Source organism: Motacilla alba, chromosome 1A (genome assembly GCF_015832195.1).
Source record: "Motacilla alba alba isolate MOTALB_02 chromosome 1A, Motacilla_alba_V1.0_pri, whole genome shotgun sequence".
NCBI lineage: Eukaryota > Metazoa > Chordata > Aves > Passeriformes > Motacillidae > Motacilla > Motacilla alba.
In genome coordinates this window covers 52,795,256-52,923,481 of record NC_052031.1, presented here as the reverse complement: position 1 = coordinate 52,923,481, position 128,226 = coordinate 52,795,256, and the positions used below count along the sequence as shown (strand labels likewise).

General features: G+C 40.3%; 3 protein-coding genes across 22 annotated transcripts; 2 read left to right on the top strand and 1 right to left on the bottom strand.

Annotated features, from left to right (window-relative positions):
• Positions 1 to 25,001: 25,001 nt before the first annotated feature.
• Positions 25,002 to 33,419, bottom strand: CKAP4 (cytoskeleton associated protein 4). The gene is made up of 2 exons (XM_038155118.1): positions 32,942 to 33,419; positions 25,002 to 28,090 (listed from the first exon to the last, which is right to left on the bottom strand). The coding sequence occupies exons 1-2, from the start codon at positions 33,281 to 33,283 to the stop codon at positions 26,759 to 26,761; spliced, it is 1,674 nt and encodes a 557-aa protein (XP_038011046.1). The 5' UTR covers positions 33,284 to 33,419; the 3' UTR covers positions 25,002 to 26,758.
• A 5,071-nt stretch (positions 33,420 to 38,490) lies between these two features.
• On the top strand, positions 38,491 to 52,453 carry TCP11L2 (t-complex 11 like 2). 19 transcript variants are annotated; one of them, XM_038153312.1, is made up of 13 exons: positions 38,494 to 38,800; positions 39,800 to 40,067; positions 41,345 to 41,450; positions 41,535 to 41,680; positions 43,675 to 43,848; positions 45,116 to 45,251; positions 45,489 to 45,609; positions 46,337 to 46,557; positions 47,436 to 47,572; positions 48,595 to 48,782; positions 50,132 to 50,313; positions 51,095 to 51,267; positions 51,839 to 52,453. In XM_038153312.1, the coding sequence occupies exons 5-13, from the start codon at positions 43,713 to 43,715 to the stop codon at positions 52,081 to 52,083; spliced, it is 1,539 nt and encodes a 512-aa protein (XP_038009240.1). In that variant the 5' UTR covers positions 38,494 to 38,800; positions 39,800 to 40,067; positions 41,345 to 41,450; positions 41,535 to 41,680; positions 43,675 to 43,712; the 3' UTR covers positions 52,084 to 52,453. The 19 variants fall into 19 exon arrangements, with proteins under 19 accessions (XP_038009246.1, XP_038009251.1, XP_038009250.1 ...); XM_038153308.1 differs by having other exon boundaries at positions 38,494 to 38,881; positions 39,809 to 40,067; XM_038153307.1 differs by having other exon boundaries at positions 38,494 to 38,881.
• Positions 52,454 to 55,700: 3,247 nt separating this feature from the next.
• Positions 55,701 to 127,628, top strand: POLR3B (RNA polymerase III subunit B). 2 transcript variants are annotated; one of them, XR_005258892.1, is made up of 29 exons: positions 55,701 to 56,009; positions 57,561 to 57,593; positions 58,115 to 58,171; positions 58,255 to 58,319; positions 58,686 to 58,761; positions 61,857 to 61,957; positions 64,177 to 64,268; positions 64,883 to 65,000; positions 66,024 to 66,132; positions 73,026 to 73,148; positions 74,621 to 74,737; positions 75,229 to 75,363; positions 80,310 to 80,471; positions 83,708 to 83,908; positions 84,956 to 85,118; positions 87,090 to 87,243; positions 88,530 to 88,604; positions 89,359 to 89,457; positions 92,956 to 93,083; positions 99,921 to 100,130; positions 101,945 to 102,103; positions 103,556 to 103,673; positions 104,126 to 104,268; positions 114,020 to 114,123; positions 115,003 to 115,169; positions 117,466 to 117,579; positions 122,659 to 122,832; positions 124,308 to 124,413; positions 126,974 to 127,106. XR_005258892.1 is itself a non-coding variant. In XM_038153303.1 (28 exons), exons 1-28 carry the CDS (start codon positions 55,944 to 55,946, stop codon positions 127,101 to 127,103), a joined length of 3,393 nt encoding a protein of 1,130 aa, XP_038009231.1. In that variant the 5' UTR covers positions 55,702 to 55,943; the 3' UTR covers positions 127,104 to 127,628. The 2 variants fall into 2 exon arrangements, 1 of the variants encoding a protein (XP_038009231.1); XM_038153303.1 differs by lacking the exon at positions 124,308 to 124,413 and having other exon boundaries at positions 55,702 to 56,009; positions 126,974 to 127,628.
• The last annotated feature ends 598 nt before the right edge of the window (positions 127,629 to 128,226 follow it).

Here is a 128,226-nt window from a genome sequence, read left to right as displayed (position 1 = left end):
AAAAGAAGCCATCCCCAAGTGCATGGCCAGAGAAGGCAGATGGTCGCTTGTAGCAGAAGTGGGAAATTTAGATGGGGTGGAATCATTCTGGAATTCTGCACTATGGCCAGTTTTCTGGAACACAAAGGCTTTCAAGTGAGAGCCCTAGTTCAGTGTATCTTCCCCACTGGCTGTTCTTAAGGCGCAGATTACAGCTGTGGTTGTCTGCTCTGCAAAGATAACACACAGACCTTTTGAAATCTTGGCTTCCACTTTGTGGTCACAGCAATATCAAGGCACAGAATTTCAGGAGCCAATAGTCCCATCCCTCTGGTTTGCTGGGGGAGTGTTAGCACAGAAGCTGATTCATGTGCTCAGACAATTTTACTGGCTGGCTCCTGCAAAGGCTCAGGTCTGTCAAAGGCAACTAACTGGAGTGTCAAGGTGATGGGGTGATACCCAGGCACTGGCTTTGGTGAGGATGCTAGTTTGGTTTCTCTAACTCACTGGGCCTGTGTGTAAAGCTAGATTTCTGCAAGATTTCTTCCCAAGATTGTGACCACTCTGCCCTGAGGTTGCAGCCTTAGCTTCTCTGACTTGAATTTGAAAACAGAAGTTTCCCTGTAATTATATCACTACACCTTCATTTTAGGATCAGCAAAAGTGTCCAGCTGGCTCAAAGCAAGTCTGCCTAGTGCAGTACCCTGTTCCTGGCAGGAGCCAGCACCATACCACAGGGTTGAAAAAGACAGAAAGAATCCCGCAGCATTCAGAAGAAACATCTCCTATGCTGGCTTCTTGATCTTTGGAAGCCCAATATTGATCAAAGTCTGGGAGCATGGAATTTAACATCTCTTCCACAGAATGCACCAGAAAGTGGCTATTCCAAAGCAGGAAAGGTAAGGGAAGCTTCACTCTGTTACCATAAAAAAAAAAAAAAAAAAAAAAAAAAAAAAAAAAAAAAAAAAAAAAAAAAAAAAAAAAAACCAGACATTTTCTTCCCATAGCCCCTTCCTTTATCTTAAATGTGGAAAACACAAAAATTGTAGCTTGGAGGTTTTTGTTGTTTTTATGCTCTGAAGCGCTGTTGCGTTCCTCCCAGCTGGCACAGAATACATAATGCCTGGGCTACCTGAACATGCTGGAGAGGGACAGAGGGACATCTGCTACTGCCCTGGCTGACTTCCATGCTCCTAGTTTGAAACCCACTTACATAGCTCTTCTTACATTTGATATATTTGAGGGTATGTCTCAAGAGACATGCATGTGTAGGAATGCAGAACAGACCTGCTGCAAGTAAGGACTGGCACAGGCATGGGAATGCAGCAGCAGCAAGAGGCAGGAGGGACCTAGGAGAGGGGTTGACAGCCCAGGGAACATGAAGGGTGCCCTTGACTGCCAGGAGAAGTGAAAAATTGTCCTGGCATTTGTTCACCTCTGTGCAACTTCACCGGGACAAGAGTCCCGGTCTTGCTGGGTGCCAGGGGTGCAGCAGTCTGTCAAGATAAAAGTGACAACTGCCTGGTGGTTTTGCATGTCCAGTGCAAGCCCTAGTCCCACCAAAGAGGGGAGCAGCCCGGGTCCTGCTGTGACCTGTGCCAGCTGACAGTGCTGCAGGAGCAGCTCAGGAGTGGCTGGGGGCCCCCAGAGGCAGCAGGGAAGTGTCCAGCTATGGTTTTCACAGAGTCTGGAAGCTCCCTTCAGGCTGAAACTCAGTACAGCCTGTATTCAGGTCCTTTAAACCTCTTGAATAGCAGAAAAGCATGAATGCCCATGATGAAAAGAGGTTTATGTTGTACTCATGAGCATTGTTAATATCCCCAAGAGTGGTCCGTTCTAGCTGCTTGGAAGCATACTTAATAATTTTCATGGAAATCATCAGTTTCAAGGAAATATGTCATAAATCATTGCTATATATTGGATTGTGATTGGAGAGATAGCATAATAAATTACCAGAAACTCCAAAATTAAAATTGCTGATTTTGTAATGCAATAAGCACAAGTACTATGCAACATAAGAAATACCACTTTTCCTTTTAAATTTCCATGCTCTTAAATGTGAAGCCAGTGGACATTGAGCAAATTAGATATGAAAATTGAAACTGGACAAAATAAACTTTCTGTGCTCATGTGTAATAGCAATGATAACTGAAAAATAATGATAAATATAGAAGTATACATATGTTTGAATGTATCACCAACATACAGAGATGTTTCCTTTCAATTTTCAGCAAGTCTGTGTAAAACATGTAGTGTTTCATTGTTTCTGAGACAAAAATTTGGTAAGAATTTAAATTCTTTGAGTTTATAGACACCACTAGGGAATTCTTCATTTCTGACAGTATTATTTTACATAACTGCTTTTCCTTATTCACAAAAAGGAATTATCTTCCCATTGAAACCAGGCACTTCTGCTAGCCAGCTTCAAAGGAAATAGGACGAGGCTCTAATTTGCAAAACAATATTGGAGGATATGTTGTACCAAATCTAAACTATACAGATTATCACAATAACAACAAAAGGCATTGATTTCAGGAGGCTTACCTTCCTGAAATCAATGTGGGTTGGAAAATGATCTTAAAAGATTGCAACATGCGAGCACCAAAAAATTATTATAAAATTTGGTGCATTTTTTTAGGATTAATTTTACCATGAACTTTCAAAACAGCACAACTTATTTTCTATCTGGCATGGAGACACTCAGGATAAAAAACCCCACTGGCTTAATAGAATTCAGTCAAATATTTAGGACTCCTCAAAAAATTGACAGCTTCTATAATGAGACATGAGTTTCATAGAGCTGATGTTAATTTATTCCATATATTGAGCTAAATAAAAAACAAAACAAAAGAGGATTTCAAAGACACTTGCTAGGATACTTAATTTACCAACGGAGGCCAGGTATACTCTCTGTGCAAGTATTATGCATATGGCAACTTGGTGACATGATATCATCTGTACTCAGACCTTTTGCTCTTCAGCATTCCCCAGGGTTTATGAATTGTGTAACAGTGTTGTTACCACCCTTACATAGATTGGCTTCCAGGGGCTGTCAAAGAGCTGGAATATGTTCCTTGGCTGTTCTCTCCACTGTAAGATAGAGGAAAAAGGAGAAATGAGTTCTAAAGGGATTCTGGATGCAGTGGACATGTGTTCTTGGATACTAATATGCTCATCTCTTAGGTTTCAGTCCTCTCTGCTGAGCTCTGTAATGTGTACATGGAGAAAAACATAACCATAGTTAAGTCAATTGAGTTGCTTTGACTGCTCATGCTTGATGATCAAGCTCTGTGTGGCTGTATGCATTTGCTGGACCAAGCTTTAGTGTTCAGCACTGTCCAGATTGTCTGGATAGACATCCAGATTGCATGTCTAAAGGTGACATGACTTTCAAATCATTGGAAGATACTGGCAGGCAAAACTGGAGAGCATTCTCTCAATGGAACTGTGTCTTCTACGTTAAGTACCTCCTGAGAGACAGCTTTTTGAGCTGTTGAAGTGAAAGCATGTTAATGTGTTCCACTCAAGGATAGGGATTATCCTTTAGAAAGCAGTACTGGCAGAGGCAGCTGGCATCCATCTGGTTGCTGTGGCAAGTATCTGTATATTATCTACCCTGGCAGATCACATTCAATCCTTGTAATTGTATGCTTTACGAAAATTGCAGGAGTCAAAAAGTTCAGGATTAAGACTGTAATGCTGATTTTCTCTGTAGTGAGCCATATAAAAAAACTTTGCTGTGACAAGTAGTGGTCTTTTGAGATGTGTCTCGTTGTCATCTAGAAGTGTCAGTTCACTGTTAAGTAATAATCACTGACAGGGCCCACATTCAGAGGTTATAACATCCATCTAAATCCATGTGTCTCCTCTTGTTCTTTGATTGGTGCTAGGACTCTTGAGATGTCCATGCAGTAGGAAGAATAAAGACTTAAGTGAAATTAAGCCCTCTGAATCTGGATCCCGGACCCATTATAGAGCTATATGAGCAGTGAAGAAACTGAGGAATACTTGTAATGCCTTTTTGGAGAGGACTCTGGAATTGAGACTGGGGTTCTTCATAAGACTATAAGACTTTGAATAGGAGGGGAGCTGTACGTCCATAAAATACCTTTTAAAATTCCATTTCCAAGCCTCAAGTGTTTGCTTCTGTGGCTTTTCCTGAGAATTGAGACCAGTAATGTGTTATAATTTTTATCTGTAATACTGTTCCATTTCTTCTGCTGCTTGATATGTTTCATTGGGATATCCATAGCACAAAAGATAGCAGTCACCTGCTAATTCACATCTCCAGATCTGAAAATTTGTTCATATGTGCACGTGTGCCTGTATGCTTATGTCACATGATTTTATCCATTAAAAATATGCTTTTCTACAGTCAACATTTCCTCAAAACTCCCCACTGTTATTGATAAACTGGGACCCTCATAACCAGAGAAGTGAGAAGAAACAACCCGAACTGCACAGAAGACAAAACTGAAATGTAGTGGTTGAAGCTCAGTGTCTTTCTGTTGCACAGCTTTGAGAACTGAGCACACACAGTTCCTTCTCCTGTTGCTTTCCTATTCCTCATTCAGTTTAGATGTTCTTTCAGTAAAACTCTGTGGTGTTACTTTATATTAATTTTATTAAATATATTAGCAATACAATTCAAATTACCAGCTCCCTCCCTCTCCCTGCACATGAATCCTTTCAGGATTAAAATTTACATACAAGTTGCAACACTGTGAGCAGAGAATTGCATTAAGTAATGGTCAATGGATTGCGCACTCCAACAATGCAAACTGCAAGAAAAAGACATTTAAAACACAACTGAGTCGTTCAGCAGCATACTCCCCTCCTCTCATTACTTCCCTTTGTTGCCCTCAGTTCCGTCCTTTCTGCCGTTTCTGGTTTTTTGCCCTTATTTTGAGAGACTGACTGAGGGCATTGCTTTCCACCATCAGCCCGTTAGGCCATGTGCAGGCAGCCAGATCTGCACCCAGCCTGTTTCGCCCACTGTCAGCTAGGCAGTGTTCCCACACACCGGGAACAGCTGCTCTGGGCATAGCTCACACACACCAGCTCCTCCAAGGCATCACCAAGAGTGGCCATCCCCAGCCGCCATCATTCAATTCCTCCAGCCCCATCTTGCCCGGTGCAACAGTGCAGGAAAGCGAGGTGTCTTCCTGTTGGGTTTTGGTGGTAAAGCCACAGGCTCTTATCCTGTAAACATACATGGTGTTCGGTGGTGCTTGTGGGTTGTGGTGGAAAAGGGTGGTGCTGTGCAGTCCCAGGTTGGTTTGGGGTGGTTTGGGGCTGGGAGGCGGCCAGGGCAGAGAGAGGGGAGGGAAATGCAGCTGAGGTGGTGATGGAACAGGTGTCATCCTGCTGGGGGCTGTGCCAGGGAGCTGCGTGCCTCAGGGCCTTCGCTCAGAGATGTTCGTGTGGGAACATAATGGGGAAGTTTGAACTTTTGCCATTGTGACCCCCTCATCCTGGATGACTCATGGATGAGATGGGGCAGATACATCCCTCCAGGACTCTGGGACTTCCTGCCCAGTCCAATTGAATGGAGATATCACAGCCACTGGGTAGATCCTACAAAGAGAGAGGTATTAGCCAAAAGTTGTGGGTTTTTTGTAGAAAACCAAGAGTATGTTTTGCACATGACTTTTGTTTTGATGTTGAGGTCTGTGGATCCTGTCTAGATTGTATTGCTCTTTTCATGCTGTTGTTTGACACATAACCAGTTTTTCTTCTGAATATAAGATTAAAGCTGCTCTAATAGTATAGGAAATAAAAAAGACACAGGTGAAAGTATATATGTTTTTCTTAAATATACATAATTTTTAGAGCAAAAAAGATTAAGTGCAAGATGTTTTGCTAAAAGTCACATTGCATGTGACATCAGTGAGTTACCGGATGTTCATACCTTTGGATACACCTGAGCCAACTTTTCCACAAGACTGTCACTGACTGGCAGATATCAGGGATAATGACAGAAAATCTTGCCCAGTTACCAAAAATGGACCCCATGACATTACCATGTCATGACATACAATGTACCCCATCAGGCAGAACAGCACTTGTTATATTTGACTGATAACATGCATTACTTCCCTTGGCCGTGTGGGTATGCAGTTCGAATTGAGTGGGCAAATGGGCACTGTGTACCACCTGACTTTTGTTGTGAGACAGATCTGTAGGGAATAGATAACAGCATGGCTCTCTAGTCCCTCCTTGCCCACACATGCTGCAGACTGGCTAGTAACCTCCTTGCCCTCCAAAGGCAAAGGGGAGAAAGGACTGAATTATGCCTTCTCCAAAGGCAGTGCTTTCCCCTCCTAGAGGTATTCTAGGGGGCAGTGGGCAACTCCATGCCTTTGCCACAGTCTCCATGCTAGGGATACAATCTGACATGGAGAAATCATTTCATCCTCCTTGCTTCCCTTTAAATTCCCACTGAAATACTGGAATTCATAGCTGTAAGACTGGCCATATTTTTCCTTCACTGATCATTAATTTGTCAAAGTCAAAACAATACTAAATTAGAAAATAAATTCAGCACAGAGACTGCCAGCTTCCTTTAGCTTTATTTTGTTTACTTTTCATCTGTCTGCGGCCACTTCCTGGCTTTAGAAAATAGTGTTTTCTATGACTTGTAAAAAAATTAGGTCAAATAATAAAAAAATGTTAATGGCAACATAATAATTTTATGGCAAGGGATTAGAAACATATAAACAGAATATTATGGCTTTAGGATGTGTACCAACGATCCAGCATGACTTTCACAGGAAAAAGATACACCCAGAATTCTCAGACAGCAAACTACAAAGAACAGTTAAATGAAAAATGAATCTGTTTGTGTATGGATGCCCAAGAACCAAATATAATTTTCTATTAGATCTTTTAAAAATCACATTCTTTATGCCTGTTTGCTAGCAGAGTGGACTCTTTAAATCAATAGCAAATTGGCTAAGTGACAAACTTGATCAAAGACTCATTATGCATGAAAATTTCATTTTGCTGGCTAGGGAATCATGAGAGGAAAGGTTTTGTGACTCTCTGTATTTCCTTTGTGCTTCTCATGCAGCATAAGGGGAATTGCAAATTTCTAAAATCCCGTAGTGGGCGTAGGGGAGCAGAGAATGCCAGCCCCTTTTGCATTGTCATCCAAGAGTGACAGCCCCTCTGACTCCAGTACTGTCCTCATTGCTGGACCCACAGGGGGTGAGTGTCAGGCCTGGGATGGAGGGCTTTGAGGGTGGGAGAACATGTTTTTGCTATGCTGACAGGTCATTTTCTTTAGAGCTGATGCTAGCTGGTCTGCATGACAGCTATCCCCAGGCTTCTCCAGCCTGCATTGAAACCACAGTCAGTCACAGTTCAACACCCTAAGAAGACAACAAAGATCTTAAGATTCAGTCCCAACCCCCCAGGTAGAAGGAAGGCAACACATTGATGCCACCAGTTGGCCTGTGTCAATGCAATTTTGGGCAATATTCGCTGTAGGAAAGAGCCACCCTCCCCAGCAAGTCCCCAGAGGTTTGAGGAGATGCCTCCATCTCCCCTGTGATCTACAGCAAATCAGAAAATCTGGCCCAGGGCCTAAAAACACTTTTAAACTTGTGTCTCCTTATCCCTCCTAAAGAACTAGAATACTCTTTCCTGCCGCCCAAGAATTATGCAGAAATAAACGTTCTTGGATCTGCAGAATGTTTTGCGGACACTAATTGTATAATAAGAAAGAAACAGATTTATTTTTAATTGAACAGGACAGTTATTTTCAAAGAACATGTCTGAAGGTCTGTTACTAAGATAAAAAAAGTACTCAAATTTAATAAGAGGAGAAACATGACCTCTGCATACTTCCTATTGCTTGAGCAAGACCAAATCCTTCTCACTTTATCTCAGCTTGTGCTAGTCTCTGTGAGGGCTCCACACACAGGAGCCTTTGCCAGCACTGAAGTTTATGAAGATGAGACCAGTTATGCTGCCTAGAATAAACCAGATGCTGCTGTAAAACAGATGGAAATTACTTATCTTCTCCCTCAATATGCATCCCCCCACATCATGATACCATCTGAAGTCCTGTCTCTCATACTTCTGTTCCCTTCCCTCACTCCCCAGCCCATTCTCATTTGTTGGTGGAACAGATACAGCAGGCTTGTTGAGGATGTTTCCTCCCTTCGAACCGACATGAAGCTCAATACCTTTGTCTCATCAGGGTTTTCATCACCTTTCTGCCCTGGCTTGATATAACAGAAGGGTTTCACCTTTCATCCCTGTGTACCAGCTGGCACCTACAAGTATGTGTGGGGTATTCCAAGGAGATGAAGGGGAGTCATTGCCCAGCTCTCACTGGTTTTACACCAAGTAACACACATCCTCTGCTCCGTGTCACTGTGGCATGGGCTAGTGAATCTGCTTGATTCTTGCCAGTGGTAGTGACAGAGAAAAGAAAAATTAAGAGCTGGATCATCAGGAAAAGCAAGCATAGTGTGGGGCACATTCATTTTTAAATGGGGGAATTCTCCCAGGACACCATCTGTCCTCCAATTTTCAGCTCCATTGGAAATACGTAGATCAAATGTCCAACAGAGGGAAATGAATTGGCTGAGGTTGTAACGTTAGACACACTTTCTTTGGAGAAATACAATAGCTAAATTTCTAAGATTTCAACCTGATTTCTGCAATGATGATACTCAAATGAGAAAGGAAAAAAGGTGCTTCTTGCCACAGCTTTATCTCATGTGATCTCTGGTTACTGCTGATGAAAGAGAAGAAACCTGCTTTGCTTTAGAAAGCGAAGAAGACCCTTTCTGTAGCACCACCAAGTGGCTGAGTATCACTGGAAAAATCTGTTTGCAAAATAGTCAGTTTTCAGGCCAGCCTCAGCAGTGCCTCACAGCAACATTTTTCAACTACTTTGCAGTCATAAGTGGTAAATATGATTTTCTGTCAGTAAACCTAGATGTAAATTGGGATTGGCATCACTGAAGCTGGCCAGAGTGTGGGTGAAGACAGTATTAGGTGTGTTGCACTCAAAGTTGTCAGAAGACTGACAAAACCTTAATGCTTATCTGGTTTTTGTGTGGGTGAACAGATGTCTTGAGCTGTGAAAACCAGAGCTGGGATGTATTAGGACTGTTACAGGCACAGAGTGAGAGACAGGTCTTTCTTTGAGAGCTTTTTTCACTGGGAAATGGTATCAGGAATCAGTGGTACACAACATGCTGTAATGCCTTTTTTAGCAGAATTTACTTTTCTACTCCTGAAAAAAAATAAAATCTGTGTGACTTTATAAATCAGATTTGAATAACTATGAAGGGTGTATGATCACAAATAAATATGGGGGCTGATTCCTGGTGCCATGAAATACTCCTGGTGTAAAATTGCCCTTTGCCAGTGATAAGTGATCAGTGAAACTGTGTCATATATCATAAGTTATTGCTGCTCTACCTTCAGGGTTGCTACTCAAGAGGGTTCCTTTGCCTTTAGTTTTCTAATGATGGAGAGAGGCCTATAACAGCTTGGTTGCTCAGGCTCACCCCCACTACAAAGAGACTTCTAGGCAAAGGGATTGCCGGGATGTCCCTTGTAAAGCCTGGCTCTCAATACAGTCCTCAGGAGCAAAGAAGCATCTGCCTTAGGAGTCCAAGCAACTGGCATTGTCCTGGTCACAGGTTTTTTTTGAACCCACAAATCTGACTCAGGGAAAGACTAAAAGTACTGTTCCTGGGACTAGATCATCAGGCTGCATCTGTGTAAAATGGATTTCAGCAGGTTTGAATGCAGAAGCAAAACCTTTGTGTCTGTGGTGATTAGCCTTAGAAAGGCACGTGGTGTAATTCTCCTCTCAGCTATCATGTCCTCCTTTAATTGCTGCATTCATCAGTTGTAGGTATCATTAGGCCTCAGCCAACAATACCCACTCATTTTCTGGCCAAAACACAGGACACTGAGGCTTGTGTTCATCTCTGACCTTGTGCAGTGCCACAGCAGCATTAGCTCCTTTCTGCCTCCAGGAATGGCAGGGACCAGGGGTATCTCTGCCCTTCACAGGGGCTGCCCAAGTGAAAAGAGCCCTGGGAGGAATGAAAGGCCACCTTCTTCTGTACCAGCTAATGCTTCTGTAATTAAAAACGCAGGTGCTCGGTGGCCATTCTGTTTGCCTGCCTGCAAATTTGCAACGCAGCCAGAGATGCCTGAGGTGCCTCTGTTTGGAAAAGCAGCAGAAGGACTCAGCATTCCTAATGACAAAGATATGCTTTCAAAAATACATTTCTAAGCATGACAGGCAAAGATGAAAGGAACCTGAGGGGAAGCTTTGCACAGCCCCGTTTCAAAAACAGCAGCTGCCAGTGGTATGATTATTGGACTCATCCTCCAGTACAATACTGCAGACAAATAATACTGGGAATATGTTTATTTGAAGAGAAGCACCAACACACCAGGACCCATCATAGAGCTCAGTATGGTTTTCAGAGGAGGTGATTATGCATGGCTGCCAGTGTTCAGGAACAGTAGCTATTCAGCACTCCTGAAAAGAAGGGCAGATTGATCCTGAGGGAAGATAGATAAATTGAGGCAAAACACATGGCAGAGTCTAATTTACTGTGTATTATTATAATCATTAATAACTCGTATTTGTGCATGTGTGTCCATGATATAGCAAACAGCAGCATGCATATATGAATATATGAAAACAATAATATCTACGTACCCATCTATATGTACATATGCAAGCTCACATTGCTTTAACAGCTATAGTAGGGATCCTGTCAACACTATCAGTATTAAAAGCCTTTTTATGTTTATTTTGATGCTTGAGGATCTAAAAGTCTAACTGTTCCTGTATAACTTTAAAAATATAACCACAGCAGAGCATGGCACTACATTCAAGCTGAAGTCAAGTTGACAGTTTTGGTACAGAGCTGGACACCCCATTGTAGTTCTGGCCATCTGCATGCACACTACACTTAAAATGGAAAAAAGCCTCTGGGTAAAACAAACCAAATTCACCATGTGTACATGCAGGCATGATCCTTTGAGGTCCGTGGAATGCATTTGTTTACACCAGTAATGGATTTAATCCACAGACTGTTGTTCTTTATGAGACCTGAATTTTCTTTGTTTTTATGCCAGTGTAATTCCACTTTGTTGGGAATAATACTAATTTATATAAGTGGTGAAAATTTTTTTTTTTTGCTTTTCAGCACAGATGGTGGATGACAACTTTCATAGCCTGTTTCCTTTCCTAATGTACTGTAATTTTTCTGCAGGTGCTGTTCCCCTGATTTTTTACATATACTTCAGATTTGCATCATCTCAAACAGAAGGCAACCAGGTGTTCAGTGCCCACATCCAGTACCTCCTCCTTAGAGTGAGTGGTTTTCCCCAGTGCATATCGCATTCCTGATGCTAATGATTGCCACATTTCCTTCACCAGCATTTCCCTCCTGTCACTGTGAAAACTACCACCATTCCAGACAGGAAGGGCTGCCTCCCCCAGAAGTTAATTAATGTTGCTTGTTAATCGCCTGAAGACTGGAGACAGAGGGGTTTCACGTGCATGAGGCATCCCTTCTCTTCCTTGTGGGTTGGATGGATAACCTGATTTTCCCTGGAGAAACAGCTTGCAGTTAATAACATAGGCCGTGTCAATAAAACTAGGTACAAAATAATAGAGTGCAGGTAACAGGCAGCATTACAGAGCATCAGAGCCAAAGTAAAGGGCTTAATATTTAGCAGCCAGGAGTGTAGACCAGAATAAAGATAATCTGAACTCTCCCTTTGATGCATTTAGCAAAAGTATGCATCTATCCCTGCCTCTTTTACTGTCAGATTTTGTGTCTCTGGGCTTAACTTTGCTCTAAGTGCCACCAAATGCAATTCCCTTTTCTTAAGCTTTTTAGCTTTTGCATTCCTGAAGATCAGTGGCAGAATAGGTGAACAGATCTGCACTGTTGACTTTATACAGGGTATTTAAAAGAGTCCAGGGCAGAAAAGGCTACCTAAGCATCACATCAAGGGTGTGGTAGGAGAGGTTAAAGTACAAGCTGCCTTTCCTAAAAGCCTGTGCTCTCACCAACTGATGTAATTTCCCTTAACAGCTCGAGCATTAGCCCTCTCCTCAGTTTAAAAAATGAGTCCTGAGGAGGCTAAATTAAAGATGCCAGTACAAAAGTGCAGGGCCTGACCTCTTGCAGCTGCACCAGGGCTAATACTGATTCATTGTGCTGCTCCGTGTTACAGTCCAAGGACAGAACAAAGGGCAGGGGAGGGCTCCAGAGGCATTTCAGGCTCCTGGTTAGCTCATTCATAGACACCTGGTGTCTCACCTCCTCCTCATGCTTCGGTGCATCTCACCCCTATTGTATAGAAAATCCACTCCTTTCAGCTGCTTGGGCTGGACAAAGACCAAAATTAAATCCGCAGCTGCCCAGGAAGAGGCTTTCTCTGTCAGGGCTTATTATCGAGGCTATCTGATGAGAGAGTGGAGCAGGGAACTCCCTTCACCTCTGTCAATTCCAGTTACAGGTTTGCATGGATGCATTCACACTTCTTTTTCTTGCTTCACATAAACAACACAGCCCCTCTGTAGCTGGTGTGGACTGTCATGCCTCCACTGACCCAGTTTAGCTCCAGAGCTTTATGAGAGGTATGTGACCTGCTGCACTCACCACGTTTGGCTGGACAGCACTCCATTTGCCTCTTGCAGGAAAGACTCAGTGTCATGGAGCAGTGAGGCCAAAATACCACCATGGCAGCTCCTTCACCCTCAGTGAAGTTGCATCAAGGCTAAATTTGAATTGACAAAGGCCAGCTCCTATTCTCACCCTAGAGAGAACCTGGAATTGCACCATTAGTTCCCAGGGAGTTATTTTGGATCTACAAGGGCATAAACACGAGCAGGATCTGGCACTGAGTTAAAGGAGCAAAAAAAAAAGGTTTATGCCAAACAGGAACAGCAGCAGGTGGCACATATAGGCTATATAGTCCCACGTTCCGAAAGGAAAAGAAACATAATCGTAATAGAAAACCTTTGTGGTTACTAAATATGTTTTATTCTTGAATCTCCTGTAGAACTGATCAGTCCCACAGCTTATAAAAATAGATGCAACAGGTGTTAGTTTGAAGTTTTTGAAGTTTGAAGTTTTTCTGGGCTTCATGTTAAGGGCACTCATGAGAAGTTTATGTTCAGTGAAACATTCAGCGGGATTACTGTGGAAAATATTCTGTCCTGCTATACTAGAGAACTCTGGAGCCATTGACCAGGGGAATTTAAATCTACATTTCAAAAGCTTTGCATATCTGATCACCATTCCTGCTATCTCTGTCTAAATAGCCTCATGCTGGCGACTTGACCTATTTAGTTGGTGGCTGCTCCTTCTGTTCTCTATATCTCATTTCCTTCTGTTCTCTATGTCTCATTTCTTTCCGGGTAATGAGGATGAGTTTTGTTATCTGATTTTCTCTTTATTTCCTTCTTTACTCTGATATGTTTCCTGTGTTTCCTTTGGGCACATCAACCTAAATTTCAGCCCTTTAAGACAACCGAAGACAAGGTGCTGCCTTGGGACTAGCCAGGCTGCAGCATGGGAGTGTGAACATTATGCAAAGAACAAGATATGGAGCTGAGAGTGGGATTTCACAGCTGCTGTGAGGAATTGGGTGACTGAATCCCATTAAGGTTGCAGTGAGGTTTGGCAACCTTGCTCTTCCTGGCAGCCTTTGAAGAAGGCTCAGCAGAAAGCTGCAGCCTAAATCTTGCATGAAGCAAGAGGCAAGGTTATTCCCAAAGGAGTGAGTTCTACTCCTTGCTATTTGCAGTAGCTGAGCTGGATGATGTGGAAGGATCCCCTGGCACAACTCTCATTATCCTATATAAGGATATAAGGGGATAGAATGAAAAATTAGAAGAATTTCAGGCATTGTAAGAAGATGTTTTCAAAGTGTTGAAGATCTGTCCAAATCTGTATAGGCAAATCAGCTAGAAAGGTAACTGGACTTGGGAAGGCTTGTACATGTTTATACAGAAAGCTTGGTCAACAGAAGCTGGCTTCCCTATGTATTGCTAGGGCAGCAAACAGGAAATTCTGCCCCACTTTGAGAACACTATGGCATTTGACAAGCAAGAGGCAGTTAATCAACATGTCTAGCTCAAGGACAGGCACTGCCAGCTTCAGCAATAGTTGTTGACTTATTGTGGATTTTTTTTTTACCTTTAAAGTCCGTTTACACTGTCAAAGTGATGAGAGAGGGCTCTGATCTCAACAAAACAAGCTTCAGCAACACACCTTGTCCTAAGGGTGCCACAGCCTTCCTTTGCCATCTGCTGCGAAAGCAGTGCAGGTGGATGAGCAGGCAGTGGTGAAGCTCTGCACCCTGCTGTCCCCAAGTGCCCTGGGAAGGTGTCTCACACAGCTCACAGACATTTAACATCCTGACACAATAACAGCATTGTAACAATGTGCTGTTTTCTGCTTGTTTGTAAGTATGCAAGAGTTGCTTTGATAAGTAAACACCCTACTTTCAAACTGTTTCATTCCAACTTTGAAAAGAGTAAGTGGAGTTGAACTGCCTTGAAATACATATTTGTTTTTGCCAAATACAAAAAGGAGCAAGAGAAGGCTGGGCAAGAACAAAGAGACCCCACAGATCCCTACCGAGGGTTATTACAAGGCAGAGCAATATTAAGATTCTCCACAAGTGCAGGACTCATATTAAAAAAAAAAATAAAAATTAAATAAACTTAGTGATAGAACCTACATTAGAGATCTGCCAAAACACCCAACCTTTTCCTTGATAACTGCATGGAAGACTCAAAAATACAGCCAGACAGAGGTTTCATTGTCAGAAATGTGCAAATAAGATCAAAATGTACAAGAAGAATTAGCTACAATGTACAAGAAGAATTTAGCTATACCTAAAATGTTGCTGTTATTTTTTGAAAGCAGGTTAATTCGTGGTCTTGAGCCTTTCACTGCACTTAGGATCCTTCCCTGGAGAGAATTTTCTTTAACTGCAAGGACTCACTCTACCACATGTACTGGAAACAATGTGAGAAAAGGATTTCTTCCAGTGGTAAAAGCATTTCAGCAAGCACATTGATGAGGAATGTCTGGGATTTAAATACAGGCAAACCCATAGCTGACAGCCTGGAACAGAGGGAGATGTAACAAGGCAACTTAAAAAAAAAAAAAAAAAAAAAAAAAAAAGAAAAGAAAAGAAGTTAATTACAAACATGTGTAAAGCATAAGGCAAGAAAAAGAAAACAGAGAAAGAATGGCAAGGATCCCATGGCAAAGTGACCAGTGGTGAGCTGTCATGCCCGAAGCCACAGGATGAGGCCCACAGCATTTATTGCTCACTGGGAATAATTTTTCAAGTCAAGGAGCAATACTTCTCCAACATAAATGAAAAATTCCAGTCAGCAGAGGGTAACTGAAGCCCTCTTAAAAAAAATTTTAAAAAAAAGTATCATTGAAGAGAGACTAATTAATCACCCAGTGACTAGATTTTTTCATTTGTAGTGAAGAACTCCTCTCTCAGACCTGGTCCCTGTGTCAAGCCCGTCCCTGCGGTATTAGCAAAGCACTTAAGGATGTGTTTATCTTTACTCAGTACAAACTTCAGAGGGACCTAAGCACTTTGAATTAGGAGTCAGCACTTTGGCTAGGAGTTTTGACTTGCTGCTGGGAGATTTAGCTGCTAGCCTGAGTCCTCAAGCCTCTCTTTGCCTGTATAAACCCATAGTAATTCCCTTCATCTGCTTTCTGGAATGCAGGCTGAGGAGAGAGGAAAAGAAAGAAGTTCCTCTGGGTTCCTCTGCCCAAATCTGTAAATAATCCCATGCCCATAGCTTTTGGCCAAATGCTTTAGGTATAAAGGAAGTTTGGGCTCACACTCAGGGTACATTGTGGCTGCACCCTCCAAAACTCTCTTCCCTTTGGCAGGCAGGAGTATTGAGGTGAGCAGGATTCACCTGGCAATGGACATTTCCATGTTGTGCTCTTGGTTCCTTTTTGCAGAAATCAAGTGCTGATCTCTAGACTCAGCCATCATCCCAATACAAATTTATCTCCACATTCTGACCAAGAAATATTGAAATCAGGGCTGCCTCTAAATAGTTCAGGCAAAAATGCAAACACTGAACTTCACTCACTACAGTACATCTTTTCTCAATTCTCTTTTGCCAATGCAAGAAAGCATTGGCAAAAAAGCCCAGTCCTGAACGTGGGTCATGCTGTGAAGTCTGTAAGAACTTAGATTTATTTCATTGCTCTTCAGGAGGAGGAGAAGTTTTTGTTTAGGTGACATGAAAAAAAAAATTGAAAGGAACAATAAACAGCGCTCCAAAAACTCTTTTTAATAGATGTGCTTCTTTTTATAGTTCAAATACTTTCACAAACAGGGATTTAGCTCTGTGCAACCATTTGAAACAGAAGCTCTGTTACTGAATTAATTTTATTGGTAAAGTAGTAAATTATACCAGTTCTAATGAATGTGAAACATTAAACCTGAGAAAACTGAAGAGCTTTGTGAAGCCAAGTGAAAGCACATCAGGATCTGAACAAAGGACAAAGTAGTAGGGCTCTTGGATAGATTCAGCCTTTACTCCAACTGTTTGAGGTTTGGGGCAGACCTGGCTCACGAGCCATGATAAGCAAGAGAGTCAGCACGTGTGCTGCAAGGGGCAGGTCTCAAAGATGCCATATGAGACACACAATTCTCTGCTAAAAGTACTTGCAGATCATCCATGACAACAGCAAGATTACAGGACAGTAGTAATCCCCTGAACCACATGAGAATGCAACCCCTTACCCTACCCTTGGTGGCTCATATGGACTTTGGGGAAAACACACTAATTCTAGGCTGTTCAAACATGTGATTCCTGTCTTGCATTTAGGGAGCTACCAGCACTTCTGGAGCACTTAGTTGCAGTGCCTAAAGTCCTTGATCTTATTCTTTGACCTGAACCAAAAACTATTTTTAAAGGCTATATTTAACAAATAACACCACTATCTATTGCCAGCTTCATTATAAGTATTCCTTACCCATACTAAAAGAATCGAGATAAGAAATAGGAGATTCTTTGCCTTGGGAAGATTTATAAACTAATAAAGCTCCCCAAACACTGGAAAATGTATGATGGGGCTGGAGGCTGGAAAGCAGCAGGTATCTGTTCTATTTGGTATTTCTTCACCTTCCCCTCTCCTTGTGCCACACACACACTACTCCAATGAACATGGAAGTCAACAGAGAAGGATCGATCTATCTATCCATCTGTCTATCTATCTGTCTATCTATCTATCTATCTATCTATCTATCTATCTATCTATCTATCTAATTCCATAGGCCTTGGATCATGTCCCATGAAAGATGTGATTCTACAAGAGACAGGAGAGGATGCAGAAACACCTGAGAGTTTACAGTATAAAAATGTCACAGGTGCCGTGGTTGTCACCAGCCATGTGGACTGGTGGCTGTCTCTGCTGTGTGCCTCACTGCTTTAGCATGCCTCCTCTCTATCCCTCTCTGTCCCTCTCTGTTCTTTAGTTGCTCAGCTGCTTTGGGCCAGTGGTCTGTGGTCTGACTGCACAGTGGATGGAAGGAGCAGAGACACAAAGGATAACTATTGCCTGCACCCTCACTTCCTATAGCTCCACAGCTTAGTTTTACCCCATGTTGTTACTGGATAACCCAAATATGCTTGTGTGGTAATACACTCTGAAAGGTCTACAATGTCTCCCAGCCTGACTTAGTCAAAGAAGATTCTTCTGAACCCAAAGGAGGCCAGGAGGAGTCACCCTGCTATTTCTACAGCTGCTGTGGCTTTAAAACCACAGTGACTTAGGGAGTACAGGGCTTTTTCCAGTAGTGTCCCCAAACTGCAATCACTGAGAGGCCATGACATTCTTTTAGGATGCTGTAATGCACTTTGATCACTGAATGCATTCAACTACAGAGGTATTTTGCATGGCTCCAGGAGGTTATTATCACCTCAGTTAATTATATATAAGGATTCAGACTCTGGTAAACCTTAATTATCCTTCTATCAATCTCAAGATCACAAAAGCTTAGTAGGGCTATTATTAGCAATACAAATATCTCCTTTCTGAATAGAAAGCTGTTCTTTTTCTTGCATATCTTATTTTTAAATGCTAAACACATTAGAACCAAGAAACCACCTTGAGAATGTTGAATCCTCAATGGATGTGCTAAGACCAATACCATCTTCAGACATGAATGTGTGATGTTAGAAATCTAGTATGGCGATGAGGAAAAAATTATCAGAATGGGATGCTTGAAGCCCACATTTAATCCTAAGATATATGCCCTTGGAAGAGTGGTTTGGTGCCCAGAGCATTCCAGTGGACAGGTGCCTAAATAAATCTCCTCATCCAGCACCTGTTTTAACCTCTGGGTACTGGTGTTATATGCATGATGTAAGGCATATCATTCACTCACTCAGGGCACACATTCAGATCAATCAATGTCCCTTTTGTTTCTAGCTCTGAGGGCTATGATGCCATCTCTGAAGGCATCAGCTGAATATGTACCAGGTAGCTGCTCTGTCTTGAAATTCTAGGCAGCTGGAAACAACAGCATGGAGAAGGCTGTCCCTCACCGAAGAGCCTAATGGTGAGCTTTGGGCTATCTACATTGTTAATCTTTTAAACAGAAATAGATAATAAACATGCCCTGAGGCCCAGCATGCTTCCCCAACACCAAAGACCATATTTGTTTGATCCATAAACCATATAAGCCAGTACTACCTCCCCTGATAATGTTCTTGAGCTGCTGTGTCCAGAACCTTGAGAAGCAATCTTGAAAAATGAGAGCCTCGCTCAGGATGGGAAGATTTGTTAGCTATTAGGTATTCTGGTAATCAACTCGGATGCACTCATAGGAAAGGAGAGGATTATTTGAACTTGAGGTGTTGGAAACCATTGTTGGGTATATCACACATTTTCTATGTGGCTTTGGGGGAAATGCTTTGGCCTAAATTTTGTACCAGGAAAGAAAAGGGGAATGTAGCTATTGACTTGAGTGGGATCTGGATCAGTGTGGCTCTCCTGCAGTCATGGAGCGTTAGAATGCCAGCTAGCAAGCTCCTTGAGTGACCAGAGAGACACACAAGAGAGGCTGCCCCGGAGCTTCTGCCAAGGCTTTTCAGGTGACAGTGGGTGACGCTGCAGCACAACACCACTAGGATCCCAAGGTAAAGAGCCGAAGGAGAGGACACTCGTATGCAGTCTAATGAAACTCTATTCAGACAATGGGTCAGGAATGAGTGACAAGGGAACGGGGGGGGGGGGGGGGGGGGGGGGGGGGTCCAACTAGGGTTTTTAAAGGAGGCTACTTTAGGGGGTGGGAACATCACATAACCAATGGGAGAACACTTGGGGAGGAGTGTGGGATCTAACAAGGCCAATGGAGTTAACACAGGGGAGGGGAGAAGCCTCTGGGACAAATCATCTGTTAGAACCATGGTGATTGACATCAAACATTTGGGAACAAAAGGGGTGGATCTAGGTTGATGGACAAGGGAAGGGGACAGCACAACTTGGATTGACAGGTCCATACAAGGGAGGGAAGGGAGGAGCAGGGGGACGGGCATAGTGAGTGGAAGCTGAGGGGCGGGAAAACTTAGGGGTAAACAACTCGGGAGAAACCATCATGAGGGGACAAAACAGGGGTACACGGATCAAACCATTTTACTTAACTAACATTGAACCACTAACTGTTGCAATTGAAATAACTATGAAACTCATAAAAACACACTGCCACAGATCCGGACCCTTGTCACTCTGTATAAGTTTCCCATCTGGGTGGAAATTTTCTTTTGACCACACTGTTTCAATTTACAGACTCTACACACTCAGCAGAGGTTGTCCAAGAAAAGCTTCCCAAGCTGAGCAGACTAGAGTTAGTCTGCTGCCCTTCCCAGGTCTCTGGCTCACAGCAACACCACCTTGCAGGTTGAATCTCACTCCTTGCAAAAGCATTTTGAGTTCCCAGGGCAGGGAACTTCTTGTCAGTAAGGTTTTTTTGGCCTGAGTGACACCAAAGTGTGGACTATTCAAACACACTCTGGGAACTGCAAAGTTTTTGTTTTACCTGCCACTGACAAGGATATAAATTCCTATGTTGAGATCATGTCTCTTGCAGTGCTCTCTCTAAACAAGCAGCTCTTCAGTGGCTCTCATCGTAAGGCATGGTTTTACTTGTGACTTCAGATTTTTACTGTAAATGAATTAAAATCTAAGCATAATATTCTCTATCCCCCTATGTATATACAGTTGAGAAGTTTGGTGAAAAGGGAGAAACAAGAGAAAAAGAAAAAAAATGTCAGAACTTTGAAAGTCAGAGCAGTAAAAAAATTCAAAAGTTTCAAGGTAACCCTGATTCTTTCTCCACTTGTTATGTTTTCCATCCTTACTCATAACTCTAGGATTCCATCCCAACCCCAATCTAAGCAGTATTTACAGGAAAGGACTGTCCACTGGAATTTGACATATTTACATCTAGAGAGTGCCAAAGCAAAGTCTTTCTGAGTGGAACAAAGCCGCCCTTATTTGAACTAGCTTCTTCCTCTAGAATTGCAGATGAACACCAGAGTGAGGCATGGGAGTTAATTGTGTAATTAGTGTTTCCTCAAAACCATTTTTTTTTTCCAAACAGGATATGCAGTTGTCATGGTTTGGTGCTAGTGCCTCCCTGGTGTCTGCTGTGAGATGTGACCAGAAATAGAGCAAAGCAGGCTTCAACTTAGGAATAAAGGAAAAAAAAAAACAAACAAAACTTTATTAACTTGCAACTATAATGAAATGAACACACACAGAATTCAAAATTAAAACCTTCCAAACATTCTTCCTCCTCCCCCCCAATTTCCACCACAGCATAAAATAAAACCTTAGATTTTCATCCAGTCACCACTCCTCAGATATTCAATCCTCAGTCCATCCCCACTCTTCAGGTAATCAACTCTCAGTTCCTCAAGGAGAGAGGAGTCCCTCTTGTACCATATCATGACCTCTTCCTTCCATGTCCAGTGCTCTCACCACTGTGCATGGACCAGAACTGCCTTTAGGGTTCCTCTTTTAAGGATGCTTTGGTCAGTTCCAAAAAAGCGACAGTCTCTCCATTTCAGGACGCCAGTCCCCCACCCCCAGTTCACCTCTTGGTCTTGAGAACAGACATGTTTCTCTCCATCTCTGTTCACACCACTCCTTCACTGTTCTCTCTTGGCTCCAAGCCATTTCCTCCCCCTAAATGCAGTCTCTGTGTCACAGGAAGAAAATGGGTCTGTCCATGGCTATACAAGAAAAGAGTCCAGCCAAAGGCCCTCTCCATCATCTCCTTCCACCTAGGATTCTTCTCAAGGTCTTCTAACATCCTTCACTTGCACGAACTTTGGTCACACTTGCCCATTTCCCTCAATTTCATCTCTATCTCTCTTCTCCTTCAGATCCCGGAGGATCAGTATTTGTAAGGTTTCCATTATCTAAGAAAGGGGTTAAAAGCTTGGGCTTTCTCTGCCCAGAACTCCCATGGCTGCTGGCTGCTGGACATCTCGCCGAACCCCCTCTTCTTCGGCTGTGCTGCTGGCACAGGATATCAAATTTCAAGGTGGCAAAAGCACAGGCACAGTTTCTCTCTCTTTCCCGCGAGGGGGGGCTGGCCGATGCCTCTCATTGTTCGTCCACTCTTCCATCCTGCAGAGATCTTCACCCCCCCTTCTCTGTGCAAGAGAGCGGCTGGCCTACCTCTCTCCAGCCTACCTCACTCAGGCCACATGGCTTCCCCTCCCCCGCCCCGCCCGCAGCTGGGTGCAGAAGGTCTGACCTCTTCCACTAACCGGAACCCAGAGAGCTTTCCTCCAGGAGTCCTCTGGTTTTAACCTCTGTGTTCTCAGAGGCGTATCCATGTCCTCAGTGGTTACAACAGGTGCTAATATTCAAATGTGAGCACCCATTGGTTTGACCACAGCCTCCCAAAAAACTCACTTCCTTTTCAAACCACGACAGCAGTAAATTAAGAAATTGCTTCTTTGGCTTTTTTTCCTCTCACAGTGAAATAGGAATTAATTGAGAAAAGATTTGTCCCCATGATGCTAAGCACAGCCTCTAGTAGCATCATCTTGTAAAAGGTTTTGAGATGTACTATTTGCAAATCTGTGGCAGCCGAGGGAACACCTGCTCCATAAGCAAAAAAAAGCAGAGTTCAGGGATCTCTTTGTCTGAGGTCTAGCAAGCTACAACTGTGATGCTGTATTAACTCTGAATAGCTCTGGGGTTTAGTATTAGCATTATAAATGCAGGAATTGTCGAACTCTGCTCACATAAAGAGATTTCCAAGTTCTTTCACTTTCCGAGTGCATGAGTAAGCACAGACTATGGAGAAATTACATTATATTGGGAGCTTGCAATGGATTGTATACTAGAGACTCTGGAGAGGTTTTCCTATATGAGCAAGGACAAAATACACTTTTTGTTTTGGTGTCCAAGACAGAATTGCCCTTTGAGCATCCCTGGTCAGCTTCAGACTAAGTGGGTTCTTGGCAAAGGAATCTTTTTTTTTTTTTCTTTTTTTTTCCTGTTTGACCTCATGCCAAGATTTACAAATAGGTGTTCAAAAAGTCCTGAGTGTAAATATTCTGAACCAGCATGTCTGACATTGGTGAATATCTGCTCTTGGCTGGTGGAGGATGACAATGACTAAAATGCATGCAGGAAGGCCAGGGTAGCAGTAATGTACTCAGAGGACCAACAGTGTAGCATCACAGTGCTAAGCATCACAGAGAGCTGATATTAAACCCAAAAGAGCCTCAGCTTCCCCCTCGCTAAACATCTATAACCCAAGCAGGTGATGACATGACAAATGGGCCAGGGACCAGTTATTAGCAAAATGGCAAAACTGGACAGAGTAAGTGGCAGGTGCTTCTAGAATGAGCCCCGCACTGGATGAAGGATTTTTCAGGCTGGTGGTAGCGCAGGAGAGCATTTAACAGGGCACACGGGCCGGTGCCGCGGTGGGACGTGGGGAGAGGAGGTGGGGGGCACCTAGAGCCTGTCCTTTGCCGACTGGACGCGCCAGGCCAGACATGTTCCCGACTCCTGCCCTCGGAGGGAATTCCAGCAGCACGGACGGACGGCCTGGCGCAGAGCCCGGCCCGCGCCACTGCCGCGCCGCTGCCACCAGGGTGCGCCTGGCGCCACCGCCCAGCTCCGCGCCCTGAGCCTCGGGGAGCGGAGACGGCTCATTCTTCCCTTCGTTCTTCCTTCCCCTTCCATCCTTCCTTCCACTCCGCTTGTCGATGTCTAAACAGCCCCGTCTGTTCCAGTTCTTCTGCAACATCTCGCCTCCGATCATTGCCATTGTTCTCTTGGGGAGTCTCTCCAGCCCAGCCACTCCTGGTCCAGCAGTGCTAGTGGACAGAGAGCACCCTTGGCAGTGCCCAGCCAAGCAGAAGGTCCACACTGGATGCTTTTTGGCTGCTGGGGTGTTTGTACATCTCAGACAGACTTTTTCCCCGAAGTCATTTCACTTCTCTGCATCTTTGTTTACTGTACCAGCTGAGCTATGTCAAAAAAGGTAGTAAAACCACTAAATCACTAATCCATGCTTTAATGAAACTTCCAACATACTCATTTAGACCACCAGATGCCCTTCTCAGTAATTTAGTTCAAGGCAGTGGTTGAATTCCCACTGGAAGAAGTCCCTGCAGCAACCCAAGATTTATCTCCATCACATTTGCCAGCGTAGCTATTTGGGCAAGCCCTTTCAAGAGTGTTCAAGTCCACAGTACCTCAGTGTAATGGTTTCTCCATTTATGAGAGCCAAAAATGAAGGCAAGTGTAAATGAACAGGCCCGATCAATACCCCATCAATCAGGTAAGACAAATTATGTTGAAATTTGTTACTGTAACAGCATGTTACTGATGAACTCCCAGTAGCATAAGGAACACTGGCAACACAGTCTGTCTTGCTTAAGACCTTCTCTACTGCTTTATGACAAAGTTGAAGAATGACAGTAAAGAGCAGAACTAGGTCTGTATGTGGTCTATGAGCATTTATGAGGAAATTAGGAAATGTTTGTATTGGATGAAAATGTCAAACCAGACATAAAAGTTGAGCCACCAGTCTGCCAAGGGATCCTTGCCTCTCTGCCTGCCTTCATTTTATTATTTACAGAGAATAATTATTCTCATTTGGTGAGATAATAATTTCAATAGCTTGCCATAAAAATTCAGTACTAGAAGTGTAATCAGTAATTCTTTGTTTAATCTTTGAGATCAAATACAGCCCAGCTGCACTGCTGGCTTTAGCAGCCTGAGTTCCAACATCATGCAGCTACTATAAAGTCACTGCATGCTGTCAGCCAGCCTGCTGCCAACTTGGGGTTATCTCAAATATCTTTAGATAGAAGAGCTTGGGTGCTCACCTGCTTTGTCAAGCACATGTAGTTTAATTAAAGACTTAATACCTATTTCTGTGACTTCTTCTGTCCTCAAGAATTGCCGGGATATCATGATGGGATATCATAATTCCTGAAATCACCCTTTCCCAAACTTTTGAAAGGCAGATATCCATCATGAAAATGGTATCAGTTGATGGGCCTTACAATCCAGCAAAAAGGAGCAGCCACTGTGGAAATATCACCCAGGTTCTTTCTGTAGGACATTATTTCTGTCCTACAAGCTTTGGGCATTAAGGAAGTCTTAGAGAGGCCTTGCTGGCAGTGTCTGGCACAGAACTCATTCATGGCACAGATCAGGTATTTCACACTTTATGATCACCTTCTTGGGCTCCTGAGTCTGCTTGTCAGCAGCAACACCTTAATGTGACTCAAACCCTGCTTCCAAGAGCTGGCTTTTAACTACAGCAAGCAAAAGTGCCTCAACATTTCCCTGTGGAAGCTGAGAACAAGTACAGGGCTGCAGCACATCTGGTGCTTCCCCAAGCCCTTCCCTCTACCCCACTGGAAGCAGCCTGGGAAACACAACAATAAGCAAACAGCAATCAAAAAAAAAGGTGCAAAGAATATTCCAAATGTTTATTATGCATTAAAAATACTGCAAATAAGCTATACAGTTCATTTCACAGTAACCTAAACAACATTGTTCAAGAACTTGAGAAGTCAACAAAGAACAGTGCAGTTCCAACAGTGACAACAGTTACCTTAATGTCATGGCTCCCTCTTTCTCTGACAGCAGTTCTTTCCTGTTTACAGTGGGAACAACACCGGATATGGTTCAGTATCCTATTTACCTAGGAGAGCTCCTTTTCACCTGTGCTGTTCCCACTTCTGGGAGATGCTATTTCAAGGAATTTTTCATCTAACGCAGTTGAGGATCTGTCTGGTCCAAGCTGAGGTGGGCATGATGCCCACGGCCTATTTCCAAGGTAATCACAGGCAGACTTCTTTACCAATTATTTGGTTGAAGTTCAAAAGTAAACTTGAAAAGGAGGGATATTAGAAATCCTTTCCAAAAAGAGAGAAAACCAAAGAAGCTCCATGAGAAAGTTGTTTTTAAAAGATCATCTACAGAATTATGACACTTTTTCCTCACTCTCCTACACCAGGTCTCCTAGAAGGATCCTTTGCTACCAATGCCTCAGCCAGACACCTGGTGACAAAAATAGTGACAAGAATCAGGCACCAAGTCCTGAATAGTAACAAGAGTTCAGGTCACTGTCAGCTGTGTGAAAACCTGGAAATGTATATGCCATAGAAGGAATTCTGCTGATTTCATGGTGATTTTCCCTCTTGTGTGTTTTGGAGTGTATTATTGCTGTTGTTAGCATGCTTGTCATATATGGAACACAACAGGTGCAATTTTGGTTCTTCTCTTCCCTCAATTTTGTGACAATTTTTATTTAAAAAATCCCTTATCAAAGACCAAATTAGATCTTTCCATGGAAGACACAGCCTAATCATGTAAACAGTCTAAAAATATGACAAAAATATTACTGTACCTTCTTAAAATTAATCCCATCCTTCAGATGTCCCTTCTAAGCACTGATCTTCTGCACCAGCAGCTGAAGATGCTGGCAAAGAAGCCTGTGATCACAAAGAATGAATCTCCTAGGCCTTAGCCCCAGGCAGTGCCACTTACCTAAGACCTTGTTAGTTCCTTGGTACAGACCAAGGGCTCACAGAAATACACTACAGCTCAGCTGATCCTTGGTGAATTGACCATACATCTGAGTCCCAAACTGCAGAAACAGATGAGATGCTGCACACATGCTCCACTCCTAAGTCCACCATAGTGAACAGTTTAAGACAGCATTTATTTTTGTTTCTTGAACCAAAACATACCAGTAAAATCCTCTGCGAGTGCAGCAGTATGCTTTGGATACCAGAACAGCTGTAGCCCTTCTGTGTGGGATATCTAGTGTCAGTGTGAAACACCTTCATGCCATTAAATATGTGAGAGGCTGTAGTTACACCACGAGGTGTAACTACATGATAACGAGGCTGTAGTTACACCACAACACTTAAGAGTGGTACAACTTCATACAGAAGATGAGCCCTTAAGTAACTCAACCCCCAACTAAACTTGCATTTTCTTAAAACAAAATTTAGGGGAAAGAAAAAACCAAACAACAAAAACTCCAAAAATACTACACAGAAAAGAAATAAAGGAAATAAGCAGAACTGTCTCTATTATTAAAGTATTCTTATTCTCTTTGGAGGTATCAAATTGCTTTGTAAAAGAGTAAAAAACAGGGCATACAAAAGCTATTCTCCTTAACCCATTATTTGCCCAAGGAGCACCACTGCCTAAATGTTTTCATGTATTTTTTCTACTTTCACAAACAACCTTTCCAGATCATTCCTCAGGTCATCTACTGAGCTCTTCACAGACTCCAAACTGTTCTCATTATTTTCAATTTTCACTGAATAGGCGACTAAACTATCCACTGCAGTTCTTAGCATTTTCAAATCGGAATCAACCTGGCTAACAGAAGATCTCAGTTCATCTACAGAGCCTTCCATAGAAGAAAACTTTTCAAGGTAACCTTGAGAATGTGTTTGACCTGCCTGAAGATTTCCTTGATCCAACAAAGTACTAATTTGCTTCTGGACATCCTGGAGAGCACCAGAGGATGGCAAGTCACTGATGCTTCTCTTTAAGTTTTCCATGTCATTGTACAGTGAAGTCTGTGCCTCACCAAGATTTTTCAGAACATCTGTGACTGAAGTTACATCTGTATTTGAAAGTCCCTGAAGAGTGGTAATGCTTTGTTCTAGGGTATTGAGCTTATTCTCATACTCTGCCTCCTTAGAAAGAAAAGATTCCACCTTTTCACTGTTTTGAGCAGCAACAGATGCTAGAGACTCTAGGCTGTCTTCTATGTGCCTCAGTCGAGACTCCAGTCCTTCACTGTTCTTCCCAAAAGTTTCTAATGCTTTTCTGAAGAGTTCATTATCTTCCCATTTGTTGAGGTTGGCTTTAACTTGTAGTAAATCTTCATCAAGTCTTTTAATGTCACTAGGGAGCTGCATAATAGAATCCTCAGCTCTCAAAACTTTCTCTTGTAAAGCTTTTAATGAAAGGTGTTCAGTGTCCGCAGCCTCTTTGAACTTCTCATGTTGTTGTTTGAGGTTGACTAACTCTTTCACTTCAGTGTACACATCAGACTCCATGGAATCTATTGTACTCTTTAAGGTGTCTATGTCCTTTTCTTTCATTTTCATGGATGCTTGCATCTCATCAAAAGCATCTTTTAGCACCTTAATTTCATGTTTATACACATCCACCTGTTCTAGTGAACCAACCTTTGCTTTCATATTGTTGATTTCATCTTGGCTCCGTTGCTGGACTTCAGTGAATACAGCAATGTTATCATTTATAGACTTGGTCAGCTCTGTTAGTCTCTCTTCCACTGTGTTTTCCAGAGATGTGAAGTCTCGTTCCCTTGCATCCTTCACCATGTGAATGCCATCAGACAAGTCTTTCAAAATTTCATTCTGCAGCTTCTGAAGCACTTCACTGATCCGGTTTATTTCACTCTCCCCTTGTTTAACAGCTTTCTCGCTCACCTCCTGCTTCTGCTGAACAATTTTCATCATAGATTCAAATTCTCCGAATGTGGTTTGAAGAGAACGTACCTAGGCCAGAAAAACGTATGGTTAATACCAGTAATTTCACCCTTTTTGTCCAAAATCCTTATAGTCCTTGTTATTAGACAAAATGATTACATTACAATCCTTCATGCCCCATACCTCAAGTCACCCTGTGACATACAGATATGGGAGGCACAAACAAACCAGTATCTTGAGCCTTACAGCTCTATTGTACATACACCATCTGTTAAGGGTCCTTGGCCTCACTGACCCTCCACTCATGACCCAGGAAATCCGTGGCAGTGAAAAAGGAACCCAGGTCTCCAGAGTCTCCATGCAGACCCCTGAACCATCCCTCCCATATAGGATTTTGGATTCTAAAGACCCTAAGTCTTTAGAAGGTGGGGGGAGGGGGGGGTGGGGGGAAGGAACGAAATCAAAAGACTATCTGGCATCAGCTTCTGAATACAGAAAAGCTGGGATTATATTTTGTCAGGCATGAATACCAAAGAACAATTCCTGATCATGAAAAAGAAGTTTTGCGGTAGACAAGAAAAAATTAGAGGGAGAAGGGAGCTGGGATGGGTCAAGGAATGGAAGTAGTGATGACATTTTGCTGCTCCTAGACACCAACAGAAACACAAGAGGGTTTTTTTGTTAACTATTTTGTAAGATTAGAAAACAATTAGGAAGTCTTTAATGTTCTAAATAGTTAGCAGCTTGTTTTTCCCACTCCTGCATACACCTACACACTTGCAGTGAGCAGGGCTGATGTATGTACACACAAAGAACAAAAGCAGAGCAGCTGCCAAGAGCCTGCCTTGCATCTAGCTCTGGTTAACAGAAAGTTCCTACCACTACATAAGGTATGCTATTAAACTTCACAAATACAAAAACTGTCTTTACAGCTGGTTTTAGTAGCAGCCAGAGGGAAAAGGTCAAGGAGTGAGTGGCCGCCACATTTGTTTATTCTCACATTTAAAGGTAAGATCCAGGCCAGGGAAGCACACATTACTTAATTTTGAGGCCAAGCAGAGCATCAGTCTTTAGATTGTGGAGAAACCTTTTTGTGCATGTGTGGGTTGTACTTTCTTAAACTTAGTAAAGCAATGTAAGAACTCCCACTGGCTGCAAGAGGAATCCATCACACAGAAAACACCTCAAGGTTTTGGCAGGATGGCAAGTGCTGAGTAATGCACGTTGCCCTGCCTTACACTATTCCCTGTGTCTGAGGGGTATATTAATCAGCCATGCCACATGGGCTGCCATGTTTACTGATTAGATATACAGCTGGAGGGGTGGTTTTATTCTATAAATAAAAATAAGTATATTTTATTAGGTTTTAGAAATAAATACACAGAGCTGCCTTTTTTTTTTCCTCTTTTCAAGTGAAGCAGGCTCCAGCAGTTCGCTGACTCAGAACCTGGACATTATTTTCTAAAGACCTAACAGATATCCTAATTAGAAATTAAGTAATTTATATGTATTTTTGCAAATCCCTGGCTAAATCCTCCTTAGTTTTCATAGAAGTCCATACTGTGCAAGGATTGTAGAGTTTGGCCATGAGACTTGCCCTTGCTTTGACAGATCGCTGCCGTTTGAACAATACCCACTAAGATGACTTCTTTTCTCCCGTTTCAGTTAAAGGGTTTCTAATTCCCCTACATTCCCTACACTTGTATTCTCTAGTGCTCCCATAGGAAATTAGAACAGAGCTAAGGGAAAGGGGTGGAAAAGGTAATACTGCCATACACATTGCGGATGGGCACCAGTCATGTGACAGACTTACCAACCTCATTTTCGTTACATCTTAGCTGTCATTCATTCTGATTATTTCCACAGAGAGCAAACAGCTTTTTCTGTATCACTATTAATGGAGGTCAGAAATCTAATGGGATAACACAGGAAAGTTCTCCTCCCCCTCCTATTACAGTGACACATTTCAATCAAATCACCAAATTCATATTTGCAAGTAAATGTCTTTTTAGTCTAAGAAATCATAAATAGCTAGAACTCTCCAGAGGGCTGGGTCTCTGCAACTGTATGACTGACAGAGATGGATCCCACTTTACACAGTGGAAGTAGTTTATACCTGCTCCTCCACTGCATTCAGGTAATGTTCATGGTGTAAGCTGAAGCTATTCCCCATCTGGGCCAGCCACTTGAAGATCAGAGAGCTCTGATACAATAAAATGGACTGGGGTCTTCAAAATATACCAGCTTCTAATCGAATTTGTCCTAACCCCCACCAGGGCTCAAAGCAATACCCTTGCACAAGAGGGGTAAAAACTCACAGATTCAAAGCAGTTGGTCTGTGTGTGAACCTTCATGTGAGTTTGTTTTTTTGGCGTACGTGGCTGGTAAGGTTTGAAGCCACAGCCCTTGAAATATTTAACATCACAAATACTACATAAAAATGTATCTTCAGCCAATGACTACTGTGGTGTTACATTTTAGTGAAATGGTGTGCTCTGTCTCACCCCTCGAAAATGTACGGTTTATTCCAAGCTGTGATCCTCCCCTGCAGTATCGTGTATCTGTAATCCCATTGGCCCAAGTCTTATTCCGCGCCCACTTTGAATCTCCCTCTTAAGCCGTGCGGAGGAGACCAGACTCCCTCTTGGCCCCTTTTCTCCCTAGGCTCTCCCTCTCTCCCCCTTCCTCCCCCTTCCCCCCTTCTCCCTCAGAAACCATGCTGCTCCCGGGGGTGGGACCCCCAATAAACCCTCATCTAATCAGCACCCTCAGAAGCCGTGTGGAGTCTCCTTGCCTGCCTGCTGCTACCAGCGAACATACAGCTTAGGAGGCCCCCGGGGACTGCCCGGGGATCCCCCAAACGAACAGCAACAGACTACTGGTTTCTCTAACTGGTCATACTAGTTTGTGTTTAAACACCAAATGACCTTGGCCTCCCTGAGAATGGTGCTATGTTAAAGACTAAACTTCCACATCATTTACTTTCTCCTCGATGTGTAAAGCAGATGAGTTTATATAATGCTTACTCCTGACAGAAGCTGTCTGCAGTCAGATGAAGGGCAAAGCTACACAGCAGCCTGTGCTGATGGCACTCTGCAAGTACAATGCAGGATCCTAAACCTTTGTGAAGCAGTGAAATGCAGCAAAATTCCTGTGTCACCAAACCACAGCAACCAAAACTTCAATGGGTTACATTGAAACCCTGTGATCTCTTTCCCCCACCTTTAACAGACATCTGCTATACAAAAGCAAGTAAGTTTCAGCTGTCTTTGAAACCAGCTATTTATAAACTTCTGTTATATGCTCATCTCCTAGAATATGTAACACATACTTATGATTTTCTACAATGACATGGAGATGGGAGGCAGCAAATTGTCCACATTCCTTTGATTAGACGGGCTTATACATTGCATGTACATCTAAGTTCTACACTCATGTATTGTAGTTTTACATCTTGCCATTTCAATTTCTTCCTTCTCACAGTCTACAAAAATGGCTTAAAAACCAGTAAAAAGCAACAACCTTTGCTAGTTCAAATCATTGTCTTGTCATCAGTGAGTCAAGCCCCCCAGATTTAAAACTAGCTTCAGACACAGTCCTATAGCCCTGAAGTTTACAACTCTTCTCTCCTGCCAACATGAATTTTCCTTTTCCTTCTTGTTGTATGGGACAGGAAACTCCAAGACTGACGATATAATCTCCATGAGTGAAGGTTCTGTTCCAGAAACTGTTTCTGGAAGCACTGAACAGCCAGATCTCTGCCAGTACCTGTCCCCCCTTTGCCAGCCCAGGCCCAAGCTTGCAGGGAATATAGGGAATCTGAATGGTCTGCCATGCAGAAAGCAGTCAAGCTGAGACAAGAATTTCCTTTTCCTTGATCTGACTCAGTCATAACTTTACATACTGTCTTCCAACCAATTAACCTACTCCTGGGAAAAGAGTTTAATTGTATGCTGATGATATGCAATCACAGATGCCATTTTTAAAGGGTTTAGGTACCCTAGGATGTATCCAAGTGGACAGTGCTATTTGTGAAACTATAGCTGTGCGGCTAATAAGGGCCTGAGTGAAAAAATGAGGGCAATGAGCATTTATTTCACTTCACTTGAGCCACATCCTGTCCCAGCAACTTCACAGCTTTTCCATGGTCCTGGACTGCCTTGTACACTGCGAGTCTCACTCCTTTGGCCAGAGACTGCGGCAGGAACGTGGGAGGCAGGGTACTGTAGCAGTGTTTCTGGCACAGCCTCTGTTGTTCGGTGAAGCTCACTTGGGTTTTGTTTCCTAGAGTGTGGGGGCGCTGCCCCATTCTGACAGCGCTGCCACCCAGTGTCCCTCGGCGTGCACATCTGCCTACTCGACAGGCAGCGACGAGCAGCTCGTTCGCCCCGCTAGGGTTAAGTGATTTGCGGGCCTCGAAGATACAGAATTACGGGCAGCAGGCTCCTTCGGAACGGGGGGTCCGCACCGCAGTCAACACCTAATGCAGCGTGCGGGCTGCATTCCATAAAATGGCTTCAGGCACAGGCCCTGGAAAGGCGAGCTGGGGACTGCGGCCACCGCCGCGGGGTCCAGTCCCGCCCCGTCCCGCCCAGCTCTACGCTGCCTGGCAGGGATTTCTCGCTGCTCCGCGGCCACGTTTGCAGGCACGGGGAATACGGCGGCCCTGACTCCATCTGCCCCTCTAATGCCATGAAAGCATCTTTGAGGGAGCACGGAAGAGGAGGGAAAGGCAACGGGACACATTCGCTTTCCCGCAAGACAGGCCACCCAACAGCTGCCCAGCTCCTTATTTAAGGGACGAATCCCCGCGCCCGTCCCCCTGCACGGGCGGCTGCTGCCCCCCGCCCCGCCGAGCAGCACCGAGCGCCCGACGGTGCCCAGCCCGCCCGCCCCCGGCGGTGCCCGGCGCCGCGTTACCTTCTGCACCACGGAGTCCAGGGTGGCGGCCAGCTCCTGCCGTTGCCGGCCGGAGGCCTCTACCTCCCGGGCGCTCCGCCCGACCTCCTCCTGCAGTTGCAGCACGTACCAGCCGGCGGGCAGCGCAGTGCCTAGCACCACCGCGGCGCCCAGCAGCATCGCCCAGCCGCGGCGGGGGCCGGCCCCAGAGCGGCCGCCCCCGCCGGCCCTGCCGCCCCGGCCGTGCCCCGCCGCTGCCGGCTTCTTCGCTGGCAGCTCTTCGCCGCCGCCGGGCTGCGTGCTCCTCTCGTTGGCGGCGGGCGGGCTGCCCCCCTTAGAGCCCCGGTGCTTGGCGGCCGACATAGCGGGATGCCGCCGCCGTCGTACGCAGAGCGGGAGGAGCGGGAGTGGGCGAGGGAGAGAGGGAGGGAGGAAGGAGGGAAGGCGGAGGCGCCGGCCCGGGCCGCGCCACGCTCCCCGCCCCGCCCCGGGGAGCCGCCACGCACACGGGGATGGGCTCCGTCCCTGCAGGGAGGCAGACGTGGCGTACGGGGCCCAGCCCCATTCCCCGGGGAGCAATGGGACCGGGAAGCGACGAGCGGGGCGGGGAGAAAGCTCCGGCCCAGCCCCGCGATGAGAGACCCCCTCCCGACCCGCTGCGGAGTGGAGGGAGCGCTCGAAGCGAGGACCGCTCTCCACCCCTGCAGCCCCCGGCGCTGGGCGTCCCCCAACCCAGACCGGTCCTTCTTGCCAGTTTTTGGCCTCGCTCGTAGTTGTGGTGGTAGAACGCGGCGGAATCGTGCCTCACGCAACTTCTCTTTTGCTTGGTTGTGATTTTGGCTGGAATATCTGCAGCAAGCTCCGGAATGACTGAGAGAAAGACGTGGAGAGAAAGTTATTTTCTCCATCTGCAGCCCCTCTCCCCAACCCATTTCTAGTGCCTGTAGAGTTTAGACTTGGAATCGGGCTGGTCCCTGGGGACCCAACAGCTGCTGCCCTGGCTGGCAGGAGCGCTCCAGGCCCCAGGCAAGCTCCTCTCAGGTCACGGCTTTGTCCGAGATGGACAGACCGAGAGCTCAGCATCGAGTCTGCCCGCAGAGCTTTACCGCTCCGAGTATGCTTCTTTGCCTCCCCACGCCAACACGAGCCCGTTGCTTTCATCTTCCCCACAGAGCGACTCCTGGAACAGGACAGGAATGGAAACTCGGAGCAGGCCTTCCCCTGTGCCACAGGCTCCAGCTGGAGCTTGAGGTGCTGAATGTATCTGTTTCTCTATTTGATTACAGCAAGAAATTAAATCAAATTTTGCCTTGAAAGATGTTTTCTTTTTTTGGTCTTTGATTACAGTATATTCTTCCTTTACACATATATATACATAAAAATAAATTTTATGTTGAGTATTATGTAGAAACAATGAATCGTAAAGTCAGCTGGATCACAGCCCCTGATGTCAACCTGTCAAATACAGTTCCACCTCTGCCAAGGCTTAGGATGAACTGAACTGTTTAGTCTATAGATGATGTTCTAGTAACTACTAGAATGGGTGATAAGAGGAGAATTTATAGTGAATTGTCTCAGGCATTTTGTTATCACAATTGTGTCAAATGCACAGACCTGAGAGGATGTTGGTGTGACTGTAAGTTATGAGCACCACAACAGAAGTTACTGCCCTGACCCTAGCAAGTAACAGAGAGCTTGTACAGGGTCTGGAGATTGTTTTAAATATATACCAGAGGTGGCTGAAGCTGGTATGAGGAGGCTTGTAATAAAGCAGGTGAGGAGCCCTCTGAATAATCTATCTTCCTCAATACAAGGAAAGTAGAAATCTTCAGCAGCAAAAAAAGCACCCTGGGAAAGCTACAACAGCAGTTTCCACCGTAAACATCTAGCCACAGCCTTAGTTCTCTCACACTTTTTGAGAAGAGAATATCAGATTTCTATTTAGGAAAGGCCTAGAAAAGCTAGGATTTGTAGCAGTACCCTAAGACCCAGGATTTTAGCTCTGGAGCCATTTATTTCAGAGTTTACTATAAGAACTGAGCCATATGAACTTCACCAGAGAGAATAATCAAGAGGATCATCAATGTTAAGTATCAAGGGATGCAAATCTGTTTCAGGGAGTAAGGTAGCATAGGTAACTGTCACCATTTCTCCTTCTCTGGCTTGGTAGTGACAAGGAAAATGTTAGCAATGTACTACCTAAAAATTTTTCTCACCATGGAACCAATTCAAGCTATTTCTGACCAAGAGTACCATTCTACAAATAGCTTTTTGTTGTATTTGACACTGTGGGTCAAACTCTTATTTCCTTGGTACAGAAAGACCAATTACTAGTGCTGAGGGGAGTATGCATTAGGAATTTGCCTAGTTGGTAAAGTTGCCAGCCACTGCAGACTGGTGTGTTTGGGGAAGCTACTGACGTACCATTTTCTCTCAGAAGTGTCAATATTCTGCTTTGCCTTTGAATTTGAATGACAAATACTTCAGCAGGGAGAAGTAGCAACCCTATTTGCTTCTCACAAGTCTTATTTCTCCTTGGAATATAGGAAAACACCACAGAAGAACAAGCTGAGAAAGCATCCTTACACCTGCCTTGTATTCTTTCTGTATTGACATTGAGCCTATTATCAAATCTGGGCCTGATGATCTCAGTCAACCCAGAGTCTTAACATCCATCTGTTAGCACTAAAGCCAATCTGCCTGGCTCAGTTATTAGGATTAAGGAAAAATGTCTTGTGACTTTAAGTTATGTTTCAACTTAGTTTCATGGGCCCGGGCATAAACGATAGCATGCCTTGCCCTTTCCCTCTCCTCCCACACTAACCATGAGTTAACCACGTACTGGGGCATTTCTGACCCACGGGGCCAAATGCAGCTGCACATCTTATCCACTCAGTAGCTGCCTTGCTGTTTGCTGGATAAAGCAGAGCATTAATTATAGGCTTTACTGTCTTTGCCAGTTTTACTGATAACAGTAAGGAAGGTTATGAGCCAACTTGCTGCAAAGAGTGAGCACAAACTAGTCCTTAATTTCAATTAACAGTTTTTCTGTAGTGAAAGGCCAAGAGTTAAAGTCCACTTGAGACACTAGTCAAAATTCCAAATGTGTACCTTTGTGTGGTTTAACTCTATCCAGAAAAAAGCACCACAGTTACTCTCTCTCACCCCACATGTCCCCAGTGGGATGAGAGGGAGAAACAGAAGGGTAAAAGTGAGAAAACTTGTGGGTTGAGATAAAATAAGTTTAATAATTAAAAAAAATAATATTAAATTGTAATCAAAATGAAAATAACAAAGTGGTAAATAAAAGCCAAGAAAGGCAAGTGAAGCAAATGAAAACAATTTCTCACCAGCAACTGACTGGATGGCCAGCCAGTCCCCAAGCTGAGTCCCTGCACCAACCTTCCCACAGTTTTATTGCTGACCATGATGCCTTATGGTATGGAATATCCCTTGGGTCAGTGGGATCAGCTGTCCTGGCTGTGTCCTCTCTTAACTTCTTGTGCACCTTTCTCCTGTCTGCTGAGGTGGGGTGATAGGCAGAAAAGGCTTTGACTTAGTGTAAGCACTGCTCACCAGTAACTAAAGCATCCCTGTGTTATCAACACAGTTATCAAAACAAATCCAAAACACAGCCCCTTGCCAGCTACTAGGAAGAAAATTAACTCTATCCCAGCCAAATCCAGGATACACATGCCTGTGCTATATAAGATACAAGGACATTAATCTTGTTAATTGAGCAGAAGAAATTCAAAGGCTGTACAATTATTTTTCTGGCTGGCATTGGGGACACCAGAAAGTGAGAAAAGAGTATCATTTCTCTGTGGAGAAAATCTCTTCAGTAGGTAATCTACTTCAAGATCCATATAGTGGCCTATAGCTTCAGTGCCTCTGGATCAGGAAAGAATTGAAACCAAAAAGAAAGGGAAGTGCTGAGTACTGCAGTGTCTACCTTATTCTTGGCTTTTGTACCAGAATCTCAAAGCATGTCCTTGGTACCTCAGTTATATATGACACATGTACATCTCTGATATGGTAGCTAGACAGATAGGTAAGATAAGATAAGATAGAGCAAGCTATGCACTTGAGAATGGGCTCCAAAACAACTGGTGGGCTTGTGAGAGAATGACACTGCTATAGCTGAAAAAAAATTGTTTTAAAGCCATCCCTTTCTGGAATCCCATCTCTTACTCCATGATTTAGGTGGACATACTTTTAAGCTGAGATACTTTTCCCCCTGAAGTTATCTTTCATATCAGTATTTAGAAGCTACTTCACTTGGTGAGGTTGACCCCTTTCCTTCCCTGTGCAAGCTAGGCCAGTGAGCAGCACAGATTTCCACAAGTGCCAGTCCACAGAGACGCAAAATGGACCCTGAATCACTGGCCCTAGTGTTTTTGCAAGTACTCTTTGTGCAGTTTTAGCGGGTTAATTAATAAAAGGTGTCAGCAGCCATCACAGCAAAAACTCATGTTTTCTCCATATTTCAAATGGTGTCTAAGCAAAAATTGATGTAAAAAATAACATAAATTATGTCATTGGAAGTCATAATAGTTCTGTACAAAGTAGCCCATCTGTATATTATCACAGTCTTCTCCAAAGCCCTTTTGAACCTCTTTCAGACTGTCATTGCCATGTGACAGGCACAAAGTGGGGCAAAGTAGTGCAAATACAGTTATTTAAAACATCATCTTCTTTAGAGAAGCTACCTGATTAGGCTGTTGGACTTAATCCCATTTAATGTCTCTGAAGGCCGGGCTGACAGGTGCTCTGCATCACTGCAAGCAAGTGCTCCCTCTCCAGCTGGGCACTTGGCATTTGTGTAGCCAAACTCTGTTCCCTGCTTCGAGCCCTTGATTTTATAGCAGAGGTTAATGGGACCTACAGTGGGCTTTGGTCTACCCAAATACAACATCTGTTTGTTCTGTGTAGTTCACCGCATGTGCTGAAGGTTATCTGCAGGAAGGGCAGCTCTGTCTTCATGGTGGGCAAGGCTGGCGTGTTAGTGAGCTCTTGCCTCAGAGACGACTGCCGGTGTTTTGCCCTCCGTGCTTCCAGGTGAGTGAGTCAGTGGTGACACGTAGCTTCTGCGACAGGAAAAGGTGATGCCCTGACAGGTACTGCTCGCCCAGTGGGTGCGTGAAGCTGCCAGTGCATGAGGTCAATACAGCAATAAGCAAACCATTTATAATAATAGTGCTGCAATGTCCTGTGCTGCGTTCCTCAGCGGGCGCTCAGCAGGCCTCCGGACACCACAGCCGTGAGCGAGACTGGTGACTAAACTCAGCACGGGGCCGAGTGACTCCCCTGAAGCCGCGGCGGTGGAAGTTGCAAGTGGGGAGCCAAAATGGCGCGTGGAGGGGCGCCACACTACCCCCCCCAAAGATTGGGTAAGGAAACCAGGACAAGAACGTAGTTATAGCTCCCTTTGCAGCGCAGTGCACAAAGCCGGACACACACGGCCGGGAAGAGCCGACCTAGCCCCTGCCGAGCATAACCCCACTTCTCCCGCGCCCGAGCGCTGCAGGGTCGGTTTTCACGTCCCCGACGAGGCCCGGGGGCGGGGCCGGGGCGGCGCCGACCCGGACGGACGGGGCCCTTCCGTAAACACTATTCGGCCCATTCCCCCGGCCCACCCCCCGCACGCCGGCACGGCCCACTGCCTGCGCGGGGGAGTCCGCCAAAGCATCTTCTTGTGTCACCGCATATTTCCCCAAGCTTAGTGCCCGGTCGCAGGTAGAATGAGGAGATGCGGACAGTTTCTACTGGCATAAGCGGAAGGCGGCCCAAGCGCCTCGGATTACTCGCCGCTGGCAGGCAGGAAAACATGACGCACCTCCCCGCTTCCACCGTCAGAGATGGACGTGCCCGAGGAAGACAGTAATAGTCCGGGTTGGGTATTTAAATCTGGGGGCTGTGTGCAGCCTTGGGGAGCGGTGTGTGGGACTGCGAGGGGCAGCGGTGAGTGACCGGCCGGGGCAGGGCAGGGCACGGCACGGCAGGGCTGTTCCGTTCCGGCCGGCGGCGGGGTGTCCGGTCACGCTGGGCAATGACTCGCGGGGTGAGTCCGGGACAGTGTTGGCTTGGGGGCTGCCACCCTCCTGCGCGGTGTGGGTAGCAGGGAGGTGGTGGACTGGCCCGTCGCTCTGCTGCCCCGGTGGGGTACCCGCTGCAGCAGGTGGGTTTCGCAGTTCCTGCGCTGGGTCCGTAGTTCTCTCCTTGTCCCGTGTCTCCTGGACTTTCGCCATCCTTTAGTGTACGCCGGGACGATCCGCCCCGACGGGCGCGGCCGCAGAGGTCCCCCCTACAGCCCCGGCAAGCAGGGCAGGGGCACCCCGAGACCTCCCCGGGGCATGGGGACTGGGGCGCTTAGGGGCGGGTGCCCGGGCTCGACTTCTCTGGGGCTGACAGGGAGTTCCCACCTTGCTTCTCCCCCAGACTCCCTCCCCCGGACCTGTCCTTGGAAACGCTGTTTGTTTTGGTCGGAGGGTGCCAAACTCCTGCCTTTGCTAAGTGTTAAAAACATGGGGCCGGGGGAGGAGACAGGCAGCGAAACAGATGGAGGAAGAGGAGGAGCCGCCGGCTTCCCTCGGTGTTGCTCACCCCGCGGGGGAGGGCAGCGGGCAGGACGGCCCCTGGTCCCATTACCGACCTGCCTGGGCGGAGGTCACTCCCGCGGGCAGCGCTCGGGGCACTCGGCTGCAGCTCATTCTCTCCAATACAGTTTTTTAAGCCTTCACGAAGAGAAGTGTCTCTTCCAAGAGCTGTGGAACTAGAAAGCTAAAGGGGAGAAATGTCGGCTGTAAGCTGTGAAAAATGAGGCGGGAGGAAATGCAAGTAACTCCTAATAAAGGCTCTTTTCTGTTCTCGTGTCTTGAGTGCTGACAGAGGTGGAGACAGTGAAAGGGAAACTCGAGACTAAATGAGATTCAGTCGGTGCCAGCTTGAAGATAGTAAGAATGTGAACCCAGCAGAATAAACCAAGTTAAGACTTTCATAGTGGAGAAACTGGACAGAACACTCATAAGTCTCTGTGTCCATGCACACTTCCTTTGAACAAAGCAGGGCTGTGGAAAACCTTTGCTTGAAGATGGTATCTGAAAAAAATACCCAACTGTGAAACTGTCTTCCTCCCTCCTCCCCCCAGGTGCTTCATAAAATAACTTCTAAAGCAAACCTACAGAAATAAAAAGTGTGTTTGTGTCTTCTAAAACTAACCTGATCTTGCAGTCTTGATAAGTTCTAAATGAAGAATCTAGTTGGGTGATGCAGTAACCAATTAAGAACAAGATGCCTTTAAGCATCTACAGCTTTGTATTAATTTTGTTTTTACTAAGAAGAATAATCCTCACCTGTCTAAATAGCAGAAATGTGAGAATTTCTTAATTGTTAAATTAGCTGGAATTTTGGGGTTGGTACGTGTAGAAGATTTTAGCTTGGTCTTCCAAAGAGTTTATCCTTAAAATACCCTACAGTATGGTACTGATTGAAAGAAAGCAAATGATGTCATGAAGCGCACTGTGATGGTGTCCAGCCTAATATAAATGTAAATGTGGGTAGTCTTTAATGCAGCAGAGTAAAGCAGGTTGTAACCTCAGGCTGACCCTTAAATAGAACAGTTGGGATATTAATATGTGCATTAAAAAAACAGCCTAATATGTAATAATTAATAAGCATATTAAAAAAAAAAGATGGTATTATTTATCCAAGATGGTGAATTACTAAGAGATCTTGCAAGGCTGAAGGGCTTTTTGACATATTTTTATGTGACTGTTATACTAATTTAAAGTTCTAAATTACCTTGGCCATTAGTTATTAATGAGAACTTCTGTGCTATCTAGAAAAATGTAAGGAAAATCAGCTCTTCCAGTGTATGCTATAAAGCAAAGACTGAGTGACTCAGTTGTCTATTGTAACTAACTAGAAATGCCATTTTTGGTTTGTACTTGCCTTTCATATACTCAATGACTGTATTTTTGCCTAAGTGGTTTAGATGGCCCCTGCAGGTTCTGCTTGTATATTCATGTACATTTAGTTTGATGTGTTTATCTTTTAAATGTAGAATTTAGCAATAATGTTCTGAGTCTGCAGAGTACACCCATTCTTACTTCCTATTGTGCTTGAAGCATTCTACTGAGAAATGTATTTAGTGTGGCAAAAGATTGCAGTGGTTTTTTGTGTGTCACCTCCTGTTGCAGTGTTGAAACTTCTTACTTAAATTAAGCCTTCTGAAGCACCCTACTGACAGCTCTGCTGTCTGTATGTGTGCATATATTGTGGGAGCAGGTATGGTCTTGATACATCAAAATGCATGTGCATCTTTGAAATGCAGCTATTTGCATTTATCCTTTGATGGGATTTAAGGACTTAATGTATATAGACTTCCAATTCTACCTTAACCACTTGATCTTCTTGGAAATCAAGATGGGGTGGAAAATGGCAGCGCTGACTCGCCTTCATGGCTGGTTTAGTACTTCTCTCAGAAGGACCTTGCAAAGCTGAATGTTTATTAACATTGTCATACCTAGAGGTAAGAGGAAGTTCATGAAATGATGATGTGTAAATTGTGTGAGAGTATTTGGGGTTTTAATGGTCATTTACCTTCTTCCATCAGTTCTTAACACCTGAACTGAAGCTGTAGACACACTGTGAATTGCTCACACTCCGCAAGTGATTTGCAAGACTTTGGGCCACTACCCTGCGAACAACATTAATCAAATCTTTTGATGGACCACATCCTACAACATTAATCTTTTGGAGGTTAGTTATTTGTAGGGAAATAAACGGGCATTATACAAGATTAAAGCCTGGAAATACAGTGTTCCTATATTGATTTTAAAAATTAGTTGGAGGATAATAAAAACTTCGCGGGCTCTGTACAGTGTTACTGTATTTAAGTGAGCAGTTCAACATGAAGAACCTCAAGTATGTTCTATAACTAGTTTGTCACAACTAGTTTCTGATCATCACTAACTTTTAGATCTGTAACACAGATTTTAATTGAAACAGTTTGTTTCTTCTCTAGCATTAACTAGTGACCCATTTCTAATTGTAACTTAAATACAATTTCCAAGCCAAAATATCTGTGTGTAGTGTTTTTAGGTTCTCTTGCAACTCTGTCTTGTTTAGCCAATACTGTTTTAAATATTTCCTTGTTAGAAATTATAAATTTGCTGTTCTAATAAGAGTTATGATGCTTAGAATCACTGGTAATGTTGCAAGTTCTGAATGCATGACCTTTGTGTTCTAGTCAAGTGTCTCTCTCTGACTCCTCCAGTACAGTGATAAACTGTTAGCTGTGTTCTTGCCAATGTGACCAATTCTTTTCACAAAAGAACCCAATGTAAAGTATGACATAAATAAGGTGCTCAAGTGCATCCTCTTTCCTCTTGGGAGAGGAGAAAGAGTAAACACACACTTAAGAAATTTTAATAATCTCAATTGACAGGGGAGTGCTCGTTAGTATAGTAGCTCATCAAGTTATAAAGGCCTATTCAGGATGAGTTGGTACCCAAAAAGTCAAATGCTTTAAGCTGTAGCTAGGTGCAAGTATAAAGAAATGTTAATTTTCGCTATCTTTTGTCTATCCCAGAACCCCACAATATGTTGATTCACATAAGTACAGACAAAGATCATCCTTTTATTGCTAAAAGTGTCTTTTTTCCAAATTCAGCTGTTGCAAAGTGTGTTATTCCCTGCCCACTGAAGTTGATGTGGTTTAATAATAAATAAAGTTATATATTAGTTAAATTTGCTGATGGAAACCATTGTTGCCTGTGTTACTTCATGAAGTCCACTACAGAATGCTTCATGACCATTATCAAAGACAGACAGCTACTTTTGGTATCTGGGCCAAATTCCTTTGGTAGTAATTACAGCTGACTTTCAGGTTCTCATTTTAATATTATTATGAACATATTTTTCACTTCCTGTCATGCACTTGTTTATCATCTATATCACGCTGTCCAGCTGTCCACATTTTCTGCAATTGCAGATTATCTGCCTGGGAGGCAGTTTCTTTACATAGACAGAAACACTTTGAAGCCCAACACTTGTCAGTGGAGGTTGTTGTCTCTGCTAAATAGAATGTTAGAGGCTCAGAGTTGCCATTTGACTTAAACCAGAAAACCTATCCACTCACCTTTATGCCTAGGAGGACTGGTTTTTGTGTCTGTGCCATTGTTGATCTGATTCTGATTCTAAGCACAGACCCACTTAAAGGCCAGACTTTTAGCTACACCCTGTCAGAAATGTAATATTCTGAATTACTTGCCTGTTCTCCCCCTGCAACTTCTGTGTTTGCTTCACAGTTGTTACACTCGGTGCAGCCTGTTTGTGGAAGGAAACTCATTGCTAAACACCACTTTTTCGTGAGGTCAGGTGGGAGATGGTGACATCACAAAATGCCTTTATGGACATTGGAAACTACCAAAATTCTTGCAAAAAGTAGCCTCGGGGGTTCCTGTGGGTAGTCTTCCATTTCTTTAAATATAACCAGTTTTGGGACTGTCTCCCACAGAATCATTAAGGTATGAAACAGCTGAAGGTACAAAACTTTCTTACAGAACAGGTATAGTTTGTTGATAACTATATGATTCTGCCATTTTTGTCAAGCCAAATCCTTTTCTTTGCTTTTCCTGTTTAGGAAAGACAACTACTTGATCTTCATTCACAATATAATGATCAGTAGCTGACTTTTGAGAAACAAACAAAACTAAGTGCTGGTTTTATGGGAATTGTGTTTGTCTTTCCAGGTCTTGTTTACTGTGTAAACAAGGTAAAGGGAATCAGAATGCCTCTCAATGATGACCAGAACAGTGACTCAGATTCTTCACGGCTCTCAGAAAGCACAGCTTCTTCCAGTGACTCAGAATATTCCAGGCAGAGCTTTAACAGTGATTCTTCAAGCAAACCCAGCTCCCCAGCGTGTAAGCCTATTTCAGCCTTACCTGCATTGTGCATGGACCAATAAGGCTAACTTACCTTTTTTCTCTTTGCTGTCATGGGTAGAACCTGGGATTCTGAATCTGTTTAAGAGTATTAACAGAGGGGCATGGCTTTCTCTTTGCTGTGAAGCAGTGTGATCTACACCAGCAGCAGCTGTATGCATAGGGGTCTCCCTGTGCACTCCTTCCCTTCAGAAAGTGTAAGAAAACTGTGTCACCATGGTCTTCCTAACCTTGACATTGGTAGCAGCCTCCCACTCAACAAGATACGCTTTTGTGCAAAGGGTGGGTTTCTTCTGTTTGATCCCTGCACTTAAAAATTAATTCTATAACTTACAGATTTGTAATACCATACCAAGTTACATGTAATTAATCTTGAATTCACATTTTTCTTTCATAAATACTAGAATCAAACAGAAAACACACATTTGCACAAGGAGGATAATTTGAGTAATGGTAAATAAAACTTTGGTTATAATGTGGTTTCTTTGTGACTGAAAGCATTTGCAGACCATGCTTACTTCTTACATCTATGTAAATTAAGTCTTATATTAAAACAAGCTTGTTAGTGGAGCTGCAGTTGGCAGCTGGCTCTTTGTCATTCTTTGTTACCAGTCTTCCAAATACTAAATTAAATTATAGAATTTAAGGATTTAGAAACTTTGGGAATTTGCTCTTGTTTTCCAGTGTAGAGTTTATTTTGTCATTGCTGCTAACTCCTAAAAGAATGAGTATAACTTAATTCCACAGCAGACTGAAGATCTGCTGATTTTAAGTGGGGGGATTGGCAAGTCAGTGACTTCAGAACCTTTTCAGCAGGCAATATAGCCATCATGTGCTTGGAATTTTCAACAGGCAATATAGCCATCATGTGTTCTAGTGGACATCTGGTATCTCTTACTGCCCATGCTTTTTGTTGGGTGGCTTTGACAGAACAGTAGGAAATCTGTGGAATGCAAGATCCCGTTTTAAAGGAAAAAAAATATCTTAGTTCAGATGTGGAAATGTGAAAATGCTCCTCAAAATGTTTTGAGGTTTGTGTCGTTTTTCCCCACAAACACACACACCTGATAAGCTGGGAGTTTCCTGAGTTAGTGTTTTAGGAAGATAAAAAGACTTGGTAATCTTGTGTTACTTCTTCCAGAGTACTGGAGTCCAATTAACAAGCAGTAACATTTTAGGTTTTAGTATATTCAATTGCACTTATCAGCTCTAGATATTTGGCTTGAATTGATCTTGTTTGTTCCAGCAGCTAGCCCTCCCAAGGTTTTCACATTTGATGAACTGATGGCAGCTACAAGAAATCTTTCAAACTGGACTCTAGCTCATGAAATTGCTGTAAATGCAAATTTCTGCGTAAAACATGAAGACTACCCACAAAACAGGTAAGAGCTTGAATTCTGCGAAAAGCAGCACTGGTGTTGGAAAGAGAGGAAAAATGAATGGAGCAATCTACACTGTGTTTTGGTACCTGATGATCCACCATCCAAGAAAGCTGTGGTTGCAGGGCACAGTATCTGTGGAGGTGTGTTTCCCAACAAGTGATCAGTCTCATCTGAAACCATTACAAGGATGGGAGCTAGTTGGGAGTCTTCTCAGTATCTAATTGACTTACTCCACAGCTTTGCAGGCACAGTGAAGCAAATTGTACACAAGGCATTTTGGGATCATTTGGAATCAGAACTGAATGAAGATCCTCCAGAATACAAACATGCTATCAAGCTCTTTGAGGAAATTAGGGAGGTAATGTTCTTCCTTCTCTGTATTGATTTGTCAGCTTAGCTTTAAAGAGTCCCTTAGTTCACTGAAGAGTCTGCTTAACTTAGCTGAGCCAACACCTTCTGGTTTTCCTTTTATAATATAATATGATTATTCAGAACTAAAAATAGGTGTCTATTTGTAGTATATTTATATTAACCAGGAATATGGCCACAAACAGTTCACTCAGCTTTCACTTCACAGTGATCAGTTGAAAGTCATCTCTTTCCCAAAGCTTCACATCTGTACTAGCCTGTTTCCAGAACCATACTGTGAGCTTAGGGCATGAACAACAGTATAAACATGATTGCACCTGCCCACTTAAACTTCATTGTTTGATTATTGCATAGGTGAGCATACAAACCTTCAATCCTGGCACAATACTAAGTCTTTCAGAACTTTACGTTAGTAAATGTTTGTTTTACAGGGTAGCCTCCCAGCTTTTGAACGGGTCTAGTTGTTGACTTGCTTTTTGTTTTATTGGTTTGAGCATTTTTGCAGAAATGTACTGGGGTTTTTTTGTTTGTTTTTTTTTTTTCCAAACAGTCCTTCTTTCCCCACAACCTTTGATAATGTTCAGTCTTAAAATATCTGGTTATAATCTGTCAGCTATATACACCTGACATGAATATTAAAATTTCACTCAAGTGTGCTTACTAAGGGGTTTGGTCTTTATTGATAAGCTTTTTCTTTTTTCCTCCCTCTAATTTAGATTCTTCTCTCTTTCCTGACTCCTGGAGCAAGCAGGATTCACAATCAAATTTGTGAAGTTCTCGATATGGATCTTATAAGACAGCAGGCAGAACACAATGCTGTTGATATTCCTGGGCTAGCTAACTATGTCATCAACACTATGGGAAAGTTATGTGCTCCAATAAGAGACAATGACATAAAACAGTTAAAAGCAACTGACAATATTGTAGAGTTACTGAGGTTGGTATTTGAGTGTGGTTTTTGGAGAAAAGAACTCCTTCCTGATAGATAGTAGACAGTGGAAGGCGGGGGGCTGGGTAAAGGAAGTCTAAAGTTGTGTCAGTTTGCATAACACCTGTTCTCAAACTATAGGAGAACTTCCTGAAGCATTAAAGAGGAAGAGCTCTGACACACTGACCAGATTGTGTATCTCACTTTGTAATGAAATTAGTAGGATACCTTGATGAAACCAGGCAGCTCTGAATATCTAAGCCAACAACTCTTGCAATAATCTCTGTTTCAGAAACTCTTTTTTTCTGTCTCGTTCATTCTTACAAATGTAAACACCACATTTGTACTGTTTCTTGAGGTGTTAATTGCATGCTTCTTCTGGAAGGCCAAACTTTGGATTTAAAAGCTCTTTAGTTAAGGTCTTATTACTTGAACTTGAGTAAAACATTTGCATAACAGGGCAGAAAACAGTGCTCCTGAGGTACGCTGAAATACTAAGACTAAATGTTAGTTGTTCTACTGTGTATTTATTATGGGGATCAAAATAATTGGGTCCAAAAGATTGTTTCTCTTAACGCAGTCAGTGACCCAAGAAGTTAAAATCTGTTAATTTAGACTGAAATATACCAATTCATGTAGTTTTTGAAAAACTTACAGGGCTGTAGCGCTTAGTGATGCTACATCAGTCCTGTTCTTTTTAACTTAGGCCAAGCCTTATCTTCAAGAATTCCAGATGATAGGTAACATATCTGTTACTCTGAAATGCCAGTGAAGGCATTCACTTCTCCAAAATTGAAATTAAAGTGGTAATGTACATATGCTTCTCATGTGCTGGTGAAAATCAATAGACTGAATTAAACTGTGAAATTTTAAATGCCTCTTTTCAGACAAATATTCCATGTTTTGGACCTGATGAAAGTGGATATGGCAAATTACACAATTAAAAACCTTAGACCATACCTCTGGCATAACTTGGTGGACTATGAAAGAACAAAATTCCAGGAAATTCTTGAAGAAACACCAAGTATGTACCATGCTATATTAAATTTAAACTTTTATTTGAAAATAAGCCTATTTAAATACATGCTGTGAAAACTCTACAAGTTGCAAAACTCTACAAGTTAACTTAGAGGAAAACTTCAATTTCTTGTCTTTATGTAAGTAATGGGACATATTTTTTTGACAAGCAGGCTATCACTGGATGATTGCTTAACTTGCCTTCAAGTTTGTCTGTCTGTAATCTGGGGCACTTTCAGACAAACTTAAATTTGCCAAATTGGATGATGTCTGAAAAACAAACAAGTGGTGACTCTTGCTGTCTGGATGCAGAAGCCCTACATAAGATGAGCCTTTTCTCTTTTGTGTGCAACTTTTCTGTTGTTAGTAAACATGTGAATAAACACGTGAAACCAGTTAGTGTGACTGAAAGCTGGAAGGGCTAAGATCTGTTTTTTAGTAAACAAAAGGCAGTCTCTGAACAAAATTTTTTAGATGATGCAAAGTCAACTTGATCCACTATTACACGTTTTGTGTGATTTGGTTAAACAGTGTTCAGAAATACATCCTCCAAGAAGAATAAGTAAGCATGCTAACATCTGGAGCAGGGGCTTCTAAAATGGGAGCCCTGAGCCACTGATAGGGCCTGCAGTGTTCATTTATGCAGCCTGAGAAAAACTCTACCAGAACAAATCAAATGTTTTAATCTTCCTTCACCTCTACCTTTTAGTCTTACGCCCTATCTGATAAGTGGCCTCTCTGAAAAAGGGAAAACAATCCTTTGGGAACTCAAACTTTGAGACTTCTATTACCTAAAAATCTTGTCTGAAGTCTTAACAATTTGTGGCTGGTTTTATACAAACCAGGTAGAATTTAAAGGTGACCAGTGCAAGAAAGTGAGAGGATTACCATTTGTGAAGAGTCAGCTGTCCACTATGTTTAAGTCTTCTGAAGTTGAATTCTCTTCTGTCTACAAATCTTCTTTTCCCTCGAGGTAGTGCTTATTTTGATGAAGGCATGCAGTAAATCTGTGCTATTTGCAATGCTTAGGTGCCCTGAATCTCACAACAGAATGGATAAAGGAATCAATAGAAGATGAATTGTCATCTATTTCTGATGAGTCTTCATCATCCCCTGGTGCTGATAGTAGTTCAAAACCAATTATTAGTCCTACACTGGTGCTAAACAATGGCTACTTGAAACTGTTACAGTGGGATTATTGCAAAACAATTCCAGAGGTAAGAAATATATTTTGGTGTCTTCCAATTACCAGCTATATGAAATCATTGGTGTGATACAATAATCCTGCTATTGATGACAGTAACTGAATACTCTTTTGCACTCCTTACATTTCCGCAATCTGAAATTTGGAGATTATATTCTAGTCCAGATTCTGAAATTTGAGATGGACAAGTCAACAACCAGAAAAGGACAAGGTAAAGTTAGTTCTCCCTCTTTCCAATCATAGCTCACCAGCTCCACCCTAAGAGCAGTCTTGGCTGTGGTCAAAGGCTGGGCCTTGTATTGACAGTACTTGGCTTTCTCTGTCTTTAAAAGAACTGATTGTAGCACTCTGTTTTCCTAACAGCAGCAGGAATTGGTGGGTTTGCTCATCAGAACAGAATCAATACAAAACTTGAGTTTTCTAAAGTAGGTATTTTTCCTTTAAGTGTATACTATTGATTCAATACTCAGTATTCAATTTTTCCCTCCAATTCCTGATTACTGACCTCTGACCTTTCCATAAAGCCAGTGGGAAATTTGTCACCAGTAAGGGCTAAAATTTGCATTTTCAGAGAGTGCCTTAGCTACATGTAGGATGGCCTGGCAGAGAACTTGTTAAATACATGGGGATGCTCTTGGTGTTCTCAATCAGTGGACAGAAGGGAAACCACTTTCTTTCCTTTCTGTGAGCAGTTTTGAGTAAGATCTACATACAGATGTCCTCTGGTAGATCTAGCTTGCCATACTATGAATTTGCTACCAACTGCAGTTGGATGATAATACCCCTGTACTGCTCAGGATGAACTCTTTGTAACCTAAAATGAACTCCAGCTAACTCTTGCTGTGGGGATTACATGAGTTCTTGTTTTGATCAGCTGGCTTTTTGCCTGGAGCAGGTTATGTATCACTTGCAGAACCTGCTCTGGTGGTTGAATTGGTGGTTGTCAAGCACAGTTGTTCATTATTATCCATCAGTTACAAATCTTGGCATTTTTTCAAAAGACACCCAAATCCAGAAGGCTGTTCTGTCTGTAACTTGGTCATTACAATGTCCTCTGGATCCTCTGAGCACTCCATGTTGTGGGCTGAATTGTTGGTTACAGATTTGTCAGCAGTGATGAGGAATAAGGTGCAATGTCCTCAGTTTCCTCAATACTTTTCTTCCCACCACAGGTTTACTTCTGATACTTGTACATAATGCCACTTTATACTATACTACATGTTTAGGGTATTTCAGTTGCTGTCTCCTCTGGGTTTGCGTATTTGTGATTAAAAATAGTAGTGCTTCATGACTACATCCTAGATCTGTCCTTTCCTAGATCTTCTCCTTATTCCTAAATTAGTATTATTGTTTCAATTCTAGACTCTAATAACAGATGAAGTTCGTCTTCAGGAGTTGAGAGAAAAGCTCAATCAATTAAAAGTCATAGCTTGTGTTTCTCTCATAACAAACAATATGGTAGGCCCAGCAATTGTAGATGTGCCTGATTTCACTGACCAGCTGAAAAGGATCTCCCTTCCTCTTCTTGAAGGCATGAATAAGAAGTAAGGCCCTTTTTTTACTCCTTTTTTTTAACTCTTTTTTTTTTTACTCCTTTTTTTTAACTCCTTTTTTTACTCCTTTTTTTAACTCTTTTTTGACAGTAAATAATTAGAAACAATAACAGTGTCATAGGTGCTTGTTATTAATAGGAAGATACCAAATTTTAATCATTTATATATTGCCTTTATGATACAAGGCCACAATATGTTAAGACGCATGTTTTCAAAGGTAGATTTTAATGAAATTAGTCTTGATGTTAATGTACAAATTTTGGAACCTAGTAGTAAAGTTCATTCATACACTCCTAATACTGGAGAGACTGTGGTAGTGCATTCACTAAATCGTCTTGGGAGTTGCTTCAAACTTGTTGTAGGTAGTTCAAGTTACTTGGCTGCCTATTTCTTTGGCAGCTTGTACTACAGGCAAGTCTGATGTATGTGACTGTCTTTTTAAAGAGTTTTCCACTCTGTTTTGTATCGTGAAGTGCTATGCACATGGCCCAGAAAAACACCTAGGCACAAGGATAAAGTGAACTGATGTCACTGCTGCACACATAAAATTACTTTTCCCATTTGAATCAAAACTAGGTCCTTATTTTATCTTCCACATAGACATTTTCCTGTATATGTAGATTTACATAAATCTGCATCAAAAGATGTAAACTTTTCAAAATTCTCATTGCAGAGACCAGGTTGAAAATAAAAGAGAAAGGAGACAAGTGAGGGCATTTTACAACCAATGCTACAGAAACTGCAGAATTTAATGCTTTTCTCTTTCTTCCAGAAGTTTTGACTTGAAGGAGGCTCTGAATACTGTTGGCATCCATATTTGCAGCATAGTGAACAAGTCTTTAAGTGAAAGAGGTCTTCCCACTCTTAGTGAAGAAATGCAGAGTAATTTAATGGGTCAAATTGCTCATATTGTTGAGAAGAATAATCCTGTCTGTTCCTTGATTGGTTAGTAAGAGACTACCTAATTGTCGTACTGTATGTGTCTGTTTATAAACTTACTTCCAGCAAGTTTAATCAGCTGTCTCATTATCTTCTAAAAGTATTTTCTTACTGCAGTAAAATACTGGCTCAGCTGAGACTAAGGATATGGTGTTTACTTGGAAATGATATTCTGGGTATTCTGCAGAGCATGGTTAGTCACAGCTGGAAATAATTGTAAAAGTGCATGTAGAGACAAGCCTAGGCAGCCTAGTATTTTGGACAAGAATTTAGATAAAATGAGTGCTTAGTCTTCTTTCTGTCCATTCTGGGTTTAAACCTACTGTGTTTTTTCCTTCCTTTGAGTCTACTTCATATTAGTTAATGTAACTTGTTGCAGTAGGTTTATGCTGTGTCCACCTTGCAGTAGCCAAATTTAAGAAGCTTATAGTATTGTTTCCCACCCCAAAACAATCTTGGCAAAGAGTTGTTGCTTACATTGTTGGATTTTTTTGCTGTGCTGATGTGCAGGGTACTTACAAAGTGGCATCATCTTGGGTTTACATTTGTTCTGAGCATGCTTTATATTCCATTTCAGACAAACGAATCCAGCTCTTCATGAGAAGCTTGCTTGCTCTTCCGAGTTTTCAGAAGTGTATGCCTACTATGCCAGGAGGCCTTTCTGTGATTCAGACAGAGATAGAGTTTCTGGGATCTCAGTATGCAAGCATTGTAAACTTCAATAAAAAAGTGTATGGACCATTCTATGCAAACATACTTAGAAAACTGCTTTTTCCTGAGGCAGCAATGGAGAAAACAGAAGCGGAAACATCTAGCAATTAAAAAATGTACCCTTTTTTTAATCTTCCAAGACAGTGGGGAAGTCACATCTCTAAGAACAGCCTACTCCAGTGACTGTTGATGGGGAAAGGTCTTGTAAAAAAACCAGATAGTTTCTGAAATTCACTGTAAAGAAATTAATGTCAATGTCATATATATATTTTAATAGGAAAAATATTTGTTTAATGGATTGTCACTTGTAATAGCCAGTGAATTATTAATTTCCATAGCAAGCATTTATTATGACTTGCAGTGGGAAAGAGCTGGCAATGTACTTACTGTTTTGCCACCCTTAAAACAATGTTATTTTTCAACTAAAATATATTTACATATAGCAATGCACATTAGGAAATGACAAAACAACTGTAGATAAAATGTAGGAAATGACAAAACAACTGTAGATAAAATGTACTATGCTTACATTGTATTTTTGTAGAGTAACATCTCAGACAACAATTATGTTTCTGAGAATACTTTGAAGAAGAAAGTATAGCATAACTGCTTTAGTAACCAAACCCACGTTCATACCAGGCCAAGTTCAGGTACTCCTGCAATTACTGGACCCAGAACTTTGCCTCTGTTACATTAAGGAATGCCAGTGTTACAAGCTGTTTGCAGGATAGGAGTTACAGAAGCAGCATTCACGACTTCAAGTACGAATAATTCAGAACTTCTCAACTCTAATTGACATGAATGATAAAGACCTGAGAAACATGATGTGGGGGGTGAGGTAAATTTCTGTATATAATTAATGTGTTTTATAAGCATTTTGTTTATTCAGTGGAGGTCATACAGAACTTTAATATGTATATGTATTGATCTTTGATTGTAATGGATGGGTATTAAGTAGTTTTAAGTTAGGTCTTTCTAACCTTTATTCCCAAAAGCACTTAACACTGACCTCACAGTGTACCACAGAAGAAGTGCCCCTTTCAAGCCGTTATCCAACAGAATGTAAATTTTTCACAAGATATTCTTAAATCTGAAAGCAAGAACCTAAGTAATTAGTAATTTTTGAAAATATTATTATATTCACTTTTACATGGTGTGTATGAGAAATGCTCCCGTTTTCCTCAAATTTCTTTGGACTGGGCCCCAATACTTAGTTCCCATTTAAGGCGTTGGGAATCTTACAAACAGAAAATGAATAGGAGTAAAATAGAGAAATGTGGAAGTGAACTTGTAAGTTTACACAGGCTTTATCTTGCATATTTCAGATTACTGGGATTAGATAGTGCTGGAGTACATACTATAGACATGTTCTTGTCTATGAAATTGAGTAATTTACTTGAAAATGATATTTTAATATATTACCACATAATACTCCTTTTAAGATGTCATATATAGAAAACCTCAGTGTGGTACAAGTTAGAGCTTGTTTTTAATATTTTATATTACAGTCTATTTTTTATGAAGAGACAAAAAATAACCTGTAAAAGCATAATGTGTCACACAAATTGTTTGTGTATATTACTGTGTCTATCATAAAGGTCTAAAAAACCTGGGCATTATTAGCACCGTGGTTTTGTAGTCCATTTCAACAGGAATGTGTACCCTTTATAGCAAAGGAAATTACTTCTATTCAGTTGTTCTTCAGTGTCCAAGGACTTTGGTCACATGTAAATGTTAAGGAAAACTTTCTTCAAAATGCCTTTTTAGAGAAATTTTTCTAGTGCACATCTATCCCCTGTGAAAACATTGCACAAAATAAAGATGAATACATATTTTAAAGGGAACTGTTTCCTGAAAAACCTAGGAGAAAGGAGCTTTTAGACTATGATAACTGTGCCACTAGGTATGCCAGGCTTGCTCAGATGAATAGGAAATTTTGGTAGGCAATTCAAAATCATTAAGAGAAGAATGCATTTCAGAAACAGCTAGAGGGAATGAATCTTTGTGATTTGCTACAATTTTAGAAATACCAACATGATTTTGAGCTTCAGCCAAAAGAGGATTTTATGAACATTTGAAGGTGATTGCTAATATGATTATGAACTTTTAATTGTAATATTTTATATCCATTTTATTGTACAAATAAATATCAAACTTCAGCTCTTCAGTGAGCTGGGAAAATTATCATACTAGTTTTCACCAGTAAATACTCAAAGTATAGCATTTGGGGAGGGGGGTTGGTGATTAAAGTGACTTGCAAAGACTATTTTATAGCATGGGCTGTGTTTCAAGTGATTGTTTCATGTGTTTTAATTTAATGTTTCAAACAGGGACATTGCATCTGTTTAATGTCATGTGTTGCATGCTGTTTATGCTACTGTGCCTGAAATGCACTTGACTCTACTCAGAAGTTGTTCTTGTGAAACAAGATGCCATTCTGTAGCAGCTTTGTTAAAAAACAAGTATTTGAGGGTTTGTATGCATTAAATTTTGTTTGTGATACCAGCATTGGTGAAAAGTCATTTACACAAATGTTATTAAATGCAACAGCTTGTTAAATGCCAAAGATAAATTACTCCACTAATATTCTGTTGTGACTTTTTTTTCTGTTAATTCTCAGAAGCAGCTCCAGTGTAGTGACTTAAACCCAGCTGTACAAATAATATTCAAAACAGTTGCCTGCTCAAATCTGACTACTTGGATGAAGGATGTATTGGGTTTGCATGGCAGAGTTGGAGGGGAAGTGGACTGCAGGGCTGGCTTCTGTGAGAAGCTGCTCCAAGCTTCCCGACAGAGGCTTTGCATGGATTAAACATGGATTGCCACGTATTAATCACATTCTCCACTGGCTGGGCGCTTCAGGCGGGAAACCAAATGGAAAGAGTCTGAAAAGTACCTCTTTAGGGTAGGGGCCTTAGTGTCCAGGATGGGTGGAGCCCAGCCCCAGCCCCGTGAATGTTACTCATGTGGAACCTGTGCCAGAGCAGCCGTCTTCATGTGCTGTTTTCACACTCTTTTAGAACTTACTTACCAATTATTATATTTGCATATATATATCTCAAAGCCTTACTGCCTCACTGCAGAGATCACTAGTGCTTCTCGTTTAATCTTGAACCAGGGGAGATGAGTAGCTCCCCATCTGACTGCGATTTTGGTGTCTCTGTACCACTGACCCTTGTAAAGGAGAACAAATAAATTTGTAGGTGATTCAGCTTCAGCATTCAATAACAATAACAACAACTCTTGTAAAAATCACGGCAACCCCGGGCCCTGGACGAGGGGAGAGAAAATGATGAGACATCTGACTCCATCTTTGGAAGGCTGATGAAGTACTTTATTCTATAAATCTACAATTGAATCTGCCATGCACTCACAAGCTCAGAACTGCACAGACTGCACTCTCGCTGACTGTGTGCAGCCAGTCTGGACACAGACACACTCTTGGCCTCGATTGGCCTAGGGAAGAAAACATCCTCCCTTTGGGTAAACAATCTCCACATTCCATTCTACTTTGGCACAACACAGGCACAGCAAGTGATAAGAACTGTGTTTCTCTGTTTTTCAGAGAACGTGAGTCCCAGCTATATTCCTGGGGAAAGCTGTGCCTTATTTTTCTCCATGAGGAGAAATGTGGCAACAAATAAAAATAATAATAACGCTAAAAGCTGGTGCCCCGCGTTGCTTTACACGCTAAAAACTGCAGGAAAGCCGTTTAAAGCCCAACTGCTCCGTGTCCCTGCCGCCTCCCGGCCTCCCGGATGCGCCGGCGGGGTGGCGGTGACCGGCTTGGGGATTCAGCGGGAGCCCGCGGGCGCTGCCAGCTCCGCAGTGCCCCGGCGGGGTGAGCTGCCGGGGCCTGGCTGCGCTCAGCGCTCGGCGGCGGCCGGGCTGCGCGGGGCCGGAACCTTCGGGCGCCGGGCTGGAGCGCGGGGGGACGTGCTGTGCTGCAGCGCCGCAGCGCGCGGGTGGCGATGGAGGCGCTGGGCCTCGGCGCGCTCACCGCGGAGCAGGCGGCGGCTCCGGTCAACACGGTGGAGGTCAGCGGGGCAAGGGGCAAGCGGCCGGGCGCGTCTCCGGCTCTCCCGGAGCGTGGCCGGGCTGGGCTGGGCTGAGCTGAGCTGGGGTGGGGTGGAAGCAGTCTTCTGCTGGCGTACACGTGGAGTCCCCCCTGCCCGTGCTGCTCCGCTCGGTGTGTGTATGTGTGAGTGGGGAAGGGGGGTTGTCTGGTCCGAGCTGCCTCTGGGCAGCCCCTCATGAACCCGGGCTCGGCCTCTTGAGGTGCCGTCCCCTCCCCAGTCTCTGCCCCGCCTGTGTCCCTCACGCAGAGTCGCAGGGCGGTCTGGGGTGGAAGGGACCTCACAGCTCGTGTCCTTCCATCCCCCTGCCATGACACGGTCACTTCCCGCTGCACCGGGCTGCCCCGTGCCCCTTCCAGCCTGGCCTTTTAGTATTTACTTAAGATTAAAATCATTAGTCTCATCCTTAGATCATCAGTTTAATTGCATTACTATTTAACAGATCAACCCCCCTTTTTTAAACATAACATTTAAATCATAAAAACCTGATATCAACCACTTTTCAGCTTTGCAGACTGTAAACGCTACTGCACATAAACCACGAAGGACCAATATTAAAAGCCACACCATATTGCATGTGTTCCTTTTATTAGCTTTGCCATTATTAGGTGTTAAATTGAGATCTCCATCAAGATTAGTAGATTAACAAACAGCAGCAGTGGAGGCTGAAAGCCAAGAGCACAATCAACATTTCTGTGGATAGAAGAAGGCTAACAACTTTCTGCAGTTTTTTTGGTTATTAATTTTGTAGCATTTTTAAATGGTAGTAGAGGGAGAAGCATATGAGGGCTGGGAGCCCTACTCCTAAACAAAAGGATTTTGTCTCTAGCCAAAGCTATATGCAAGTTTTTGCATTGCCATGGTGGGAGAAAGTGGGGCTGACATAAAGAGATGTTCCCTGTGCTCATTGAAGATTAGAAATCAGGGAAAGTTTGTAGGAGCCTTGATATACTTGGCAATTCTCAGTACTTTTGCTAAATCTTTGTAGGATTTAGAGTCCTGATAAGTATTATAGAGAACAAGTGCTGCTCCCAGGTTCTTGCACGTATTTTGTAAAGTAACAGTTGTAGGAAATCTTCCCTTTATAGGAATGTAATTTACAGTGTTAACAGAACAAAGCCAAAAAATGTTAGTTGATCTTAAATGAGGACATAAGGAATTTTCTCAGAAAAATATATTTTAAGGAATATATTTTAAGGAATATATTTTAAGGAATTTTCTCAGGAAAAATATATTTTCACATAAGCTGCTCTTAGGAAAGGCAGTTTGCCATTGCATCCTGAGAAAATACTGCATGTATGGTTTACTGAGATGACCCAGGTAGTTTTTATCCATCTCTGTTGGCTTTAGACAGTTGGTTTTTGAGTTTTTTTCCTAAATGGATGTGATTTAAAATAATGCTACTGTTCAAAAAACAACAATAACAATAAAACATGCAGACAGAAAGGCTCAGACATGTTAGACATTTGGCTGCTCCTTGGAAAGATGTTTAAAACTGTTTTTTGTTTTCAGGAAAAATGGAGACTTCTTCCAGCATTTCTAAAGGTTAGTGCTACACACTCATTTCATGGTGTGAATATTTCATCTCCTTTCTAACTTTACATTACCTTCTTCTGGCATTTACTGTTTTCCAGAATACCTGTCCTCACTTTCCTGTGGATTTTGCCTTTTGTTTAAGTTCCTTGCAGTTACCAATAGACTTGTTCCATAGATTGTTTTCTTGATTAATTTACAGATTAATTTGTGGAGACATCCTCCTAGAAGTTTGCATTTTGGTGTGGTTATTCTCAATCCATACTGTATATATGTAATGTTTCCAGATTATTTTCCTGTTTTACTGGCTCTCGGAGACCCTGTCCATGCTCTTTATATGACAGCTCCAGTGTAAGCTTGGACATGTAGTGTAGAACCAGAGTGAGCAACCAGCCATTTCCCAGAAGTTTGTCAGCTGAAAGAATTTAACACAGTTATCCAAAATCAGTTATAAATGCTTATATCTTAATTTCTGGCTTGTGTGATTAACATTACTGAAGCTGATTTTATTTTCTATGTGCATTATTTTTCAGGTGAAAGGACTGGTGAAGCAGCATATAGACTCATTCAACTATTTCATCAATGTCGAGGTAGGCTTTCCTGGGGTGAGGGGAGAGTGGCTCCTCGTACTCAGAAAAGGCCATGGTTCCATTTTGTTATTTTTCTCTTCCAGATAAAGAAAATCATGAAGGCCAATGAAAAAGTGACAAGTGATGCTGACCCAATGTGGTATCTGAAGTAAGCATGAGATAATTTCCATATCAGTAGCAGCATGAGTACTGTCTCATGGGTTTGTTAGCAGCTATAAAGTGTTTATAAGCACTTGTGTAGGTATAAATCAAGAGGGTCTTTTCTGTGACTTATCTCTTAGTTTATGCAGTGAAAGATGGGAAGATTTAAAGGTTTATTGCATATTCAGGATAATTTTTTATTATTTGACCACAGCTCAAATACAATTAGTTACTTTGGGAAGAACCATTGCTCATTATTAATCAAGTTGTGTTCATCAAGTAATTTCATTTTTTCAGTGTATGTAAAATTTTGCTTCCTTTAGGTTGCCTGAAAAATATTTGCCTCATTGCCTATTTTGAAACTGTATTACAGATACCTCAATATCTATGTGGGTACTCCAGATGTGGAAGAAAGCTTCAATGTGACACGACCTGTATCACCTCATGAGGTATTAACGTTTGCATCTATCTTGTTGAGTTTTCTTATCTTGGGAATGTCTTGGATAATAGCTGCATGTAATTTTGAGTATGTGCGTGTTACATTAGGTAGTGCATTGCATTCCACCATCACTGTAAAAAGAAGCTTCCGAGACTTAAACATCATTGAATAAAGCTTTTAAATTTTAAATTTTTGAGGTTTTTTTTTTGCTGTATTCAGTGTTTTGTGTTAGCTGAATTTGAGTGGATTTTTGTGAAAGTAGTTGAAAAGTACTTCTCTTGCTTCATCTTGTGGCTCTCCTGATGACAGAGCTGAAGTCCTCATACCCTAATGTAGGGTTCTTTGATATTCTTATTTATGTCTTTTTAATATTAGCCTTGCTGCTGTCTGCACCATAGGTCACTTCAGTCTCTGTTTCCCTTTCAGTCTTTGAGAACTGATTTTTTGCTCATATTTTTAAAGTCTGATTCAGAAAGCAAATGTGGAACTTTTAAGCAGAAACAGATGGAAATTGTTAAAATTACAAGAAGCTGCAGAAGAACATTGTCCTTCTGGGGATTATATTTAATTTCATTGCAGTGCTGTAGGCACATAGGTTAACAAATGGTTTGTGTACTTCTGGAATAAAGATGTGTGTTGGAGGACATGCTGCTGTGACTGAAATCAGAAAGTCTCTTGGTTTTGACCAACAGGATATAAGATAGCTTATGGCTTTCTCATACATACAGAAGCTAACATAAGCTTTGAACTTTTTAGGATTGCTTTCATGTATTTAGAGCCACCCAGTTCTCTTCTAAGTGCTCAGGAACACACTATTTCTCTCCTGCTACTGTGCTTTGAGATTTATACCCCTGCAACAGAGGTAGTGACCAATTCTTTTTGGCCTCTGGAGGGGGAACTGAGCTTGGAACTTGCACTTATTTACCTGCATGCAGCCTGTTGTCAACTGCATAACTCAGTTCATGTATCAGATGCTTTTTTCCTTGCTGTATCCACTTAATACTTGAAATGTCTTTTTTGTCATCCAATCTAGACTGTAATGAAATGCATTCTGTGCTTTGGAGAAATTCTGTAAGAATCAGCTGTGCCAGTTGGGCATAGCCACTTTCTGTCTCCAATAACCTGACTCAAATCACATTTGGTTTGATGGAAAGCTTTGAAATAAAGCCAGTAACTCAGCCAGGTGTAATACATGATAGTTGCTGCATCTCACAAATGTGTAGCTAATGTTCAACCAGTAGATGTGAACATGTACAAAATGCAACATATTTTCATATGAATGAAATTGCATGCAAAAATTGTTTGTGGCAAACAACTCATTTTCAAGAATTTAGGTATTAATATGCCTGCTTACTGTATAGTAAAGTGACTGTACATACAGAAGAAGGCAAAATAAGTGCTTATAGAGCATATTGTCCTTGAGTTTAGAATGAGATACTCTTGTATCTCATATATTCTCATTGATGCTTAATGCTAGTGCATAATTTCTCTTTATTTTCAGTGTGCTGTACACAAACGGAGGCCCCAGTTGTTTTCCTAAATAGGATGGTGCTCAGGTCAAGCCTGGGTGCCTTAAAAAAAAAAGGATTAGATAGCTGTTGTATTTCTCTGTTGAAAGCTCATAAAACTCCTTCCACAAACCACCTAAAATCATTAGATTTTTATGAGGGTCTGAGTGTATATCAAGTCATGCTTGTCTTTTACTTTCAGGTGTCTATAATAAGAAGTTATCTCAAGGAAGGTGATACAAAAATACACGTGCTGGAATATTACATTGTAATTTGTATTTTATATCTGTGTCCTGTGTTAAAAAAGCACACACAGAGAATCCCAAGGCATTTTTCCCCCAAGTGGTACTAAAGAGGCTAAGTTTCTTTTTCCTCCAGTCCTTATGGGAGTTTCGTTAACTATTCATACAGATGAATTTTAAAATGATTAGAATATAGAGATGTTCTCAGTTACTTTTAAATTGGATGTAGTTGCTGAGAGCAGAATGGCACCTAGTTTCCTGCAAGGCATGGCTTGAAAGCTGCTGGTGTGTATCAGTATCTTATTACTGGAGAAGAGGTTTACTGTATAGTGTGGAGAGGAGAAGCATCCAGTTTGTGGTGATTCTTGAGGTGTATTTTTCCATAGAGCTGCATTTTCAATACACGTCATGATCTTAATTGCCTTTTATAAGTACATAATCAATACATAATCAATACACTGAAAGACTTCAGAGCTATAAATGTGCAAGTCTGATTACTGTTAAACTGTAATCCTGGAGCTGAAAGGTAAGGCGTGCTCAGTGAGGTCACGAATGACCTGCTGTGAGTTGCTCTGTTGTGTTCAGCAGATGGAGTAAGGCTGTCTTGCATGAAGAAACACAATACCTTAAGGGCTGGCAACATCTTAGAGTGAGGCTGGGGAGGTCAGACCAGAAAGATTGGATTAGAAATGATTGAGCCTTGAGGTATCTAATGCCCTAGATATGTTTATTCTGCATCTGTTAGTCTCCAAGGAATTTGCAGATTCCTGCAAATTCTGGGAATCTTTGCAGGAGGTGATTCCATAGTGAGCCTTCTGTAAATCATCATTAGAAATGTTACCATACGGTGAGGTTTGCTTATTCTGATAATAAGGTAATGGTGTCTCTCTCAGTCTTGTGCCTTTCCATTTTGTCAGACTTTATATGGCAGCACAAGTCTTTAGCTGTTGGAGTCCACATACAGAAATGTCCCTGAGCTGAGCATTGCTCAGACATACTGTGGTCTTTGTGCCCGCTCTGCTGATTAGACCTGTTTGTTTAATTAGACCTGTTGGTTTAATTAGAGAGTTTAGAAGTTAAGCTCTGCAGCGCTGTTTTCTGAAGGCACAGATCTGCTGGCTGCTTTTGAAAATCAGAGCAACCGTATTTAGATTTTCTTGGATTTTGTTTTAAACAAAAACAAAATGGAGAGTTTGTCAAACATTATTCATGTATTATGAAGATCTTGCTGAAGCTTTGTTTTGCTTGATTGCTTTGTGAGGATTTACAGGACAGGGCAAATACAGGCTGTTTTAAGAGAGATTCTTGAGCTTGGAGTCAGCCCTTGACATGTTGTGTGCCTTTTGTCCTTTCAGTGCCGCCTGAGGGACATGACCTATTCCGCACCCATCACCGTGGATATTGAATACACCCGAGGCAGCCAGAGGATCATCCGCAATGCGTTACCCATTGGCAGGTGAGACACCATGTGCTGAGCTGCTGCTATCAGTTTTCGTTTGGTGCCATGCTGGGTGCCATGCTGGTTTTTTTTACTGAAAAACAGATGTAGGCCAACCTTGCTTCCTTGTTAAAAGAAACAATGAGCAGGCAAATCTCCAGGCTGTACAGGATTTTTAGGGTCTAAGATCTTGTTTTGCAAAAGCTTCTGATAATGTCTCCTTCCAGAGAAGGATGGATATAAGGATGAGTGTTGTCTCTGATTCTGTTGATATAAAACCACAGAGGAAAATGCATGCCTGGAGCTGCAAACTGCATTATTGTAAAATGAAATCAGGCATGTTTGCTTTGTAGCCAAATTACTCAGTTTTTTGTACATAGTATGTAGAGTAGCATCTATGGAAGATGGATGATAAAACCAGTAAAGCAAGCATTAGTTCTGCTGCACAAGTTAAGCTTTCATTTAAAATTGGTTAAGTTAAGGTTACTAGACTGGCTTTAGGGGCATACATGCAAACAGTTTTTTGCTGTTAAAAACTGTTAATATCCAGTTATCATTTCCATGGGAAATAATTTTGCTCATCTGTCCCTAGGATTATACTTTATTCCTTTGGCCAATGCTCTTGTTTGACATGCAGTTTGGACTGGGACATATGTTTCACTGGAGTTTTCAGTAATGGCATTTGCGTATTCCATTTTATCTTATGCCAACTGCTTCCTGTTTCTGATATAAACAGCCAATGCATTAAGCTTATATTGTGGGTGATAGATTTTGCTTGTCATATGAAGCTTCTTATCTCTAGGAAGCCCTTTCTCAGTGAAATACAGTGACAAGATAGCTTTGTTGACTCTGCAGAAGTACAGAATTTGTGCTCATCAGTTTACCTTTAAGATATAGGAATATGAAAACAGCAAAGTTTTAAAATAATTTATGAGATTTGAATACAAGAAGTATAGCCTAATCTTGTTTTTATTGGAGTAAATTTGAATTAAAAGTCTCAGAGGTTGAAAATATTTGTGTAGTAGAACTCATGAATAATTTTTGTCAACGTTTGTTTTAGAAACCACTTGGAACACAGTTCTTACAAAGGCTGTCCACCAAGGAGTGAAATTCTGTAAGCTGGATCAAAAGCCAACTTTTTTGTAGAAGAGGCTAAAAGGCATGGAGGTCTTTTGGTAGATGTAGTGGTAAACAGTTTTTAGCTTTTGCAAAATACAGCTTTTTCTTTGGAACTAAACTGTGCTTTCTTTCCAAAGTTTTAATGAAAAATCTGAGAGTGAAAAGGTACATTATGAAGCTGACTATGAAAGTACACTTTTCAATAATAACTGCAAAATCATTGCTGGTTAGTTGTTGAATAAGCCAGATTGAAAGTGAGTATTCCATGATTTATCATGGGGTGATAGAGCCATTCAGGTTGAAAGAGTATGATCTCCTTCTCAGCCTCTAGTACAGCCACCTACTCAAAATGGGTCAGCTCTGTGATCAAATCAGGTTGCTCAGTGCTTCATCCTGTCAGGTCCTGAAGACCTCCATTAATGCAGACTGCCCAACTTCCCTGTGCAGCTTTTGCACTGTTTGACTGCCCTCATGGTGAAGAAGTTTTGCCTCATATGTAGTCTGTGAATCTTTAGTTTCTCTTTTATTTACTTCCCTAAGCAGTGAATTTCTTAAAATTTCTTGGAATACCTTTCTATCACATGTTGCTTCACAAAATGCTTGCTTGCAGGCTTCACTGCTAGGAAACCAGGGAAATCAGAGTTACTAGTGGGGAAACTTCATGCTTATGAATTACAGGCACTATCTCTCTGCAGCCAGAAGGTGTCATTCCTGTGTGGGAAATGAGATATGAACTAACTTTGTTATAAAAACTGGTAACAGTGGATCTGCAGTGGCACATTCTTCTCTGCAGGCTGTTTTGGGAACCAGGAGTCTTTGCACTAACTGCCATTGGCCTCGGTGACCCTGCTTGTCACAATGCCTGAGTGGCTGCATAACAATTAAATAGGAAATCTGTGGTTTCTGCTTGTAGGTGTCCAGTTTCAGGTCTCTTTTCAATTACCTGTTCAATGAAATAAGGTGGGCTAAAATGAAAACCTGTTGGTTATAGCATGCATGAGTTCTGATTACCTTAAATGTGTATCTCCAGTTTGTTCAGCCTGGTTTTTGTTCTGAATTTGACTATTCATATTTTTCTGTCTGAGTCTGAAGTAAAATTGTAACTGGTTTCCTTGCAGAATGCCTATAATGCTGCGTAGCTCCAATTGTGTACTTACTGGGAAAACTCCAGCAGAATTTGCCAAACTAAATGAGTGTCCATTGGATCCAGGTACATTTTCACTCACGTTCTTTTTTTTCCCCATCTATGCTTTGAGTTTTAAATCTTTTTCAGCCAAGAAATACCCCTTTGGTATGTTTCCTGCCACGGTTGTCTTCTCAAGTATCTGTTTGCAACTAAAAGAAATTGTCAGGGTTTTGGTTGAGAGCATGAATAGTTGGTATTTGCAGACAAAGCTTTCAACCCTAAAAAGCAACACTCCAAAATTTTGAGTATTTTATTTTGAATTTTTTATATGTGTTCTACAGTGATGTGCTCTGGGAGGAAAAAGATGGAGTTCATTCATTGAAAATTAAACAGATTAGGAAAGAGAGAAGTATGATGCTCTCCAGAGTGGGAACTCTCCTTTGTCGTTGCCTTTTTTAAAGCAAGAATAAAGTGTTACATGAAATTATTTGATATCTAGAGAGGAATTGGAGGGCTATAACAAACAACTTCTTTGGTTTTTACCTGTCAAGTTTTTCATTACTCTTTTAAGGGTGAATTTAATCTCCCATTGTGTACTTATGGTTTACTTTCTAATAATCTATATTCAAAGGCATATCGGAGGAGGCAAGTAAGGTGCAAGGGTACTGACATGCAAATTATTTTTTTCTGTTAACTAGGTGGCTATTTCATTGTTAAAGGTGTAGAGAAAGTCATTCTTATTCAAGAGCAGTTATCCAAAAACAGAATCATTGTTGAAGCTGATAGAAAAGGCACAGTTGGCGCTTCTGTTACCAGGTATGGTAAATTCCTACCGTTGCATAAAGGAGATAAACCCAGAGCTTTAGAACTTCATTGTTATAGTTGAAATAGCAGTGGAGTTTTCTTCCTGGTATAGTTGAACCAGAAAAAGCTGTAGATATTCAATGCTCCTGTCTTACTACTGTCATTTTGTATGCTACAGCTTCAATCCCTAAACAGTATAGTATTCCTACAGAAATCAGTGAGAGTTGCTCGTGTGTTTCAGGATTCATCTCAGAGTAGGAAAGGAAAGTTCTAATTTTTACTGTAACAAAGTGCATTTTGTAATTGATGGTGTTTGGTCTCAATTTGCAGCAAGTAACATGAAGTTACTGCAGTGGAAATTGGATGTAACCTTTTGTCTGCCTCTCTACATAAAATTGGCATAAAAACTTCTAAAGGCAAGGGCAGCTGAGAAGGAAACAAATATTTTTGTACAACACAAATTACTGAAAATGGCAAAGTAGTCTAAATTTGGCCTTTCCTCCTTTATCAAGTTCTGTTTCTATTTTGTTTGGCCTTTGGTTCATTGTTTTTTTATTTTTTAAGCTGCATTCTGGTCTATTCTATGGTGCTTGTCACTGTTCAGTGTGAGAGCTGTTTTTTCTGCTCCAGAGGCCTCCCATCTCTCCCAGATACTCTGCTGTCTCTCAGTAAGTCTGGATGAGGTTAATAGGCACCAAGTGCTGTTACATCGTTACCACTGTTGCTGCAGTACTTTTTCAGTTTGACCTTGCTGGTTACATCAAAACTGATTAGCAAAGTATGTAAAGATGATTTTGAAAAGTACAGACTTCTACTTGCTTCAGTTGAACATTCCAAATTGTCCCCAGCACAGGTGATCACACCCTCAAAGTTACAGGCTGATCCCTGACTGTTTTGATGTAATTTTTAGAAGAGGAAAAAGTGGGATTAATTCAGCTGAAAGATTGTTCAAGCTTGCTAAGTTCTATACAAAAGATTCTAGGAGTCAGTGCAAACACTCTGTTGGACATAGTATTATTTTTATTTTAACTTCAGTTCCACTCATGAGAAGAAGAGCAGAACAAATTTGGTTGTGAAACAAGGAAGATTTTACCTGAGGCACAACACTCTGTCAGAAGATATTCCCATTGCTATCATATTTAAGGTAACACAGCTGTTCATTTGGAAAAAAAAAAAAAGAAAAGGGGAAAAATGCTGTGCTGTAACTTAAGAATGAAGATTAAAAGCAGCTCTCAAGTTAATATGTACAGAAGGACTTTGCCGGGCTTAGAAACTGCAAGCTTTTTTCCCCTGAGAAGTAATCTTTATTGTACAGCAAAAAGGAAAATAAGTGCTGTATTTTTCTGCAAGGGGAGCATTGCTGGGTCAAGACAAATACCTGCCACCCCCTTACTCTGCCTTGTGAGGTGCCTCTGTTTCTACAGGTCAGAAGCATTCTGGTTTGTTATGAGCTATGTTACAAGTTGTGTTAAGGGTCGTTGTTTCTGGTTTTCTGTCTGTGGAATTAAATGCATGGACTACAGCCAGGAGAGGTGGTGGGTGGACGTGGTCTGTCCAGCTACTGGAGAAGACAGTAGGGCATGGCCAGGCCTTAGGCTGAGAGCTGTCCTGTCAACAGCTGGAGCTCCTTCCGGTCCTGTCCTGTTTTGCTGCTGCCTGTGGGCTTACAGCCTGGTTGCATGTGCAGGAGGAAATTGGGCTGCGTTCTTGAAGGCACAAAAAAGCCTCTGGCTGGAGGGATCTAGGCAAAACACTCTTTTTGTGTTCTCTGTAGTGGATTACAGCACAGAAGGTCCGGAGAGGTGGTCACAGGAAATGATGTGCCAGGAGGGGGCAGCATGAGGTCGCAGCTTCTGAGCTGATTGTGCCTGCAGCGCAGTTGTTATTTACGGGTTTGTCTGAATTACCACAGCGCTTGGTGTGCCTTGGTATTGGGTTTAGACTTGAGAAGTAAATGTTACCTGTGTATAAGCTGTTACCTCTGATTAAGCAAATCTCTTCAAATAAGAGAGGAAATCATCTGTTTTTAGTGACCGGGATTAAAGGAGTTTGAGAAGGTATTTATGGACAGAAATGTACATAAAAGTACCAGAATTAAGTTCACAACTCTTGTGTTGCAGGAAGGTGTTAATGTGGCTCTTAATCCATTTACTCCAATACCAAACTCCTGAATTCTAGCTTACGTTATAGACTTCTGTTACATTTTGTCACCCTGTACTGGTACAGAGAAATACCTGCTCAGGTAGAGTAACTGCTCTGGGTTGTTGTCTGAGGAGATGGTTATTGGCTTGTTTATGTAAGCAAAATTGTACTGACTGTTTTATTACCTTCTGACAATGCTTGCTGTAATTATCCCCCTCTTCATAAGTATCTTTTATATTTTAGATAATATTCCTTATCTTTTCATTTATTCATTGAATAAGGGGTTACAGTTGTTATAAGCTCTTGGCTGTAGTGCTTTTCAATTATTTATGTTGATTTAATACAGTGTCAAATTAGCTACACCCACTTTAACTATCCTGAATGTTCCATTCCAGCAGTTCTCATGAATGGTCATCTTTTTTACCTTTTCTTTAATGACATGAAATTCAGGGATCTTCCGTCTACTTCTGGTGAGTCTCCAGCTGGAAATGAAAGCAGTCACCAGTCTCCAATTTTCCTTTCTTGGGCATTGCTGTAATGTGCTATTGCTTCATTCTATTTAACTACTAGAAGAAAGAATACAAACACAATAGCTCTCAGCCTGTAGAATCCCAAACTTAGGGATGCGTGTCTAACTTCAGCTCTCTCACATGGCAGTATTATACACTGGATATTTGTTGGAAAAGCAAGGAGAATAATGCCTTTTTGCCAACACACAAACCTAGGCCATGAAGCATGTGTCTTCCTTATTACTAGTAGCTGTTCTGCTTCTTGTGATGTAGAGATCCACATCTCCAAGGGACAAAATTAAGCTAATTAATTAAGCTATAGACAATCTAATGTCTGAAGTTATGACTGCCTTTGAATCCTTAACTTGTACTGAAACAGCTACATGTTTAATTTCTAATTAAAAACTAAAATGAGAAAGCAATGGCAAAAAACTATTGCTCTGCATTTCCTCCCAAACCAGCATCCAGGCTACAGCCAAGTTCCACAGACCTCTGTGTTTTGGCTAAGAATCAAATAGTAATTGGTTGCCATTCAGTGCATTGGCCAGCTAGAGGGGACAGTTTTTCATGGACTGTCTGAGAGACAGTGAGCGATTTGGGACTGTCTTTCTAGTCCCTATAGCTTTAATTGACCTGAAGTTCTGTATGTGACTTAAGAAGTAGATCGGGGCAGAAAATCATTGTAGCATTATAGAAGAGAAAGCAAGTATTGCAGATCTATAATCCAATGTGTGTTTAAAGCTACTGCATCTGTAAGGTGGAGGTGTACTAGTATATCCTCTAGACATCTTTGTCAAAAGCAAGGACTGGGAAATAGAAAATATTCCAAACACCACCAGCTGACAGAGCTGAGGCCTAAAATTCTTAGAGCTCCCTAGACTAGAATCTAAGGTAACCTTTGTATTTCAGGTATAAAATTATGGACAGAGCTGCCTGCTAGGGGAAGACCTGAACACAGTGTTCTCCACCCTTGCTTTTGGTGAGGAATGAAGCCCAGGCACCTGGGCTGTGAGGAGCCTTGGAGTAGATCTAAAGGTCCTTAGATCTGGATAGATAGGGACTAGATTGTGTGGGGTCACCCTAAAGGAGGCATCTGCATTAAATTCATCCTCCTCCATAACTGCAAGCCAGAATGACCTTGTCCTGTTGCCTTTTTTTATTTCTGCCATCCAGACCTGTAGGGATCTTGGGCATGGGCGTGCTCAGATGTTTTACAGCCAGTTGTGCCAAACACATGTAAGTTGTGGTTTTGTGAAATTTAGCACATTGACCACAACTAACTGAAACTTGATAGGTTACAAAAGGCGTGTGCCTGGCACTGTTCTAGGTCAGACTTGGGGTATCTGCTCTTTAGATGTGGAGGAGTTAGAGCTTTGTAGCTGTGCTAGCTTAAGCAGTTTTCCCTAACCTTTCTTATATGTGACAGAAGCATTTGTGCAGTCCCTATATATGGAAATGCACCTTTACTTTTGAAGTAGTGACATAAAGCAAACAATTTTGCTGCTTAAGTATGTGTCTGTTGCAGTTTTTAAAGGGCTGTTAACTGCCTTGTAATGGGAAACAAACACAGCTAGCTGCTAATTTGCTACCTGCTTACTTTGTAACACTTCTTCATTAGTTAATATACATATGCAACCACGGGGGTATTCGGGTGTCTTGAGCTGCTTTACAGCCCCGAGAGACCTTTGTTTTAACTTGTCAGTTCTGCACATTTCATAGGGCTGTGTGAACTGTGCAGAGTGCTCTTTTGAATGTCAGGCTAGGAGGTACAGATGCTTTACCTGGGGGGCTTCGACAGTTTCAGGTAGCAGTGAGCATTGGAGGAGGTGTGGAATGTAAGGGTGTTTCTATCCTGAAAATCATTCAAGTTGGAGGTAAGATGGTGCTGCTGCTTTTGCAGGAAACTCCCTACATTGGAGGGAGTTAGAGCTGCTCAAAGGTAAGGGCTATTTTTCTTACGAGTTTGTGATCTCGATTTGGTAGGTGTGAGTGAGCCCTGGGAGCTGAAGTAAGTGAAGGTTGGATGCTGCATCCGAACTGGTTGGGGAAGGAAGAGGATTATAAAAAACCTACAGGGGCTTAAAAGTTGAATTTTATGACCTGAATCACTAGATGAAGTATCTTTAGTTTATGTGGGAGCTATAAGAAACTGCTCTAGGACCTGCGGCAAAAGATTTGAACAGCAAGTTGAGTTTCATTTTTACAAACCTGCTTTAGCCTTGGAGCTGTTAAGGTACAGCTGTAGAAGAACAGCTGGGTGGTGGTCTGACTGGATCTGCAGGATTATGGGTTCCCATGGCTGTTGTTTCATAGCTTGTATCTTTTGAATTATGAAAGCTCCAGACCAATTCTGTCTGTGATGTCAACCTTGAACTTCCCTGACATCTTTTTAATCCAGTCATCTGCCTGTCTCTGTGCCTGATGGAGTGCAGAACTACATTCTAGGGAAGTGCCATGGAAACGCCTAGACATCATCATTAAGACATGAGCTGGGGGAGGAAGAGCTGGGCTCACACTCTCATCTGTACCTGTGTGTGTGCACACACAAAGGTGGACACACACACATTTGGGCAGAGGGAAGCTCCCCAGTCCTAGGAGGGAGTTGAGCCCACTTGGATCACTTTCTCCCACTTGAACTCAGGATGATCTGAATATTCTGAATGCATGCTTTGGCTTGTCTGTTTTATGTACATTGACTGCTAGCCTTCAGCTGTGGTCTTCAGCAGCCTGCTCCTGTCTCCTTCCTCATCCTTTCACTGCCACTGTTAAATTATGCTTTTACAATGTCTCCTTCTCACCCTCCCCCATAAAATTATCCCTTTGCGACATTGCCTTCCAATCAAAAAGAAACAAGACATCTTGTCTACTGCTTTGCTTCTATGTTAATTCCCTTTCCCTCAGCTTTGTCCCAGGACCGTGAGTGTTTATGCATAGGGCCCATTCCTATATTGCATGTCCTCTGTGTTTCTGTAACACAAGCAACAACCAAGGAGTATTTTGTTACTGTCCTAATGATGTTACAGGCTAATTCTGTAGTACTTCTCTTGTATTGGTTTGGTTTTTTAGTTGTTTTTTTGGTTTTTCTTGGAAGGGTAACATCAGGGCCAAATTTACTGAAAACCAAAGTATTAAGATTACAGATTTGTCTGGTGGCAGCATGGGCCTGATGCTTGTCCTTTCAGTGTTGCATGTAAGAGGTTTTGTGTACGCAGCTCTGCTCAGGATGGTTGAGAGTATAAAGGAGAATAAATAGGTTTACTTTTAGGCTGTTGTATTAGCACATCTTTTTCAGTCATTTGCCTGAGTTTTCGTCATTACTCATAAATTAATTTAATTCAATTTGCACGTATTTTAACAACACATGTTGTTTGCTGACAGATGCTAGTCTTTCCCACTCAGAAATTAAGAACTCTGCTACAAACTCCAGCTAGAAAATCTATTCAGGGATAAAGATCCATCTTATTCTCATCTTTTTGCTGTAACATTTGATCAGAGAATTCATCAGGGCAGAAGAAATCATCAACCTTCTTTACTTTATGGCTTTCAGTTTTTAATGTATGAAAAAACATAACAATTCAGATTGACTTTTTCCGCCCAGATTTTATATGGCACTTAAGATTTGGTTGCCATCCTAGAATTAACTTGATGGACAGAAAAAGGGTGATACCAGCATGCAGTTGATGTGCTTTAGATAAATGTATTTGTATTATACGTGCCTAGAATGGCACAAAAAATTTGTTCTTCTAAAAACTTCTAGACTAAGTGCAATAATTGTATGAATCTAGTTGTTCCTAAATTAGTTTGCTGGTTAAATTCTAGACACATGGAACCTTACTGTTGTGAAGCTTTCATGCTTTTGTAGACTTATCTTTTGACTCTGGCTTTCAGGTCAGGAGGGAATTTTGTTAGCTTCTCTGCTGAGATTTTTTAACTACTGTGTGACCTTATTTAAAAGGGTGAGGAAGTGTAATAATATTTGAAAAACAGAGATCTCAACCACAATAATATCACACGGACAACTTCTGGTTCTGAAAAGAGCCTTGATATCAGAGGGGTAACTACTTAATGGGATCAAACTAAGATGAAATACTCATACCTGGTGAAGTAACTGTCGCTCAAGTTGGCATTCAAGTCTGTATGAGATCCTGGAATTGTGATCTGGGCTTTGCATTAAAAGAGGAGAGTTCTCACACTGTTCTGGGTGTGTGATAGTTCTGCAACACTTTTAATTTCTAATAAATCACAAGATGAAAAGGCGTGTTTGAATTTAAAGGAACTTCAACCACTTCTTTGTTCAAAAAGAAGGAAATGAAAGAAAAAAAGAAGCTGAATACTTCACAATTAGAGCAACAGTTTTGCAAGGGAATGGCATTAGCTAGGTGTTAAGCAAAGTGACACTCCATGAAGGCAATAAGAAGGAAAGGTATTTCTGCATTTTTGAGGAAAATGTGAGTTTTTGGGGTACTGCCAGTTTTTAATGTGAACCAGAATACTAGAGTCTGCATAGGGCATTATTTACAATGGTCTTTGTGGCAGGCACTTTGGAGAATAATGTGAATGCGAACGTAACTTCCTCACAAAGTTCTGAGAAACATAACTCAGCCAGAAGAGATTTAGTGAGATTATTCCATTTCTTGATATGGCTGAGCTCCAGGCAAGTGTGTGAAGGGGGCGATGGGACGGGGACTTTAGCACCATCTGGAATCCACAAAATCCTTCATTGCTGGCTGCCACCTTGAAACACTTACTGATAGAGAAATTTTTCTAAACCTGTTAAGCGCTTTCTTAGTTTATTAAGCTTTTTCCACGGTATAAAGTCTAACAAGGTGTCCATGGATCAGTGAAATAATAGAATGTCTTTCAAGTGGAATTGTGTAGTGAAGTCATCTTCTAAATGCGGAGAGCTGCAAAAGAAGTAAAGCGTAAACATTTCTTGAATATGATGAGCTACATCACAGTCAATGGAGTTTGCAAAATTCTTGTGGTAAGAGACTGTGAGTACTCCTTTAAGAAATTTCACCTTCCTTCCTTTATTGTAGATTCTGACTTGGCTTTCATTGTTAAACACTTTGGTTTGTTTTTACTTACTATTTTTTTTTTCTTAAGAAAAAACCAACAGAATTTAACTCCTGTCCATGAAGAAAAGAAAGAAAACCCCAAACAGGCTCTCCAAAAAGTGTGTGCGTTCCTGCTGCTTATCAAGATTTCCATTTAATGTTCTTCCATAGCTGGAATATGTGCTGCCAGTGCCAGATGGCACAGTTCTTAGAGAAGAACTAGGTCTTGCTTAGTAGTAATGCAGACAAACAATACCAAATTAGCATAAGCAAATGTCAGTGAGTTAACATAAAGCCTGTGTTATTTCTGTCTTTTCTTCTTTTCCTAGGCCATGGGTGTTGAGAGTGATCAGGAGATTGTACAGATGATTGGCACAGAGGAACATGTGATGGCTGCATTTGCTCCTAGTCTGGAAGAATGCCAAAAAGCTCAGATTTTTACACAGATGCAGGTGTGTCTTTTCACATGGCCAGAGACCATAAATATCAAGACAGTGGGTATTGACCACTTTGCTGTGTCAGCAATGGACATAGAATTTCTGTTTTAAGATTTGTTTTGGGGGTTTATTTCAAGCTGAGGCTTTTTTAAGGGTCAGGACTTGGCAAATGTGCGACTTGGTTCTCATAACTTAACTGGAGAAGAAAAAAATCAAAGTCAAGCAATGCTTTGTTTTCAGAGGCCCAAGGTTGTGTTTTAATGACATAACCCTGTATATAAAAAATTAGCAATGTCCATTAAATTACGGGGGTTTGTTGAAGACTTTTTTTAAAAGGAAATTGCATGCCCCATTTTGCTGAAGCCCTGTTGATGTGGCTGTGACCATTTAATCATGAGTAGATGTTCTTCTGTTTTAGTCTCTTGTATGAAGCCTATGTAGTGGCTACCCTCTGTCCTTCTAAAGACTCAGCAGAATTCTCTTAGCTCATGCACCTTTTCTGGTTAGCCAGAACATGAGCCATTTTTCTGGGAGCAAATGGGTATATATATTAATCTGCTAGAAGAAGCTTTTGGAGAATAATCTTATTTCTGCTATTTCATTGTAAACTTTGTCAAATCATTCCATGTGTGACTTTTAGTGTTTTAAAGTGAACATCTTTCTGGTTTTCATCTTTGGGGGCTTTTGAGGGTTCCAGTTAGCTTGAAGAGCTCCTAATTCAGAGTCAGATGAGTAAGTGAGCTGGAGCAACACAGAGGAATGTGAAGTATTCAGAAATACAGAAGTTATTCTGTGCAAGAAATGTCAAATTAAGTTAATAGAGAGATAGCTCTTTGTGTAAGAGTGTAACATATGGAAAAGATAATCTGTCATTTAGTGGAGAGGGTGACTCTTTCACATTGCTTCATGACTTCCAGGCAGAAACTTCCTGTGTGGGCTTGGATAGCTTCTTGACTCATCTAACTAGGAATTCTGCAGATTGATTGACAACTGGTAGGAGAGTAAGAATCCAGTGCAAGGCACTCCTGGAGACAGATGTGGATGCCACACAGTAGCTTTTGGGGATATTAAACAGTGAGGTTTAATGGTTTAATATCTGAATGAAATTTAGCAACTACACAAAAGAGCTGAAGGTGAAAAGTCTAATTAAATAAACTGGATATTTTTGGAATTTACAGAATCCTTTCTTTTAATATCACAGTAATCATGAATTTCCACCACTTTCCATTCCAAATGTTACCAACCTGTGACGAACTCATTGCATGCAGTCAATTGTGTCAATTTTCAGAAATTTTTTTGTTAGTTAAATTTTGTTTGTAAGTTAGTATCACTTACATCTTTGTTATTTTGCAGTATGTTTGATGTTTGTATCATCCATTGGTGGCGAGATTGCATTGGTTGAGGAATACACACATAACTCCACTTGTGTGTGTATTTGTATAGGTTACAATTCTGATACTAACTCAGGTTAATTTCCCCCTTCACAGGCATTGAAGTACATTGGAAACAAAGTACGAAGGCAAAGGATGTGGGGAGGCCCAAAGAAAACAAAGATGGAAGAAGCCAGAGAGCTGCTGGCATCAACCATTCTGACGCATGTGCTCGTATGTAACGTTCTGGGGGTTTTTTAAACAGGAGTAAGCTTGTATGGTTATTTATGGTATGAGCTTTGTTGGCAGGGAAAAATGTCTTTGATGGCTTTGTAGCTGAGATAAAGTAAATCATCCTCACAATAAAGAGGAGACTTGGATTGAGTCAAAAGAAATCTTTGTGAAATGCTGTACCATTGAACTAATCAAAATATGCACTTTTTTCTACATAGCCAGACAGTATCAGGTGTGAATTCAGGACTTTCATCTTTCATGACCTATATCTTTATTCTGATTTACTTTCATTTGCTATCTGTTTCAAAGTCACTAACGTTTATTTTTTGCATTTTTAAAGAAAGTAAAGCGCTGAAATCCCTTTTGTAAATCAGTCAGCCTGGATTGTCAGTGATTTAAATGGTTGCATTTGTCTGAATAAGAACTAAAGAGCTGATCCTGAAGCATTGATATGTTTTTGTTTTGTTTAGTTTTTTTTGATTTTTTTACAGGTGAAGGAATTCAATTTTCGTGCCAAGTGCATATACACAGCAGTGATGGTACGCAGAGTAATTTTGGCTCAAGGAGAAAATAAAGTAGATGACAGAGACTATTATGGAAATAAACGTTTGGAGCTGGCAGGGCAGGTGAGTTTTTACTTCAGAGTCAAGTGTTTCAGGGTTTTGTTACTGTCTCCTCTTAAAAGATGCAGAATAAGGAATAAAGAGTATCCCTGTCTTTGCAATTGAATGTTTTTCCTCATTTAATTTTTGTTGGCTTTTCTGTGTTGACTCATAGATCTGCTTTCATGATTGAGACTAATACATTATATCTTCACTTCTGTATTGCCTCTTTATACCAGATGAAAGGACAGAGCAGTGCAAATAGGGCATCAGTCCTAGTTGTGGCATAACACTGCTAGTGTCAAGAAGGCAGCAGTAAGAGCCATCCCCCAGTGTTCTCTAAGCAGCTGGGTAAGGGAATGAACTGGGACAAAGGAGGTCCCTGCATGTCACGTCCAGGTTGTCCCACTGTGAAGAACCCAGCTTGTGTACCAGGTCACAGAACAGCCACTCAAGCCTCCTGTATTTGGTGCCCATAAGATTACTCATTTGTTGTCAGCTGCCTCTCTGGCCCCTAGGGTGGCATGAATTGACAAAATATTCAAAGTTAACTTGTGCAGCTAATGAAAGTGGATTTTGTGGAGTTCTCTGCTTGCAGAATTTTGGCACTGGAGGCAGAAGCAGTATCCAAAGGCTGCAAAGGAGGGAATGGTTTGAGGTGTCTGGCATCGTTGTTTTGCAGAGAGGGTGGCAGTTCACAGCTGTTGGCCAAACTGCATTCTCCTAATGCTGGAGGAATTTTCCTGTCAGGTAAAGGAACTGCTTAGCTAATGTGGCATGGATTTTTCCTTGCCATGTGTGCTTATTTGGTTAAACAGTTTATATTAGGATTGGACTTCTTTGCTGTGCTAAAAACTAATGCAAGTTGGAGCTTTAGTAGTTGGTATCACCTGTGGTTATTGATCATGCGTCAGAAATTCAGTTAAATACACAACATGCACTGGATTGCAGAAACTGTATCTCTGCTGCCCACCGCGTTTGTATTGGGATTTCTGTTTCTGCACACATAACAATATTTGTTCCTTTTTGTTCCTATCCAGTGGAAATTCTTATTGTATTACACTTTTTAAGATGTGTGCTTTCGTATTGTCTCCTACTCCTCCTTTCCACCCTGCCCTGCCCTCTATGCCCATATGTGAACACACACACAGTGCAATTATTTTAGAGTAAAAACCACATGCTTTGCTTCCTAGTTTGCGGAAGAAACTAAGATGGCACTCTTGAACACATTGAAAGCACAAATGCAATTAAAAAAACTTAACTTTTTAGGATAGGAAAATTCTTTCTTGAAATTAATGTCTTAACTGTTCAAATTTTTGCATCAGTGCTGAGGCAGAATATGTTGCTGAAGTGTAAGGAGTAGTAAATCGACATTAGTGCAATATTTCAGTGGAATAAATATTTTAAGCTGTGATGCATTTCTTGGGTTTCTGCTGTAACTGCTGTAGTTCAGTATGATTGTAATCAGTAAATTAGTTGTTGCTTTGTCGTCAGATGGTTCTTATTTAACTGGATCAAAGGAGTAGTTTGTTTTTTCTTAATACTTCTAGAAGCAGAAAGTAGAGCAAGTAAAGAATTTTCTACAAGCTGTAAGAAAAAGGCCTCTGCTCACACAGATGTTAACAGCCAAAGTTGTTTTAAATTACTTGGGAAAAGGTTTTAAATGTAGAGGATCATCACAACAAAGCCAACGCATATTTTTCTCTACCTCAAGAAGACCTGTGCTGGAAGGCGGGGGGGGGGGGGGGGGGGGGGGCAGGATGGGGTGGTGGGAGAGGGTGTTAATACTTGGTTAAGAGTAGTATTTTAAATGCTCATTTCAAGCTGAGCGGTTTAATTTCCCTCCGCTTTTTTTTGGTGAAATACTAATTTTGTTGGATTGCAGACTAAATAGTGTAGAGTTTTGCCAGTTTCTAGATGTTTGTGTTTCACTAAAGTTTGTGTGGATAAAATGGTTGTCTGGTTTGTTTTGGTTTTTTTTGGTTTTTTTATGCCAGCATGTTCCTGGAATAAAAATCCTGTTGATTTAAAATCTGAATAAATTAGAAAAAAAGAAAAGATTCCCATGCGAGGAGAAAAACACAGCGGTCTAAGCAGTGTAAAGACATAAATGGCATTGTGTTTATAAAAATATGTGAAAACAATAGCTGCTAATTTCACACCCCATGGGACAAGAGAGTATGAAATGTGCTTTAGCTTTAGATAACAGAGTTGTATCCACTAGCCAAGCTGGTTTACAGAGCTTTCTCTTAGTCTGTCTGCCACTAGAGGCTCGGTAGGCCAGGTGCCAGCTGAGGTGTTAGCAAAGCCTACCGACTTCAGGCTTAATCTTTTCACCTACCTTTTCTCTTCCCTTAATGTGTTCATTATTTGCTAAGCACTACTCTGTTCTTTGTCGTCCTTTTTTTTTTTTTTTTGTTTCTAATGCAGCTTGCTTTGTATGCGTGAGATATGGAACAGCACCAAAATCCGGCACCCTGGAAAGCAAGGGATTTCTACCCTGTGACAAAAGAATACTGCCTTGACTTCAGAGATTGCCTAATCCCAGCTGTTCTGATAATATAATTAAGGCTGCCTAATGTCTTTAATTTTGCAACCAGTTTGTGTGAAAGGGAGAATTTGGCACTCTAAAGGCTTAAACGCTAAATAGCAATCTCAAGGCGCCTAATTAGAATTCTCTGACATTAAGCTAATTGCTGAAACTGTATTTCAGCAGCTTAACTTCTTTATTAATTTTTCTTAGGGTTTTCAATGAAAATCAATTGGTGAGCTGTCAGTATTTTTTTTCCTTACATATAATTTGCTCTTTAGTGCTCCTCTCTGAAGAAGGCTGAAAGGCCCTGGACTAACTATGAAATCCATTGAATATTATCAGTGGCATTCCATCCTTTTTCTTTAATCTCTTACTCTTGACCTAAATAATGTGGTTATTGTGAAATTCTTCTTTGCCAGATAGTCAGAGCTCTTAGAGAGTCTGTGAGTGAAATTAGCGAAGTATGAGGCTTTCCAGACTGGCAAGTAGTAACAAGTTGGTGTACTTGGGGTGTAACTGACTTTATTAGTTAGAGAAGAAGGGTGGTGTGGAATGATGAGATTCTTGCAGTTTTTTGATCAAGAAATCGAATATGAAAATGTGTTCTGAGTAGTTTTTTCAAGTGTTTAGGTAAATGTTTCAATCCTATTTAGATCAAATGTTTACTGTAGTTAATTTCAAGAGTTTATTTCTTATTTAACAAGACTATCAGGCATCTTAAGATGTCACATTTCCTCCTCTTACTTTTTCCGTATTTCTGAAACTCTTCCCTCATAATCTTACTTTTGGGAACTCCAGTGCATTCTCCTTCCTAATACAATGCTTCATAAAAGCTTTTCTTTCTGGTGGAAGTCTAATTTAAATTAACTGTGATATCACAGGTGAGTTGCAGGTGACTGGATTTCTTGGGACAGTGGTGAGAGAGTATAATTTTGCAACTGTTAATGGTATTACAAACATCAGGAAGGAAGAGAGGCTCTACAGCACCTTCCTCTCATTCCAAGGTTGGGTCTAAAAAGCCTGTCTGTCCAGAGTTGCAATAGGATTCCACTTTTGTCACGGGTTAGTATGCTCTGTGTGTTGTCATCAGCTTTGCAGTGTGATTTGTCAAATGCTTTGGTCAGCCCAGCTGAAGCATGTAGGTAGAGGAAAGGAAATGAAAGCTAGGGGCCCGTCCTAGGGAGAGAAGAGTGTGGTTTACTTTCTTGTTTCCAGAAGGTAAGGAAAGGTGGGGGCTAGGTCTCATGGAGACAGGTAAAATACAGTTTAATTCTGCATATACAAAAATTGTATGGTACAAATTACTCCAGAATGTCCTAGGTGGGGATGGATGAGCACATAGCTTGTTCTGCACTGGGTACTTTGTACACTGGAAACTACCATTCCTGGCACTGAGAGCAGCTGCATTTTTTATTCTTCTGACACTTGGAGCTGTTGTAGACTCAGGTCCCAGGTCAGGAATGCCAGGCTTTAGAGTTTACACTGCTTGCTTGCAAAGCTAATTGTTGTGAACACTTAAAATGTATCATGAGGTGCAGATTTAAATGTTTTGGAAAAGTGTTGCTGTTGCAAGGAGAGGCTGAGCAAACTGCAGAAACAAAGCAGATTGGAGAGCAAAAAAAAGTCAGATCACAACTTTGGTAGCCTTTTCCTTTTATGGCTATTTTAAGAAGTAATTAATATACAGGCAATAATTGTGTTAAAATGCACACTTTTGAAGGGTTCTGTTGCTGGGTTCATTTTGGGTTGATTGTTTGGGGTTTTTTTCCTATTCAGCTAAGATATATAGCTTTATTGCCTACAATGTAGACTTTTTGGGTTGTTGGTTTGTCTTTTTTAAGAGGGACATGTGAAGAGTATTGCACTTTCCAGACAGTAGCAATTCTAGAAAACAGTGACAGATGTTGAACATCCACAGGTGAACTCTCTGTGGGTGTAATTAGTTTTCCACAGCTTGTGATGGGCAGAAAGTAACAGGATAAAAGTGTGTGTGAGTAAGGAAGCTGGCTATGAAACCTGAGACATGTATTAGAGTAAAAACCAGTCTTGACTCCAAATCTTGTGTGCAATTCAGGGTTGTACATTTAGGGTATTAAATCTTTAAAAGAGTTTGTAACTTTAGGGAGGAAGTAAATCAGACGGATTGTAATGTAGCAGATTAGGGAAAATAGTTGGATAGCGTAGAGAAGTATGGCTGTGCTAAAATATTGTGAAGGAAAGATTAAAGCAAAGCAAAAGGGGATAACTTAGACCATGAACGTAGACCATTCTAGTTAATTTCTATTAAAAGTTCTCTAATACTGTAACAAGGCAAAAAACTTGTGGTAAAATTATGATTTGTGAAACACAAAAGTTACATTTTAACTGACAAGTAGTCTCTTTCCTCATTTCCTAGACTTGAAGTATAATTTTTCCCTTAACCATTTTGTATTTCCAGCTTCTTTCTCTTCTGTTTGAAGACTTGTTCAAAAAATTTAACTCTGAGCTGAAAAAGATAGCTGACCAGGTGATCCCTAAGCAGCGTGCAGCTCAGTTTGATGTCGTGAAGCACATGCGGCAGGACCAGATCTCCAATGGCATGGTCAATGCCATCTCCACAGTAAGTACTTTTGTTCTCATTCTAGGATGCAGAGCTTTTCCACCATAGTGAATGATGGAAATGTGTACATTTATTTTTGATGAATCTTCTGGTTTTGGTTTAAAAAGCAGATCCATTTAATGTTTTTTATAGATTAAAATTGGAAAACTCTGTCAGGCAGGGCGTTTGGAATTCACTGAAGAATCAGTAATAATCAAGCATCTTTTATTTCAAACGGATGTTTTACTTTTTGAGAAGTAATGGTAGAAACAGGCAAATTTATAACAGTGTTCATGGTTGTATATATCCAGCTGACTGTCTTCTAGGTTCTACTTGACTGTGTGGTTTTTTATTATCTGGATTTAGCTGGGGTCAGGTTACATCATTTGTACCAAAGATTTTTGAAAAACAGCAGGAAAACATCATGAACAGGAGGAAAAAAAATCCCCTCAACCTCAATTTTGAGGTCTTTGAGGCCAGTGCCTTTTTATTTTGAAGTTGATGAAATGAACAAATTTGCAGCCTAGAAGTTCATACTTCTCTGCTAATGGTACTGATCTATTTAACAGGGAAATCTGCTGCATGCCATAATATTAAAAAACCCTGATAATTACCCTTTAAATATTTGCCTTGGTTGGATTTTAGCCTATTTCTGTCTTCTGCTGGAACAGATACTTTCCTTCATGTCAGTGGACTAGAACAATAATAGCTACTAACTTTGCTCTTGCAGATGTCTGAGGTGAAAGACAATTTGTGAGATTGCTCCTGAAATCCAGTTGGTAGCTTGTAAAAGACTTTGAAATGCATGATTTTTAAAAGAAATTAGATTAGACTTAAGTATTTTAGGAGCTGGTAAAAATTGTGGAACTTAATTTTTAATCTTTGGTGCTCTTGAGAGGGCTTTTCTGCCTAGCATGAAACTGAGGTTTTTCTTTGGTTCTTGTAAACAAATTAATTCCACATATTGCATCCAAAACCACCAACAGTCTGTAAATTACAAATCCCAGTGTTAAAGCTTATCACTGTTTAATTTTATGAGTACCTCAAATGTAGTTAAATCTCCACAGTGCACATAACCAAAACAATTGACAGATTTGTTTCTCTAAACGCTAGTGCTTTCTTCTAGCTTGTGCCAGTTTTTCCATTTGGACTGACAGAGATAAATCTGTAAGTATTCAGTCCATATTCAGTAAAGTCTTCGTTCTTCCTGTGTCTTTGGACTTTTTTTACTGCCACATAAGCAGTTAAACACCATCTGCTCTTAAGCATTGAAAAATAATTTCTCAGGAACAATGCCCAGTGCACACCATTCAAGAGATTAAGCAAATACCATAAAAATGATTCTTGGAAATTACAATCTCCAATCTCACCAGAATGCTTCAATGAAAGTCTCAAAGAGCATGAAATAACTGAGCAGATTCATAGTTATACGAGTAGCATGCAAAACAATTCATAGCCCTACTGCATCAGCTGTACAGCGGTGCTCAGTGATGTTTGCTACAGGTCCTCTCCTTACCCTGGAAAAGCCTAGAAGAGAAGATAGGGCAGGCAGTAGTGCCACAAGCCTGATGGACATTTCAGCATCTGAAGAATCACCTGATACCACTGAGGGGGCAACTTCCCATTCATAAGAGTTCTCAACAGGATGCTCTCAATGGGAGTGGTCTCACAACTGCCCTGGCCTCTTTTGATTTTCTTATTTTTGTGGACAACTTTTGAAGGATCCACTCTGTCCCTTCCAAAGCACAAGGAGTATTTTGTATGACGTCTTCAGGCAGCATTTTTACTTCCTGTTTTTCCCAGTCTTTTTGATTTTAGACTCTTCTGGGCAGCAAAGGAGAAACCACATACTTATTTAGCCTGCAGATGCAATACTTTCTAGTGTGATGAAAAACTCCCATAACTCTCAGTCTTTACAGAATGAAATGGTCAGTGAGTAAACCCTTCCCAAAAATGCTGAACAAATGAACAGGTTTCTTTTGACTGACTTGCCATTGGGCATGATGTCTTCCCACTTGCTATTACAAATTTGAGACTATTTGATAGTCTCCAGTGGAAGCAAATAACAGAACCATTCATATGGATGGTGTTTTCTTTCTGTTGATCACTGAATGGAATTGTGCTGTTAAAAGTAGAAATTAAAAAAAGCCAAGCAAATCACCCTCTAAGAGGATTTTGGTGTAGTACAGCAAGCAAACTTCAATTTATTTGTTATTACTGGGGAGCTGAGTTTGCCAAAAAAGGTTCAAGAATTAGCAGAAGGCAGTCCTTGGGAAAATGTTATCTTTGGACTGAACAGTGACATGGTGCCTGCAGTGAAGAGTATTTCAGACAGAAACTTGCTGTATCTGCTGACTCAGGTGCTGAGAACTGGATATGAAGTAAATGTCATGAAGGTAAAAATTTTAGCCCCATATTTCAAGATTGCAGTAGAGTTTATTAAATCTTGCATGGAAGCATATTTGTGTCCTAGAACATGCTCTGAGCTCCTCTGTTTTTGTGATTAAAACCACAAGTGAGAGTGCCTGTGACAGTCTGACAGTCCTGAATCACGAAATCTCTGAGATATTAATGGATCTTGCATTTCATATTTGGTGTAATCCGAACAGGAGTTGGGAGGATCTACTCCACACACACACACACACACACACACACACACACACACACACACAGACACTCTTCTCTGGGAAGACACATCAGTGAGTCTTCTTCCTCTGGATTCCAAAAACAAAAGGCTCCAAAAAAATACAGAGGGCTTTGATGTCAGACTTCTCCAGAATAAATGTCTGTGTTTCCTACAAAAGTAACAAATCATGGAAAAGGCAAAACTGAAAGCTTGTGGGATCTAATATAAAAGTGTTATATCACTCCAAAGACCTTTTTTTCTTTCTTAAATACTAAAAAAAAAAAATCTGTAAAACAAAACCAAAATAATTTCAGTTAGCTAAATTTGAGTATTAATTTATCTGTGAGGGACAGATAAAAAAGACTATTTGTGTGATGGAATATGTAATAGCAAAAGTGTCCTCTCATCTGAAAGAGCAGTCCTTTTGTTTCAACTTCTCTTGAATACCTAATGCAGATATGATATAACTAGGAGTTTATAGGCAGATAGGTAGTTAGAAATTTGATTAATATCAATGGGCAACATTTGTTTTGCAAAGCTCCTCAGATCTCAACTCTGTCTAGACTCTGGAAAAAGTCAAGACAAGGATGAACTGCACAAATTATTTTGAAACATTAATTTTATTCTACAGGGAAATTGGTCTCTAAAGAGATTCAAGATGGACCGCCAAGGCGTGACACAAGTCTTGTCCCGCTTGTCTTACATATCTGCTCTGGGAATGATGACCAGGATCTCTTCTCAGTTTGAAAAGACAAGGAAAGTGAGTGGTCCTCGATCGCTACAGCCATCTCAGTGGGGAATGCTCTGCCCTTCTGACACTCCGGAAGGAGAGGTGAGGAATTTCTGTTTTGCCTTCTCTATTTCTTGTCCTGACAAATGGAGACACTGTTTAATTTGAAGCAGGGGGTCCTCCATCAGAGGAATAATTCTGATGAAGAGGTTTCTGCAGAGATAAATTATCCTCTGCCTGATAACACAACTTGTGTGACTTCTTACATCCTACCTGTTTACATCCTGGTCCTCCTTACTATATTGTCTTTTTTCTCCTACCTAGACTGTCTGGAAACAGTTCTGAAATCATTTGGCTATATGAGAATGACATGAACAGGTCCCATTTTTGCAGTGGAGCTACTCGTTCTCTTTTGGTGAGAGCAGAAAGAGAGGAGTCCTAAACCCCTCTCCCTTTGTTCCATAATAAGCATTCTGTTTTCAAGTTGCGGCATCAACCTGCAGTGTTTCTGGAAGCATGTTACCAGTATTTCTTTATGAAGTCTGATGAAGTATTTCTTTATGAGCTTGATGAAGAAAACCATCTTTGTACATATTTCCGTCAAGGAATTGATTCTGACAGTCTTGGTTTTTTTGGCTTTCCTTTTCTTTCTCTTTTTTTCTGACTAGAAGATTCTCTGGGGGGAGGAACTCTGAACTTTCTGAATAAGTCAATATAAGCTAGTCTTAGTAGGCAGCTGAAATAAAGTTACACTGTATAAGATACTTTTTCATTTTAGAATGTTAATGTTTGTGCTAGAACATACAGGATACATGGAAAATTCATCAATGGACTGATCTTGTATTTCCATTATGTTGCTGAGTAGCTGAGGAGAGAAACATAGGGTTATACATGGTTGGTTAACTTAAAATCTATTTCAGTGCCTATATTTTTTATTAGCTGATAAATGCTAAAACATTACATTTCAGCGCGATATAGAAAATTCTACTATTTTTTTCCTCCATAATTTCAGGGTAATTAATTTCACTTTGTCATATTTTTGGTTTTGTCAATCATAAATACAGTTTGGAGAGAAAAATGCACGTATGGTATTAACACATAGAAAGAGAAGGGATAAAATTAGTGAGTTTTGGTTTTGTTTTTTCCTAGGCCTGTGGTTTGGTCAAAAACCTTGCCCTCATGACTCACATTACTACGGATATGGAAGATGATCCAATTATTAAATTAGCCAGTAATCTTGGAGTTGAAGATGTCAACTTGCTCTGTGGTGAAGAACTTTCATACCCAAATGTGTTCCTGGTTTTTCTTAATGGTATGTTACTTTTCACCAGTCTTGACTCTGATTTGTTGCTGATGGAGAGTTAGGCTTCAGAAACCCTCCAGTAGTTCTTGGATCACAGTCAACAGCAGATGCTGCTTTCCACGTGCAAATAATTTCCTCTCTAAATATTTTGATAGGGTTGGGCAAAGTAGATGGGCCAGATGATGGCACTTAGTTTCATGAAGCTGTGTCTTCAGAATTTCGACTGCAGATGTGTGTAGCTGGGAAATGGAAGCTTTCTCAAGTTTCAGCCCTGTTTTTAAGCCCACTTGCATAAATAGGCACAAAAATACGTACATTTAACTAGGGGTTTGTTTGTTTGTTGTTTTTTAGATATTGGCCAAAGGAAGTGCCATTCATAAAGTACTTTTAGAAGAAAATAACTTGAATTTGTAATATGTAATACTGTAATAAATTTACAAACTCATATCTTCCTTTACAGAAAGCATTTAGTTATCTGTAATCTTTATATGTTTTATATATATTCGTGCATTTTAAAGAGCCTTTAAAAACAGAAAGGAAATCAGAATATTATTTGTGAAGTTTAGCAGTGCTGTTCTCTTTAAAAATACCTTTGAAGGGACATCTTGCTTTGTGTGTGATGAGAAAAATTAGACCATGGAAAACAGGCCTGTCTTGTTAAAGGGATGATTTGGGGCATGTGCTTTGCATCTGCACATTCATGTTTCTTTTACAACTGATCTTCTAGCATTTCTAAAACAACAGGTACTATAGTATGAGATTTCAAAATACTGGCATTTTAAAAACTATATCTGTGATTTCAAAAATAGCCTTTTGTCAGTAGCATCCACTTGCAAGGACTAGTGTGTAATGTCTGTGCATGAGTAAGTTCTCCATTTACCCTTGAATTAAACAGTGGTTGTTCTTCAACCCTGCCTTTTCCTGGTAACATAAAAGCAACACTTGACCAAACTACTTTCCTTTGCTATGCTTTTCTGTAGCAATGTGTTAAAGATAAGGTTCAGTGAAACCACATGCATTCTCTTCTGTCTTGTGGTCCAATGGGGAGTACAGAGCCAAAATACTGGACTCTTCCTTGACAAGCTCAGTTTGGAGTACAGAACAAGACAGTCTATTCCCAAATGTAGATGAACTAGTACTAAGTGGGACAAGCCAATTTACTGTTCGGTCCACTAGTTTGTGGGTTTAATCCATAAAAAATTCCAACTTGTGGATAGCTGACTTGATCCCAATTTAAACTTATTACTTAAGAAGGTAGATAATCTGTTAAGTACAAATTCTTTAAGCTGTAAAGACCCTTCTGTTGTCTTACAAACTCCCTAAATTATAATCCTTTGACTTCTCCTTTCAAGTTTTTAAAATGTGAGCACAGATGTTTATTTTATATGTTAAGATTACTTTGGTCAGGTGACTCTTTAAATGAATTTTACTCTCTTGTTTGCTCATCATGCATCAGAATATTTAAGTATGAGCTGAAGTGCCCTGCTAAGATAGCTGAGTTGAGCTAAGTACCTAAAAGAGAAATTCTAGTACTGTTGTGAGTGATCACATACATCAAAATATCAGGACTGTGAAATTTCTGACAAGGCAGCAGGGCGGTTCCTTGATCTGTTTTCGGAAACCTTGAATCCATTTCAGTACACAGGTGAAATTGCAGACTTGAGAGTTGTTAAGTTGTGCACCAACTGATTAATGGGCACCTGAGCAGAAACTTACTTGAAGAAAGCTGGAAGAACCACACCATTTGGTTTCTCAGGCTGTTTGGAAGCATGCAGGTAGATGACTTGTGAAATTCTGACAATTTTGAATTGAGAAGAAAAAAGAGCTGGTTCTTATTTATGTTAAAGAAGGGGGATTTTACAGCAACTCATTATTTACAAGAAGCAGAAGTACTTCTACGCATGCCACACATGGTCAGAATTTGTAAATAGTTTTGGATGTGCAAAGGATGCACCAGGTATTTATTCTCTCTCTGACCAGGTAACATCCTAGGTGTCATACGTGATCACCCGAAATTAGTCAACACCTTTCGGATCTTGCGTCGAGCAGGTTATATCAACGAATTTGTTTCCATCTCTACAAATCTGTCTGACAGATGTGTCTACATTTCCTCTGATGGAGGGAGATTGTGCAGGTAAACTTCTCGTCAGAATTACCTCACTACTAACTGGCTATAAATTTCTATGCACTGGGCTAAGACTTTCACAGGAACAGATTTAAGCAAATTCAGTAAGACTTGAGCATCTCTTTTCTCCTTAAATAGTCCTCATTCAAAATAGGCAGAGGTTGGAAGAAACAGAATGGGTTAATGAATATATACATATTTTAGCATTGTCTGGCTGTGTGCATATTCTGTGCTCACTTCAACAAAGCAGCAATCACAACTACTGGTGGCATTCTACTTTGTTTATTAATTGAATCTCAGAGCATGTTCAATGCAGTTTGAGGCATGTCAGAGGCTCCAAAATAGTAAATGCACAAACCATCAATTAATCATACTTGCTCAAGGAGTCCTGAGTAGGGCCATATTCAGTGGCAGAGAAATCACTTTTCCAGTCAGGGCTAATAGGTGTAGTTTGGGAGATGGCAGTAAAGCTGACTAATTTTAAAATAAAAGCAAGGGAAATCATGCGGATTTGCAAGGCTTTACCAAGTTTGCTTTGTGGCACCCCTCACCCTGAAATTGTTTAGATATCCCTATTAACCATTTAGAAGTGCTCATTAGTCGTCTAACAGTTATTTAGACTTCAGAGGGGACTCCACAAGTATCTTGTAGCTTTTTGCTGCTCTTTATCAAAGCAGCTTGTCCAAATAGCAACAGCCCTTGACGTTGTCTTCTTGCATGCCATCCTTTGTGTCAGTGTTTTTGTGCAGTAGGGAAGCCTTCAGAGATCCATGTGCTGTTGAAATTCATGGATTCATCAGAGATCACCCACAGTTAATGCCTGTACTTTTTAGCATGTAGGCAATTGCAAAATGCAGCCTTGCATGTGGACACTTGAGCACAAATGGTGAACTGAGTGTTCTGTGGAAACCACAGTACTAAATGCTGTTCCTAGCTTTGTAGTTTGGGAAATCTCAAATCTTTTAAAGCCATCATCAAAATCTGTAGGTAAAACTTAAAAAAAATTTAGTTGAACTAAAGATTGAACTTAGATTTAAAGGGGAAAAAAATGGCTTTCACCTCAAAATTTAAGTCTTGAATTTTCTGATACACATTTTAAGTTATATCAAACTAAGGTCTGAATAGTTATGGATTTTATTTATGTGGTTTTATCAGTTAAAGGCTGATAAATTTTAAGAACAGTTTATAGAATAGGTTGTGCATAGGCAGGGTTCTTAGTGTAAGAGTAAATTAAGTTACCTGCCTAAGTATTTGCTATGACCATCCTTCTTTTTTTTTTTTTTTTTAAATTTCAGGCCTTACATAATTGTCAAGAAGCAAAAACCTGCAGTTACAAACAAGCATATGGAAGAACTGGCTCAAGGCTACAGGTACACAATTCAAGTAGGCCATATTCATCTTCACCAAAATACTGTGTGGAGATACTTCAGTCAGTCAATATTTCACAGTCTTGGGGTTAGCTAATTAGAGAAGTCTGCTCTCCGGTATAAATTCAAAATCTTTGTTCGGGAGATTTTCTGTTTAAAGTCAAATTAAGGCTGGTGTTCTTATATTGTTACTGCTGTGAGATTTGGTGAGTATACAGAATAATTACATGTCACAGTCTCATCTGTCTGCGAGTAGAAGGTTTGAGGCAGTATCATCCTCCTGATTGAAAAATCAAACACCTCACAGGAGTATCAACTTAACCACCCTAAACTGGGCACATTCAGAGTTCTTGAAAGTCCTTGCAAATTCTTAGTTTACGTATTTTTTTAAAAAACCACACTAATACAAAGGCATTTAAATTTAGGTCTAATTAAATTCCACAAATCACAAAAATGTATGTGATTATCCTTATATTTGCTTACATTTACCGTGATGATGAGTACATATGGGAAGATTTTATGTAGTTGTTCAAGTAAGTAACATTCATCTGTCAGACTGTGAAGCAGTGAATGGGCAACAGGATTAATTAAAAACCACACTTTTCTTCAATATGTAATATGCACATAACTCCACATGTAGAAGTATTTATCTGGTTTAGCTTTACATATTACATTCCTTTAATATATGTACTAAGTATTTTATATTTGCAGAAATATAAGGTCAGTACTTCTAGTGTAATTTTTAATTTATCTATAGGAATTTTGAAGACTTCTTGCATGAAGGCCTCGTCGAATATTTGGATGTGAATGAAGAAAACGACTGTAACATTGCCCTGTATGAAAACACAATCAATAAGTAAGTATGCATTCAGTAACTGGTACAGGAAAAACTTTCATAGGGTAACTCTCATAATGCAAACATATAAATAATGTTATTGTTTTCATATGTACACACTGCTCCCTTGCTAATGGTTGAAACTATTCCAGGAGAAAGCTAAAGAGAGAAATCTGTCTGCACACATCCTAAATTATCCATGGGAAGTTACAAAAAATGGTTCAGATTTTGAGAGAGCTGTTTCTGCTACTAAATCTCAAAAATATTAAATACTTGAAGGTATATCCTTTCTTTCTGTGGATGTGGGTCTTTGTTCTGCTCATTGGGCTGCTCATCATAAATAATCTTATCCAATAGGTATCCAGAAGGCAAATGGTTCCACATGTTATTTGATTATTTTAGCATATCATGATTGTTTGGAAATTTCTTTTCTGGTCATAAAGGGACCCTAGACACCCACCTTACAGTAAGTGGAGTGCTGGAATGAGACCTTCCCTTTGACTTTTGGATGTACAATAGGCTCCAGTAAAAATGTCAGCATCATTCTGTGTATTCTTTATCACACATCTTAAAACCGTTTTTGATATGTGATTTTAATTCAGAGAGATTTCCAGATCTGGTATGTTTTCCACATATTTGAAGCACCTGCTGCAATTTTTTTTACTCTTGTCTTCTGGCTGTGATTAAAGAGCCCACATTAAAGGAAGGATTCTTTTAAATTTTTAAGTCCTCCTATCTTTTTACTGGTTTTTAGTGTTTCTCTGACAATATCCTGTAAACTGAAGCCTGCATATAAAATGCTAGATGTTATCTCTGTGAATGTTTGATCGGTAGATTTATGCAGAAAATTCTTTTTCTAAATAATCTGTTCTGGTCAAGTACTCCTGCAAGTTAACAGAAATACATCATTGATTTCAATGGAGCTGGGTGAGCTCTTCAATTATCTTTAACCTTTGCTAAATGTAATGCATTAACTCCGCTAATTAAATTGCATTGCTCCTACCCAGGCTTTCGAAGACTTTATCACTTTAAGAGATTACTCTTGCATGCTCTTGACTGAGTTCTGTATACATGAGCAAAGAAGAGCTCACACAATTGCTGTCACTCGTGCCAAAATTAAATAACTTCCACAAAGCACCAGAGCTGAAAATTTAAGTTACAGGGCAACTGACTCAGCTAGAAAGGTTAATGGGAATGTATCACATGAAATCATTGTTTAGTCTAAAAGTGGAGGAGAAAGTGAACTTCCAGTGGACCAGTGTGAGGAAAGGACTCCTCAGCAACTCCCAGGAAGCTCAGAAGATTCTTGTAGTGTCCATCAATTGTTTTGAGTTTGGCTTTAATGCTAACTGTGGCATAAGTATCTGAGCTTGCATCATATGAGCACATTCCTTGTGTTTGATAATGATACCCACTACATCCTGAATAGCTGAGTTGAGTAGCCCCAGATGATCATCTTGCATTTTAAGTGGTGTGACCATGTTGATACAGCTTGTTCTGGTAATGCCACTGATACAACCCACTGTCTGAAGTATCCCAGTAGTAGTATCCTGATTTTGTAATATAGGCTTCTTTTAGCTACAGTATCCTCTCTTTATCTTTCCAATCCAATTAGAGGGGTTTTCTTTGGAGTATTTGACTCTAATGCATTCAGTTTCTTCCTTATACATTTGTAACTCTGCTTTTCGAACTCATGAAGTTGCCTTTCCTTTCTTGGGCCTGGTTCTGGCAGTGGCATTTTTGACCTGCAGAAATTGAATTGCCCTGTAAAGTTTGACCATCTCCCATTAGGTCTCTGAAACACTTCATAAGTTAGTAGGATTATCTTTGGTTGAAATAGGATTAACCTCACTGGAAGGAGACATTTGTTGAATACCCTATATGCAAATGTATATCTATTTCCATGCACTTGTACCCTCTGAAGAAGTTTGCAAACTTCACTATCAGTAAGTGTCAAGCTTCTGGTTTTATTGTTTGAAAAGTGTCACCAGTTCTGTGAAGTTCTGCATAATGCAGAAGCAGTCTCTTCTTCCAGTTTGCTTCTGGCTCTTGAGACCATTTTGCAATTACTTGACTGCAGTTTGGATTCTCCCATTAGTATTTTCTTATGATAGGCTTTAGATAATGTAGCTGCTTTTTATCAAGTGGAGAAAAAACAATGTCTGGCCAGCAGGTGAATTTTAGGTTTTTCAGGTGTATTTGTGATTTATAAAGATTTCTAGGCCTGATTGATAGTTTCATTGGCTTAATCCTCAGGATTTCCAGGTCTGTTTTTTTCAGCTGTCAGATTTCATTATTCTTCCAGTAGTACATATATTGTTTACCCGTAAAGTTACTGCTGGCACTTGTCTTCAGTCTCTATGTGCTTGTGGGTAATTCCTTAGCCTTTTTGAGCTTACAGTGCATGGCTGTCTTTTGAGTATTGCCATAATAAAGACTTCTCTGTCACTTCCTTGGCAAGATCCTGAAGTTAAGTAATCAAATTAATTTCTTTAAATAATTAAAGTCTTCCAAAATACTTCCAAGAGAAGTCAAACATTAAAGATGAGATTTTGAGATTGCATTGGGTTTGGATGTCTGGGAGAAGCAATGTATGCATAAACCCAAGGTCTCTGTAATAAATCCAGGACATGAAAGATAGTCTTTGAATAGGTTTAGTTATAATCATCTGTATTTTGTAATTCCTCACTTCCTAATTACTTATTTTGGTTTAAATTCATATCTGCTCCAGCCAAGCTTTATTGTACACACCATTCTTAGTTATTAGTCTCTCCACTTGCATCCCAATGCATGCTATGATTTGTCTTTGTTGAGCATGGACTTTCTCTTCTGAAGCTCATGCCAGATAGAACAAATTGTCTCTCTGTGTTTACTCCTTTTCTCTGTCTTTTTACTTCTCATCAGTACTGTCTTTTAACAACATAATTACTTCCAAAATATTTGCAGAGCTTTTCAAATAGTGTTGTATTATGTCATGTACCTATGGCAGTGGATCTGATTTGGAGACAGATGTTTTCTCCTTAACTGATATAGCTGACCTTGGAAAACTAAATATTTTTTAATACCTGAATTTGTTGTGCTCTTCCTTCTTCCATCTCCCCAGTGGATTTCTGGATCTCTGAGATTAGTAATTTGATGCGGAGGGCTCTCATTACATGAGAAGACATTCCTTAAGGCATTTTGTGTCTTACTGTATAAACTGATGTTTTATTGTTTTACTGAGCTCCCTCAGGTTGTCATTATCTGGAGGCTTTTCCTCCATTATGGAATTTCATAAACCCTGATTTATTTCTCCTTCATTTCTTTTCATGTGGAAACACTTATAACCAAAAGAAAGTTGTTGGGTTTTTGTAATAAAAATAAAAATCCTGTAGTGAATCTGTGTTTTGAGGTCCTACTAACTTACATTCTCCTGAACAGGATTGAATTTGAAGTGTTACTAGATACTGCTAAATTTAATAAATTCTACTGAGGTTGTTTGTTCACAAGCCTGCCATAATTGGTACTCTGTCTTTTAAGAGATACAACCCATTTGGAGATTGAGCCTTTCACGCTTCTGGGTGTCTGTGCTGGGCTGATTCCATATCCTCACCACAACCAGTCCCCAAGAAACACTTACCAGTGTGCTATGGGGAAACAAGCCATGGGTAAGACTTCACTTTTTATTTCTCTTTGAAGTGTTATGTAGTTTTTGAAGCTATGTAGCAAAAGTGACAAACAAAAATTCTTTCCTTCCTGATTCACATAAAAGCTTTGCTGGGAAAAGTAAAAGAGCACTTCTTTAGGTTTGAGAAAAAAAAAGAGTTTACCTCTGAAACTTGGAAAGATTAATGTGAGAAAAGTGCCAGTCAGTTTTACTTAATGAAGACTATATCTACAATTCTTAACACTTTAAAGAAAATTTTAATAAACTGGGACACTTATGTGTTTTCTATTGCATTTTATTGGAAATTGTTGTGACTTTCAAGTTTTCAGCATATCTGCAGGATTGGCAAGGTGGAGTTTTTCTTCTCTTTATGCTGCAATGTGCTGTGGGTTTCCAGACAAAAAAAAAAAGAGTTAAAAATTGTTCTCACAAAGAGAGACAGAGCACAGATTAAGGAGCATTTCTTTGACTGGTTGAGTAAATGTCCTAAAAATAAATACATCAATAAATAACATTGGCATCAGAGAATAAGAAGACTCAAGTGTGAAAGAGTTGTTAATAATTTGAACACTTTCTGCAGCCATGGTTTAGATTTTTTTTGCTTTTGCTGTTTTGGACGAAGAGGGCAAGCACTGAAACAAAATTAATTTTCTGATTACTTATTATTTTATTTGACAGTGTCATATCTGGTCATTAAAACCCAACTGTTTTGTAAATTTGATGCTGAGGGTAATTAACAGCAGTTAAGTTCTAATCCTTTCTTTAATAGTCAGTGAAACAGTCAGCATTACACTGTCCAAGTCTATGGCCTGTGATCAAGGCAGAGGAGCCTAAGCAGTCATACATCAATTCAGACAGCTGCATTCAGACTGGTGCTCTACAGGCTGGTTTTGTGGCTTGTATTGATGGCTTGCTTGCAAGTTGGGAGCTACAGTAGCACAATTCTGTTTCATGAAGGAGCTGCCACTTCAGTTAGGTTTACTAAACCATTTATTTTGTGCTGTGTGTTCAAAGCCTAAACACTACACCTTTTGTGAGACTTCTCCAGCAGAATTAATAGCAAAGTAACTGCCTTATGCTGAACCATCATGTTGAGCACATGAAAACAGAAAATAGCAAGATGCATGTTCTCTATTTAAATTTAAAAAAAAAGGTGGGTGGGTGGAAAGAGGAGCAATGCAATCTTTTTTCCTTACAGTTCTCCCCCATCCCATTATCTTTCCCCCACCTCTGAGTCTCTATTTTATGACTATTAGTCTCAGAAGGTTTGGTAAGTTACCACACACAGTTAAGCAGGATCAGTGTGTACAGAAAGCCAATTCAGTATCTGTGGAGTTCTTTTGTAGTTTTCTGTGTGAAGGTTTTTTTCCCCGTTTTGTTTTGAGTGTCATTTGCAATTCATTGTCTGTGTTTTCTGAGGTTGGTGTATTCAGCTGCTTTGACCCTAGGTCTTGCACATTTAGCTCCTTGGATACAATCCTCTGACGTTCCTGCTGACACTAGGAGCACAAAAGCCATTGAATATCTTGAGCAATAAAAAAAGCCTTTGTTTCAGTTTGTTATGACAAAACACCTGACTCAAAGAATAAGCAGCTAGATAAAAGTAAATTTTTAAAGTTGGCACATGACTTGAGCTTTATTTTGCTCTGTCTCAAGTACCTGCAAACACCTGAAGCTTTTTGTAATAACTACTTAAAAAAAGCCACCATAAGTCGCAATATGTGGGGGCAGAGATGATTTTTCTCTACACTTACTGATCAGATGAGACCTAGAGGGTGTTCCTGAAACATTGCACATACTTTTTTCTGCTTATTTATGTGATGTAATGTAGCTTCAAACCCCAACCTTTAAGTTACCATCCACCTTTATTGCTTTCTTTCTCCATACTGAAATTGCAGAGCAGCTCCTCATCCAACACTGCCATGGGGAAAGTCTCGTGTCCAAGTCCTCTGTGTCCCTCCCTTGACTGTCAAAACCTGGAGCAGTGAAGGGAGCCTGGGGTTCAGACTGGGAGAGGAGTCTTGTCTTGTCTCAAGACCCACCCCCTCTGACCACATCACAGGGCTGTCCCCGCAGCTTTGGACAGTCTTTTCTTTTTTAATCAACATCAAGCTAAGGAAAGGTGTGAAAGCACAAGTAAGTGGAGCATGGACATCAGAGATTGGAATGAGGCCTGTAATCCAGTGTTCCTGATAAGTATTAGGTCCTGAAATCGTAATGTTTATTCTGGAGAGCATTACATGTCCTGGAATCTCCCTTTCAGGCATAGATGAGTCATCTTGTTGGAGGACTAGAGCTGCACGTAATGACCAAACTGGATTTCAGTAAAATTAAATTGAAATAAAACCCCTCAATTTTGGCATAGATTATTTACCATATGTTGCAGGTTGAACTGTAAGACTGAGAGGAAGTTAGGTAGTAAATACAACAGCAGCTGCAAAGACCTCAGTTGAATGTTGACATTTCAGTGCAAGGTTAACAGTTGCAGTTTAAAATCTAAGAAGTACTTAAGATGAAAATACAAGAGTCTGTACTGTTTGCATTTAATGTGTTGGTAAAATAATGCTTCAGAGGATCAAAGGCTTCTATAGTTAGAGAAATAGTTCTAAACTGAGCTTTTTAATTCCATTAAAACATAAAAACCTGGTCAGTTTTACACATTGTACATCTGTGACTGTGTAACAGCTTAATTTGAAGAATGAAAAAATACAGTTTTCCTGCCAGTAATCCCCTGTATTGCACATGCACATGTGCTGCTGTGTAAGTGATGCTGTGGGTACGCAAAGCAAGCTGTATACTCACAGCACAACTGAGCCCTGCAGCTTCAACCCATATGACATAACACAAGTCTTGACTAAGAACAGGAGGATTTGGGTGTTGATTATTACTTTAACCTCTGAAAGAAAAGGAAGTATTTGAGGGGACAGACACAGGTGGGTGAGAGCTTTGTTGTAGAAGCTTATAATGAAGCAAAAACTTTGATATTACAAAAAAAGCCTGTTACTGTATCATGTACTTTCTGCTTTGCTTCTGTGAAGTAACAAAGCCCTTTATATACTGTTCTGCCTTGTACTGTCGCCAGCTGAATGTGTTAAAATTGAGTTGAGAAGATAAATATGCTTCAAGGAACTCAGTGCTGGGGGGTTTTGACAGTTGTGAAAGTTCTTTGGTGGACTGAGAGCCAGAGTCTTCCCAAATTTTGTACAGCTAGCCTGGGGGCACAGAATCTAAACAAAACTCAAAGCAAAAGCAGCTGTTGCTGGTCATCACAGCTGGATCTGCGTGCACTCTGGCCACAGTTCTGTTCTGCCACTGCTCTTTGAGGATTGTTTGTGCTCTGTGCCACGACCTTGTTTTGACACCTCTCCTCTCCTTGGTAGTAGGCATGGAAGTGCTAACGCAGAAATGAGCTCCCCTCCACACACACACATTTTACCCATAATCTTTTTAACCCACTCCTTAATCTTTCTACTGTGAAAAGAATATTTCTGGCACCTACCATCCAGATCACCTAATGCATGTACTGTGGCAATCTGTCTGAGCGGAGTCAGAGCCCCCTCCGCAAGGTTTATTGCAGCATTTAAAAACTGTACTTCTTCCTCCCTTGCTTTGTGCTCATGTAAAAGGACAGAATCCTAGAAAATCCATGGTGAAAACAGGGGAAATACAGAATTACAGCAATTCTTTTCTTGACATGTGCAGTAATAGCCCTTTTGGCTCTAGTAGATTGATTTCTCTATCCTTGGTAATTTTGATTGTACAGTTTAATGTTGTTGTAAGTGATACACCAGAGAATTGAATTAATGCTTTTTATTAATGCTGGCTGTTTGTTCTGGAGAGTTCTCAAAACTTTCAGCATCAGAATAACAATGCCTCATTTATGCTAAATATCAGTAGATAGTGTTTTTGCAGTGATTATTTTACACTAAAGGATACTCAAATGGCACTTAAAAAAAAAAACCTGTCAGGGAATTGAAAAAAAAAAAGGAAAGAATGCACACATGCATTTACAATATATCAAGTACTGATAAAAGCAAGAAAATTATCTTTGTTGTATCCAGGTCAACCTTGTGTGTTTTGCTTTAACCAGGGCTAATTACCAATAAAAAAAATTGGTTCTTGCTGATGGGATAATTATAAATGCAAGTCATTGTGAGCAGGGTTTGTTATGGTGAACTTTAATTATACTTTACTTTTGCTTGGTTGTTTGGCTGGAGCAAACAAGGGCTCTGTTCTTTCAGAGAGAAAGCAGAAATAAAGCTAGTAACTTCCTTCATTTCAGCGCCCACACAGAGGGCTCTGAAGAGACCTGCTGCTTTATTTTAAATAAGCAGATTGTGGTTTTAGGCTGTGGTTTGTTAGCCCAGTTTAGAGAGACAATTATTTGTATAACCATTAAATCCCAGCAATTAGGAATAATATTGCTGATATATGCCATGTTTTTTGGCTAATTTATTTAATTTGTGCTCTGGAGTCATTCTCTAACCAGTTTCTTTCCTGCTAGGATCTGTCATTGATATATAAGTATATCTTTTCCATTTGATAGAGCATTCATCTCCTGAAGAGTAGCCTGAATATAGTCTATTATTGAGGCTCAGAATCTCAGGAATATCAGTTGCTTCTGGCTCCCAGACATTAGCAGTTCTGTTAGGCTTATCTGAACCTCTGATAAAAATACCAGTTTTGAAATATGTGGAACACCTGAAGAGAAATAATTTGTGCTATCTGAAATATGTTGAAGCGTCATCTGAAATCTTTGATATATAGGGAACTTCCACTTTAATCTGTATATCAAATCTTTGATATATAGGGGACTTAGATTGTTATTTGGGTATAAAGGACACCCTTAAAGTGTAAAAGATAAAACTAGTGCCCCAGACTTCATCCTGTCTTAGCATCCTTAACCAGTGAACCATAGCAGGTGTAGCGTATAAGCATATCAGAGGAGAAAAAAAATGCAAGCAGTTTGAAAGTTAAGTTTGGTATGAATTTCTCTTGGAAAGATTTCTCTCAGCATCAGGAAAATGTACCTATCTGTGAGACTTTTAAGCTGAACTTCACTGCAACCTACCTTGAAAGCATACAAATTCTAGTTGCGGAAGGGAATAATGGTTTAAACCTCTTAAGTTTTTAATTTGGAAGTATATTTTCTGATCTGTATACTGGGAAAATCAGGGGAGTTGAGTCAAAAGTACAATGGGAACAATGTCTAACTGAAATCTCAGGGTATTTCAGAAATAGTGGGGCCTTGCAGGGTGGGACTGCAAATGTTTTCAGTCTTGAGGAATCCAGGCCTTACCAGCTTGTGTCTCACTGGAGACAGAAAATACTGTTTGAAGAGGATTTGTTTCATTATACAAGAAAAAGACAGAAAAACAATTGCTTTAAAGCAAGAGACAAGCCTGTCAACTCTACCAGATTTTTCTTGTAATTTTAAAATTCTGTGCCTGTGTCACTGAATCTACTTTCTAGAACCTGAGAAAGTCCAGGCCAGCTGTAACAGTTCATTTTCAGACAGTAGCTATTGAGCTATCTCTCCATTCTTGTCCTTGGGAAGGGTAGACCTGTTGTGGTTTAGAAGAGTGAGCCTAGTGGCAAGCACAGGATAGGTCTTTGGAAATGCCTCTTTTTGGAGTTTGATTTTCTAGACACTTTATGTAAATGGGAGCTGCAAGTAGGTGCATGTAAAATGTGAAGCTCTCCTCACCAGTGAGCAGGTTTGTGTTCAGGTGTGCTTCCTGGCCATGTGAAATCTTCCTTATACACAGACTGCTTTGACCTTCCAAGAATGCAGCCAGGCTCTGAAACTGCAGGACAAAATGGAAAGGTTTTGAAAGACATCCTAAGAGCAAAGTACTGCAGAATGTTTAGCACTTAAAACTTTAAAATGTTAACTTTTCAGACTGTAATTTCTTAATTGCTTAGAGACATAGCATAGTCCTGGTACAGCAAACTCCAATAACATATGATTGCCTTAACTTCTGTTCTGCTACACAACGGTTTATGTTTCCCTGCTGGGTCTTAATTATTTTTTCCTCAGATTTCAGGAGACACTTTGGCATTCTGATGGGACAGGGCCAAAAATTTCAGTCTCAAGCTGGGAGGTCTATACAAGCGTTGAATTCTGAACTGTAAATTTAAAATTAAGTTCATGTAAAAAGACAAATACAGAAGTGGACTTTTACTATAGTCTTTCTATCAGTGGTGCTTCTAATTTTAGAAAGTAAATCACTCTTGGCTGCTGCTAGCGGTATGCTTCGTTAATACTTTGTCCCATTCTAACACAGGCTGCTGTTGAACTAATTATTGCCCAAAAAAGGAAGGAAATATGTTGTTGAAGATTAAGAGCTTGATCCACAGTTTCTCTTGAACTCAGTGATAGTCTTTCTGTTGATTGTCATGAAATTTTGGATCAGGTCTCTGAAACACCAGTTGAACTCCACAAAAAACCACAAACCCGGTGGCTATGAGAACAATAAAAGCAGACTTCATACTTGCAGGATTCAGTGTTGTAATTAGAAAAAAAATCTTATCTGTATTTATTCAAATGGCTTTTATTTCTTTTGTTGTTCTTTTTATATTGATGCTTAGGTTTTCTCTGTTCGAGAGAAAATAAATAATTCTTTCTGGGAGCTTAAATTAAGAAACTACTTATGTATTTAAATATAATAATATAAAATTGTTTTGGATTGAATTATTATTTTTCCCCTTCTTTTCTTGAAGAATTTCTGTGTGATTTTAGTTAATTTGCATTTTGTTAACTTTTTAGCCAAAACATTCCTAGAAAACTCACTAATGTTCACTGCTTTTTTTTTTTTTTTTTTCCTTTTACATGCAGGTACTATTGGATACAATCAAAGAAACAGGATAGATACTCTGATGTATCTCCTTGCCTATCCACAAAAGCCAATGGTAAAAACAAAAACAATAGAACTGATAGATTTTGAGAAACTCCCTGCTGGACAGAACGCCACAGTCGCTGTGATGAGCTACAGTGGCTACGATATTGAAGATGCTCTTGTCTTAAATAAAGCCTCTTTGGACAGAGGTAAGATCCATCAACTCTTTCCCACTTCTCCAGTGTGTGTTCCAATATATATTCTAATAAACTTGTTTTCTCGTAGTGTTATCCTGTAGTAACTTTTAATGCAGTTATGAGCATTAGATCTCCAGTTAAGAGATTGAATTCCCAAACTGCTTTGAATGCTCTTGTTGGTTTTCTGTATGATTAGTGATTATAACTCCACGCGTACAGTAGTGTTGTGAAGATGCCAACATGCATATTAAATTCTGAGTCTGGATATTATGAGAAAAAAAGGCTAACTTCTGACCTTAAATAAAAAAGGTGTAAATACTTAGGTTACAAAAATCATAAGGCATGAGTTAATTTGTTCTCTTAAGCTTGCTTTTTAGATGTTTACCTGAACCTTTGTTCATTAATGACAGAGAAATCTCATTATTTTGACCAGTAACAAAAGCTGTAGATGAAATTAGATTTGTGAATGTATTTAGGAAAGGAATAGAACCCGAGGCAGTTTGTGTCTTTGTGAGCTTGGTGAGGGAGCAGTAGCAGTATTGCCGACATTCTGAGAGAAAATAATAGTGTTGTCTAAAGCAAAATAATTTAGTGTTTTTCCAGAGCTAAATTAATGACCTGCTTCCTTAAAAAATTATACCAACTCTGTGGTGCAGTGTATTTTAAGTAAAAGTACATAAGTACCAAAGGGAAAGTTAACTAACGGTGACCCATGTTTGTGTAGGTCTAGCCTGTCTCCCTGTCCACACTTCTTCAACACTTCATGTCAATGCTGCTGAGGCCTGGAGGAGAGTTTTCTGAAAACTTAGTCTCTCTTCTCTCACTTTTCTCCATAAATTCCTCTGAGAGCGGCACAGTGCAGTGATCAAGCTGGTTTTAGTTTCGGGTGGCCAAAATCAGATTCTTCCATCACTTTATTCCCCCTGCCTCCCCAAACTCCCTTCCTCCTAGTTGCTAGGCAGCAGTAATAGTATTCCTAGACATGTATCCTTGGCATTAATGTCTGCTGCATTTAATTTATGCCTCCTTTTCTAAAACAACAACAGGCATGATTTAAAACTGAATGTTTTCTTTTCTGGTAGACTGGTAACATTTACAGGGAGAGCTGTGGTGCTTGTCAGGAATTACTTGACATAATCTGAAGGTATAGATGTACTGTATGTGGCTACAACCATCTTTTAAATGAGCTAAAACAACCCAGGATTATTAGCAAGCCTTGTTCTTGGCTCTCTGTAATTCTAAATGTGATTAGAGTCTTTAGTATCATGGTGAGTTGCTGTACTTAGAGAGAAATTCCACAGATGCTACTTTTTTCATCTAAAACCCACTAATTTTATAACAGTACATGTAATTTCAGGTGAGGAAAAAAAGAATAATGGGTTGATTATACTAAACACTCAGTTAATACTTTCCTAGTAGACTAGCTTATGCCAGCCACAAACATGAGTAAAAGTTCATGTTTCTTAGAACTCATGAAAGGAAGAGGTGCTCCTCTCACCCTATTACAGTCCCATGATACATCTTCCTGAAGACCACCAAATTATTCAAGAGATTCAGTGATTTCAAGAGAAATTATGTGTGCAGAGATACAGAAGCAGATTAGTACAGTTCAGAACTGGACTGTAGTCCAGCGTCTAAAAAAAAGTAACGTACATGATCTGATGTTTAAGTTGTGCACCATGGTGTACAACGTTATGCCTATTCAAGCCAATGAGTAATCTAACTAATAAGGAATATTTTCTATTCCTTAGGTCAGATTTTATCCTGGTCATGTGTTATAAGGGATCTTTGAATTCCTAGGCCGATGAGTTTGTGTTCCATTCTAGGCTTTGGAAGGTGTCTTGTGTACAAGAATGCCAAGTGTACGCTGAAGCGATACACGAATCAGACATTTGATAAAGTGATGGGGCCGATGCTGGATGCAGCTACCCGTAAACCCATCTGGCGCCATGAGATTTTAGATGCTGATGGTATCTGCTCTCCAGGTAGGTCAAACTGCATGTTCACTCAGGGCATGTTCATAGTCAAAGTGGAAAATAATGTTCTGTCAGTATTTCTTGTGCACCTTGTGTTATACTTAGCCTCTTGGGAGTTTTTTGTCTTGAAGACAACAGTATTGTGATGGGAAATGTAAAAAAAGTTAGTTCCTGAAAGTAGCATGTTACCAGTAATTGGGGGGACTTTTATACAAGAAGAAAGTAGCTTTATATTTAAGTAGAAGAGTGAGTTTTTAATAATGTGAATCTACAGAAGCATTAGAATTTGTATTCTTATGTTCCCAAGCTGACAAGCTTTTAATACTGTAGTTTTTCACTATTTGTCTATCATGTGCTGTTGTCTTCTTAAGGATTGAGATAGACTCCTTATTATTTTGATTACATGCATCAAAATCTCCTAGCAAGATGTCAGTTAATGCAGTTATTTGAGGAAGTAAAACCTTATGGTTTTAACACTTTAGAAAGATGTTTGGAGAGAGATAAAAAAAATTAATAGGAATGTGAAGAGAGGTGTATAACTTTCCAATAGTAATAGATTTGAGGAAGAATCCTCCCATACTGTCATCCTTTAATTAAAAAATGGCTTAATAGACCTTGCTAAGATCTAGTAAGAAAGGTGTTTTAAAGGGCATTAAACTTAATTCCATTATAGTACACAATTGGGTCAATTTTGCTCCTTAACACATCACAGTGGAGCTTTCAAAGTTAATTAAGGAAAAAAAAGGCAAGAATCTTCTGAAGTATTAGGATAGATAGGACTGGGCTGGACTCCAGATTGAGACTGTTCTCAGCATGTAGGTAAAAATCTGTTTGAGATAGTTCATATGGACAGAAGAGACACAGGCTGAAGTTCAGTGTAATTTAGTGGAGGAGGTGGGCGGTAGATGCTTGGTGTGCAGTTGTATCATTGGGCATCTTCCTGATCTGGTTTTCAAATGTAAAGGGCAGGATAAGGGAATGCAGCAGGGGAGAAGCTATGTGTGACACCAGTATCAATAGAAATATGTGAATACAAGGAGACTGACAGTAGTTTTGCACAGCTTATTGTGGAATGATGGGCTGTCCCAAATTCAGGTGTGAATTTCTAAAATTTGTCAGGTCAATAATGAGAAAGTGTTCCCTGTTAATTTTCTCCTTACTTAGAGCATACGACTTCAGATGCTTTTGCAAAAGTCTTCAGGTGCAGACTTTTGACCCCGGCTATGTTGAATAGCTGTTATCATAGTGCACCCAGCACGCAAGTTGTTCTGCTTTGATTTACCAAAGAAAACTGGTTTAGTGATTCCCTTACCATTCAATTTTTAGTAAAACAGCAGAGCTTACTTCTTGGGCATGTTCCTTCCAGTTTGTCTTCCATCTTTCTTTTTTTTAAAGCTTAAAATGTATTTCTAACACAGTCAGATACATTTTCATAGTGCGTTTTCTTCTTGTTCTCTGTAGGTGAAAAAGTAGAAAATAAGCAAGTTCTTGTGAACAAATCTATGCCAACTGTGACCCAGACACCTCTGGAAGGAAGCAGTGTGCCTCAGCAGCCACAGTACAAGGATGTGCCAGTAACGTATGTTGCCGTATAATTTCAGAGCTGGGCAAATTATATGAAGGAAAATTGTCTGAAAAAATATTCAATTCTAGAAAACTCTCTTCTTCAACAATAACTGTATTTGGCTGTTGTTTGTTTAATTGAAGATCAAGGAATTGGTAATATATGAGGAAGCTTTTGCTGCCAAGAAGAGCTCATGTGGAAAAAAGCCCATACCTTGTCCTTTACAAGTTCAGCTTAATTCTCTGTTAGTTTCTATTGCAACTCTTAAAACTTTTATTTTCCAGAAACATGCTGTACTCTGGAACTTGCATGTAAATATATATATATATATATAAAATCCTTTTTCTTCATATGTAAGTTCCCTAAAGATTATAGTTTGGTCAGGAGCTTACCAAGACACAGATAGTTGTCTGTAACTTGTGTTTTGTTCATAGAAGTAAAACCAATGTTTTGGCTTCTTTTACTAGGTACAAAGGCGCCACTGATTCTTACATTGAAAAAGTAATGATTTCATCAAATGCAGAGGATGCTTTCTTGATCAAAATGTTGTTGAGGCAATGCAGACGTCCAGAAATTGGAGATAAATTTAGCAGTCGTCATGGGCAGAAAGGTAAAGGACCCATTTAATAAAAATAAATTATTGTTGTATATGCCTCCTATACATACATAATGTATGTTTCCATTGATTGGTTCAGATCTTTTATGAATACAGTGGTAGAAAGCCATATCCCTTTTTTTTGTTAAGTTCACCTTAATTTAGCAATGGTGTTTCTGAAACAAAAACATGTTAGCAAAAACTACTTTTGGTTAATCTATGCATCTGGAAAATACAGTAGTTGTCCCCAGTTCAAACAAGTACAGGGGTTTTGAGGTTTGGTTGGGTGTTTTTTGAAGTCACAATTTGGATTTAGGTGATAGATTTTTCAGTGGGTTGTCATAGATTGGAGAGATTCTGAACGGACAGAAAAGAAGAGAGATGAAATGGGAAGTTTGCAGGCCTGTGCAGGCATTCTGCTCTTAAGACAAGACTGTAGGTAGATAACTCAGAGCCATGGTGTAAAAGGGAAGCAAATCAGGAACACAGCTGGGGGTGCACCAGCAAAGAGCAGAAAGAAAGGAAATGTTTTTAAAAGTACACCTGGGACATGATCTGGAGCAGCTCTGGATCTTCAGACCAAAACTTGAAAATGAGTGCCCACTTGGAAGCTGCTTGGTGGCATGTAGTTCTCAAGTTTTAATGTTATTAGGAAAATGAAAATCAGGAATCTATGTCTATATTTGCTGAAAAACATAAGTGAACTCCCTTTGACCTGAATGTAAAAAAATATGAGTATCAGATCATCCTCTGAATCTCAAAGAGTTGGAAGGTGTGCAAAGGGTGTTAAGAAAGAAGTGACTGAAAGCCTGACTATAACCAACTCAGAAGCATGTTTTGTTCCCATTGGTATCAGTATGGGACAGGTTTTGATATGTTCTCATCATTCTGTACACTTGAAAAGTCAAGATTTGTAGTATTTGAAGCATGACCTTCTGTGTTAGTGTATGTGCTGTGCTATTACCTGAGTTTTGTAATCTTGTTACATTTTTAGGTCTTATTTTGGCTTGAGAACATTGCTTGGTCTCTTGTCAGATGTGATGGAAAGGTAAAGAGGTTGATGTTACCAAATCCTTTCCATTGCAGCCCATACACCCCTTGCAGTCCCGTCCTAATAACTCCTGGCCATGTATAACTGAAGTGAAAGGCTGCATCCATATCGTGAGATGCAGAGCTAACCACTGTAATCCACATTTCTGTGGTGTCCAGCTTAGGGGGGATCAGGACATCTACCTACAGCAGACCTGTCAATCAGGAGAGGTAAAATGGGTGCAGAAGGAAGGAGTTGATCACAGTTGATCACAGCTGTTACCAGATACTGCCTCAAGTTTGTGTGTTATCCGTAAGAATAGTCAACACAGCCTTTCTCAGTACATCCAGCTCTCTGCAAGATCACATGCAATTCCACTGTGTCTTTCCACACACCCACAAAACTGGTTTTTGAAACTCTGTATTCTCAGGAAATACTTTCGTTGTTTCTGTTGTTATTAAGGAAGAGAAACTCTTCTGATAGGCATTGAAATGTTTTTCCGGATTGTATTTTCAAGATGGTTTTTGATCTAAAAATACAAAGCTATTCCCACTGAGTTCCCAAGTGATTTGGAAATCAGTACTGCTGAAGGTTTCAAAAAAGTAAAGAAGCAGCATTGCGTACTTGACTTTACTTATAAAACTGAGTCTAGTTCTTGTACTGCAGCCTTATAGGATAGTTATGATAAGCGAGGGGAGGAAGAGTTTCAGAGGCAACCAGGAGGAGTTGAGCAATTGGAATGTACAACTGCTCCATTCTTCCTTTTCTCAGGGAAGATCCTCCTTCAGAAAGATTTTGTGTAGATTCTCTTTCTAATACTTTTTCAGTCTTGTACACAATGAGGTTGTACAGTGCTTAAAAACTTAGGACCACTGTTAGAGCGATGGCTATTTCTTGATACAGTTTCAGCTTTGTCTAATTAAACCTTTCTCCTTAAAACTGGTATGCAGTATTTTAGCAGCAAGTTATTTATAATAATGCAATCAGTAATGTGCAGGACAAATTTTCTTATTAGAGTTTTTTTTAAAAGCCTCCAAATTATATTAAAGAAGCTGCTTGATTAATCATGATAAATATTTATAGGATTTACCTGAAAAATTTAAGTAGGTTAGTTTTTTCTCCTAGTTTGGGCTATTAATGTGTACCAAGTGGAATAGTTGAACAGAATGTAAATGAACTTTTTTTCATATCCCTCCAAAAAATAATAAAAAGAGTGCTCCACAAATGTAGAACCATGAGTGGGAGTTGAAGAATGACAGAAGGAAACAGAATTCTGTCAGGCAGGCTGCAGTATGGCTTCAGGGTGCTGAAGACCTTCCATATGAGAAAAATGCACATAAGAGAGCTCACTATGTAGAGCAAGCACCTACCTGTGGAAATCCCATGGTAATGAAAAGCAGTATCCTTAAATGCTGTAGGAAACTTTGAGGGCACCCATAATTATGCCTGGCGCTGTATCAGGTTAACAATGGCTGATCACCCTCTATCTATGCTTGGGACTGTAATGATAATAATACTAATAAAAAGCCAAACCCATCAATTTTAGAATGTCACTTTCAGCTTGGTTTTGGAGACATGAGTGGGAACATTGCAGCAGTTGTATTAGTGTTTGCAGGCATGTGCCTGTAGCTGTCCCATACATCAATCTGTAGTAATAATCCCTTGTGATCAGGGGAGTGATCATATTCAGAATTATTACATTTTACTAAGATTCATAGCCTTCCTGGCAGTAAACCTCTCAGTTCACTGCCCTGTAGTGCATTATAGAAAAAGATGTTACAGTAAACAGGAGAAAGGAGGAATATGGAGAAGATACATTTGATAGATACTAAGAAAAATAACTGACAAGAACAGTGCAGTTCATTGTTTTGCAGTTTAACAATATAATGAAGAAGCCAATACTGACAATAGCAGAACTGGAGAAAAGACATGAAAAGGAAAAGGAAAACCACCTTTGATAGCTTTTTAACATTACATCTAGTATCATCCTCTTGACATCAAACTGGGGAAGGATCAGTCTTATCAGAAAAATATAGACAATCATGAAACAGAAATCATTATTCAGTTCAGCTTTTTCTATTGAGAGAATTTTTAATTAGCTCTGAATTTATTCTCTCATCTTGGTCGGAATGTAGGCAGTTATGACTTCAAGTGTAATTTGTGACTGTTAGCTTTAAGCCTGCCATAGAGCCATTTGCCCATATAATGATCTGAAACTAGCAAGTACCTTGGTTCAGTGAGAAGGAGAAAAAGCATATGTCTGTCTGTATTGTCAGTCTTTTTTTGTAGAATATACTTATTTTCTAGAAGGAATGCACGAAGATGAGATTTGATTTCACGGAATCATAGTAGTAGTAGGTTTTAAATAATTAAATATGTGCAAAATAAGAGATTGCACAAACCACGTCTCAAACTTTTTGATGGTCTTTTTCCTGTATTCTAAATTGATTTGTATTTCAAAGCTCTGCTTTGTCACTGGAGCAGAAGGAAGCAGAGTAAAGGAATTAGAAAGTGTCTGGGATACAACAGATTAAATCTCACAAACTAGCTTTAGCCTTTTGTTACAGAAAAGCCTTCCGTTAAATACATAGGTAGATTTTGTAGGCCTCTGTAATAACACAGATCTATGTCACTGCCTCTGTATTTGCTGCCGTGTTTGTGTCCTCTCACATGTCAACATGGTATTGGCAAGGGTCACCACTTCTGGCCTGTCCACCACACCCTCTTTTCACGTTAGTCTGTGTTTTAAGTACACTCCTTCAAAGCTGCCAGTAAAAGGATGCCTGTCCTTCAAGGCGTCTCAGAAAGAACTTTGTGGGAAGAAGGGAAAAAAAAAACCTAAATAAATGAGGGCAACAAGTTGTGTTCTGAAATGAAAATATTTTGCTTTATTTTCATATCATCTTCAAACTGGATGTTGCAGTAAGATCTTTTGGACTGGGACTGTCTCTATAAAGTTATTAAGCTTCTAGTGTCTCAAAAATAAATCCTCTCTGGTAGTTATATGTTTATCCTGAACTGCAGGACTTTGTTCTCACTATGTTGCATCATATAGTTTCCAGAAGGATAAAAAAACTTCTTTTGGTTAATTATTTTGTTGTTTTAATCTTGTATTGTTTAAGCAAAGTCACTTTTCAAAGCACAGAAGGCAAAAGGATTGTTAAGCTAAAGAAGCTTCATCTGAGTTCCATACAAAATAAATTATTATATTTCCAGATTTCCTCTTGCTTTGCTACAAGTCTCAATGAGGAAAAAGTTGGGCTCCTTTGATGTGAAAAAAAGCAGTATAACACTTCTCTGAAAGAACATTTCTCAGTCTCTCATGTGAAAAAGGATTAACACCTCCAACAAAGGTCCTGTAGATCACAGAAGTAAGCAGCAATACTGAACAGTATTCCTGAGGAGTGGAAAAACTGTATTTAAGCAAGAGATTGTTTGAACTGGCAAACAGAAGCTTTTTAATAGCTGAAGATCTAAGATAAAGGATTAAAGCATTCTGAAGTATCTGCACTTAACTCTAAAGACAGGGAAGCAAGTTTAAATTCATGAAAGATGGTCTTTGTTTTCCTAAATGAACCATGTTCTTTAGTGTCAAAACAAAATCCATTCACTGCATTATAAACTTCATAACAATCCCTCTCATCTAGCAAAGTCTGACCTTGCTTACTTTTTGAAATTTTTATTAGTTTGAGCATCTGCCATCTGCTTTCCTAACTTCATAGTGGAAGTTACATCATAACTTATCTTTTTCCTTTTAATAGGCACTTGTACAGTACAGATAAGCAGAACATTTAAAATAAAACGTTAGATTTAAATGGCTACTTGTGTAATTTCCCCCCATGTTACAAGTCAGAACTAGAACTTTAATACATTGTCAGTGGGTTTATAGTAATTTAATGGTTGAAGTGGCATTAAAAAGAATTTGCTCTTAATCGACTGCAGGAATGTCAGATGATTAGTAGTTATTAGGCATCAGGGAAGGTAGGGATTTCTTACCATATTTTTAGCTTCAGAAATTGAATTTGAGAAAATGTCAGAATGCCGTTAAAACTTCCCAAACTGGTTTTTTTCTGTTTATTTTTAACAAAACCGATGCTTAACTTGTTGTCTTTAAAAGAAAAGTACAGCATTTTTTATCTCAAGCAGCAAACAGGTAACCTTCTGACCTTTTCAGTAAATCCTCAACTGAACTTCTGAAATTAGTGTGATTTAGTATTTTATTGCACAGAATAAAAATCTCTAATTCTGTTTCCAAATAGTGTATCCTGAACACACATTTTATTAAGCTCTTGACTCATTCAGCCATGTGTATTTTGTAAAGTTCCTATGGTTATTGTTTTACAATAGCTGATTCCAGAAGCATTGTAAGGGTTTCAATTAATCAGCTCTTTGTGTGCTTCAGACTATGCAAATTTATCACATCAGACCGTTCAGCAGCTCATGGGAAAGTAGTGTACAAACTGTATTGTCTTCTAGCACCTCCTCTCATTTAGAGTGATGTTTTTAATAAGAAAACTAATCAAGTTTACTTATGCATTATTTATCTGTTAATTTTAATTCTGTTCTTTACTTCTTATGTCGAATGGGTTGTAGCAAGTGATAGATCAGTGAATGATTCCATATTGAACAAAGCTTATGTGATGCAGCACTTTTTACTTGTAGACTTCTTTTATGCTTAGTTAGCCAACACAGTATGTAATAAGAGAGTTTTGAAGCAGCTGTACATTCGTTGTTCAGCCTTACTAATTTTTGCAAATCTGTCACTTGTCCATAACATACAGCATGGTGTTACTGCTACAACTTTGCTTAATTATGTGATGTTGTCTTATTTCTCAAGAGTGTTTCCAAATTCTGGCAAATCTGGCAAAGCTAAAATAGACGCCTTTCAAGTCAGTTTTAGCTCTTTTACCACTGTATCATTAGAATGAGTAAACAAGCACATTTAGTAATACGCTTCTTTTTATCTTGCTGATAGAAACTGGTATTGCTGCTGCTTGTATTCATGTCATCTTCTTTGCTCTCTAATGTCCCTCCTGCTGGTAGTAATTAGTTTTCTATATTAGGTTGTTTTGACTTATTTGATGATTTTTTTTTCATTTGGCATGTGTGTGTATAGAAGGCACCTTATCGTAGCCTGGTGAAAAACTTTCCCATAGTGTTGTGTTCTGTCCATGCCCCCTCCTGGCCACCCCCCTTCCCCCTTTGCGCTGAACCGCGCTTTTAGTCTGGCTGTGCTCGTGTTTGTCAGCAAACTGTAAAAGCAGCCACACAAAAGGTATCAGCTCTGGAAACCTGAGTTTCTCCTGATTAGGAAAAGAAACTCAGATAAAAGTACAGGGGCGAGGGTCTCTTTATGTTGTCAGTGCCTTGTGGAGGTACATGGGTTTGAGATGCTGTCAGCATTGATGCTGGTAGCGTGTGTGGGGCTGGGGGCCATTGTACATAGTCAGAGGACTGTCATTTATTGGCTGCCGTACAATAGCATTGAAAAACACTGCCTATGGCTGTTTTATACTTGCATGTTAAACCACTGTGGATGTCTGATTTAAGGCTTCTCTAATTTAAACTGTTACCCTTGCATTAAGCTGCCATGATTATTAATCCAGGTTTTTTTTCCTTTTTGATATTGTAAAATAATTTCTTAGCATTTTCACTGATTTTCTTTCTAAGGTGACATTAAAAAATAGATACGCAGAAGGTTTTTTTTCTAGAATTTAATTTGGTTTTCAAATGAAAAGAAATTAGATATAGCAAGTTGCTAGGTGCTTTCTTGCTCAAGCACATAACCATCTTGTTAATCCACATTAAATAACAGATTTTGGTTTTTGTTTTGTCTGCAGCCTTTTCTGGTTGTTAGTACTTGATTCTGGTCCTAGATGAAACACCAGAATGTATAGGTGAGAGCCATTCAGTCCCACTGCAATGTAGAATTTAGTCTCAAGTTGTATCACTCAATTCAAGATGCAGCATATAAAAATTGTGAGAGGAAAGGAAGTGAATGAAACCAAATTATTCCATGTGTCCTCTGTGAACGCTGAGGATCAATTTTCATGTGTTGTCTAAATCAGTAAGAATTAAGAAATACTCACCTCTAGTAAGAGCCGCAGAGAAAAATAGCCTCCTAGTTTTGAGTGTGCCTTATTTATGAATATTGTATGGGGTGTAGTTGAGCAGCTCAGTTGTGAAATGCAGTTCATATTTGAACAGGGTTTGGAACTTGAGGCTGTTTTAAATCCAGCTTCCTCTCCTTTACTGTTTTATTGGCCAGTTGCAAGTGGTAATTCCACTTACATGGATTAATTCACTTGGTCACTTTTTGCAGCTGTTGGCTTGCCTGGTAGTGCTCTGCTGAAAAAAAAAAAAAAAAAAGGCAGCAAATTGAGGAGCCTAAAGTGCAGACCTGCAAGCATTAGTCTAAAGAGCTTCTGAAAGCAAGCGATTGCAGAATAAAATCAAGTTTACATTTTGAATGAATTGCAGTTACTTACCTCTCCTATATACAATGCTACTTCTAAAAGTATCTTTCAGCTTTTTTACAGTTGAATGAACTTTCTTAAAACATAGGGTAGGAAGAAGCTTCTCTGTCCTCTAAATACACACAGACATGCTATACATCTGCTACAGGCTCAGCAACTTCTTAAAGTACAGAAGCTTAAAACTGAGACTATATAGCTTTCCCTTTTTTATTTTTTCCCTTTTTCCCCCCCTCTCTGTAAAATAGAAACTTTATAAATGGTCTAGTAAGCTTCACATTTCTGGATTCTGTCTAAATATTTTGGTTTTAACTTCTAAGCTCATTATGCTGTCTTTGTGTTAACTTGTATTAAAATCTGTCAGCTATGACTGGTCTCATAACCACAGTCAGCGGACCAGAATAAGTTAATTATTTACTTGTGTCACTAGTGCTCTTCATCTAATGAAATGCACAGCTGTGTTAGATCTGCAGTTGGGTGTGTAGGTCCTATTGTTACACAAGTCAGCAGAGGGTAGAAGCCGCTATGATGGAGAGCCCTCAGTTCTTTCTGCTGTTCTGCCTTTCTGTGTCGATTTCATGGATCTTTTATCATTCACTTTCACACAAAACAAACAACACAGTGGCTGTCTGCTATGGGAACCAGCTTGGCATATAAAAGGTTTTCAGAGCCTAAAGTAATTTTAAGTTAGCTGAGATTTAATTCTTGGCTTACAGGTGCTGTGAAGTCCAGATGCAGCCTAATGCATTCTTAGATGTTAATGCAAATAAGACAGAATGTATGCACAATAATACACATATAACAGAGTATTTATGTGTAAAATTTTAGGGCAAAAAAAAAGCTGTACAAGGAAGAGATAGTGGATTGGTTTGAGGGTTTTTTTTGTTTTTATTTTGATTTTCAGCAAAAGATTGCTTCTTGGCAGGGAGGGCTGGAAGGATATTATTGATTTATCACTGTAGAACAATGAAAATTAGTTTCAATAGGTTTAAAACTAAATACACACACCCTTGCCCTAGACGGTTTTTTTCTGCTCCCTTCCCCCATACTTACCATTCTCATTTTATTAACTACTGTCCCATACACCTATCCCTGTCTTGCTTGGACAGTGGAAGAGGAGCTCCCTCCTGAGCAGACGCCGATATCCCCCTGTGAACTGGCTGGTCGGGGGATGCCTTTTTAGGGATGTAACCAGTACTCTCAGTCTTCCAGGAGCCCCCTCCACTCCAGGACTGTTCCCAAAGCAGGCTCTGCCACAGTTGCAGCAGGCTGATTTCAAATAGCTTGCAGACTTTTTCAGCTCTAGGGGCTTCTGGAAGAAATTGTCCAGCTGAAACAGTAGCTTTGGTTCAAAGGAGTATGGGCTTAAGCAGCTGCATTTTAGCACCTGAATTTGAATGTTAGAGCTCTTGATGGTTTATAGCTGCAGTATGTTAAACTGCAGAATTCACTATAGAAAGTTATAAGGGTTGGAAGGAAAATTTTGAGATGCATGAGGATATTTAAAATGAGTTTTCATGTTTCTGTTTATTCTTTCTGCAATATTTTTAGAGTTTGGAGGGTTTTCTTTGTTTTATATCCAATACTGATAGAGACTGAAAAAAGCTTCCAAAACTTTTAAAGGGATAGGTTGTGTTCATGGACTGACAAAATAAAAGTAGCCCGTGGAGTGGATTGCACTTTGTAATTCATTGATAACAGTCTTTACTCAGCAAACAGATGTTACCTGAAAAAATCTTTGTTATTTTTAATTTATTTTCCCCTACTTATCCCTGTCAAAGTCCCATTTGATGTGTTTTTATTGACAGTATTTAGCAAAGATACATCTGATAAATAAAATTAAAATCAATAATAATTCTGTATGCCCAGAGGCATAACCTAAGAGGCCAAATTTCTGAATTTTTTTCTTTCAGGAAATTATAGCATCAGCTTTACAAACTGGGTCTCTCTTGGGATATTCCATTCTGATTGGACAGAAGTTTCTAGTTGGTTCTGAAAATAAGATCCAAAGCTTTCTTCCCTAATTTCCTAACTTACAAATCACTGGGAGCATTATATAAGGGTATGCTAATTTTGCCAATCCTGTCACAAGGGCTCTCTTCTAGTCTGCAGGTTGGGAGTACTGGTCATGGTAATGAGTCTGGGTAAAAAGTGATCCATGAGAAAGAGAGTAGGAGGAAAACACTAAAGAAAATCTGGTGATGAGCGTCAGCCCTGCTGGTGGTTTGCTGTTTTGTGAATTGAAATGTTTTGTCTTCTTCAGGGGTGTGTGGACTGATTGTTCCTCAGGAGGACATGCCATTTTGTGATACAGGGATCTGCCCAGATATCATAATGAACCCTCATGGCTTCCCATCGCGTATGACGGTGAGTGGGGCTACTGCAGTCACACGACACTGTCCCCCAAGAGAGAAAGAGAGGGGGGTCAGCCACTAGAGGAAAAAAAAGCTTTAAGTGTGATTTCACTGAGAATATTCTCCAGTCATCATGCCAGCACTTTCTCTGCTCTGAGTATTCAGCCCTCTGTTTCACTGTTTTGAAACATCCTACTGTAAAAGGAGCAGGGTTGCAGGCTCTTTGTGCATCATTCCCATTTTGTTCTGTGTCAAGCTAAGAGGGATGCTCCTGAATACTTCACATGCACCCTTTGTGTTTGAAAGTTTCTTGCTCTTCTTTCCCTATTGCCTGTGCCCACTAATCTGGCTGGGGCAGACTGTGAGGTGAAGGTTGGAGAGGAGCTTCAATTACAGATCCAGACCTGTAAAACTTCTTAAGTTATACACACCTCCCTGGAACTGAGGCGAGTCTTGCACCTGTGCTGCAGAGTCACTGCCTGCTAAACACCTCACTGCCTGGCCTTTATGTGAGACCTCAGTGCTTCCTTCATACAGCCTGTGATCTTTCTTCCTTTGTTAGCATCTTCCCTACTGCACTGCAGCAAATCAGTCTCCATGGCTGTTTCCTACAGCAGAAGGCCACACAGATCCTGCCTATTTTTCAGATAACTGGAAGAAGCAGAACTGCCTGACTTGGTACCTTCAGGGTGTTCCCAGACCCTGTGATGAGTCCAGTTTTCCCCTTCACACAGGGGTACTCTTGGCTCTTGGGCTTTTTCTGCTCCTCGTGTTGCATACAATAGCCCAGGCTGCCATCTGGGACACATTCTCTGATTAACTTGTGCTGTGAGCAATCCAGCAATGTGCTTGTCCCAGTGACCAGGCTGCTAACTCTGCTTTTCTTTCACAGGTAGGAAAGTTAATTGAACTCCTGGCTGGAAAGGCTGGGGTGCTCGATGGCAGATTTCACTATGGAACAGCTTTTGGCGGCAGTAAAGTTAAGGATGTGTGTGAAGATCTTATTCGCCATGGTTATAATTATCTAGGGAAGGACTATGTAACATCTGGGATCACTGGGTAAGGATCTGCTCTTTAGATTTAGGTGTTTCAGGAGAGTGGGGAAATCCTATTGAGGCACATCTGAAAAATCTTCTCATGTCTCAGAGCTTGGGAACTTTCTCTTGTTTGAAAACTGCTCTGTGAGTTTGAGAAAAGAGGCTGAAGAGTCGTATGCGTTTTAGTTTTTTTTTCTTAGAAGCATTTTGTGGTTCCACATTTTAAAAATTGCTAATGTATGTGTGGCTGTAATGGGAATGGCCCTTGTGGTACATACGAAAATTTCTCAAGTTTTACTGCCTGGCAAAAAAAAAGCTAAAACCAAGGCTTTCTTGTTGAGAGATAGAAAAAAATTTCAGATTTCTGTCAACAGAAAGTTTTGCATATGCTTGGAATCAGATAAGCATTTTCATGTTGACTTTAATAGTACTGTAAATATGGATTTGGAGGCAAGCATCTGTTTTTGGGAATATTTTGTGTGTGCGCTTTTTTCATTTTTCCTTTTTTTTTTCATTTGATTACACAGTGTTTCAGTCTGGCATAATACTCTAATCTGCAAACTTCTGCTGTGTTGATCAGACTGGCTTCTGGGACACAGAGTTCATAGAACATAAGATAGTTTAGGAACAGGAAATGGCCATATGGCTTCACATGCCTGCCTTTCCAAAATGTATCTTAATCCTACCTTCCTGCTATTTTTATTATCCTTCCAGTCCCCTTTTTCTCAAGAAGCAAGTTTAGGTCTCTGTTGCAAGTTTTTTTTAATATACTTTTTATTTTAATTGCCTTTCCTACCAACTTAGTCCATATATTGCTTCTCTTTTTGTTTCAGAGATACGATTTTATTTTCCTTATTTACTCCATATTCCATAAATTGTATATCAAGTATCCTGGTGCTTGAAACACTTCGTGTTTGTATATCATGGTAGCTTTTTAAAAAATCATGTTTCCTAGGGAGAATAAAATCAACTAGCTCTAAAAATCCCCTGTCCCCAAACTTCAACTTTGAAGGTCCCTATTTAGAGACTTTGTTTAAGGATGCTGATACTTTTTTCCAAGCAAATTACACAGGCTTAATCTGTTTGTTATGAAATTTGAAGGCAGATTTCATAAGAATGTGAAAGTTTGCAGATTTCAAATGTCTAATGAAGTTTTATTATTTTCTTCAATAACCAGCTTTTGGAATAACACTGCATAATGTCAGTAATGACTCTGAAAGGGTATAATACTGTTGTCTCCTGCTTGTTTTTACATTGCATTTTATCTTTTTTTTCCCCTCAAAGAAATTAGTGGCCATGTTGAGTCTGTCAGTGTTAACTCTGCTCATTCTTAGTGCTGTAGGTGGTAGCTGGGTGAAGGTGGTAGTTGGGAAACAACTGAGTGCTTTTTAACAACTGGTTACTTTCTGATCCTTAGGCACTTACACTTTTCTACAGTTCGGGATGTTTTAAACACAGACATGTTTAGCCATACTCCAGCTCACAGAATGGAATAACACCCTCCTTACTGCTCACAGATGTTCTCAAGCTGATGAAAGTGCCTAAATACAGTTCTTAAGAGCCCTTTACCCAGCTCATCTGAGCCCCCAGGTCCAGCCAGGGCAGCAGTCTTTGTCCCCTGGATGCAGCTGCTGGGCAGTGCTGCTAGGGCAGCTGTGCTGATGCACAGTCACTTAAGGAGGGCTTTCACCTATCTGGGCCTTGGGTTGTGCCTCAGGGTGCTGTGCAGGGAGAATTAGTGGATGAGGACACTGTCAGGCTCACAGTGTGCCAGTGCTAAGCGATTCTTGCGAATGCAAATTCTTAAAGTGCTCCTACAAAAAGGATGTTTTGAGCATTTATGCTGGATGTATTTGCTTACATATATGCTTATCTTTATGAAGAAATGTAAACAGAAATACCCTAAGTCACTCTTCAGAGTCTGAGACATTTACAGTCCTTCCTAGCTATTGATGACACAGTTGAAACACTCCTGTACAGATACAGAGGAGGGGCTTACCATGTTACAGCTGACACAGGTACCTGCAGCTATAGCTGTAGCAGCATGTCTGCACAACTTAAGACCAGAGTTCAGGAGCTTGTTCTTTGCTGCAGTGGAGACAGCAGCATGTGGTGCTGACAGGGTACTGCCCTGTGTTCAGAAGATTTCCCTGGAAGAGGTTTCAGACTGGTTACCCAGAAAGCCCAAACACATTTTTCTAGGATTCATTATTTCCAAATTGTTTCACATTTCTCCTGTACATGACACCCTTGCCTCTCTTAAGGTAGATGTGTGCTAACTGTCGTTGTCGGTTTTGCTTTGCTTTTTATTCTTTCAGGGAGCCGTTGGAAGCATATATCTATTTTGGTCCCGTGTATTACCAGAAACTGAAGCACATGGTGTTGGATAAAATGCATGCAAGAGCTCGAGGACCCAGAGCAGTGCTCACCAGGTATTATTACAGGCTAAGCACAAAATTCTTGTGTACATGCAGAAGTATGCCCCGCTGACTGATTGCTATAAAACTGAGCTTTTTTATCTTGTGATACTTGGCATGAAATGCTCTGAACTGTTATTACATTGTTGTAGACTAAAAACTCTCGACAGTAGACTGTGGCAGGAGGTTGTTCTGAAGGTTCAGGTGTGCTCTAAGTGGCTCAAAACTTGAGTTTGCTTCTCAAACTACTGCTAGCAGCTGGTAAAAACATCGTCTCTGATTCACAGTACACACTGTGGGCCCTTCCTGTCAAATTGCTCACGTCATAGGTATTTTAAGAGGTTTGTTAGGTATTTTAGCTCATATTGTAGGTATTTTTCTTTAACAAAATCAGTTATGAGTAGAAGGAAGAAATTTTAAAGTAGTCTAATATTTCAACATACTTTGAGAAACCCTTTGGGGAAATTAAAGCCTCCTGGTTTTACTGGTGCTACTTACTTTTTCTCCTTAAAGCCAAGGTCTTTGTCTCCTTGCACTAAATGTTCAAAGTTGCCAGTATTCTTTGCTCATGAGAAAGAGTTTAGTGGCACAGGCTTTGCTTTGGGGATGCTTCTAAGGTGTCATTTAGTTCACCTCTCTCCATCACAAAAGGATTATTTGCTGAAATTTGCCAATCTTAAAAGATTATACCAAATGTCTTTTGCCAGTCTCTCTGGGCTATTATGTAGACCCTTATACCTCACCTCCTGCATGGCGGCACTTTTCTTTTTGACCAGTCAAAACTTGTACTGATTCTGACTTTCTTTGTACTGTTTGTAGCAATGTTTGTACTGTTTGTATGATGTAAGCACAGTCATGTCTGTCCCTTACTCTTCCCTATAACAAGTATGATTTGTATTCTTTTATTCTTCATTTATTTTTGTACCTCTGATCGTGTGAGGATCCACCACTCTTGCTTTGCCTGGCTGGACAACAGCTTTTAGTAAGTGCAGCTTCTACCGATTGATGTGCTGTTAGAGAAAGGAGGGGCAGGTCTCTGCTGTACTTGACACAGACATGTCTTCTTCCTTGGCTTTTCATTGTTTATTTTCTATGCCTTTTTGCTTTCCAACCTCACACTTTCTATAGGACAAATTTGTGCTTTCCATGGAAATAAATGCCAGTGGTTGAACTGGGAAAGAAATCGTGAAAAGATTTTTGTAACTCTTGTCTGAACTTTTTCATCAACTACATTGAGAAAAGGACGTGTAGCACAACCACAGGTGCTTGCCTATATGAACATAAATTATATTCCTAAATAATAGGCTGTCTGCCCTATTTTTTGTTCTTCAGTGTGTTAAGCATTATATTGGTCCTTCACATGAAAGTGAAAACTCCCCATCTTAGCTAACAGTACACAGGATTTACTGGAACTCCTGGCTTACCCAGATCCCTTGATCTGCCTTTGTATTGCCTCCCCAACTTCTCAGCTGTTCAGAGATACTGAATTTAAATGAAACCTAAATACCAAGTCAATGTAATGTTTATATGTAAAGATGAAGGTTGTGTGATTTCCCCCATCCCTTCCTTTCTGCAAATTCTTTGTTCATACTGTTTAATTAGGGCTCTGTATTTGACTTTCAGGAAAGCTAGTGGATGTTCAGTTTATGCTGCCTCTTGACTAGTCTTTCAGGAATTTTCTTTTTTCTCCTGAAATAATTAAACATTTGTTACTGCCATTGCCTCTGCCGAGAGAGTCGGCATTGCCAGCTTTCATATTCGCTATTGTTTTATCATCCATTGCACTTCCTGGAGAGTAGATTGCATCTAACATTCTTTTTTTATTTTAAAAGTAATCCTTTAACAGCTTCCAACATGGAATTTGGTTGTCATTGTTTTGAAATGCATTTTATTATATATCAAATGTACCCTAAGTGACAGAGCAAAGCTGTATTTCCATCTGGAATAAGGCAGGATACTTGAGCTTCTTGATCATCACTGATTCTAGCTATTGTTCTGATTAAAACAAGACTTTGCAGAATTGCTAAGCAGCACTCTTTGTCAACCATGGTCAAACCCACCAGACTGTTGCCCTCTGGACTGGTACTGGAAGTGAAATGTAATCCTTAATTTCAATGCCGTAGGTAGTTGACAATTAATGTGTAAGACGTATGTGGTGTTGCTCAGATACCCAGATATCCTGCTGAATCTTTTTAATAGATAAACTGCTTTTAATTTTTCTTGCAAGAGAGCACTGTAAGCTTTCTGCATGCAGAGATGTTTTGATGGACATTGTCAGAGGTGCCACCTGTGTGTCTTTGGATATGTCAGATGTGCCAGGTCCTGTTGTGCTGCAGGGGAGCAATAGGACAAACAACACTCAGGGCTCCCCTCTGTGCTCTGGGGCTCTGCGAACATGGGATGCCCTCCTCCTTCAGGCAGGGTTTTTAGGTAATGTTCCACTTCTTGGAGATCAGTATTTCAGCAAACAACTCCATTCAGGCTAGTCACTTATTCTCCCTAGCAGGCACAAAGGAGATCTGCTGAGACCATGGAGGCAGACTTATTTCCCCCACTGGCCAGTGAAACAAGGCATAAGACCATTCAGCTGAACCCACTGTTCTTGCAGAAAATGCAGAATTCATGCTAATAAATTCTTAATGTGCTTAAAAACACTGAAGTTAATTGTTTTATGCTTTTTTTGTTCTAAAAACAACAGTTAAATAAAATGAAGATCACTTTTTTTTTATTTAAAGCTTCACTGCATTTTATTTAGCTTTTGAGGATTTTAGGAACTTACATATTTCCTTAATATTAAAAATATCTCTTCTTCATGATATTCCAAATCTTATTTTCAAGAGTCTGGTTTGTTTTCTGATGTTATATTTAGAATAAAGAAAGAAGTTAGTCACCCAGGGCAACAGCTGCAGTGTACGTGTGTATAGTGGGAAAGGGGAAGCACAGATGCTTTGTAAGTACTGTTTTAACATTTTAAACAACTTTTTATGTGAGGAATTTTAAAACTTGTATGAGCTGGAAGAAGAATCTGATAATCTTAGGAAGCAGAAGATAGACACATATCAAAGGCTCAATTCCAATATGGAAATTTTTGTTACTTTAGAGAAGTACATTTTAGGTAGGTGGATTTTTTTTTGTTTTCTTTCAATGAGGTCACAGACAGTGGGAGTGCGACTTGACAGCTGAAGGTTCAAGTTGGATTTTTTTGTTTGGGGAGCTTTTTGTAATTTTTTTAATGGAATTTCATCTGCCTTAAAAATGTTCACCCTGTATCTGTTGGAAGATCTATGGCATAGCTAGGCATGGAGTTGAGGCCCCATACTACTTCCAGAGGTTTTGTCTTGCCATAATTGGTGTGAGACTTTATTTGGGCTCACATTTGTAAAACTATTTTATCGTGAACAACAGCACCAGGTGAAACCTCTGAAAGCAGACTTGTGCATTAAATAATATTATAAAAGTCAGTTCATAAAAACAACTCAGGCACTTCTAGCACCATAGCAAATGCCTGATTCCTTGGAGGTCCGAACTACTTTTAAAATCTACCTCTTGGCACTTCACAAGAGAAACTGCATTCACCACAGGGTTAGCCTTTAAAACAGCATCTGAACAGTGATGGTACCATCATCTGGGCAGGGGGCCCTGGGGAGTTTAATCAGGATGTAAACAACTTCTATCCATTCTCCCAACAGTGGGAAAAACAGAAGGTTATATGAATGAAAAGGACAATTTGAATTACAAGCAGATTTGTTTTAAGGTTCCAGTGTGGTCAGAGTAAGGGAAACTACTTGCCCCTAAAAACAAATACAACTTGCATCTTTAGAAGGTGTTTTTGTCTGGTAATTAGGCTTAGTTTTTACATATTACAAAAGATTATTAGATGTTGAAGGCTTTTATAAATTCTTCCCTGTGATTTGCAGCAAGTTGGCAAAATCTTATTTTTATTATCTTTAGTAAGCTTAAAAATTTCAGTTGTTAGAAATAATAGAAACAAAATATTCTCCAAAAGTAATGGGCCAGATCTGTCATTGAATATTTTAGGTGGATTACACTGCTACAAGTGTCAGAAACAGCACATAAACATGAGGTGTCAGGGAGCAGTGAAGCTCAGTAACTTCTTTTGAATTCCTTCTGTTTGCTTTCCTTCTCATGTTTCAGGGAATATACTAAGATGGAAATATTAATTAAAATGCATGCAGTATATTAGTGCTGTAGGAATTCAGGATTGTTTTTGTTTCATAGTTTGCTCTGATATTTGCAACCTACGTACTACATCATTGTACTGGTACGTGAGAGTAGAACTGATACTATGAAATTGCAGAATGACAAACAAGAGGTTAAAAGTTTTGATTGTGTCCAACAAAAAGATTGTCTTATGCAGTCTTAATGTTAGATTATATACAGTACCTTATTTTTTTACATCAAAATCTTTAATGTATACTTGATTGCTTTATTAAAATTTTCCTCTAGCACCCTAAGGACAGGAAGTCTCCCCAGACAATAAATAAGAGTTTGACTTGTGTAGAGGAACCTATAGAACACAAAAATCAGTCTATTAACCATCATATATGAAAAAATAAACTAGATAAATGTTACTTTTTAAAAATAGCATTTCAGTAATGAGTTAGCAATATGTATATTACTCATTTGCTGACTTATTTTGGTGTTCTCTCACAGATCAAAACCATTTTTATTTTAGAAATTAGTCTTAGCTGTAGTTCAGCTGAAGCATTAGGTTGATGATTGTTTCATTAAATGCTGAGTATTTTTTCATTTTGTTAGCTAGAAACGATAATATCTCATCGAGAAAGAGTGCCAAATCTGTGTCCGGATTGTCTTGGATACTCTTAGAAATCTTTTTGTTTTCACTTAATCAGCTGCGTTCTGAGAGGTAAAGAGCTGTGGCCTGGTGCTGCAGTTGCCACTTACAGAACTGCATCATATTGCAGGTACAGGAGCAACATATTTGTGAGATCAGCAGCTCTGGTTTGTAAAGTCCATCAACCCTGTGTTGTTCCTACAGTTTGAAGACAGCCTACAGTCATAGAATGTATGTTTTGGAGTACTTACTACATTTCTCAAATATTTATTTCAAAGGCAACCCACTGAAGGTCGATCCCGTGATGGCGGTTTACGTCTTGGAGAGATGGAACGGGATTGTTTGATAGGTTATGGAGCCAGCATGCTTTTGTTGGAGAGACTGATGATTTCAAGTGATGCCTTCGAAGTGGATGTTTGCGGCCAGTGTGGCTTGCTAGGGTACTCTGGATGGTAAGTTGTCAAGTGCTTCTGTGTAACAGAACCTTGCCCTTGGTTGCAGTGCTTCTCAGTTTTCAAGAGCTCACAGGCACCAATTAACAATCTCATGCACTTTAATCAAAAAGTTCAAAATTGGCATTTGGAAAAGTGGTGACAGGGGATGGTTCTTTATTGTAGTCTGATTGAAATTAGGACTGAATTGAGTGTGTAGTCAATGGGCCAGGGATCTCCCCTGTTGTGGGGGCACAGGTGTTCTCTTCCACAACCAGGCTGTTCCCTACAATCTTTCTGCGGACTTTCCATCCCAGTGCTGACCTTCTGTCCCACCCTTGCAAGGGACTACTAAGTATCCAATCCCATATATCATCTGTATTTTGAAAAGGGGAGAACAGCAGTGTCAATGAACTTGACAGTTCTGCCAGCAGAAATGAGGATACCGGCTGGGCTAGTCACACATCTTCCTGCTACAATCCCATGTTGAACCTCACAAGGCTGAAGAGTGAGAGTGGGCATAGAAGAATAGGAGGAGAAAGCAATATCCCTGCTTTCTTGTTCTCTAGCTATGGTGTTCATAATCCCATGCATTTGGTTTTCTTTTGCTGTCCCACTCCCAAATGCCTTTTGCTTTGTAATCTTGTGAAACAAGGAGTTCCTTCTCAAAGCATCAGGCAAGTGCACTAATCCCATGTTGGAGCTTGAGAGACAAGCAGCTGCCTGTTTGGAAATTCAGTTGGCTTCTGCCTGAATGCCTTGTCTCTAGGAAACTTCTCTCTAGACTGGCTAATGGTCTTGCTGGTTTACTCTGAGACCTAACACAGTACTGAGTTGGTCTCCTGAAAACAAGCTGGTTTTTCATGTAGGGGGAAGCATAAAACTAAATGTCAAAGCTGTGTGTAACTCACCACGTGTAACACACTGGGTTTTGCTTTAACTGTCTCTTCTCTCTAGCAATTTTGAGCTGTTAGATTTAAAGTTGTCCTGTAGCATGCTGAAAATACCCACTATTATTGGAAGATAAACAAACTTCTCTTTATAGTCTTAGAGGTCTCTGAGGGAAATGTTTTGCTTTGACCTGGTTTTGTTTTAGGCAAGCAGAAAACAGACTTGTGAGACCAATAGGAGTTTGAGATACAATGTTCTTGCAAGCTTTGCAAAAACAAGTGACCTGAAATCCCATGACTAAGGGAAGAAAAAATAAATGGTGCAAGTTCAAGTTACAAGGTACTCTAATATTAATGTTGGGAAAAGATAGAGAATTAATAGGAGAAGGAGAAAGATTAATTTCTAAACCTCAAAAACCCACAGTTGGAAACTTGCCACATCTTGGATATCAGCATTAATTTATTGGGAGGGGCAGGAAATTGGACTTTATTCACTTCAGTGTCTCAAGTGTGATTTTTCCATGATGTCATGAAGTAGGAAGGTAAAGTATATACTCAGTTTGTAGATGTGTAAGAGTGACAGCTACTGTTTCTGTCCTTGGTCAGACCTTTCTTCTGAAGCATGTGGCTTCTGGCCAGAAACCAAGCACCACTTTTGTCTGCTCAGAGCAGCAGCAGCTCTGCTCCTGGGGAAGCAGATGTTCAGACAGAGGTGGGTAAACACATGTAATCCAGAGGAGAGTTGAGCCCTTCTCTGGGCATCCTGATATTGGTGATTTTCAGCTGGGCATGGTCCTGCTGGCTCTTGTGCCATAACCTTTTCTGAAAGTCTTGTTTTTCTTGAGGGTGTGTTCAGTGTACATAAGAAGGGAGGCTTTTTTCTGACCCAGGTCTCTTAAAACTACTGCAATGCAAATAACAATTGTAGGAAGTAATGTGAAAGGAAGGACATGCCATAAGTCAAAGAACCAACCACTTCTAACTCTGTAAAGCATTGCCCTTCAAAAATCTCACATGCAGATGTAGCTCAATTATTTTTTCAATAAGACCTTGACTTTTACAGCAGTCCTTGAAGATGTTCAGAGTCCACAGGAAGTGAAAGTACCTTGAAGAAAATTAGGAATTTGAACTTTAGAAGTAATACTACATTTTATTTTTAAGGTGTTGCTAATACAATTCATTTTTTGAAGTTCATAGCAAAGTTAAGTAACTCCTTAAATAATTGTGAAAGAAGCTACTGTCTCAGACAGAGCCAGACATTCTTGCTATCTGATTCTGTGAAAAGCTGTCTGATGTGTGAGAGTAATCAATAAGAGAGCTTCTGCTGAATTTTATACTGTGTCTACCACTATCTGAGGTAAGTGGCCCTATAATGAGCATCACAGTAGAGACGGAGTCATTAAGAGAAATTTCCAAACGGGCCTCTTCAGTGACTCAGGCATTAATAAGACATTGCTGCAAGAAACCTTTTAGAAACATTGTTTGTGGCTGGCATTTAGGGCACTTGTCTTATGGAAGATGAGCCCTTCCTCTCAGACAAGGACTAGCCCCTGGGTACTTTTTTTCTGCAAGATAGTAATAGCAGATCAGTGTTGGGGCCTGAACTGGTATTTTCACAGGGGAGAGGGACTCTTGTGACAGTGATAGAATTTGTCCCTATAAAATATGTGGTTGAAACCTACTATGATTTACTGGGTTTATGCAGATCTTCCAACGTAGCTGTTGCACAAGTGCTTAGGAGCAGAACTGCATTGAATGCAATGAGCAAAATTCGTTCCTTTTTTGATGATAAGTTATTCTGATCTCTCTAGTATGTGCATTTTAAACTATACATGAAGAAAAATTTTATTTCTGGTCCAGATTCAGCCTTGAATGGTACAGTTGCCTTTTTCTGACCAGTTTAGTGTCAATTCTAATACTAAATGGTCTTTAATGTACTTGTTTCTGTGATCTCTGTTTGATGGAGTTTTGTGATTACTGCACCTTTCTGGGTGGTCCCCATTGAGTACAAAGCAGGCCCAGAATGGTTTAGCTTTGAGCCTGGGTGCAGTGAGTAGTCTTGTTCCTCAGTCCCTAGGAGGTGTAATCAGATGCCAGACATGTGCTCATAGCAGAGAAGTTGTGTCTCATAGGCTTCCAGGGACTGCAAGGAATTCTATCTCTCCTATAGAGAGCAATTGCTTGCTTGCCATCGCTGGAGAATGGCTCCCATCGAGGTCACTTTGTCCCACCATAAATTGTACCTATCCCTATAAACATGGACTAGGGGAGTAGTTATAAACCTGCATTGACTGTGAGCCTCATTCTGTACCACGGAAGCCTACAGGAGTTTTGCTAATTCCTCCTTAATTGGATCTTCAGACTGTTAACGACTTTATGGCAGAAAATTGAAAATTCAAATATAAATTTGAAACACAGGAACAAAATAAAGGAGCTTTGTTAGACCATTAGGAAGTGCTGAGTCACTTTGTGTTCCCAAAGGAGTGGCTTTCTCAATTCTCCAAAACCAGAAAATTTAATATACAGGACAATGAAGAAATAGGGAGGTTGAAAATGGATTTTTATAAGAAATATTTTTTACCACCACTGAATTTGAGTCCCAATACTGTAAAGATGGCTGACTAGCCTATTTATTCCTTATATAGTCACAGTTATATCTATTTGACAAAAAATCCCTTTCTCTCTGAATTTTAAGATCATTAGATCAAAGAGCACAAAGAATATGTGTTAAAGCAATTTTACTGGGTTTCTATGCTGACTAAAGTTTAAAGATGTAAGATGAGAAGGGCCTCTTTTCCAGAAAGTGTAATGATTTGAGCCATTATAGGGTGAAATTTCATATTAGAAACCTTCTTTCTTCCTGGCTCTTCTTTTTGAGACATACATGTAGCACATAAATTGGACTGTTAACCATTTTTTCAGAAGCACTTGGCTCTGTTCACCTCCTTTCTGTCACTATGTAGTGCTGAATTTGTTGACATTTATGTGAGTGCTGAAGAAGCAGAAGTCAGTCCTGTTAGCTCTGGAGCACTGAGTGATTGCCCTCCTAGAAAAGTGCAAGTGTAACATTAAGCTCCTATTGATTTCAGTCAGATTATTTAAGGACTTTAAAGCTATGAGTTAAGCACTAAAATGTCTCTCAAGCATTTGGTGATTCTAGGACTGTGGCCAGTGTTTAAATGCAGATGGATAAAACAACAGTGGCTAGTGGCAATTGGGTTTCTTCAGCAGAAGTTACTGACCAACTCTTAACTTTTTGTTTGTTTCCCTAGGTGCCACTACTGCAAATCTTCATGTCATGTGTCTTCTCTGCGCATACCTTATGCCTGTAAACTCTTATTCCAAGAACTGCAGTCCATGAACATCATACCTAGGCTAAAACTTGCTAAGTACAATGAATGAACAAGATGAAAAGGACCCAAAAAAGTACCTTAAGGAATGATGTGAAAATCCAACATATCTAACTGGGAGTTTTTTTTTGGTTAACAGGAATAAACTCTAAAACCTGAGTGAAGGGAGGTGCAAGACATTAGGACATCTTTCTTACATATCCTCCTTGTTTTTAAGCTGATATGGAAGAGTCTGTCAATGAAATACACTAGGAGCAGTTCTGAAGCCTTGATTAGTCATGGACAGGACATGTGGGAATTGAGAATAAGGCCATGGTCCAGCAAAGCACTTGGATCACTTAAAAAAATCCCATGCTTGTGTTTGAAAAGGTCTCTGCTGGGCTAGGTCATAAGCAGAGCAAAATACACATCTTAGTCACAGAGGTTAAAAATGTTTTCCAAACCATTGTAATAAATGTTTTAAATAATACTGGCTGAATATGTTGAAAGTTGTCTAAGGATGGTAAGGTGTTAAAATGTCTAAACCATTTTCTGTTCCTAAAGCACATTCATTAAAGTGTTAAAATTTTCTAAAATAGTGTCAGAGAAATGAAACTACTTTCTCAAGGGCTTGACGACAGACATTTTGAGTGAGATTTCAACATGCAGGTGCATTTGTGTGCCAGCAGTGGTGTGCTTGTACAGGTGGTATGCTGTCAACTAAATGTATACAGTTTCCATGAAGTTCGGGGGGGAGGAGGTAACTGCATATGTAGCAAGTGCATGATACAGCACACAGATATCCATTCCATTCCATTCCATTCCTACTGAGGGTAACAGATCTGATAATACACTGGCTCAAAGTCCTGAAAAGACAGGCTGCAAATGCTAAGTAATAATCATTACCTAGTGTGCTGTCATAGGTCTCTAGAACTTTTTTTAAAATATTAACATAGCCAAAACATTTTAAAAACAAAACAAAATCAAACGTATGAAGAACAACAAATCCTTCACTGACAGTGAAGCAGGTTTGAATGACCTGTAAGGATTTAGAAAGGGAACAGCTGGATTTTTTTCATGAGGTCTGAGGCCTAGAACTAAAGCAGTGGATGAACTAAGAATCATTTAGTACTCTAAACTGACAAGCCCTTACTCAGAAAAAGCAAAGGACATCAACATGCACAACTTCCTTCAGT

Excerpts from the sequence above, each read along its gene's own strand:
- CKAP4 (XM_038155118.1), bottom strand. The coding sequence starts at position 33,283 with ATGTCGGCCGCCAAGCACCGGGGCTCTAAGGGGGGCAGCCCGCCCGCC. Across the intron at positions 28,091-32,941 it reads TGGACTCCGTGGTGCAGAAG|GTACGTTCTCTTCAAACCAC; the intron begins GTAACGCGGCGC and ends TTTCTGGCCTAG.
- TCP11L2 (XM_038153316.1), top strand. The coding sequence starts at position 43,713 with ATGCCTCTCAATGATGACCAGAACAGTGACTCAGATTCTTCACGGCTC. Across the intron at positions 45,610-46,336 it reads TCTTTGAGGAAATTAGGGAG|ATTCTTCTCTCTTTCCTGAC; the intron begins GTAATGTTCTTC and ends CCTCTAATTTAG. Across the intron at positions 47,573-48,594 it reads AATTCTTGAAGAAACACCAA|GTGCCCTGAATCTCACAACA; the intron begins GTATGTACCATG and ends TGCAATGCTTAG.
- POLR3B (XM_038153303.1), top strand. The coding sequence starts at position 55,944 with ATGGAGGCGCTGGGCCTCGGCGCGCTCACCGCGGAGCAGGCGGCGGCT. Across the intron at positions 66,133-73,025 it reads CCATTGCTATCATATTTAAG|GCCATGGGTGTTGAGAGTGA; the intron begins GTAACACAGCTG and ends TTCTTTTCCTAG. Across the intron at positions 89,458-92,955 it reads TATGAAAACACAATCAATAA|AGATACAACCCATTTGGAGA; the intron begins GTAAGTATGCAT and ends CTGTCTTTTAAG.